Raw genomic sequence first — 104,329 nt, forward strand, 5'->3', positions numbered from 1 at the left:
TAATGCAGGTAGAGACATGCAGAAGTTAATGCAGCAGGTCCAGAGGATCCTCAGTTTTGTTTTTGTTTTTTGTTTTGAAACGAAGTCTCGCTCTGTCTCCAGGCTAGAGTGCTGTGGCTGGATCAGGGCTCACTACAACCTCTGCCTCCCGGGTTCAAGAGATTCTCATGACTCAGCCTCCTGAGTAGCTGGAATTATACAACCCTGCCACCACGACTGCCTAATTTTTTTTTTTTTTTTAGTCAGAGTCTCATTCTGTCACCAGGCTGCAGTGCAGTGGCACTATGTCAGCTGACTGCAATCTCTGCCTCCCAGGTTCAAGCAATTCTCCTGCCTCAGCCTCACCAGTAGCTGGGACTACAGGTGCACACCACCACACCCACCTAATTTTTATATTTTTAAGTTAAGACAGGGTTTCACCATACTGGCCAGGATGGTCTCGATCTCTTGATCTCATGATGCACCCACCTCAGCCTCCCAAGTGAGCCACTGCACCCAGCCCAGAGCCTCAGTTTAGGCTCAGGTTGATGGTCCCTCCTTCCCGCCAACAGCCAGATTGTCACAGAGTCAGATGGCATTTGCTCTTAGTGACTCCCAGGATTCATGCTGGATGGTGGATAGCCTGGTTTTAATGCTCCAGGCCAGATACATCTCTCTTTGACTTCAGACAACCTGAGAGAGCCCTCAAGCCCATGTGCCTCATATAAGTAATCATCTAGATCAGGGGTCCCCAATCCCTGGAGACCAGTGCTGGTCCATGGCCCATTAGAAACTGGTCCACACAGCAGGAGGTGAGTTGCAGGTGAGCAAGCAGAAGCTTCATCTGTATTTGTAGCTGCTCCCTGTTGCTTGCATTACTGCCTGAGCTCTGCCTCCTGTAGGATCAGCGGCGGCATTAGATTCTTTTTTTTTTTTTTTTGAGATGGTGTCTCACTCTGTCGCCCAAGCTGGAGTGCAGTGGCACCATCTTGGCTCACTGCAACCTCCACCTCCCAGGTTCAAGCAATTCTTGAGCCTCAGCCTCCTGAGTAGCTGGGATTACAGGCGCCCACCACCATGCTTAACTAATTTTTTATATTTTTGGTAGAGACGGGGTTTCACCATGTTGGCCAGGCTGGTCTTGAACTCCTGACCTCAGGTGATCCTCCCACTTCGGCCTCCCAAAGTGATGGGATTACAGGCATGAGCCACCACATACGGTGGCATTAGATTCTCACAGAGGCATGAACCCTATTGTGAACTGAGCATGAAGGATATAGGCTGCACACTCCTTATGAGAATCTAAAGCCTGATGAGCTGTCACTGTCTCCCATCACCCCCAGATGGGACAATCTGGCTGCATGAAAACAAGCTCAGGGATCCCACTGATTCTACATAATGGCAATTTGTAGAACTGTGTCATTATATATTACAAACACTGCTGAATACAGCTTCTAATTATTTAATCATGCAACTGGAGACTTCAGAAACTGCCATTATTGATATACATCTTCTACATTGATGGTTTCTTACTGATCCTTGGATTTTAAAAAACTTTCTACCTAGGGTCTTGATCACAGAGCCGACATCTAATAAACAACTCCGGGCTTCCACAGACCTATCAGTCAGACAGTTCAAGTGGCATAAGATTGTGGTTGTGGTATCAGCCATTGCAATTTGGATGAGTATTTCTCTTTCTACTTATCTCTCTCCAGCCCTAAAGATTGAACTAGTTCCTCTAATCCGAGAGAAGGAGGCTAAGAAAAGCTCTCCATTTCTTCATTCAGTTTCCCGCTATTAATCCAGGAGCAGAAGCATCACAGTGGAACAAGTTCTTAGAAAGAGAATGAGGGCCGGGCACCATGGCTCAAGCCTGTAATCCCAGCACTTTGGGAAGCCAAGGCAGGAGGATCACTTGAGCCCAAAAGTTTGAGACCAGCCTGGGCAACATAAGGAGATCCTGTCTCTACATAAAAATACAAAAATGATCTGGACATGGTAGCAGGCACCTGTAGTCCTGGTTATTCAGGAGGCTGAGGTGGGAGATTCACTTGAGCCTGGGAGGTAGAGGCTGCAATGAGTCAAGATGGCACCACTGCACTCTAGCCTAAGTGACAGAACAAGATCCTATCTCAAAAATAGAAAAAGAAAAAAAGAAAGAGAGGAGAGAGAGAGGGAGAGAAAGAAAGAAAGAAAAAGGAAGGAAGGGAGGGAGGAAGGAAGGAAAAGATAGGAAAGAAAGAGCCAGGTACTGTGGCTCATGCTTGTATTGCCAGCACTTTGGGAGGCCGAGACGTGTGGATCACCTGAAGTCAGGAGTTCGAGACCGGCCTCACCAATGTGGAGAAATCCTGTCTCTACTAAAAATACAAAATTAGCTGGGTGGGTTTGATGGTGCATGCCTATAATCCCAGCTACTAGGGAGACTGAGGCAGGAGAATCACTTGAATGCAGGAGGCGGAGTTTGCAGTGAGCCAAGATTGCGCCATTGCACTCCAGCCTGGGCAACAAGAGTGAAACTCCATCTCAAAAAAAGGAAGGAAGTGTGGGAGGGAGGGAAATGAAAAGAAAAGGAAAATGAAAGAAAAGAAAAGAAAGAGAATGAGTGAGCAAATTGTGTCAGGCAGAGGTAGTTGTAAGGGAGTCCGAAACACTAGTCCAAATGAGTTTGTTTGAGAAAATGATAGAAATCTAAGTTCATACTTTCTCTTTCCCAGGTTGTAACATTTCTGCTCCAACTCAACCAGCTCCTTTCCAATTTTTTTTTTTTTTTCTTGAGACAAGAGTTTTTTTTTTTTTGAGACAAGAGTTTTGCTCTTGTCGCCCAGGCTGGAGTGCAGTGGCACAATTTTGGCTCACCACAAAATTCTGGCTCCCAGGTTCTCCTGCCTCAGCCTCCCGAGTAGCTGGGGTTACAGGCATGTGCCACCACGCCCGGCTAATTTTGTGTTTTTAGGAGAGACAGGGTTCCTCCATGTTGGACACACTGATCTCAAACTCCCAGCCTCGGGTGAACCTCCTGCTTTGGCCTCCCAAAGTGCTGGGATTACAGGAATGAGCCACTGTGCCCAGCCTATTTTTAATTTTTTGAGGAAGCACATAGTATTGTTCACACTGGCTGCACTATTTTACATGCTCACTGACAGTACACAAGAGTTCCAGTTTCTCCATATCCTCGCCAACATTGATTTCCTGTTTTTGATAGTAGGCATCATAATGGATGTCAGGTAGTTTCTCACTGTAGTTTTGATTTGCATTTCTCTAGTGATGTTGAGTATCTTTTCATGTATTTATTGACCTTTTGTATATCTTTTTTTTTTTTTTAAGACAGGGTCTCTCTGTGTCTCCCAGGCTGGAGTGCAGTGGTGCAATCACGGCTCACTATAGCCTTAAACTCCTGGGTTCAAGCGATCCTCCTGCTTTGGCCTCCTGAGTAGCTGGAACTATAGGCTCTCTTTAGCGAAATGCCTAGTCAAGTCTTTTGCCCCTTCTTTTTTCTTTTTTTCTGTTTTTTTTTTTTTTTCTTGAGACAGAGTCTCACCTTGTTGCCCAGGCTGGAGTATGACAGCATGACCTTGGCTTCACTGCAACCTCCGCCTCCTGGGTTCAAGCCATTCTCCTGCCTCAGCCTCCTGAGTACCTGAGATTACAGGCATGCACCACCATGCCTGGCTGATTTTTTGTATTTTTAGTAGAGATGGGGTTTCACCAAGTTGGCCAGGCTGGTCTCAAACTCCTGACCTTATGATCCACCTGCCTGGGCCTCCCAAAGTGCTAGGATTACGGGCGTGAGTCACTGCGCCTGGCTGCCCTTTGTTGAATCAGGTGTTTTATATTGTTTGAATTTTAGGAGTTTTCTACATATTCAGGATGTCAATTGCTTATCAGGAATTATTTGGAAACACTTTTTCCCATTCTATGAATTGCCTTTTTAGCTTGTTGATAGTGTCTTTATTTACTTATTTTGAGACATCGTCTCACTCTGTCACCCAGGCTGGAGTGCCACAGGATGATCTCGGCTCACCGAAACCTCTGCCTCCTAGGCTCAAGCGATCTTGCCTTAGCCTGCCCAGTAGCTGGAACTGCAGGTGTGCACCACTACGCCCAGCTAATTTTTTATTTTTTGTAGAGACAAGGTCTCACTATGTTGCCAAGGCTTATCTTAATTCCTAGGCTGAAGGGATCCTCCTGCCTCAGCCTCCCAAAGTGCTGGAATTACAGGTGTGAGCCACCACATCTTAACTAACTTCCTGCCGTGGGAGGAACTGCTGAGCCTTTGTTGGTCCTGCAATTTCAAACCATGTGGCTATGTTTCCCATGAGGCAGGACCAACTTAGGCTCATGCTTACTGGAGACTTGGAGTTTTAGCTGGGGGCTAGAGAGAGAGCTGGAGCCCACCCACTCCTTTTGAGGCAGGAAAATAGGGAAAATAAGGCAGGAGAATAGCAAAGGGAATTAAAACTTGCTTAAAGGGCAGAATAAGTAAAAGCAGAGAGCAAGGTGCTTTTACTTTGTTTTAAAGCAAGGTGAACAAAAGGAATACAAAAAAGACAAAAAATAAAGCAAGGTGAAGGTGTGGGTGAGCAAGAAGCAAGGTTAAGAGGCAGAGATTTGGCTGTAATCTCAGCACGTTGGGAGGCCGAGGCAGGCAGATCATTTGAGGTCTGCAGTTCGAGACCAGCCTGGCCAACGTGATGAAACCCCATCTCTATTAAAAATACAAAAAATAGGCAGGCGTGGTGGTGTGTGCCTGTAATCCGAGATACTCAAGAGGCTGAGGCAGGAGAATCACTGAACCTGGGAGGTGGAGGTTGCAGTGAGCCAAAATTGGGCCAAAGCACTCCAGCCTAGAGTCCATCTAAACAAAAACAAAGTACACCAAACTAATGCTGATCTCATCTGGCAGAGCCTTCTGTCTGCTGTGCCTTCTGAGAGTGGAATACTGTACTCAATACAGTTTTGCTGCTTTGCTATATGTGTGTGTCTGTCCAGTTCTTTGCCGGGGACACCCAGAGCCTGGAATTGCACCATTGTACCATCTGGTAATGTAGGGTCCTGCCCTACAGGATCCTGTGAGCCCCTCTCTACAGGTGTGGAGACGAGGAACTGTGGAAATAAAAGATACAAGACACCAAGAAAGAGAAAACAGAGTTTGGGCCCAAGTGTCCACTGCCAAACAAAGTGTGGAGTCCGGCAGTGGCCCTGAGTGCCTGAACACTGACTTTTATTGAGTACAAAGCAGGGGGCAGGGTGGGTAGGGTGAGGTAATGGTGGTCAGTGATAGGGTCAGGTAAATCATGTGTCTTGGAGATAGGGGCCCAGGTCTTTCAAGCAGCTGAGGTGAGGAGAAAACCTAATGCGTCAGCACTTTTTCATACTTGTCAAGAAAGAAAAAAGACATTAAGATTTATGTTACTGCCAGGCGCGGTGGCTCACGCCTGTAATCCCAGCACCTTGGGAGGCCGAGGCGGGCGGATCACGAGGTCAAGAGATCGAGACGATCCTGGCCAACATGGTGAAACCCTGTCTCTACTAAAACTATAAAAAATTAGCCGGGTGGGGTGGCATGCGCCTGTGGTCCCAGCTACTCGGGAGGCTAAGGCGGAAGAATTGCTTGAACCCAGGAGGCGGAGGTTGCAGTGAGCTGAGATTGCGCCAGTGCACTCCAGCCTGGCAACAGAGCAAGACTCTGTCTTAAAAAAAATATATATATATATATATATATATGTTACTATTACTGATTTTATCTTTTAAGAAAAGGAGGGACCAGGTTCAGAAGCAGAACACGAAAGTAGACATGGAATATGACCACTGAAGCACAGCATCACATAGAGACAATTAAGCCCCCCGGATGTCCGTGGGTTTTCCTGACAGCTGTCAGGCCTACCACAAGAGCTTGGAGAAGCGGAGTTTTCTCCTAACTCCCCCGAGGAAGGGGACGTCTCAGACGTCTTGGACATCTCCTTCCCTAGCTGGCTTAACAGTGGGCGCTTTCCCAGCGCTGGTGCTGCCCCACAGCCGAGGCGCCCTCTAGCAGCCTTTATGCAGGCGTGACAGAGGGCTTAGAGCATTTTGCCTTAGGATCACTTTGTTCACAATGTCACCTCAGTTCCATGCTCCATAACCCGATAATCAATAGTAAGATTAAAAGGTTACCTTGAGTATATATATTTCTGTGATTACATATGATTAACTGTGATTATTCATGATTACATGTAGGAATAACTATGTAACTATATCTCTAATTCTTTTCTAGTTCTGTATTCATATGGGAACAGGCTGAGACTTCAGACCCTTCCTTGGCACTTGTGGGGTCTCCCACAGGGTCTCCCACCCACAGGTAACACTTTCCCAATTCTCCCTTTGATCTGTGCATTTATGCGGCTTTTCCCTTTGTGGTCTGTCCGTCTTCTCTGGCATCTCTCTCTCTTTTTGGCCCATTGTGCAAGAAGGACCTCAGGGATCCAATTTCATTAGCTACTCCCTAAAGAGACAGCGCCTCTGTCTCTTTCTTCTGTGTGCAAACAAGTTCCTTGTTCTACATCTAGTATGGAGATGGTGGAGGCAGGGTTGGCAACAGTGGAGATAAGAGGGAAAAGGGGGATTTAGGCCCAGAGAAGGAAGGGTTTGTCAGGGATGGGGAGGGCTGGAGACCAGGGAATTGGAGGCAAGCCTAGACTCCCCTCTGGTGGCAAGGGGAGGATGTGCAGGTGCACCAGTGAGGACCAGGACACAGATGCGAGTTATTCTCTGCAGTATTTACCAAAACCCACAGACATATAGTTTTTGGGTTGTTTTTTGTTTTGTTTTTAGATGGAGTCTCCCTCTATAGTCCAGGCTAGAATCCAGGGTCACAATCGGCTCTCTGCAACCTCAACCTCCCCGATTCAAGTGATTCTCCTGCCTCAGTCTCCCAAGTAACTGGGATTACAGGCACGTGCCACTACCCCCGGCTAATTTTTTGTTTTCAGTAGAGATGGGGTTTCACCATGTTGGTCACGCTGGTCTCAACTCCTGACATCAAGGGACCCACCTGCCTCGTCCTCCTAATGTGCTGGGATTATAGGCATGAGCCAGCATGAGCCAGCACGCCCAGCCACAGACATATAGTTTTAAACAAGAGAGGGGACCTGCAGATGTGTATGGCAATGACTTAGACATTAGGCTTTGGGTCAGAGGCCATATAAGACAAGCGGAACACATGCCAGAGACAGTGATAGAAGGACTATGTTTGGTGAACCAGAACCTTCTTCCAGGCTGGGCAGGTTGGCTCACACCTGTAATCCCAGCACTTTGAGAGGCCGAAGCAAGAGAATCACTTGAGCCCAGGCAACATAGTAAGACCCCCATCTCTATAAAAAATAAACTAGCCAGGCATGATGGCTCATGCCTATAATCCCAGCACTTTGGGAGGCCAAGGCAGGCAGATCATCTGAGGCTGGGAATTCAAGACCAGCCTGACAAACATGGAGAAACCCTGTCTCTACTAAAAATACAAAATTAACCAGGTATTGTAGTGCATGCCTATTATCCCAGCCACTTGGGAGGCTGAGGCAGGAGAATCTCTTGAAACTGGGAGCTGGCTGGGCGTGGTGGCACGTGCCTGTAGTCCCAACTTCTCGGGAGGCTGAGGTGGGAGGATCGCTTGAGCCCAGGAGTTCTGGGCTGTAGTGCGCTATGTCAATTGGGCGTCCGCACTAAGTTCGGCATCAATATGGTGATCTCCCGGGAGTGGGGGACCACCAGGTTGCCTAAGGAGGGGTGAACTGGCCCAGGTCAGAAATGGAGCAGGTCAAAACTCCCGTGCTGATCAGTAGTGGAATCGCGGCTGTGAACAGCCACTGCACTCCAGCCTGGGCAACATAGCGAGACCCCATCTCTAAAAAAAAAAAGAAAAAGAAAAGAAACTGGGAGATGGAGGTTGTAGTGAGCGGAGATCACGCCATTGCACTCCAGCCTGGGCAAGAAGAGCGAAACTCCATCTCAAAAAAAAAGAAAAAAGAAGGGGCCGGGCGCAGTGGCTCACTTTGGGAGGCCAAGGCAGGTGGATCACGAGGTCAAGAGATTGAGACCATCCTGGTCAACATGGTGAAACCCCGTCTCTACTAAAAATACAAAAAATTAGCTGGGCATAGTGGTGCGTGCCTGTAATCCCAGCTACTCAGGAGGCTGAGGCAGGAGAATTGCCTGAACCCAGGAGGCGGAGGTTGTGGTGAGCCGAGATTGCGCCATTGCACTCCAGCCTGGATAACAAGAGCGAAACTCTGTCTCAAAAAAAAAAAAAAAAGAACCACGTATCCCTTTTGCATTGGTCGATTGGAAATCAATCTATTATTCAATGCAGGAGCTGCCTCAGAATGCCACGTAGAGGTAAAGTCCACTTCTGCAGCGAGACTGCCTGAGTTGGAATCTGCTCTGCCAGTTACTTTTTTTGTGAGACAGAGTTTGGCTCTCGTTACCCAGGCTGGAGTGCAATGGCGCGATCTCGGCTCACCGCAACCTCTGCCTCCTGGGTTCAAGCAATTCTCTTGCCTCAGCCTCCCGAGTAGTTGGGACTACAGGCGTGCGCCACCATGCCCAGCTGATTTTTGTATTTTTAGTAGAGATGGGGTTTCACCTTGTTGACCAGGATGGTCTCGATCTCTTGACCTCATGATCCACCCGCCTCGGCCTCCCAAAGTGCTGAGATCATAGGTGTGAGCCACCGCGCCCGGCCTGCCAGTTACTTTTTGCCAATAACTTTCAGGGTCTTGATCTGTTGCCCATGCTGGAGTGCAGTGGTGCAATCACGGTTCACTGTAGTCTCCAACTCCTAAGCTCAAGTGATTCTCCTGCCTCAGCCTCCCAAATAGTTGGGGTTGCAGGCGGGGTCCACCAAGCCCAACTAATTTTTTTTTTAGAGATGGGATCTCACTATGTTGCCCAGGCTTGTCTCAAACTCCTGATCTCAAGCAATCGTCCTTCTGCAGCCTCCCAAAGCTTTGGGATTACGGGTATGAGCCACCTTGCCCAGCCACCAATTACTATTTATGTCATCTCTGATGACTTAAGGTGAAGTCACTTAACCACTCAGCACTTCAGTTTTTTCTTATTTGTGAAAAGGGATAATAGACCAGGTGTGGTGGCTCGATGCGGACGGATCACCTGAGGTCAGGAGTTCAAGACCAGCCTGGCCAACGTGGCAAAACCCTGTCTCCACTAAAAAACAACAACAACAACAACAACAAAAACCTGAGGCAGGAGAATCGCTTGAACCCAGGAGGCGGATGCCTGGGAAATAACCTCCAGCCTGGCCATGCCAGACAGCATCCACCCAGGCCTGCTCATTATCCACAACGAGGCGGACTTGCTCCTTTCCTTCATCTGCTCCACCTGAGTGCTCCTGGGGGTCTGAAGGCCTTTGTGGATGCCTGTGAGTCCCAAGAGCCAGACTCAGTCAGAAAAAAGGAAAGAAAGAAAAAGAAAAAAAAGGAAGGAAGGAAGATAGATTCTTCTGAGAACAACAAAAAAAGAAAGAGGCAGGCAATTGGCTAGTGTGCCCCTTGCTGAAGTTGGCAATTACCATGTTTGCACAATTATTACTGTCAATACTTCACATTTACACTAGGGCACTATGATTTTCAATGCAGTTTCCATTTTTATTTTGGGCCCCTCGGACGAACCCTTTCCCATTTTACTGAGGCCCAGGGAGGATGCACAGGAGCTGAGCCCGTCCTTTGATCTTAGTTTGGTTGCAGAGACAGGCAACGTCTCTGACGCCGTGATGGCAGTGTCAAGTGCACTCTGTCCTCACTAGAAACCTGGCCTCTTGGAAGGGCTGAAAGCTTCCACCCTTGACTGCTCTGACTGGCCGATGCGTGCTCTGTCTTCAGCAGCTCCTCGCTGAAGGGCTTCCCTGTCAAGAAACCAGTCTCTCTCGGGGCTGATCAGTGCAGAGAGGGCTCCTCGTCTCCGACCACTGGCTCCTGCTGGCTGTTCCCTTCACCCTCAGTCTCGGGCTGCGAGCCTTCCCTGAGCACTCGAAAGGGGGGCCCGTGACCAGGTACGACCACGTCGGCAGCGACCAGGACCCTCTTCCGGGTCCGCTCCTGGGCTGCGGGGTCTTCACTCAGCGCCTGCCACGAATCCTCGTCCCCATCTCGCTCAAACACATCGCCCGCCACCACTACGGTGCCCAGAGCCGTGCCAGCCACCACAACGCTCACATCGCGCTGGCCCCCGTGGCCCGGCGTGGCCCACACCTCGAGCCCCGGGCCCAGGCTCAAGGGCCGCCCCTCACCCAGCCCATGGGGCAGGTAGCGGCCTCCGGGGAGACAGAAGTCGTGCGAGACCAGCAGAGCAGCGCCTGGGAACAGCCCCAAATTCCCGATGTGATCCGAGTGCCCGTGGGTCCCCACCACCAGCGTCACGTCTCCAGGGGCCACGCCCTGCCCCGCCAGCGCCCCCAGTAGCGCCTCCCGAGCCCAGGGGCCCCCGGTGTCCACCAGGATGGGGCCACGGGCCGCCTCCTCCAGGGCGGCCTCCGCGCCGCCCACCCCGCGCGGGGACTCTCCGTGGCTGGATGCCGGACCCCAGGTCTGGGGCAGGACAAGGGTCACGGAGCCGTTGGCGCGCACGGCGTCGTCCACTCCCTCAGGCTCCGCGTAGCCCTGCAGCAGAACCACCACGGAGTAGGGGTCGCCGGGCACCAGCAGAGGGGACGCCCCGCGCAGCGGCTCGGTCCGCATGAAGCTGCTCCCGGCAGGGAGAGACGGGCTGAGGAGAAAGGAAATGGAGCAGTGGGCGACCGTGCTGTCCCTCTACTGTCCTCCATCCGCGCCCGGCCCCACCACTACCACTAAGCCTTGGTTCTCTGCCACCCGCCTTCCATTAAGTTGGTATCACCCTCGACCCCTGCCCAAGATGGTATCGCCCAGCCTCCCGTTCCCACGTGGGCCCGCCCCTCCCTTGGCGCCTTCGGCCCCCCGCCCCGTCCCTTTCGCGGTGGGTCCTCTCCCGTCACCCTCCAAAGGCTATCCTTTGTATTTCCCTTACTCGAACCCTAGCCGCGCTCTACGTTGGGTCTCTGCTAGTCTTGCCTCGCTCGAGGAAAGCACAGAAATCGAAAACGCGCATGGGAGTTTGTCTTCTGTGAGCTTCCGTGCGCCCAGCTATGGCGGCCGAAATGGCGCCGCGGCGTTGGCTGTAGTTCCGGCGCCTTCTTCACTGTGTGCCAGAGAAGGCTGCCTGGACTCCAGCCCGCTGGCGGTTTCCCGCCCCGCGACCCCAGCAGCTTCCTTGGGCTCACAATTATGAAGCGCCATTAGCTCTGTGGTAGAGTCTCGCTCTGTTGCCCAGGCTGGAGTACAGTGGCACAATCGGAACTCACTGCAGCTTCGACTTCGTGGGCTCATGTGATCCTCCCGCCTCAGCCTCATAAGTAGCTGGGACCACAAGCGCACACCACCAAGCCCAGCTAAGCTTTATATTTCTTCTTTCTTTTTTTTCTTTCCTTCCTTCCTTTTTCTTTCTTCTCTTTCTCGCTCTCTCTCTCTCTCTTTTTTTTTTTTTGTAGAGACTGTTGCCGGGACTGGTCTGAAACTCCTGGGTTCCAACGATTCCCCAGCCTTGGTCTCCCAAAGTGCTGGGATTGTATGTGTGAGCCACTCCGTCTGGCATTTTTTTTCTTTTGAGACCAAGTCTTGCCCTGCCCCCCAGGCTGGAGTGCAGGGGCGCCATCATTGCTTGCCCCAGCCTCGAACCCCTGAGTTCAAACAATCCTCCCACTTCGGCTTCCCGAAGTACTGGTAATACAGACATGCATGCCCTTCTAGTTTTGTTTTGTTTTTGTTTTTTTGAGACAAGAGTCTTGCTCTTGTCACCTAGGCTGTAGTACAATGGCTCGATCTCGGCTCATGGAAACCTCCACCTCCCAGGTTCAAGTGATTCTCCTGCCTCAACCTCCCAAGTAGCTGGGATTACAGGCGCATGCACCACCACGCCCGGCTAACTTTTTATATTTTTAGTAGAGAAGGGTTTCATGGTGGTCAGCTCGTCTTGAACTCCCAACCTCAGGTGATTTGCTCCTTAGGCCTCCCAAAGGGCTGGGATTACAGGCAGGAGCCACCGCGCCTGCAGCTTTTTGGGGGGTGTGTGTGTGTACATATTTATAGAGATGGGGTTTCACTATGTTGCCCAGGCTGGAGCTTGAGCTTAACAAGATACTGGCCATTCTGGGTGCTGCCTCATCAACCAGCTAGCTATAACGTGTGCCCTGCTGTTGTTTGAAACTTTGGGTCCAGGTAGTTTTTAGAAAAAAAAAATTTAATAGCAATATACAAAATTTAGCACCTATGAAACTATGTGGTAGGCTCTCAGTGACACTGATCTGAAGTAGACCAAGTATCTACCCCACCTAACTTATCAGCAACTCCAGGCCATCACCCAGTGTCCCATTTCTCCTTCACGGTTTGCTGGTGTGTAGCCTCCTGGATGCAGGCAATATATATAGATTGTAGAGAATGTCCGTTCTGGCCTCTTCCTTGGAAGGGTCTAAAAACAGACCTTATGGAGCTAAGTGACTTTCCCAAAGCCCACAGCTCCAGTGCTACTGGTGACCTCTGGGTTGGAGTGGGGAGCAGTTAAAGGGAAAAGCTTTCAGTACTGTCAGCACACACACCTGCCAATTAAGGGGCTGGATGGAGTTCATCTGCAAGTGCAGGACCTCCACCCCCACCCTCCATCCCAGCAAGCCATGCCATGCTGCTTCACCAGGATCTTGCCTGAGGTTAGATGGGAGAGAACAGCTACAAGCTTGGGTGGAGTCACTCACAAACATACCCTGAAAGCTGTGAGCTGGGAGAGCACAGACTTCAGAGGGCTCTCCATGATCCCGTCCCCTTTTGGGGGCAAGGGTCAAAGTTCTTCTTGGTCACGTTTGGGGTGGCCTCCTGTCTTGGTCATCTTGTCTCTCCCTTCCTCTTCCTCCTCCTCTTCCTCTTCCTCTTCTTCCCCTTCTGTTTTCTCTTCCCCATCTGTGATCTCCTTTCCAGTCCACGTTTCCTGTAGACATGCTAGATTGGATGAGGAAAAGCAATTTAAGTATTAGTCCTGGAGGCAGGGGAGGCTGTGGCTTGGCAGGAGAGGAGCTCAACCCCCACACTTACCAGTTTCAGCAGCTGGTAGCACATGACCTTCACAGAGAAAATTTTGTAGGGGCTGCTCCTGATGGTGGAAGTACCAGTCTCCCACAACGTCTTCAAACTCCTCCAGCATGGTCTCACACTGGGCAAGTAGAAGGGCCAGAAGAGAATCTGCTCTGGACAGATTTGGAATCCCTCCTGTCTGCTCTCCATTCCCTGTTCTAGCTGCTCAACCTGACTGATTTTGGAGAGGCAGGTAGTCAGGACGCTAAGCTTGGCCAACTGGATGTGTGATCCTCATTCATTCAAGAAACATTTAGCGGCACCTACTCTGCCAAATAGGTTATTCAACTCTTGAGTTTCAGTTCCTTGCCTGTAATATATGTATGGTAATTGCACCTACCGCCTCAGGTTGTTGTGAGGGTAAAATGAGGCAGCAGATGCAAAGCATGTGGTCCAGAGTCTGGGACACAGTAAGTGCTCAGTAAGTGATTGTGGATACTATTAGCAACCATGATGACTTCTAAAATTTTCCTTAAATTTTAAAATTGTTATTTTTTATAGAGAAGGGTCTCTTTTGTTGCACAGGCTGGTCTTGAACTCTAACCTCAAGCAGTCCTTCTACCTCAGACTCACAAAGTGCTAGCATCACAGCCGTGACATCACATCTGGCTCATTATGATTTCTTTGTTCGCCCAGGCTGGAGTGCAGTGATGCAATCTTGGCTAACTGCAACCTCCACTTCCTGGGTTCAAGCAATTCTGCCTCAGCCTCCCTAGTAGCTGGGATTACAGGCACGCACCAGCATGCCTGGCTAATTTTTGTATTTTTTGTAGATACGGCGTTTCACCATGTTGGCCAGGGTGGTCTCAACTTTCTGACCTCAGGTGATTCACTCGCCTCAGCCTCCCAAATTGCTGGGATTACAGGTGTGAGCCACCATGTCCGGCCGCTCCTGGAACCACTCTAATCAATGGCACAGTCCTCACTCTCCCCGCTTCCCCCTCCTCAGAGGTAGACATCCCCTACAGTCAAACCCTAACCTAGCTCCCCTCTCAGGTTCCCTTCTCATCTCCCTGGATGGTGCAGTATCTTATCCTACCTGCTTCTTGAGGTATGTGACTTCCACACTGGGCTCATCCCACAGCTCCAAAGGGATCCCCAGATCCACCTTCACCCCCTTCTGCACTAGGCCTTTCAGCGTTGCCATGGTCTGACTCTGACCCTGAGAAATTAAGAATTTGGTATCAGCCCAGCCCACCACCTCAACCCTCCCTTCCCCTTTCTGCCATTTCAGTTTCATCAGCTGCTGGAGATTGAGGGGTGAGTTCCATGATGGTGAGATGATGGGCAGGTAACCTCTGGAGGACCTCAGGGAATACAGATATTTGTTTCTGAGAAGTGGGAGTCCTGCCCTGGGAAGGATCTGACCTTGGCATATCTCAGTGAGCCCTTGCGCTCAGCGTGAACACTGTAGTCCAGGATCCGCTCACATAAATTCTCCAAGGCCTCTTCTAACCTTGTCTCTCTGTGGAAAGAGGGCAAACAAAGATTCCTTGGATGCTTTAGGAACTCCCAGCGCTCCTTTGGCGGTTGGAAGGTGGAGGAGCATGGAGGACTCACGACACGCTGTAAGGCACATGTTTCTTCCTCTTGCCTGTGTCCAGCACCTGCCCCAGCTCCAGCACCTCTCGAGATTGGCCAGTTCGACTCAGCTCCGCCTGTAGCTCTGTGCTCAGCAGCTTACACACTGGCAGGGAGGAGAAACATCCGGGGGAGGTGAAAGACAGACAAACACATCAGCCATTCATTCGGCAGATGACCTGAGGCAGCAGAACATTCAAGTGCATACTTGAGCCAAACTGGCTGGGTTGGAATCCTGGCTCAGCCATTTAGCAGCTGTGTGACAATCTTGCTACTTGCTGTGCCTCTATTTCTTCATCTCTAAAATGGGATAATAGGCCAGGCATGGTGGCTCATGCCTGTAATCCCAGCGCTTTGGGAGGCTGAAGTGGGTGGATCACTTGAGGAGTTCAAGACCAGCCTGGCCAACATGGTGAAACCCCATCTCTATTAAAAATATAAAAACTAGCCAGGTGTGGTAGTACACACCTGTAATCCCAGCTACTCCGGAGACTGAGGCAGGAGAATCACTTGAACCCAGCAGGCGGAGGTTGCAATGAGCTGAGATCCTGCCACTGCACTCCAGCCTGGACAATAGAGGGAGACTCTGTCTCAAAAAAAGTAAAATATGTTAAAAATAAATAAAATGGGATAAGAATCATCTGTCCCTCATAGGGGTGTGATGAGTATTAAATCAACATATACAGGCCGGGCGCAGTGGCTCACACCTGTCATCCCAGCACTCTGGGAGGCTAAGGTGGTCGGATCACAAGGTCAGAAGTTCGAGACCTACCTGGGCAACATGGTGAAACCCCATCTCTACTAAAAATATACAAATTAGCCAAGTGTGATGGCAGGCGCCTGTAATCCCAGCTACTTGGGAGGCTGAGGCAGGAGACACAGGAGGTTGCAATGAGCTGAGATTTTTGCCACAGCATTCCAGCCTGGGTAACAGCGTAAGGCTCTTGTCTCAAGAATAAAATGCTGGGCACAGCAGCTTACACCTGTCATCCCAGCACTTTGGGAGGCCAAGGTGGCTGGATCACAAAGTCAGGGGTTCAAGACCAGCCTGGCCAAGATGGTAAAACTCCCTCTCTACTAAAAATACAAAAGAAATTAGTTGGCATGGTGGCAGATGCCTGCAATCTCAGTTACTCAGGAGGCTGAGGTTGTAGTGAGCCAAGATGGCACCACTGCATTCCAGCCTGGGTGACAGAGTGAGACTCTATCTAAAAAAAAAAAATTACACACACAGACACACACATATACGTATATATAAATAAAATGGGATAATAGTCTGTCCCTCATAGGAGTGTGATGAGGATTAAAGAAACCAACATATATAAAGGCTGGCACATAGTGAGCACTGTATATGTATTCACTGTTATCCTGCAGTTATTGAGCTCCTTCTGCATTCACACTAACAATACAGACAGCATTAAGACCTATTATATCTATCTACGGGTCTCCGTCAGTGTAGTTGGGACAGAAAAACCTAGGATGACAAGATATGGTGAAGCTGGTCCTGAACTCATGGGCTCAAGTATTCCTCCTACTTTGGCCTTCCAAAGTGCTGGGATTACAGATGTGAGCTACTGTGTGCAGCCCCTTTGGCTGTATTCTGATCAAAGGCCTGCAGAGGTTTTAAAGCAAGGACTGATACAATTAGGTGATTAAGTCTGTGTTTAAAAAGGCTGACAGGTCAGGGGAGAAGAGTGGGACACGGAGGTGAAAAGAGACAGAGATGAGGACTACGTCATGAGAGTATCATGACCACCTTTCCTGACTTTACGTTTCTTCCCTCAAGAATCCAGGGAAGAAACGTGAAGTCAGGAGGGCAGCAAACTAGGGGATCAGGGCCAGCTCTGAAGTGCCCCCTTTCTCAACTGGGCCCCACACTAGTGCAGCTACGGAAAGTGCTGCTTGCTGAAAAATCCACATAGTACACACCGTCTGCAAAGTCTCACCCGGATGGGGAACCTCCCCTAGTCGTGTGGCCTCCTGTTGTTTTTGAGCTTGAAGGGCAGAATTACTCACCCTCAAACCCCGTCAGGGGTCGTGGGGCCTGTAATTTGGGAGCGTCTATGCTAGGGTGGGGCAGCAGATGTCCACAAGGCCTGAGCCTCACAGAGCTCCTGCAGCCTCTGCAGATTAAGGTCTGGTGACGGGAAACACGCACTGAAGATGCTCTAAAGTTGGCAGTCCAGGGCCAATGGTCCCTGAACTACAATTCCCACAATCCATTGGGGGGGGGCGGGGGGGTCCAAGTCAACCAAAAAAATGCAGGCTCTCTTTGAATGCCTCCTGGGAAGTGCAGTGCCATAGCTTTGGGGCGGCACTACACGTTTGCTTCCTTGACCCCATCCATTCAAATTCAGCCAAGCTCCACCAGAACCTCCCTCAAGCTTTCAAGGAGTTCAGGTGACCCACCCAATACAGTCCAAGAGGTCCGGCCTAGAAGAAGGAGGTGTGGCCGGGCGATGCCAACAGGGGCTACCCCCTTCAGATACCTTCGCATTTGCTGGGCAAACGTTCTGTGTCATCGTCCTCTTCCTTCGGCTTCCCAGCCCAAGCCCCGTGCACGGCCAAAAGGAAAAGCAATATTCCCAACCACATAGGTCCCATGACAAAGCGCCATCCACAAACAACCATCGCTTGCTTTCAAACCAACTTCGGGAAGGCAGTGGGTCCTTTAAATGCCCAGGCGGCTGGCGGCAACCTTAAATCCAGCCTGGCAAGGTCGGCGCACGAGCAGAATCAGCTCGGTAGGGGGCGGGGCCTCATTGCTCTGAGTTTCTCCGCCTCCGTTTTGTGGCGCCTCTTCAAGGTCCTGGCAGCCGGGTAGTGAAGGAATAATTTGCAGTAATTCAACCAAGACGGAATTCTTCTTATATGTAGATGTTTAAACAAAATTTTAAAATATAATTTCATTCCGTGAGTCCAGAGAACGTATTCTGGCACGGGGAAGCGGTAGCGATTTGGACTTCCGCTCTGCCAGGACCTGCTCCTAGGAGGGGGCGGGGCCAAGATGGCGCCCAGCGCCGGGTGAGCGGCGTCTTGGCGGCGGCCAGAGTTTTCCTGCTCCCAGCGTTCGGCTGGCGGGGGCGGGTCTGAGTGGTACTCTGGAGGAGACCCTTTGAAGGTCCCTTGTGGGGACTAGAAACAAGACGGTTGGTTGTGTGTCCGTGCTCGTGGGGACCCCGTGTGTGTGTCTGCATTGGAGAGATGTTGCAGGAGATGAGGTGGGCTCTCTGAGCCTCCTTTCGCGCTCCCCGGGGATTTTCGACCTGCTTCTCTGCTGGGATCCCGCTCAAGTTAATCCTCCCCTGGGACGCCTTCCTGCCGCCTCCACTGATCTGAGGAGATCCTGTGACTGTAGCGTGTTTTATGAGCCTTTACTGACAGAGGGTACCGCCGGGTATTGAAGGATTCGTAAGAGTTCGCCAGGGAAGTGGGACACGACCGCCTCTTATAAACGCGGCGCCAGGCACAGAGTATGTCTCGAATAATTGTGTTCCCTATAGATAAGACTTTAAAAAGTTGGGGAGGAGACCAGGGATGGTTTGAAAAGAACCAGTTTCTTCTTCGGCCTCCCTCTTCCCATCCTTCCAGCACAGCCCCACCCTACCACCTGTACTATTCCTGAACAGTATTGATGTTAATCTTCCTAATGTCCAGCTCCAGTGTGCCACTTGACTTTTTTTTTTTTTTCCTTGAGACAGGGTTTCTGTCTGTTGCCCACGCTGCTATGGAACTCCTAGGCTCAAGTGATCCTCCCACCTCAGCCTCTTAAGTAGCTGGGATGACAGGTCCACCATGCCAGGCTAATTTTTCAATTTTTTGCAGAGATGGGGGTCTCACTATGTTAAGCAAGCTGTTTCAAACTCCCATCCTCAAGTGATCCACCTTCCTCTGTCTCCCAAAGTGCTGGGATTACTGGAGTGAGCTACCTTGCTTGGCTCCATTTTGTTGTTTTTTTAAGACTGGAGTCTCCCTCAGGCGCCCAGGCTGGAGTGCAGTGACATGATCTCGGTTCACTGTAACCTCTACCTCCTGGGTTCAAATGGTTCTCCCACCTCAGCCTCCCAAGTAGCTGGGACTACAGGTGGCCACCCCCATGTTCTGCTAATTTTTGTGATTTTACAAAAAAATGGGATCTTGCCACGTTGACCAGGGTGGTCTTGAACTCCTGACCTCTGGTGATCTTCCCACCTCGGCCTCCCAAATTGCAGGCGTGAGCCACTGCACCTGGTCTACTTTGCTTTTAACTGCAGTGTAGGCTCGAAGTTTGGACCTGTGACATATTTTCTTAATAACAGCAATAACTAGTAGTTACCGAGTACCAACATCTCTAAACCTTACAACTAATTCATCTACTTAACAAATATTTATGATGTCCCAGGCTGGGATCCTGGAATACATTAGTGAACATAATAAAGTGCCCTGTCAGCTGGGCATGATGGCTCACGCCTGTAATCCCAGCACTTTGGGAGGCCGAGGCAGGCGGATCACCAGAGGTCAGGAGTTCGAGACCAGCCTGAGGAACATGGCGAAACCCCATCTATACTAAAAATACAAAAATTAGGCCGAGCACGGTGGCTCATGCCTGTAATCCCAGCTACTCGGGAGGCTGAGGCAGGAGAATCACTTGAACCCACGAGGCAGAGGTTGCAGTGAGCCGAGATTGCGCCACTGCACTCCAACCTGGCGCCTGGCGACAGAGCAAGACTCTGTCTCAAAAAAAAAAGAAAATAGGAAAATTAGCCTGCTGTGCTGGCACATGCCTGTAATACCAGCCACTTGGGAGGCTGAGGCAGGAGAATCGCTTGAACCCGGAAGGCAGAGGTTGCAGTGAGCCAAGATCGCACCACTGCACTCCAGCCTAGGCAACAGGAGTGAATTCCATCTCAAAAAAATAAAAAGCAAATAAAGAGCCCTGTCTATATGGTGTGTGGTGGGGGTAATAAACAATAAGAAACGATACAACGAATTAGAAGGTTTTTTTGTTTTTTTGAGATGGAGTCTCACTTTGTTGCCAGGCTGGAGTACAGTGGCTCACTGCAACCTCTGCCTCCTGGGTTCAAGTGATTCTCCTGCCTCAGCCTCCCAAGTAGCTGGGACTATAGGCACATGCCACCACGCCCAGCTAATTTTCATATTTTTAGTAGAGACAGGGTTTCACCATGTTGGCCAGGATGGTGTCAATCTCTTGACCTTGTGATCTACCCGCCTTGGCCTTTCAAAGTGCTGGGATTACAGGCGTGAGCCATTGCACCCAACCCAGATGTTAAATGCTATAGAAAAGAAAAAGTGGCATTCATTCAAAAAAAGAAAAGAAAAAGTGGGCTGCTCCCACTCTGAGGGCAGAGTGCAGAGTTAAATAGGGTGGTCAGGGCAGACAGGCAATCAGGCATTCTGGAAGAACATTCCAGGCAGAGGGAATGGAGTAAAGGCTATTAGACAAGAGTATGCCTGGCAAGTTGAAGGGGCAGCCTGAAGGAATATGTGTCTGGATCAAAGTGGAAGCAGGAAGGAAAGGCAGTCAGAGATGTAATGGGAGAAGGCAAATTTTGAAGGGCTTTGTAGGACATTAAAAGGATTTTATCTTCTTTTTCTTTTTTCTTTTTTTTTTTTTTGAGAAGGAGTCTTGCTCTGTCACCCAGGCTGGAGTACAGTGACATGATCTTTGCTCACTGCAACCTCTGCCTCTCGGGTTCAAGTGATTCTCCTGCCTCAACCTCCCTAGTAGCTGCAATTATAGGCGTCCGCCACCATACCCATCTAATTTTTGTATTTTTAGTAGCGATAGGTTTTACCATGTTGGCCAGGCTGGTCTTGAACTCCTAGCCTCCCAAAGTGCTAGGATTACAGGCATGAGCCACTGTGCCCAGCCTCAGATGGGGTTTATTATGTTGACCACGCTGGTCAGGAATTCCTAAGCCCAAGCAGTTTTACCAGCTCAGCCTCCCAAAGTGCAGAGATTACAGGCATGAGCTGAGCCACCACACCTGGCCATTATAAAGATTTCAGGTTTTACTCTGTGGCAAGTGGAGAGCCATTATAAGGGTTTGAGCAAAGAAATGACAATATGCTTTACAGTTTGACATTAGCATTTTGGCTGCAAAGTTAGGAACAGATGTAGAGAGAGACAAGGGTAGAGATCAGTGGACCTTGTCTGGAGGCTTTTAGAGTTACCAGGGGATAGATGATGGTGACCTGGGCCAAGCAGCGAGAACAGGACAGTCAGGTTGGACTACTGGGTGGATTTTTTTTTTTTTAATCTTATTATATATTTTTTGAGATGAAGTGTCTCTGTCGCCGAGGCTGTAATACAATGGCACAATCTCAACTCACCACAGCCTCCACCCCGCAAGGTCAAGTGATTCTCCTGCCTCAGCCTTCTGAGTAGCTGGGATTACAGGCACGCACCACCATACCCGGCTGAGTTTTCTGTTTTTAGTAGAGACAGGATTTCTCCATGTTGGCCAGGCTGTTCTCGAACTCCTGACCTCAAGTGATCTGCCCACCTCAGCCTCCCAAAGTTCTGGCATTACAGGCCTGAGCCACCACCTGGTGGATCTGATGTGAAGGCTTAGATAAAGAACAAGTGCCTGGACGGATGGCAGTGCTGTGCAGATAAGGAAAGCTGAGGCTGGGCCAGGCACTTCAGCTCATGCCTCTAATTCCAACACTTTGAGAAGCAAAAGCTGGAGGCTCCCTTGAGCCCAAGACATCAAAGTGCTGGGATTGAAGCCTTGAGGTATAACAGAAAAAGAAATATGGGCTGGGCCTGGTGACTCAGGCCTTTAATCCCAGCACTTTGGAAGGCCAAAGCAGGAGGATTGCATGAGGCCAGCAGTTCAAGACCAGCCTGGGCAACATAGTGAGACTCTGTACCCCCCCAACAAAAAAAATTAGCTGTGCTGATAGTACACATCTATAGTCCCAGCTACTTGGGAAGCTGAGGTGTGAGCACTGCTTGATCCTGGGAGCTTCTGAGCCCTATCAGTCCTCCCACCTCTGCCTCCTGAGTAACTAAAACTATAGCTTTAAGCCTGCATGCCCAGCTAATTTTGTACTTTTTGTAGAGATGGGATCTCACTATATTGCCCAGGCTGGTTGCGAACTGCTGGGCTCAAGCGATCCTCCTACCTCAGGCTCCCAAAGTGTTAGAATTGCAGGCATGAGCCACTAGGCCCAGCCCAGAGGTTTTTTTTTTTGAGGTGGAGTCTCTCTGTCACCCTGGCTGGAGTGCAGTGGTGCAGTCTTGGCTCACTGCAACCTCTGCCCTCTGGGTTCAAGTGATTCTCCTGCCTCAGCCTCCCTTGTAGCTGGGATTACAGGTGTGCACTACCATGCCTGGCTAATTTTTGTAGTTTTAGTAGAGATGGGGTTTCGCCATGTTGACCAGGCTGGTCTTGAATTTCTGACCTCAAATGATCCGCCTTCCCTGGCATCCCAAAGTGCTGGTGGGATTATAGACATGAGCCACCACATCTGGCCCCAGCCCAGATTTTCTTCTCTGTAATACCTCAGGGCTGACTCATGTGGGGATGGATGGAAGACACCCTGAGTTACTCCCTCTCTCCACTGTCTTCCATTTTTGGCCCTCTCCTCATGCCTCACATTTCTTTTTCTTCTGCCTGCCCCATCCCTTTGCCAGGGTCTCCGTCTCTCCACCAGGAACTTCATCCTGCTGGGGAGGAAAAGGCTCCAGAATGGCTGAGGAGAAGAAGCTGAAGCTTAGCAACACCGTGCTGCCCTCGGAGTCCATGAAGGTGGTGGCTGAATCCATGGGCATTGCCCAGATTCAGGAGGAGACCTGTCAGCTGCTGACGGATGAGGTCAGCTACCGCATCAAAGAGATTGCACAGGTGACCCAGCTCTTCTCTCTAGCTCCACATTGGGTCCAAGATGTCACCCGGGGCCCCTTCCTTCTTTAGGGTCTTGGGCTGACATCTGTTCTCTCACCCATCCCAGGATGCCTTGAAGTTCATGCACATGGGGAAGCGGCAGAAGCTCACCACCAGTGACATTGACTATGCCTTGAAGCTAAAGAATGTTGAGGTGACTGGGGGAGACAGGCAGGGGGCGGGTGATGGGGACAGGGCAGTGGAGACCAGGGTGAGACGCCATCCTTCAGCCAGGTCTCCTCCAGCTCCCTTCTCACCCATGCCTCTCTCTCCTGCCACAGCCACTCTATGGCTTCCATGCCCAGGAGTTCATTCCTTTCCGATTCGCCTCTGGTGGGGGCCGGGAGCTTTACTTCTACGAGGAGAAGGAGGTTGATCTGAGTGACATCATCAATACCCCTCTGCCCCGGGTGCCCCTGGACGTCTGCCTCAAAGGTTGAAGGAGGGGAGAGGAGGGTGGCAGGGAGGAGGGAAAGTCGGACAGATGCGTGTGGGTGTGAGGAGCCTCACAATAGAAAAAAACCTCAGTGTGAGATCCCGGGTGAGTTGCAAGGGGAGCAGGAGTGGAAACATACCTTCCATAGCATGGAGCAACTCCCCAGTGTCCATGTGTGGCAATTCACCTTGACACCTGCCTTCCTTACAGCTCATTGGCTGAGCATCGAGGGCTGCCAGCCAGCTATCCCTGAGAACCCACCCCCAGGTAACCCTCTTCATGCCCCACCCTCTGGGTATCTGGTCCCTTTCCCCTTCCTCCCACCTTTGTGTGTGTGTGTGTGTGTTTGATGGAGTTTCACTGTCGCCCATGTTAGAGTGCTGGAGTGCAGTTGTGCAACAATCTCAGCTCACTGCAACCTCTGCCTCCTGGGTTCAAGTGATTGTTGTGCCTCAGCCTCCCGAGTAGCTGGGACTACAGTCACACACCAGCACACCTGGCTAGTTTTTTGTAATTTTAGTAGAGATGGGATTTGACCATGTTGGCCAGGCTGGTCTTGAACTCCTGAGCTAAGGTGATCTGCCTGCCTTGGCCTCCCAAAGTGCTGGGATTATAAGTGTGAGCAACTGTACCCGCCTTCTCCCACCTTTTACTTTTCCTGCTACTCTCATCACCCTTCCCATTGTGCCTGCTTTCCCACCAGCTCCCAAAGAGCAACAGAAGGCTGAAGCCACAGAACCCTTAAAGTCAGCCAAGCCAGGCCAAGAGGAAGACGGACCCCTGAAAGGCAAAGGTCAAGGGGCTGCCGCAGCCGACAGCAAAGGTCAGTCCTACTAGGTCAGGCCTCTCTGGACTCTTGCCCAAAGCCACATAGCCGTTTGTTTCATTTTCTTTTTTGTTTTTGTTTTTGAGACAGAGTCTCACTCGGTCACCCAGGCTGGAGTACAGTGACACAATCTCAGCTCACTGCAACCTCCACCTCCTGGGTTCAAGTGATTCTCCTGCCTCAGCCTCCTAAGTAGCTGGGATTACAGGTGCCCACCACCATGCCCTGCTAATTTTTCTAATTTTTTTTTTTTTTTTTTTTTTAGTAGAGACAGGGTTTTGCTATGTTGACCAGGCTGGTGGTCTCAAACTCGGCCTCATGTGATCCGCCCACCTTGGCCTCCCAAAGCGCTGGGATTACAGATGTGAGCCACCATGCCCGGCCTCCATGTGGCCATTGGTGAAGTGGCTGAGGTCAGGGCCAGAGAGCCCAGAAAGGATTGGGAAGCCTGAGAGGAAGCTGCATCTCCTGGGTCTCAGGGGGGGAGGAGGGTTAAGGTTCATGTTACTGAGGCTTCTGGAGCTTTCTTTGTTAGATTCACCTCTCCAATCACACAGGGAAAGAGAAGAAGGCGCCGCCCTTGCTGGAGGGGGGCCCCTTGCGACTGAAGCCCCGGAGCATCCACGAGCTGTCTGTGGAGCAGCAGCTGTACTACAAGGAGATAACTGAGGCCTGCGTGGGCTCCTGCGAGGCCAAGAGGGCGGTGAGGGCCCCACCAGCCTGCCCTGGCCCCAAGATTTCTCCTTCTGGGGGCCCTATGAATTGCTCCCCACAACCCACTTCACCTCACTGGCTTCCCTCCTCCCACAGGAAGCCCTGCAGAGCATTGCCACGGACCCTGGGCTCTATCAGATGCTGCCACGGTTCAGTACTTTCATCTCGGAGGGGGTGAGAGCACGAGGTCCCGTGGTGAAGGGATAGCAGTGGAAGCTCCTGTGAGGGTCTCCTTGCCCCATGCCCAGCACTCCTCCCTCCCGCAGGTCCGTGTGAATGTGGTTCAGAACAACCTGGCCCTGCTCATCTACCTGATGCGTATGGTGAAGGCGCTGATGGACAACCCCACGCTGTATCTAGAAAAATATGTGAGTGGTCCAGCCCACCCTCCCTTCCAGGGACCAGGGACCAGGGACCCTGCTGCCACAACAGGAAGCCAGTGGTCAGTGGTGGTTCAGGCCTGGAATTCCAGCAACTTTGGGAGGCCGAGGTGGGAGAATCACTTGAAATCACAAGTTTGAGGACAGCTTGGACAATGTAGTGAGACTACCGTCTTTACAAAAAAATAAACAGCCAGGCACAGTGGCTCACGCCTGTAATCCCAGAACTTTGGGAGGTTGGGCCGGTGGATTACCTGAGGTCGGGAGTTGGAGACCAGCCTAACCAACACAGAGAAACCCCATCTCTACTAAATACATGAAATTAGCCAGGCATGGTGGTGCGTGCTTATAATCACAGCTACTTGGGAGGCTCAGGCTGAATCAGTTGAATCCAGGAGGTAGAGGTTGTGGTGAGCCAAGATGGCGCCATTGCACTCCAACATGGGCAACAAGAGTAAAACTCCATCTTAAAAATAAAAACAAAATTAGCCAGGCACGGTGGTGCACACCTCTGGTCTCAGCTACCTGGGAGGCTGAGATGGGAGGATTGCTTGAGCCCAGGAGGTTAAAGCTGCAGTGAGCAGTGATTGTGCCCCTTCACTCCAGTCTGGGTGACAGCGAGACCTTGTCTCAAACACACACACACACACAAGAAAACCAGAATCAGCTGCCTCACCCCTTCTCCCTTAGGTCCATGAGCTGATTCCAGCTGTGATGACCTGCATCGTGAGCAGACAGCTATGCCTGCGACCAGATGTGGACAATCACTGGGCACTCCGAGACTTTGCTGCCCGCCTGGTGGCCCAGATCTGCAAGCATTTTAGTACAACCACCAACAACATCCAGTCCCGGATCACCAAGACCTTCACCAAGGTAAGCCAGGATAACTTGAGCATCATTTGTTTCATCACTGGCCACTTCTGGCTGGGGGCAGTGGCCCTGGAAACAACAGCCAGAGGAAAGGGGACTGGAACTTGGAACTTGGCGGGGCGGGTCCAAGGGACTTGTAATGCCTTTGTTTTTGAGACAGAGTCTCTCTCTATTGCCCAGGCTGGAGTGCAGTGGTGTGATCTCTGCTCACTTTACCTTTCCACTGGGGTTCAAACAATTCTCCTGCCTCAGCCTCCCTAGTACTTGGGATTATAGGCTCCCATCACAACTGGCTAATTTTTGTATTTTTAGTAAAGATGGGGTTTCACCATGTTGGCCAGGCTGGTCTCAAACTCCTGACCTCTGGTAATCTGCCTGCCTTGGCCTCCCAGAGTCCTGGGATTATAGGTGTGAGCCACCTCACCCAGCCTCATTGTAATGTCTAATGATTTACAAGGAAAGTGTCTTATGAAAAACTGGGGTCTCTAAAAATCAGCCTTTCAGCCTCCTTCATGTGAGTTTATTTCCTTTCCCTTACAGAGCTGGGTGGACGAGAAGACGCCCTGGACAACTCGTTATGGCTCCATCGCAGGCCTGGCCGAGCTGGGACACGATGTTAGGCCTCTGGGAGGAAGAAATGGGGGAGGAAACCATGTCCCCACCTGAGAGACCGCTGGTGACCCCCGGCGTTGGCTTTTCCCCTTCCCTTCCAACAGGTCATCAAAACTCTGATTCTGCCCCGGCTGCAACAGGAAGGGGAGCGGATTCGCAGCGTCCTGGATGGCCCCGTGCTGAGCAACATTGACCGGATCGGAGCTGACCATGTGCAGAGTCTTCTGCTGGTGACTGAAGCCCCTGTCCCTGAGACACAGGCGGTGTTCAGCAAACATATGGTTTATTTTATTCACCTACTCCAGTCTTTGCCTCATGTTTTTAGAACACACTGAAGTCTGATACTCTTTTACAGATGGAAAGACTGAGGCTCAGGCTGAGTAAGAAATGAAGGGGCTGGGCGTGATGGCTCCTGCCTGTAATCCCAGCAATCTGGGAGCCAAGCAGTATGAGGCCAGCCTGGGCAACACAGTGAGATCCGGCATACAAAAAACAAAAAGTTAGCCAGGAGTGGTGACGTCCCAGCTACTTGGGAGGCCAGGGTCGGAGGATTGCTCGACCCCAGGAATTCAAAGTGGCAGTGAGCTATGATCCTGCCACTGTACTCCAGCCTGGGTTACAAAGGGAGACCGCCACCCCCCAAAAAAGAAAGGTTCTTCCCACTCAGCCTGTGACGTTTAGACTGTACTGCCCCCAGTGCTTCTGCATCACTGTGTGGTCTTCTCTGTACAAGGCAAATGCTCTCTCAATTAACTCTCTTGTAGAGATCGCCCAGGTATCCAGGAAGTTCATTCACACATTAGTGCCTATGTTTTCATTTTTTTTCTTTCTTGAGATGTAGTCTCACTCTGTCACCCAGACTGGATTGCAGTGGCACAATCTCAGGCTCACTGAAACCTCCGCCTCCCAGGTTCAAGCGATTCTCATGCCTCAGCCTCTTGAGTAGCTGGGACTATAGACACACACCACCACACCTGGCTAATTTTTTGTTATTTTCAGTAGAGACAGGGTTTCACTGTGTTGGCCAGGCTGGTCTCAAACTCCTGACCTCAGGTGAACCACTTGCCTCAGCCTCCCAAAGTGCTGGGCTTACAGGCGTGAGTGAGCCACCATGCCCGGTCATTTTTTTTTTTTTTTTTCTGAGTCTCATTGTCATCCAGGCTGGAATGCAGTGATGCAATCTCTGCTCACTGCAACCTCTACCTCCTGGGTTCAAGTGTTCTAGTACTTCAGCCTCCCCAGTAGTTGGGACTACAGGTGTGCACCACCACGCCTGGCTAATTTTTGTATTTTTACTAGAGACAGTTTCTCCATGTTGGCCAGGTTGGTCTCAAACTCCTGACCTCAAGTGATTGCCTGCTTAGGTCCCAATTTGCTGGGTTACAGGCATCAGACATTGCACCTGGCCCTGTGCCTGTTTTCTTACGAGAAAGCCCAGTGTTCGTACACACACTAATACCTTACCATAGTGTGGCTTCCAACAGGGCACTGAGTTTATAAGGAATGTCCTTTTCTGCCCCATCCCCGAGGCTCTTTTCACAGTGCCACCAGCCCTCCTATGTGGCTTTTCTTCTGTCTGCAGAAACACTGTGCCCCTGTTCTGGCAAAGCTGCGCCCACCACCTGATAATCAGGATGCCTATCGGGCAGAATTTGGGTCCCTTGGGCCCCTCCTCTGCTCCCACGTGGTCAAGGCTCGGGCCCAGGCTGCTCTGCAGGCTCAGCAGGTCAACAGGACCACTCTGACCATCACACAGGTCCGTGGCCAAGTGGGGAGGGATAGGAGGAAGCAGAGGACCCCAGTGTAGGACAGGCACTCACACACGGCCATGTGGGCCCTGAGTCAGCAGTCTCAGGGTGACCAGGCCCAGTAAGAGCCACTGAGGAAGAGCAAGGGGAGCCCAGGTGTTTCTTTTCAGACTCTCCTTACAAGATGCTCCCATTTCCCCCTTTCCTCTTCTCCCTGCAGCCCCGGCCCACGCTGACCCTCTCGCAGGCCCCGCAGCCTGGTCCTCGCACCCCTGGCTTGCTGAAGGTTCCTGGCTCTATTACACTTCCCGTCCAGACACTGGTGTCTGCACGAGCGGCTGCACCACCACAGCCTTCCCCTCCTCCAACCAAGTTTATTGTAATGTCGTCATCCTCCAGTGCCCCATCCACCCAGCAGGTACGCAGAGATGTGTGGGACAGGGATGGGGGGAGCATCTGGAGGGCCTGGGTCACCTCAGCACCCTGGGGAGGCCCCGGAGTAGAGCATAGTCCCCCCGGGCCCCAAGTCAGGAGCTGGAAGAGGCACCCATCAGGGTCCTGCAGGGCCGTAGCTGCCCTGCTTGAGCAAGGCCTCCTGCCAGTCTACGGGGAACTTGTTCAGACAGGGAGCAAGTAAAGGGTCCCTGCCAGGCCTCTGGGGGGCCGGGAGGACACAGGGCAAGTGGCCATGCCTTTCCCTTCTGCCCAGGTCCTGTCTCTCAGCACCTCAGCCCCTGGCTCAGGTTGCACCACCACCTCGCCTGTCACCACCACTGTCCCCAGCGTGCAGCCCATCGTCAAGCTGGTCTCCACCGCCACCACCGCACCCGCTAGCACTGCTCCCTCTGGTCCTGGGAGCGTCCAGAAGTACATTGTGGTTTCACTTCCCTCGACAGGGGAGGGCAAAGGAGGCCCTGCCTCCCACCCTTCTCCAGTTCCTCCGCCAACATCATCCCCTTCTCCGCTCAGCAGCAGTGCCCTCTGTGGGGGGAAGCAGGAAGCTGGGGACAGTCCCCCTCCAGCTCCAGGGACTCCAAAAGCGAATGGCTCCCAGCCCCCCAGCTCCAGCTCCCCTCAGCCTGCACCATGATGTTTCACCTGCTGGCCCCGGATTCCCACACATGCAGACATGTACACGCATGCATGCACACTAGGCAGAAGGAAGTTGTAGATTGCTTCCTTCATGTCACTTTCTTTTTAGATATTGTACAGCCAGTTCCTCAGAATAAAAGTTTGGTTTCTAAGTTCTGATGCACCACAGTCCTTCCTGCATCATATACCATGGAAAGGCTGCGCCCATTGTGCCCTCCTGGTCTCTCAGGACTCAGGACTCTTCCTGCCCAGAGTCTGCAGGCCAGGAAGCTGGAAAAGACTGTCCTCCTCCCATGGGACAAACAGCTGCCTTGGCCACTGTATCCTCATTAGGGGATCCTCAGATCCGAATGACATAGGCGTCGCTGTGGCTCAGGTGTCGCACCCACTTGTGGGGGTTGGCATTGCCGCAGGGCCTGAAGGCCAGCCTGAGGAAGCGGACCTGGAGGCCGGAACACGTGTGCCGGGGAAGCTCGAAGGAGAGGCTGGCAGGCCCCAGCCCCAGAGGAGGGGCTGAGGTGGAGAGCCCATGGCTGGGAGGTCCTGGGGGCCTTGGGACATCCATCTGTGAGGGGCAGAGGCAGGGAGAGGAAGGAGCGCAGGAAGCTGACCAAGCTGGGGGGACCAGGCAGCAACTGCTTCGGGAGGGCAGGGTCGGGGCTGCAAGTGAAGGTGGGAGGAGAGGGGCTGGAGGGTCAACAGCAAATACCTGGAAAAGGCCTGAGAGTTGAGAGCCTCCTTGCACCCGAGGCAGGTCCCAGCGAAGGGCTCCCTCTGCCAGCTCGGCCTTCTGCTCTGGGCTGCTCAGCTCCTGAGAAAGGCTGGAGTTTGGAGAGGAAAGATGCTGAGCTTGACACCTTCTCTGGGCAGGCCCATTGTGCTGACCTCACTCCCCGCCTACCTGTGCCTTGCTACCTCCCAGGGCACACGCACTTACCTGATCACCCCTCGAGGCAGGGGGAGGTGCAGCCTGACATTGAGGGCTTGGCTACAGAGGAGACGGGAACAAAGTCAGCCCCAGGAAAGCATGGTCCCTTGTCCTGTTCCCCTTCAATGTCACAATGGGATTTCAGCACAGTTGCCCCCCATCTTCCCAAATGCTACAGCCTCTACCTAAACTGGATTCTGAGGCTGGCAGGTGCATCTGAAGAGAGTAGCAGCAGATGTCCTGGCCCTGTCTCTTATCCCACAGAGCTGAACTCGGCCTCACTGGCCTCCACTCTTACCTCTTCAAGGGCAGGTCACATCGTAACTTCAGGTAAACCTGGAGCCTGGACGAGAGAATAAAACACCATGACTCGGGCCATCTCTTACTGGCATCTCACCATTCCCCACCAGGGGGCTCTGTGCAGGGCTGTGTGGGCTGTACCCCAAAGAGCTGAAGCCCAGCCCAACTCCATTAGCCAAAGCTTTTTCCTTTTTTTTTTTTTTTGAAGAGACTGGGTCTCACTATGTTGCCCAGGCTGGTCTGGAACTCCTGGGCTCAAGTGATCCTCCAACCTCAGCCTCCCAAAGTGCTGGGATTACAGGCATGAGCCACCATGCCCAGCCCAAGCCTTTTTCCAATCTGCACTTCATCACCTCTACCACCACCCCCACTCTGCAGTGAGTGTTGGGAACATACACATCCTCTCTTGGGCTCCAAGGTACTTCTGGAACCCAGGAAATGGTCTCACCGGCCTGAGCCTCGGTCCCACTGTACAGAGGGGAAGAGCCGGAAGGGGAGTGGTGAGAGGAGGTCATCGGAGAGTTGGTACCGCATCACAGTCAGCTGAGAGACCAGAGAGCAACAGGGTCAGTTTGGTCTCCTCAACCCCACACTGCCCCCTTCCCCATGGTGGACAGAATTTACAGGGCTACCCCAATCCTGACCTCGCCCTGAGGTGGCTGCAAGCGGATGATTCGATGAGACTCAAACTCGTCCAGATTAACGGAGCTGTGAAATGAGACTTCATCGACCCGGATTCCTGGCCCATAACCTGGAAAGAGAGACTTCTCTCCTGACTCCTTTTGGGAGAGGGAGAAAGGAGGGGGAAGATCCGTCTCTGACTTCTCTCCATGAACTCTCTGGCAATGAGAGACCTACCCCAGAGAGAGACAGACCCTTTCTCCTCACCTCTCAGCTCTGACTTCCCCACACAAAACTCTTCCGTCAAGCCAATGCGCATCTCTGGCAGAGGAAAGAACATTAGGAGAGCTCGCAAACTCCACGGTGTAAAACATCAAGGAACCTGCCCCAACCCCAACCCTGGGTCCTGCCTGCAGATGCCTCACCAGAGCCACTGGGAAGGAAGCTCTTGAGCCGAATCTCTCCCTGCACATCCACCTTCAGTAGGGAGCCCTGAGAGGCAGAGGTCAAGGTTGGAATTTTTCTTTTTTTTTTTTTTTTGAGACAGACTCTTGGTCTGTCACCCAGGCTGGAATGCAATGGTGCAATCTCAGCTCACTGCAACCTCTGCCTACCAGGTTCAATCGGTTCTCCTCACAGCCTCCCAACTAGCTGGGATTACAGGTGCCTGCAAGCACGCTTGGCTAAATTTGTCTTTTCAGTAGAGATGGAGTTTCATCATGTTGGCCAAGCTGGTCTCAAACTCCTGACCTCAAGTGATCCACCAGCCTCGGCCTCTCAAACCGCTGGGATTACAGGCATGAGCCACCGTGCTGACTTCTTTCTTTAAAGAGACAGCGTCTTGCTCTCTCACCCAGGCTAGAGTGCTTTGGTGCCATCCTGGCTCACTGAGGCCTCAATCTCCTGGGCTCAAGCGATCATCCTGCCTCAGCCTCCCAAGTAGCTGGGACAGCAGGTGTACACTACCATGCCTGGGTAATTTTTTTGTATTTTGTAGAGTCAGGATCTGGCTATGTTGCCCAGGCTGGTTTCAAATTCCTGGCCCCAAGTAATTATCCCATCTCTGCCTCCCAAAGCACTGGGATTATAAGCATGAGCCACCGTGCCCAGCCATTGCTGGAGTCTTAGCCACCCCAACATGTGTCCCAAATCTCATTTGTCCTCAGCTCAAGGGATGGGAGCTCAAACTTACATTAGATGCTATCAGTACAGATAATCTCTCAACCACATCCAAAAAAACTTCATTCTTCTGGCTCTGAGAAAGAGAGAGGATTTGGGTCGTTGGAAGCAGAACAGTCTATGTTCTGAAGTGGACAGACAGAAGAAAGAACAGAAGAATGGTCAAAGCTACAGCTCTAGGGTAGGGACACAGGTGCCAGAAGGGATACCCACATCTAGGAGAGGTGGAAAACGTACCAAGATCTTTTTTTTTTTTAATTTTTGCATTTTTAGTAGAGATGGGGTTTCACCATGTTGACCAGGCTGCTCTCAAACTCCTGATGTCAGGTGATCTGCCTACCTCAGCCTCCCCAAATGCTGGGATTACAGACATGAACCACTGTGCCCAACCTAAAATCTTGGACTCTGGGGTCCCAGAGCAAAACCACAAGGTTGGACCCCATGGATCCCTCTCTCACCTGGTCAGAGCGACTGGACAGAATGGGGCGGCTGGCTGCACTGCTGGGGGCCACTTTGCTCTGTTGTGTCTCAGCCCCAAACTGTAAAGTATCCAAAGCAATCAATCCTCAGGTCTGACAACCCCAGGCAACACCCCTTCTCCTTCCTCACCCTCCTCTTTTTCTCTGCTGACCAAGCCAACACTGCTGAGGTCAAAGAGGCTGAAGGGCTTGCTGACCACAGCTTCCGTCTGGATGAAATTCCTCAGCATCTCCATAGATGTGGTCTGTACGTAGCCATAATCCTAGCGTAAAAGAAGGACAGTCTGAGAAGTCAGTGGAGGGAAGGGGTAAAAAAGGTGAAGTGGGGGCCGGGTGCAGTGGCTCACCCCTGTAATCCCAGCACTTTGTGAGGCCAAGGCAGGTGGATCATGAGGTCAGGAGTTCCAGACCAGCCTGACCAACATAGTGAAACCCCATTTCTACTAAAAATACAAAAAATTAGCCAGGCAGGTGGCATGTGCCTGTAGTCCCAGCTACTCAGGAGGCTGAGGCAGAAGAATCACTTGAACTCAAGAGGCAGAGGTTGCGGTGACCAGAGATCCAGCCACTGCACTCCAGCCTGGGCGCCAGAGACTCCTGTCTCCATAAAAAATAAACAATTAGTTGGGCACAGGGGAGGCTGGGGCAGGAGGATTACTTGAGCCCAGGAGTTCCAGGTTACAGTGAGCTATGACTGCACCACTGCACTCCAGCCTGGGTGACAGAGCAAAGACCCTATCTCTAAAAGGTAAAAAAAAAAGGAGTAGACTTGGTCTCCCAACCACAGCATCCCGCAGTAGAAGAGCAGAAGTATCTCCAGGGGAATTGGGGGGCGGGCACAGAAGGGGATCATTGATTCTCACCAGCACTTCATCCAGGAGCTCGTAGACCACAGCCACGTTGCGGGAGATGGTCCCCTCACCCAGGGCGCCACAGTAATCGCCCAGAAGGGTGGCCAACCTGAAGAAACACTTGGGAGTATGCATTTCCTCCTCCTCTTAGACCCCCACTAGCTACCAGGTGTCCAGCCCAGCCCTCCTCACCTGGAGAGCAGTTCTAGGAGGCCGAAGGGAGAAACGTTTTCTGAAGTTGTGACCACCAAATAGAGGCCGCTGTGTCTGATGTGAATGAAATGACGGCCCTCGTGATGCTGAGACACAGGCAGGTAGAGTAGCATTAGGAAAAAGGAGCTGGGGTGATCAGAACCCAGGAGACCTGAGCTCGGATCCCGATGCCTCTTACTAGTCACAGTAGCAGTGACTTCGGGAGATACATGACAGGTTCCTGAACCCAGCTTCCCAATGTGGAAACGGGGTTAATTACAGTAGCTACACCTAGTTGCTGAGGATGGAGTCATAAAGGGAGCTGGGCCTGGTGTTTTGCTGCCACCTGATGTAAGTTTTTTTTGTCCCAACGTCCCCCCCCCCCCGACCCCTGCCCGATGTAGTCTTGCTCTGTCACCCAAGCTGGAGTGCAGTGTGGCGATCTCGGCTCACTGCAGCCTCTGCCTCACGGGTTCAAGCGAGTCTCCTGGCTCAGCCTCCCTAGTAGCTGGGATTACAGGCGCTCACCACTAGGCCTGGCTAATTTTTTTGTATTTTTAGTAGAGGCGGGGGTTTCACCAGGTTGGCCAGGCTGGTTTCGAACTCCTGACCTCAGGTGATCCGCCCCCCTCGGCCTCCCAAAGTGCTGGGATTACAGGCATGAGACACCGGGCCTCTTGTTAGTTTTATATGGAAGAATGCACCCCATCCCAAGTGGAAGCTACCAAGGAATCAGCCCTGGGAGGGAGCCGGCGGGCCAGGTGGGCGCCGGCTCCCTGCTCCCCACCCGCCTCCCGCCAGTGGTTACCATGACAACCGGGGACTCGTCTCCTGGCAGTCCCGTCAGCTTCCGGTAGAAGAGCTCGGCCACATCCCGGCCGCCACTGTCCCCACGGACTGGCGGGTGGAAGAACTCAGTGAAGAAGCCTGCGACACGGGCTGGCCCCGGGCGCCCCTCCCGCCCGACACCTCCGCCCCTTCCCAGCCCCGCGGGTCTAGGATACAGTCTTTGTAGATGAGCGGGTCCCCCTTGGAGGACAGAATGAAGAACTGGGAAATCATGGCCGTTCTGGAGAGTAAACGAGAAGACGGCGAAAGTTGGGCCTGCCCCGCCCTGAGGCCCCGGAACAAAGGAACACGCGTGCGCTGGCCCTTTAAGAGCGATTCTGCTCCGCCTAAGCCAGCTCGGACCGCGGGAAACCAGACGCCCGCCCAGCCTAGCTCGGCGATTCCCTCCCGACGCCCACACCGCCTCCCCGTCACTCATTCCAGGTCCTCCTGGTGATTGGCTTGAGGCTAGCTGGAGGCGGGGAGAGGGCCGGCCTCTGCAATTGGCCGGCAGGCAGTGGCGCCGGTCACGTGGGGGCGACGTTTCGCGCCAATTTCGGTTGGTCAGCCACAGTCCACCGCGCGGACGTTCTCCGCTTGCCCGGGACCCAGACCTCTGAGTCCGCCAAGCGCTGCCGTACGGGCCTCGGTAGTGATGGCACTGAAGGACTACGCGATCGAGAAAGGTACTGCTCTACGAGCCTGGGAGGGCGTCCTGCGCGGGGAGCCTCCCGGGGAACACCTATTGGTGTGAGCTGGGGTCTTGTGGAGCCGGGATCAGCAAGTTCTGGGGACCACAAGGCTAGAGGCAGGGTCGGGCGGCCGCCCGGCTGAGGCCCACGAGGCGCAGGTGGCATCCATGTTGAAGAAAAGCTGGTAATCCCACGTAGTAAAGGTGTTAGGGTCATGGAGTTGGGGGCTTGGGGGCGCTAACCTGGCTGGGGGGGTGCTGCATAGGGGAGAATCGCGCCCAAGACCTCGGAGTACCCTAAGGACTCTGGGGTTCCGGGCCTGCTTTCCTCCGCGCTTTTGGGCATTCCCCAGTTCCCGCGTCCTCCCGAGGCGCGCGGAGGCCCTGGGGGCGGGCAGGCCGGGCCGCTACGCACCAGGATTGGCCGTTTGAGGCCGCCCTCCAAGCGGAAGTGGAGCCGGGCGGAAGTGGCGCGACGCGGATGGAGGGAGTGTCGTGTAAACAGTGTCCTTCCGCGCAGCGGCCTCGGAGAGAGCTGTGGCCCAGGGGAGGGGGCGTGCCTGGGAACCGGGAGCTTCGCTCGTGCCCCGGAAAGGCGGTAGTGGGCTGGGATCGCGGCGGCCCCAGGCGTGTTGTCCAATGGCTGGATGGGCTCCCGCCCTGGGCGGAGGAATCCCGGGCTGTGAGGCGGCTGGAATCCGGTCCCATGTGCTTCTTTGTTTACTAAGAGCGGAAGCGCTGGCGGGAGCGGGGGTGGGGTGCGCGACCCGCCTGATGGCGGAGGTCCTGGCGAGATCAGGGGCTCAGGGGCCCAAAGAAGGTGGGGGATCATAGGGGTGGAAGGAAGGCTGAGAACCTTGAGATCGGAGTGTGGGGCGCCGATGAGGAAGGGCGCTAGGGTTTTAAAGTAGGGACCGGAATTCCCCTGGGAAGACGATGTTGGATCATCCTGTGAACTGCCACGACCTCTTTATTCTTCGCTGATTAAAAACAAACTTGTGAAAAAGAGTTATACCCATTTTGGGGAGAATTCGGTAGGTTTATTTAAATGCTCATATCGTTAACTAGTTCATAAATCGTGTTTTAAGTGAAAATAGGCGTCTTAGATTTCTGTCAGAGGGATGGGCAGTAATATAAAGTTTGTGTCTTATGATTTTACCTTTTACGTTACAGAAAAGGTTAAGAAGTTCTTACAAGAGTTCTACCAGGATGATGAACTTGGGAAGAAGCAGTTCAAGTATGGGAACCAATTGGTGAGTCTAAGATTGGGTAAAGAGAATGAGGAGTCGGGTTTTAAGAAGTCCTAAGAAGCGGCTTGTTTCATCAAGGATGTTTTTCTGACATGTTTATCAGGGCATTTGATATCTGGTAAGAGAATGTGATGCTATAGTATTTTCATAATAATTAGAGAGTTTGGGGGCTGAGAAGTGAGTGTGCTCTCTGAGGTGCTATGTTCTCCCCTGTGGATGCCCAGAGCCCGTGCTGAGCTCTCAGTGATGCATCTTCACACGTGAACACTGAACAAGTGAACATGGCTCTGAGGTGTTGCTGTCTCTTTCCCACCTGAGGTTCGGCTGGCTCATAGGGAACAGGTGGCTCTGTACGTGGACCTGGATGATGTAGCTGAGGATGACCCTGAGTTGGTGGACTCAATTTGTGAGAATGCCAGGCGCTACGCAAAGCTGTTTGCTGATGCGGTACAAGAGCTGCTGCCTCAGTACAAGGAGAGGGAGGTGAGTGACTGGAGAACAATGCAGGGCAAGGCGTTTCAGCTTCTGTTAAGAAGCTTCTCAGATACTGATGTTTTCGGAGCCAGGCAGAAAGCAGGGGCACTTCTGCCTGGCATTGTCTGTGCTCTCCTTTCCCCATCCTGTTACTCATTTTTTTCTGCTCTTCTCCTTTAGGTGGTAAATAAAGATGTCCTGGATGTTTATATTGAACATCGGCTTATGATGGAGCAGCGGACTCGGGACCCTGGGATGGCCCGAAGCCCCCAGAACCAGTATCCCGCTGAACTCATGCGCAGATTGTGAGTGGTCTCTGTTGGGAAGGATGTAGGGATTGGTTTGTGACTCCAGGATCTTGTTTGTGACTGTTTTCTCCTCTTAGTGAGCTGTATTTTCAAGGCCCAAGCAGCAACAAGCCTCGTGTGATCCGGGATGTGCGAGCTGACTCTGTGGGGAAATTGGTGACTGTGCGTGGAATCGTCACCCGTGTCTCTGAAGTCAAACCCAAGATGGTAGTGGCCACTTACACTTGTGACCAGTGCGGGGCAGAGACCTACCAGCCGGTACGTGTGGAGGAAGGAGCAGGAAAGCACTTCACACTTAGTCATTTTATAGAAATTGATATGATCCATGATGCCTATCGTTTTTTCTGGTTGTAAAAGCTACCTATGTGTTCACTTTTCATTCTTGGGTATGTAGTGGTCTTTCTATTTTCTGGGTGTCTTCTGTTGTCTAGAATAAGCTCAAAGAGTTCTTGATTCAGAAGATGTCTGCCATGAAGAGAAAACATGATTCAAGAGACCGAGATGGGGCTGTTTTTCTTCTGACTTCCTTTGGTGTTTCTGTTCTCAATCCTAGATTCAGTCTCCCACTTTCATGCCTCTGATCATGTGCCCAAGCCAGGAGTGCCAAACCAACCGCTCAGGAGGGCGGCTGTATCTGCAGACACGGGGCTCCAAATTCATCAAATTCCAGGAGATGAAGATGCAAGAACATGTGAGTTTGGGGTATGTGGCCCTGGGCAGGTGGATCAGGAGTCCACTTGAATCCTGTAGTCACTGGTGGAATGGCAAGAAGAACAAAAGAGGGAAGTGCAGGAGTGAGGTGGAACTGGGGTTTCTTGAGAGCCTTGGCAAGGGGAGAAAGGCAGTCTCAGCTTCCGTCCTGTGGGCTTATCTGTGGCTGGGCAGGCAGGGAGTCTTGGCGTGGGATGCCTAGGGAGGGAAGGTTGGGTCCTTGTTTATTTCTCCTGAGCCTTATGTGCTCTTCCCTCCCCTAGAGTGACCAAGTACCCGTGGGAAATATCCCTCGTAGTATCACAGTGCTGGTAGAAGGAGAGAACACAAGGATCGCCCAGCCTGGAGACCATGTCAGTGTCACTGGTATCTTCCTGCCAGTCTTGCGCACTGGGTTCCGACAGGTGGTACAGGTAAGGAAGGGAGTTTGATATGAGGAACAGATCATCCCATTTCCCCTCACCCACTGTACCCATACAGAGAAAAGTGAGTAGCAAAGCACCAAACAAAACAACACAGTGCTTTATCAAGAAATTGTTAGGGAATCTGGTGATGGGTAAGTTCTAAGGATTGCATCTGTATCCTGACATTTTCCTGCCTAAGGGTTTACTCTCAGAAACCTACCTGGAAGCCCATCGGATTGTGAAGATGAACAAGAGTGAGGATGATGAGTCTGGGGCTGGAGAGCTCAGCAGGGAGGAGCTGAGGCAGATTGCAGGTGATGCTCAGGAGAGAGAGGAAATTCCGTTTACATCCTACCCCCCCATTTTCCCCCACAAAATACCTTAACCTTAAAATTCTCCACAGAGGAGGATTTTTACGAAAAGCTGGCAGCTTCAATTGCCCCAGAGATATATGGGCATGAAGATGTGAAGAAGGCACTGCTGCTCCTGCTAGTGGGGGGTGTGGACCAGTCTCCTCGAGGCATGAAAATCAGGGGTAAGAAGAAAAAAGGGCAAGGCTCAGGGTAGATGAAGTCATTTGGGAGGAAAAAAGGATGACAAGTGTCCCCATAGGTCACAGTATAAGAGTGGGCGTCTTCGATTCATGGACACAGGGAGGGCTTAGAAGTAATGCTAGGTGTTGGGGGAGGCAGAATTCAAAATTGCTCTGCTGTTGGCCAACTTGCACTGGGAGAAGAGTCATTCCTGGGCTGCCTGTCTTCCTCTAGGCAACATCAACATCTGTCTGATGGGGGATCCTGGTGTGGCCAAGTCTCAGCTTCTGTCATATATCGATCGCCTGGCCCCCCGCAGTAAGTAGTTGGACTTTGAGAGGGGTGAACATAGTGACAGACAGGACCACAGGGTTTATTCAAAAAGTGGGGGTGCATAGTGGCTTACACCTGTAATCTCAGTGCTCTCAGGCTGAGACAGGAGAATCATTTGGGGCCAAGAGTTTGAGACCAGCCTGGGCACCATAGTGAGACCCCGTCTCTACTAAAAAGGGCTTTTTTTTATTATTATTATTTTTGTTTGTTTGTTTTTGTTTTGAGACAGTCTCACTTTGTCGCCCAGGCTGGAGTACAGTGGCGTGGTCTCAGCTCACTGCAACCTCCACCTGCTGAATTCAAGTGATTCTCCTGCCTCAGCGCCCCACAGAACCTTGGGCATCCCGGGGAAGGCCTGGGGCAGGTGGAACAATCCCAGCGCAGCCCCCCCTCTCTGGCTCATTTCTTGTCTTTTGCTTGCTCTCTCTCTCGTTCCTTTCTATCTCCTAACATGGCTCCTTATTTCTTCTCTTCCAGGCCAGTACACAACAGGCCGGGGCTCCTCAGGAGTGGGACTTACAGCAGCTGTGCTGAGAGACTCCGTGAGTGGAGAACTGACTTTAGAGGGTGGAGCCCTGGTGCTGGCTGACCAGGGCGTGTGCTGCATTGATGAGTTTGACAAGATGGCTGAGGCCGACCGAACAGCCATCCACGAGGTCATGGAACAGCAGACCATTTCTATCGCCAAGGCTGGCATCCTCACCACACTCAATGCCCGCTGCTCTATCCTGGCTGCTGCCAACCCTGCCTATGGTCGATACAACCCTCGCCGCAGCCTGGAGCAGAACATACAGCTGCCTGCTGCACTGCTTTCCCGGTTTGACCTCCTCTGGCTGATTCAGGACCGGCCTGACCGTGACAATGACCTACGGTGAATGAAGCTCAACACCCAAAGAGAGGTCCCCTGTAATGATCTGTGGCAGGGGCCGGGGGTGAATCAAAATAAATACCCAGCTCCTGGAAATCCCAGAACCTCCTCCTTGTGTCAGGGACTGGTCCAAGGTTCTCAGGAAAATGGTGGGTTGGGGCTGAAATGCTAATGAGGATTTCCCAGGAAAGCTTGTTCCTGCTATACCATGAGATGGGTGGAGCCAAGGGAGGGATACCTAAGAGGACATGGGTATGTAGCCCTATAAAGGGTGTTCCTCCTCACCTCCCCTCTATCCAGGTTGGCCCAGCACATCACCTATGTGCACCAGCACAGCCGGCAGCCCCCCTCCCAGTTTGAACCTCTGGACATGAAGCTCATGAGGTAGGAGAGCTGGGTGCAGATGGGCACACATTGTCAGCATGGGCCATGCAAGCCTCCTCAAAAGGCTTTAGTCTTAGGGTATTTTCACACCACCACTTCCTGCTTCTGACACGTCCAGAGCCTGAAAATAGTCAGGGTCCCCCTGGAGCCTGGTCAAATGAGAATAACTTTTAAGTGGAAAACTCCACACTTCATGTGAAAGGGACACAGGAAACTTTTGCTTCCTATACACAAATTTTTTTGGTTTTTGAAACAGAGTTGCTCTGCCGCCAGGCTGGAGTGCAGTGGCGTCGTCTTGGCTCACCGCAACCTCTGCCTCCTGAGGGTCAAGTGATTCCCCCTGCCTAAGTCTCTTGAGTAGCTGGGACTACAGATGCCCACCACCACGCACAGCTAGTTTTTTGCATTTTAGTAGAGACAGGGTTTCACCATATTGGCCAGGATGGTCTTGATCTCCTGACCTGGTGATCCGCCCACCTCAGCCTCCCAAAGTGCTGGGGTAACAGGCTTGAGCCACTGTGCCTGGCCCACACAACTATTTTTAATAAAATTGCTTTAAGTTATGTGTATCAGTTGTATATGAAATATAGGTGAATTTCATGTTTAGACTGGAGTCTCATTCCAAGCTATATCTGTTTTGCCATGTCATGCACTCAGTGGAGGGGAGTGGATCATTTAATGACAGACGGATTTGTCTTACTATCACAAAGGCCATTTTCCAGGGGGGGAAAATGGAAATAATTTGGAGGATACTGGGAGCAGGGGCTATAGATTTGGAGAAATCCATCAATGATGATCAAGCTAAGCAAATAATCATCCATTAATTTGTTTTTTCCACTTAAAATCCCTGGAGGGGACTTTGATAAATGGGGGTCCCTGGTACAGAAAAAAAAATTGGGCTCGTATTCACTCCCTTCCCCATCTCCAGCTTCTGCTTCCCCACAAACCTTCTCCCACAGGCGCTACATAGCCATGTGCCGAGAGAAACAGCCCACGGTGCCAGAGTCTCTGGCTGACTACATCACGGCAGCATACGTGGAGATGAGGCGCGAGGCTTGGGCTAGTAAGGATGCCACCTATACTTCTGCTCGGACCCTGCTGGCAATCCTGCGCCTTTCCACTGCTTTGGTAAGTGCCCAAACTGCTGGAGGGCCATCTGTTTTGACCCTTAAAAGGGCCACTCCTTGCCATGCTCTCATCGCTGCCTCCCTCCTGCTCCAGCCCTGCCGGGGCTAAAGTGCTGACAGTGCAGATAGTGGTCCTCTCCGTGCTACCGCACTGTGGGTACTTGCTGCTCCAGCAGGGCACGCACAGCATCTGCAGAGGGAAAGGCCTTTTCCCCACTTCTTAACCCTCACTGAGGGGGTGGTTGGGGTCCGTTTCACTCCCTGTGTCCTAGATCCTGTGCTACAAACCTTCCTTTCTGTCCTCCAGTCTTGGACCTCAGTCCTGGGGGCTCCAAAGTGCTGTTCGTGCAGGTAGTGTGATTACCCAACCTACTGCTGAGCTAGCACTTCCCGAGCCCCCGGGACACGTTCTCTCTGCCAATTGTCTTCTTGGCTGAGCTCCCCAAGCTCCATCTGTCATGGTGGGGAGCCCAGTGGAGTTCAAAAGGGTCTGGTCTCCCTCACAGGACAGCTGAACTCCGGGACTGGCCAGTGTTGAGAGGCGGAGACTTGGGCAATTGCTGGACGCTGCCCTGGGCATTGCACTTGTCTCGGTCTGACAGTGCCGGCCCAACACTGCGGATGCTGGGGGGAAGGGAGGGGCTCCACTCCTGTTTTGTGAGTAGGTGACCCATGGGCTGCCCAGCCAGAACAAGGGTGTTCCCTGACCTTGTTCCATTGCCCTCCTCCTGTTCCCATCTCTCCCCTACCTTCCCCTTAGGCACGTCTGCGAATGGTGGACGTGGTGGAAAAGGAAGACGTGAATGAAGCCATCAGGCTAATGGAGATGTCAAAGGACTCACTTCTAGGCGACAAGGGGCAGACAGCTAGGTGAGTGATTTAGTGAAGGACAAAGCTGAGTCACCTTGGCTTTCTTGAGCAGATCACTTTGTGGCTTCTGTGTCCATGTCCGAGGTTGGCCCCATTCTGACACTGACCACCATTGTTCTCTGTTGATGTCGGGCGTTCCTGTTTGCACCCTGACCTTACACACCCACTCATTTCCTTCAGGACTCAGAGACCAGCAGATGTGATATTTGCCACTGTCCGTGAACTAGTCTCAGGGGGCCGAAGCGTCCGGTTCTCTGAGGCAGAGCAGCGCTGCATATCTCGTGGCTTCACGCCCGCACAGTTCCAGGCGGCTCTAGATGAGTATGAGGAGCTCAATGTCTGGCAGGTCAATGCTTCCCGGACGCGGATCACTTTTGTCTGATTCCAGCCTGCTTGTGACCCTGGGTCCACTTGTTCCATGCTAGCCTGCCCCTTGGGAAGGGGCGATGAGGGGAAGGAAGAGCCTCTCTTTCTCTCATGTTGCACTTACTCCTTTTGCCAATAAAGTGTTTGTAGATTGCAACCTTCTAACCTGGGCCTGACTTCTATTAAAATAGGGTATTCTGCATTTTTTAGATTCAGACCTTGTTCCTTTTTATGCTTCCACTCAGTAAATGGAGTAAACTGCATCTCCCTGCCGGGCCCCAGTATATACATTGGAATGTGGCAAGAACTAAGAGGTCCCTGCTATATGGAGATAATTGAGCTGGGGCTCCACTTTTTGAGCCCCTGACTCCCTTAGTCTCATCATACTGCCTGTGTGCCAGTCAGGTTCTGGGGATACGGGGCCAGTATGAAATGCAGGGTCTCTCAGTTTTTCCCCTTTCTCTAGCACACAGGTCATTACTGAATCACCTAGTTCCCAACTCCCACTCTAAACCTGGTTAGTGAGTAATGAAAATCAGGGCACAAGTGATCACATACAGCAGTCACAACCTTTAGACCACTTCCTGACCGCCTCTCCAGATCACCAAAGTATGCAGTAAACATTCATTGAGAACAGTCATCACTTCCTTCTAGTAATTCACAGTGCCCATAGGATCAAGGCTTAGACTTGTTTCTAATAAAAATCTTACTACTACTTCCTTTTTTGCATGTATGAAAAACAACTTAGCTTGGGAAAGTAATCAGTTGTCACATTTGTTTATAGGGTTGGGCTATATAAGATGATGTCGAGGGTGACATTAAAGTATAGAACAGAGACTGCTTAGTTGGAAGCAGGCAGCCTTGGACACTAAAGACGGTCCATGTGGTTGACACGCAGTCACTTAAAGTGGCAGTGCCTCCGTCATTGAAGAACATCAGAAGGGCTTGTGAGCAAGGCTGGAATGAGCTTTGACGAACATCCAAGTTGACAAACCAGTGTGGTGCCTAACAGAGAGGACAGAGCCACCGGCAGGGGTGCTCAGGGGCTATTCCCCCTTTTATTAATAAATGACAGCGGTTTCTAGTGCCCCCCCGCTTTGGGACAGTTGCCTGACCCCTGTCCATCATCCCTTCAAGTACCCGCATCAGAAAAAGAGCCCGCGCATTCGCCTGCCAATGCCTTGTCGGTCGTAGAGGACGTTGAACTTGTTCACAAACTGGTTCATGGTGTTGCACGTTTTAGTGATGGTGCCGAGGTAGGCCATGAGCCCCACATCATTGCATTGCTGGGAGGGAACATAAAGGACCAGTTCTTCAGGGGATCTCTTGTGGCATGCCCAGGGAACAACAGTCCCCAGTCCTGCATGTGAAAGTGACAGCATAAGCCCCACCTCCCCATCTGGGTTTTACACTCACATCATAAAAGTCTGTCTTGAACTTGTCTGTGCTGAGCACTGGGAGGCAATGACACAGAGCATAGGCCTCCCGCAGGATCTCATGATTAAAGGGGACCTCTCCTAAAGGCACAAAAAGAGGCTGCATTAATTTGGATGCTGTCACTTCCCCAGAAGGGAGAGGAAGAACCCCAGGGAAGTGTCAGGGAAGCCCTTGACCTACCTGCTTCAGAGGCCTTGACGTACTCCAAGATGAGCTTGACGCGGCTGTGCAGCATCTTGATGGCACTGTGCTGTGCTATCAGGTGTTCAGCCACTGCAAGGGGATGGAGACAGGAGGAGGTTGGGACAGGATGTGGCCACACATTCCACCCCCACTTCCAAGGAATCCCCTCCGTTACCGGTGGAGTTCTCTCCACTGCCTGTTGCTGTCATTCGGGCCACGTGGTCTACACCAATGCGTTCCGCTTCCTCTGTGGCCAGAGTGTAGGTCAGCTCAGCAAACAGCATTGTGGCCTACAGGGCAAGGTAACCCACAAAGGGAGAATCAAAAGCAGGAAAGAGGACAAGAGCAGGATGTGAGGGTTGAAGGGTAGGGTTTTACCTCTCCGTTGATTATATCAATGACAGACTCAAAAACGCTGACAGGAAGCTGTGGAGGAGATGGAGAAACCTGAATACTATCTGCCAACATTGGGGCTAGTCGATTTCACACATTTCCTCTCAGCTAATTTTCCCTAGAAACCAATGAAGTAGGGATTACCTCATTTCACACAGTTTGGAGATTAAATGACTAAGCCAGAGTCACAGCAGATAAGTGGCATTTGGCATTCCCCAATACACCGTCACACAACAAAAGGTACAGCAACAATTATGACACAGTAGGCATGGGATATTACTTACATCTGTGTGCTTGGTCATAGGGTTCAACTTCAGAAAGAGGGGGCTCTCAATGATCTCACACACCTGAATGAGAGGGACGATGCACAGGAAGTCAGTGCCCCCCTTTCTCCTTCCCCTCATCCCCCATTCTCTGCTTCAGCATGCACAGGTGTGAGATGTATACCTGCTTGTGGACGTGGATGTCCGAGGGGTCAGGTGGCCCCCCTGTGGTATACCAACCCAGAAATTCCAGCTCCTTGAACACCTGTTTAACTGAAGGGGAAGGGACCAAAACACATAGTAATTATTATTATTATTTTGAGACAGAGTTGTTCTGTTGCCCAGGCTGGAGTGCAGTGGCGCAATCTTGGCTCACCACGACCTCCGCTTCCCAGGTTCAAGCGATTCTCCTGCCTCGGCCTCCTGAGTAGCTGGGACTACAGATGCACATCACCACATGCGGCTAATTTTTGTATTTTTAGTAGAGATGGGGTTTCACTATGTTGGCCAGGCTAGTCTTAAACTTCTGACCTCATAATCTGCCTGTCTCGGTCTCCCAAAGTGCTAGGATTACAGGCGTGAGCCACCGTCCATGCCCAGCCTGACATAGTAATACTTTAAGCCATCTTTCCTCTGTGTGAAGCTCCTGGTGTATTTTCACCAGCTTCTCTCCCCGCTCCTCAAATCCTGGCTCAGTTTAGAGTAATTACTCCCTTCTATCCTGTCTTTTATCCTTTACTTTCTTTTTGGGAAAGAACTCTTAATGTGTTCTTTTTCTGAGATCTCTCCAGCAATTCTCTTAACCTTTTCTTCTCTGTTCTTGGCCTCCTCTCCTGTTTATTTCCAACCTTCTCCATCTTCCCCACCCTGTACTTTTTTTTTTAACTCCCACTCCTCTTCCCCACGTCTATTCCGCTCACACTGCTCTTCCTTGGTGTAATAATATTCCTTGTCAATGATAATCTTCTCTTCCACCGTGTGGGACAGCAGCTCAAAGGAGTTCATCACCTCGATATTTCGGCCCTCCTGCTTCCCAATCAGAGCCCCAATCACTAGGAAAGAGAATGACATGGAAAAGGTGAGGGTAAGGAAACTTCTATCACCTAAGGGTCTGAGGTCAGTGGGAGCCAAGTACTGGGGAAACGATGACTTGAGGGAGGGGGAACTGGCTCCAGTAAAAAAAGGGAAAGACGACTGGGGGAGGTAAGCAAGGAGAGGAGACTGGAGGCTATGCCCAACACTCACCCTGCACAGGCCGCCCCTCCTGGGAGCGCATGCGGATCCAGTGGTCTGAGATGTTGAGAATGACAAGGGGATGGAGAGCGACGGATACACTCCCAGTCACTCCGGAGGCCATCACGCTGGGGACTACTAAGGGTGGAGGGAAAGTAGAGAGGGTGAGAGTCCGGGCCCCACGTCCTTCCCTGGAGACGGCAGTGGGGGACGACGGAGCCCGGCCACACTTCCCTCCCGCAACTTATCCCAGGGAAAGATGTTGCTGTTCCGCCCTCCTCCCTTCTTCTGGGAGCACAGGGAGGCCTCAACGCACCCCTGAAGGAGGTCTCTGGAAGCCACCCCCACACAGCCCGTTACCTGCTGCATCCACCTCCATCCCGCTGCTCCCTCCGGTCCCGTTCGCAGCTGCAGCTGCCGCCGCCATTTTCCTCGCGCCCGCCGGCCTCGGCCCCGCCCCCTTCCTTCCCGGCTTCCGTAAGGTGAGAGGCGCATGTTCAGTGTCCCCGCGGCGCGCGGCGGGCCAGGAGTCCCAGGAGTAGGTAGTTCACTGGCTTGGTTGACGGTTTTCTGGCTAAGGGATCCCGACGCCCTCGCGGGTTTTCGCAGACCTTGTCCCCTCCTGACGCCTGCGGGTAACGTTTGACAAATTACTTAACGGCTTGATAGTCCTCATCTGTAAAATTGAGATAAGAATGCCTAGTTCTTTTTTTTTTTTTTTTTTTGAGACGGAGTCTCACTCTGTTGCCCAGGCTGGAATGCAGTGGCGCGATCTCAGCTCACTGCAACCTCCGCCTGCCGGGTTCAAGCAGTTCTCCTGTCTTAGCCTCGCTAGTAGCTGGGACTACAGGCGCACACCACCACGTCTGGCTAATCTTTGGTATTTTTAGTAGAGACTGGGTTTCACCGTGTTAGCCAGGATGGCCTCTCTCTCGTGACCTCGTGATCCCCGCCTCGGCCTCCCAAAGTGCTGAGATTACAGGCGTGAGCCACCGGGCTTAGCCAAAAACGCTTAGTTCTTAAGGCTGTTGCAGAATGAATGAAATGTCGTGTTACTGCCCTCACAGTAAAATCCAAACAACCGACCACACTCTGCAAGGCCCTGCCTGAACTGCCCTGGCCTGACCTCTACTTTTCTAGCCCTTGATATTCACGCTTCAGCGGCACTGGCCCTCATGTCTGGTTTTGTTGTTTGTTTGAGACAGGATCTCACTCCATCTTCCAGGCCGGAGTGCAATGGTCTCATCTCAGCTCATTGCAGCCTCAGACTCCTGGGCTCAAGTGATCCTCCCACCTCAGCCTCCCAAGTAGTTCGGACTACAGGTGCGCCCCACCACACCCAGCTGATTTTATTATTATTTATTTATTTATTTTGAGACGGAGTTTCACTGTTACCCAGACTGAAGTGCAATGGCACAGTCTCGGCCCACCACAACCTCCGCCTCCTGGGTTCAGGCAATTCTCCTGCCTCAGCCTCCTGAGGTACTCCTGAGTACCTGGGATTACAGGCACGCGCCACCATGCCCAGCTAATTTTTAAAGTATTTTTAGTAGAGACGGGGTTTCACCATGTTGACCAGGATGGTCTCGATCTCTTGACCTCCTGATCCACCCACCTCGGCCTCCCAAAGTGCTGGGATTACAAGCTTGAGCCACTGCGCCCGGCCGTGTTTTTAGTAGAGATGTTTCACCTTGTTGACCAGCATGGTCTCGATCTCTTGACCTCGTGATCCACCTGCCTCGGCCTCCCAAAGTGCTGGGATTATAGGCATGAGCCACCGTGCCCGGCCTATTTTTTAATTTTGGTCAGAGACGGGGGTCTCGCTAGGTTGTGCAGGCTGGCCCCCAGTTCCCGGGCACAAGCAATCCTCCATCCTCGGCCTCCTAAAACACTGAGATTATAGGCGTGAGCCACCACACCCACTCTCTATGTCTGTTTTTCACATTCCTCACTCTTCCATTCAAGGGCCTGTGGTTCCTTCCCTTTTGTACGTCATGGTATCCCCTGTGACCAACACAGTGCCTGACTCATTGGTGCCTAAATACTTTTTGAGTGAATGAAGGAATAATTTAGGGTGCAATCTGGTTTTGAGTGTGTCTATCTTATGAAAGTTGCAGATACAGGACAAAATCACATTGTCAGGCCCAAACAAATTGGAGCGGTGAGAACACCAAGAAGGGCTCCTGCTTGCATGTCTGAGATAGGGACTGTCTCAAGGACTTTCGAAAATAACCCCACAAGGCCAGGCATGGTGACTCACACGTGTAATCCTTGCACTTTGGGAGGCCGAGGCGAGGCAATCACTTGAGGTCAGGAGTTTGAGACCAGCCTGGCCAACATGGTGAGACCCCATCTCTACTAAAAATACAAAAATTAGGCTGGGCGTGGTGGCTCATGCCTGTAATCCCAGCACTTTGGGAGGCCTAGGCAAGTGGAACACGAGGTCAGGAGATCAAAACCATCCTGGCTAACATGGTGAAACCCCATGTCTACTAAAAACACAAAAGATTAGCTGGGCATGGTGGCACATGCCTGTAATCCCAGTTACTCGGGAGACTGAGGCAGGAGAATCACTTGAACCAGGGAGTCATAGGTTACAGTGAGCCGAGATGGTGCCACTGCACTCCAGCCTAGGTGACAGAGCAAGACTCCGTCTCAAAACAAAAAAAAAAAAGAAAAAAAAAACAAAATTAGCCAGGGGTAGTGACAGGGCCCTGTAATCCCAGCTACTTGGGAGGCTGAGACAGGAGAATCATTTGAACCCGGGAAGTGGAGGCTGCGGTGTGCTGAGATTGCGCCACTCTACCCCAGCCTGGGCAAAACAGAGTGAGACTCAAAAAGAAAGAAAGAAAGAAAGGCCAGGCATGGTGACTTACACCTGTAATCCCAGCACTTTGGGAGGCCAAGGCAGAAGGATCCCTTGAACCCAGGAGTTTGAGACTGGCCTTGGCAACATGGTGAGACCTTGTTTATACAAAAAATGAAAACAAAATTAGCTGGGCATGGTGGGGGCATGCCGAGGAAATTTAGGCTTAGGGACTGAGTCAAAACTGCCTTCCTTTTTGTTCCTGGATAGCTGTAATTCCACAACCCTGTGTCATAGCCTCTTACATAAGCCAGGTTCCCACAATGGCAAAGGGCATATACCTCCCCAGATGGTCTCCCTCACAAATTGCTCACCTAGAAATTCCTCATTAGTCTCTAAATCTTTCAGTATACGCATTCCCCCTATGAACTAACCCTAAACTGAGTTCTGTGAAATCTCACACAGATAATGTTGTTTACAAGCTTATCTTCCCAGGTATAGAACATGGAGGAAATCAGAAATCATCCTGCCACCTATCCTGAGACACATGGATAATTGACTTTTCCTCCACTTCCTCTTTTCAAATATTTATTGTATTTTATATAAAATGTAGATTTACCAAACACTAATGAGAACTTCACAAGAAAGTAACCATTTGCAGCAGGGTACAGTGGCTCACGCCTGTAATCCCAGCACTTCGGGAAGTGAATGGATCACTTGAGGCCAGGAGTTCAAGACCAGCTTGGACAACATGGCAAAACCCCATCTCTACTAAAAATACAAAAGTTAGCTGGGCATAGTGGTGCCCACCTGTAATCCCAGCTATTCAGGAGGCTGAGGCAGGAGAATCGCTTGAACCAGGGAAGTAGAGCTTGAAGTGATTGGAGATGGACCCACTAGACTCCAGCCTGGGCAATAGAGTGAGACCCTATTCCAAAAAAATATAACCATTTGCCTCACTCCCTCTCCTTTCTCCTTATTTTCCTCTTGTAGGTTTTCTCCCCTTAAATATGGAGTTCCCAAACTCTCTTTTAATTTTTAATTTTTTTTTTTTTGAGACAGAGTCTCACTCTGTCACCCAGGCTGGAGTGCAGTGGCACAATCTCAGCTCACTGCAGCCTCCGCCTCCTGAGTCAAGCAATTCTCCTGCCTCAGCCTCCTCAGCAGCTGGGGTTACAGGCACACTATCAAGCCCAGATAATTTTTGTATTTTTAGTAGAGACAGGGTTTCACCATGTTGGCCAGGCTGGTCTTGAACTCCTGACCTGGTGATCTGCCCACTTTGGCCTCCCAAAGTGCTGGGATTACGGGCATGAGCCACTGCACTTGGCGTATTCTTAATTTTTTAAAATAATCATTTAATTTTGGTGCATCAGTTACAAACCAACACTCTCTTTAAAAAGCACTGGTCAGGCCAAGGCGGGTGGATCATGAGGTCAAGAGATCGAGACTATCCTGGTCAACATGGTGAAACCCCATCTCTATTTAAAAAATACAAAAAATTAGCTGGGCATGGTGGTGTGTGCCTGTAATCCCAGCTACTCAGGAGGCTGAGGCAGGAGAATTGCCTGAACCCAGGAGGCGGAGGGTACGGTGAGCCGAGATTGCGCCATTGCACTCCAGCCTGGGTAACAAGAGCGAAACTCCGTCTCAAAAAAAAAAAAAAAAAAAAAAGCACAGGTCAGCCAGAAGCAGTGGCTCACGCCTGTAATCCCAGTTCTTTGGAAAGCCAAGGCAGGCGGATCATGAGGTCAGGAGATTGAGACTATCCTGGCTAACACGGTGAAACCCCAGCTCTACTAAAAATACAAAACAATTAGCTGGGCGCGGTGGCACTCACTTGTAGTTTCAGCTACTAGGGAGGCTGGAGAATTACTTGAATTCAGGAGGCAGAGGTTGCAGTCAGCTGAGATCATGCCATGGCACTCCAGCCCTGGGCAGCAAACCGAGGCTCTGTCTCAAAAAAACAGCACAAGTCTCAGATGCTCCTGTTTGCTTGTGTTTTTCCTGGGCACATCCTAAAACTTTAGCTCAATAAACCTTTGTTGATCAAGACATCTGCTTCAGTCATTTCTTTTTTCTTTTTTTTTTTTTTTTGAGACAGAGTTTCACTCTTGCTGCCCAGGCTGGAGTGCAATGGTGCAATCCTGGCTTACTGCAATCTCCGCCTCCCGGGTTCAAGTGATTCTCCTGCCTCAGCCTCCCAAGTAGCTGGGATTACAGGCGTGCGCCACCACACCCAGCTAATTCTGTATTTTTAGTAGAGACGGGGTTTCTCCATGTTGGTCAGGCTGGTCTTGAACTCCTGACCTCAGGTTATCCACCCACCTCGGCCTCCCAAAGTGCTGAGATTACAGGGGTGAGCTACCACGCCCAGCCTTAATTTTTGTTTTTTGAGATAGTTTTTCTGTTGCCCAGGCTAGAGAACAGTGGTGCAATCACAATTCACTGCAGTCTTGTCGGAGACCCTCCCACCTCAACCTCCTGAGTAGCTGGGACTACAGGTGCGCACCACCATGTCTGGCTAATATATTTTTTAAAATTATTTGTGGAAACTGGTGAGAGGAGAGACCCCCTCCCCTCCTTCTGTTTCACCTCCTCCCTCCTCAAGATGGAAGGAGGGTGAAGAAGGAAAAAGAAAAATAAAATAAGATACAAAAGAGCTGGGAAAATGACTCCCTTTTTAGTTCTCAGCCTCTCTGATAGCTGTTAACCTTGGAAGAGCTGCAAATGAATGTTATCTCTGCCGGCTGGAGCCGCAGCACTGGGTCACGCCCCCAAGTCTTCACACCAGGCTCCCTCCTGGAAACACCTCTGCCAACAGCTTGTTGCTTTTGTCTTGTCTCTGTAAGCTCCCTCCCCTGCTGGTCCCCACTCACGCTGCATATGAATTAGCAGACCAATAAAGCCAAAACACTGTAAGGTCCAACGTGGAGCAAATGGACAGTGACACAGTTCCGCTTCAGTTTCCCCTTTAGCGCTGTAAGCCTATAAAAGGGGAGAGAATCTGCAGCCTGGGGAGCTCAGTGAATAAGGCTGTAGCCCTCCCTTTGCAGCTCCTGGCCAAATAAAAAGCCACTTCCTTCCTCAGTTCAGCGTTTGAATGGTTTGTTCCCTGCTGCTCCTGCTTCACTAGGGTCTCCGTGTGGCCCAGGCTGGTCTCGAACTCTTGGGCTGAAGTGATTCACCTTTCTTGGCCTCCCACAGTGCTGAGATTACAGGCGTGAGCCACCACGCTTGGCCAAACACACATATTTCTATGGCCAGGTTTATTACTAGACATTTTTTAGGTATGTGGCAATTCAGAGAAGTTGCTGTCAAAACAGCACTTGTCAGCTGGGTGTGGTGGCTCACGCCTATAATCCTAGCACTTTGGGAGGCCGAAGCAGGCAGATCGCTTGAGGTCAGGAGTTTGAGGCCAGCCTGGTCAACATGGTGGAACCCCATCTCTACTAAAAATACAAAAATTAGCCCAGTGTGGTGAGGGACACATGTAATCCCATCTACTCAGGGCTGAGGTAGGAGAATTGCTTCAACCCGGGAAGTGGAGATTGCAGTGAGCTGAGATTGTGCCACTGCACTCCAGCCTGGGCAACAGAGCAAGATTCTGTCTCAAAAAAAAAGAAAAAGAAAAAATAATGAAAAGAGCACTTGTCGCCAGGCACAGTGGCTCATGCCTGTACTTCCAGCACTTTGGGAGGCCAAGGCAGGCAGATCACCTGAAGTTGGGAATTCAAGACCAGCCTGGCCAATGTGGAGAAACCAGTCTCTACTAAAAATACAAAATTAGCTAAGTGTGGTGGCACACGCCTATAATAACCAGTTACTTGGGAGGCTGAGGCAGGAGAATCGCTTGGACTTGGGAGGCAGAGGTTTCGGTGAGCCAAGATCACGCCATTGCATGCCAGCCTGGGCAACAGGAGTGAAACTGTCTCAAAAAGAAAAGAGAACTTGTCTAGTAAGGGCATCTCTGCTAATGAACTGACACCAGCTCCAGCTTTGAACCTCCGGAACCAATGAACTCTGTTTGCAAACAGCTTATGTGAATTTCTCCTTTCTTTTTTTTTCCTTTTCTTTTCTCTATTTTTTTTTTCATTTCTTGAGACAGGATCTCGCTCTGTTGCCCAGGCTGGAGTGCAGTGCTGCGATCCTGGCTTACTGCAGCCTTGACCTCCTGGGCTTGATCAAGCGATCCTCCTGTCTCAGCTTCCTGGGGAGCTGGGACTACAGGTGTGCACCATCACAGCCTGCTGTTTTTTTTTTTGTTGTTTGTTTGTTTTTTGGTAAAGACAAGGTTTCACCATGTTGCCCAGGCTGAATTTCTCTTTTTGCCAATAAAATCTTCCCCTTCTCCCATCTTCTGGTGCATCTGTGGTTTGCTATAGCTGTGTGTTCAGACTATAATCCTCTGCTTATTCCTGCATAAATTCATTAAATTAGGAGATATTTTTCTCTGGTCTTCTTTTAGATTGACAATCTGCATATTCTATCTCGCCTTCCAAATATGGGTATTAGGTACATTACTAGGAACACCTGAATTTTCCCATCCTGTCCAACCTCCCTCTACATTCCATCTCCTTGTCTTTCAAAATTCACATCTGCGGCTAGGCATGGTAGCTCACACCTGTAATCCAGCACTTTGGGAGGCTGAGGTGGGTGAATCACCTGAGGTCAGGAGTTCGAGACCAGTAGAGATGATGAAACCCCGTCTCTACTTAAAATAAAAAAATTAGCCTGCTGTGGTGGTGCACGCCTGTAATCCCAGCTACTCGGCAGGCTGAGGCAGGAGAATCACTTGAACCCGAGAGGCAGAGGTTGTGGTGAGCCAAGATCGCACCATTGCACTCCAGCCTGGGCAACAAGAGCGAAACTTCATCTCCAAAAAAAAGAAAAAGAATTTTTCTTATTCTAGTCTCCAGCAATAAATCAACCAGGTCTGGACAAACCGAGAGGGTTGTTAAAGAAAAGCACATCATGGGTTGGGCAAGGTGCCTCACACCTGTAATCCCAGCACTTTGGGAGGCCAAAGTGGGTGGATCACCTGAGGTCGGGAGTTCGAGACCAGCCTGACCAACGTGGAGAAACCCTGTCTCTACTAAAAATACAAAATTAGCCGGCTGTGGTGGCACACACCTGTGTGTGTAGAGGCTGAGGCAGGAGAATTGCTTGAACCCAGGAAGTGCAGGTTGTAGTGAGCTATGGTGCCCCTGCCCTCCAGCCTGGGCAACAAGAGCAAAACTCTGTCAAAAAAAAAAAAAAAAAAAAAAAAGGGCACATAACGCCTTGTTTCTGTTTGGAAAGATGAGGTCAGAAAAATGTATCTCTTTGGCGAGATGTTGGCTCACTGCAACCTGGTTCAAGCAATTCTCATGCCTCGGCCTCCCAGGTAACTGGGATAACAGTCTTGCACCACCACGCCCAGCTAATTTTTGTATTTTTAGCAGAAGGGGCTTCAGCATGTTGGCTAGGCGGTTCTCAGACTCCTGAACTCAACTGATCCTCCTGCCTTGGCCTCCTAAAGTGCTAGGATTACAGGCATGAACCCATTTACTGGCCTAGCCAGTAAAATGTATCTCTTTATAAAGAATGCTAGGCAGCTTCCAAGGAGCAGAGAGTGCTTCTCAGCTAGATTGAAGGCTAAAATAAAAACAAGATGAGAATTATTCTAGGGTTAGTAAAGTTGATAGTTTGCACTGCTCTCTCACACATTAAGGAACTCCTTTGCCTTGTCTCAAGTGGTTTTGAAACATTGTTCAGATAATTATAGGCTCATAAAACAGCCATTTTGTGAAATTTTAAGGATGACTTTGAAATGGAATCAGTTGATTGTGCATGTTTCAGAACCCAGTTTGCTAAATGTTTTTTGTTTTTCTTTTGTTGTTGTTTTTGAGACAGTCTTTTTCTGTCACTCAGGCTGGAGTGCAGAATTATAATCACAATTCAGTGCACCTTCAGCCTTCAAGTGACTGTCCCATCTCAGCCTCCTGAGTAGCTGAGACTACAGATGCATGCCACCATGCCAGGCTGAACTTTGTATTTTTTTTTAGAGACAGTTTCGCCATGTTTGTTTCTTTCAAAACAAACCAAAAAAATCCCCCCACCCCACAAAAAAAAGTGTCCCTTTTTAGCGTGGGTCAGTGGTTATGTTATCTATTCACTCATCAGTCATTAATTTCACAAATATTTAGGAGTGCCTACCAGGCAGCAGGTATAAGTCCAGGTGCTGGGGCTACAGCGCTGAACAAAGTCCTGACCTCATAGAGCTTGCACTCTAGTTGTAGGAAACAGACCATAAATATACTTTGGGGTGTGTGTGTGTGTGTGTGTGTGTGTGTATATATATATATTTTTTTTTTTCTTTGAGATAGGGTATCACTCCGTCACACCCAGGCTGGAGTGCAGTGGTGCGATCTTGGCTCACTGCAACCTCCACCTCCGGGGTTCAAGCCATTCTCCCACCTCAGTCTCACAAATAGCTGGGATTACAGGGGCCTGCCACCACACTCGGCTAATTTTTGTTTTTGTATTTTTAGTAGAGACGGGGTTTTGCCATGTTGGCCAGGCTGGTCTCAAACTCCTGACCTCCGGTGATTCACCCACCTTGGCCTCTCGAAGTGTTCAGATTAGAGACGTGAGCCACTGCACCCGGCCAACAACTTGAATTTTAAAGATTGAGTTGGCTTTATTTGGGATTCATGAACTGGCAGTATCCAGTCTACAAAACAGAAAGGAAGCCAGGCATGATGGTGCGTGCCTGTGGTCCCAGCTACTCTGGAGGCTGAGGAGGGAGGATCATTAGAGCCCAGGAGGTTGAGGCTGCAGTGAGGTATGAGCACCACTGTACTCCAGCCTGGGTGACAGAGTGAGACCCTGTCTCTAAAAAAGAAAAGACTTCACATGTTGAGGAAGGCAGAGGAAAGCATGAACAGAAGGAAAGCTTTCCTTTTATTGGTGGCTGTTGTGATACCTCAGTTCTTATCTCTTAGTTTAAAAAAATTTAAGGCCAGGTGCAGTGGCTCGCCTGTAATCCCAACACTTTAGGGGGTTAAAGATGGGCGGATCTCTTGAGCTCAGGAGTTCAAGATCAGTCTGGGCAACATGTTGAAACCCTGTCTCTACAAAAAAAAATAGCTGGGTGTGGTGGCATGCATCTGGGGTTCCAGCTACTTGGGAGGCTGAGGTGGGAGAATTTTTTGAGCCTGTGAGGTGGAGGTTGCAGTGAGCTGAGATCATGCCACTGCACTCCAGCCTGGGAGACAGAGTAAGACCCCCATCTCAAAAGAAAAAAAAATTTAAACAAGAAACACACAGGAAGTCAGGCATGGTGGCTCACACCTGTAATCCCAGCACTTTGCAAGATTGAGGCGGGCAGATCATTTGAGGTCAGGAGTTTGAGATCAGCCTGACCAACAAGGTGAAATCCTCTCTACTAAAAATACAAAAACATTAGCCAGGTGTGGTGTTGCACGCCTGTAGTCCCAGCTACTTGGGAGGCTGAAGCAGAATTGCTTGAACCTGAGAAGCAGAGGTTGCAGTGAGCCGAGATTGCCCCACTGCACTCCAGCCTGGGGGACAAAAGAAAGACTCTGTCTCAACAACAGCAACAAAGACACAAAAAGAGAAAAAAGAACAAAAGAAACACGACAAAGGAAATGTGGCATAGAGTAATCTATTGCAAAAGGAAAATAATATTTTGAAAGTTAAGTGCAGAGTAGACAGTACACCCTGAGAGAGAGAGTTCAGGGAGGGCTGCTCCTAAGGATGAAACAGCAAAGGCTGGCTCTAGAGAGACCACTTTGCGGGAGGTGGGTCTTACATAAGAGATGGGAGCTGTGGGTGCTCCTCTAGGTGCACATGTGCAGTGACTGTACAGGCTTGCTCATACATTGCATGTTTCATTAGCATTTTAAATCTCCACCCACAGGCGTGTTTTTTACTATGGTAAAGAGCAAAGGGTCACTTTGAGGACAGGTGAAATAAAAATGCGCATGCTCCCTACAGGGAAAGTACCAACTGGAGAGCGCTCTTCTTGAATGAGCGCAGTTACTGTAAGAATACTAGGGCTTACTGTGTTGACTGTGCGGTCACCACGGTTGCCGAGTCCCCAGGACGGGGTCACTTTCTTGACTATCCCGCCTCGCTTCCTTTTTTTTTTGAGACAGAGTCTCAACACTGTCGCCCAGGCTGGAGTGTAGTGGCCGCGATTTCGGCTCACTGCAACCTCCACCTCCCAGGTTCAAGCAATTCTCCTATGTCAGCCTGCAGAGTAGCTGGGATTACAGGCACCCGCCACCACGCCTGGCTAATTGTTTTGTATTTTTAGTAGAGATGGGGTTTCGCCATGTTGGCCAGGCTGGTCTCAAACTCCTGACCTCAAGTGATCCGCCCACCTTGGCCTTCCAAAGTGCTGGGATTATAGGCGTGAGCCACCGCGCCCCGCCGGTAGCTTACTCTTCTCTGCTCTCATCACCTGTACATGGGTTTTGTCCTCAAGTCAACTCTGATGGGCTGGAATGTTTACTTCAGATGTGGGTAATTTAAAGGGGGCATTTTTACAATAAACCAACAAAAAATCGGTTTGTTCGGAAGCAAGTTTTGAATAAGGATCAATTTTTTAATATCGATGAATCCGTCAAGAACTGTGCGTTTGCAGCTGCTCTTTGCAAGACAGCCTGACGAGCGCGGGCTCGACGTTTCCGCTCGCCCCCGCCGCCCGCCCCGATGGCCGGCGGTGCCCGAGCATGCGTCCTGAGGCCCAGGACCGTGGTCGGCCGTTTTCGTGCCTGCGCGGCCAGCAGGCGGCGCAGCCGGCCAACCCCGCGGCTAAAGATCCCCGAGTGCCGCGGCAGCGATCGGACTCCTTTCCCTCACCGCCTGCCAGCCGCCCTGAGTCAGCAAACCACGGAGAAGCGAGGACCTCCCATTTTCCTAGACAGAACAAGTGGGCGTTAGGGGCGCGGGTGAGTGGCAAGAACAACCAACCCGGAAGCGAAACGAGGGGGAACTTCCGTTCTTTGTTCTGTCCCCGGTGTGTGGGTCTGTGACAGAGTCCAACAGGGCCTGGTCCGTGTCCGGCCCCCCACATTTCTCGTCCCTGACCCCCAGGGTGAGTCCGGGCGTCCCCGGGGCTCGCGGTGAGACGGAGGCTGTGGTCGCCGGGGAAAGGGGTGGTGTCTGTGCCACTGCGGCCCGTGGGATCCCCAGGCCGGCCCGGAGCAGGATTTGGGGAGGTGTCCCTCCGTCCCCTGCAGCCTGTCCTCTACTTCGCTTCCCCAGGGATCTCCCCAAGCCTAGCGGGACCCTGCATGGGGGGTAGAAATGGGGCTCCGGTTCTGATTTTGTGACTTAAACGGCGCCCCAGCTGGAGCGTTTAAAAGTTTGAGCAGAGCTACGGTAGGGGCGCCTGTCTCGATAGCAGCTGATGACAGCGACCCTAACTTGGTACTTCTCCCAGACGTTTTTATCTGACGTTAACACGGTTATTCGCGCCCGTCGCAAGAGAGGAAGTTTATTTTTACAGAGCTGGGTCCAAGGATCAGCGTAGTAGTTCTGCGAAGCGTACGGAGTTAGAACGAGGGCTGAGGGCTGGGAGGGGGTGCAGACTCCGATTCCGGGGGTAATGCCTCTGGAGCCTAGTGCATCCAGTGATACACCTGGCTCAGGCTCCGTTTTCAGTTGCATTAGATTCCTGGTTTGATTTACTTCAGAAGTGGGATTGAATCCACATCGGTGTTTACACTCTGAAGGGCTTGTGTAAACTCCGGGAGAGGATAGCAGGGTGATGAGCCTGAAATCGATGGACTAATTAGAGGAACTAAGCGTATTATTTTCTCCAGAAAAGACATCTGTGGAGAGTGGGCATCATTTGATTATACGTGTTTAATGGACAGTCGGGTATAAGGAGAAGATTCTGTTATTGAAGCTCTTTTTAAAAAAAATAATTTTTATTTTTGAGAGTCTAGCTCTGGAGTGCAGTGGCACTATCTCGGCTCACTGCAACCTCCGGCTCCCCGGTTTAGGTGTTGTCTCCTTCAGCCTCTGGAGTGGCTGGGACCACAGGCACCAGCCACCACACCCGGGCTAATTTTTTCATACTTTTAGTAGAGATGGGGTTTTGCCATGTTGGCCAGGGTGGTCTTGAACTCGTGACCTCAGGTGATCCACCTGTCTTGGCCTCCCAAAGTGTTGGGATTACAGGCTACAGGTGTTAGCCACCACAGTTGGCCTTTTTTCCCCTCTCCTTTAAAAATTTTTGTATATTAAAGTCTCAATCTGTTGCTCCAGCTGGAGTGCAGTGGTGTCATCATAGCTCACTGTGGTCTCGAACTCCTGGGCTCAAGTAATCCTCCCACCTTAGCCTCCTGAAGTGCTGGGATTACAGGCGTGAGCCACTGCACGTGGCCAGTCATTGAATTTCCGTGACACACTAGGTCTCTGTGAGGTGAAGGTCCAAGGAAATAGATTTTCAGTGAATCACCTGAAGACCTCTAATGGCTTAATGGCTTAGCTGTGCAACTTGGAGCATACTCCCTGCTGAAGTAGTGGGAGTGGTGTCTAGCAAATTAGCTGACAGAATGTTAGAACTTTTTTTTTTTTTGAGATGGAGTTTCACACTTGTTGCCCAGGTTAGAGTGCAGTAGTGTGATCTCATTTCACCACAGCCTCTCAACCTCTGCCTCCTGGGTTCAAGCGATTCTCCTGCCTCAGCCTCCTGAGTAGCCGGGATCACAGGCATGCACCACCATGCCAATTTTTTTTTTTTTTTTTTTTTTTGAGGCAGAGTCTCACTCTTTCACCCAGGCTGGAGTGCAGTGGCACAATCTCGGCTCACTGCAGCCTCTGCCTCCTGAGTTCGAGCAATTCTCCTGCCTCAGCCTCCTGAGTAGCTGGGACTATAGGCATGCCCCACCATGCCCAGCTAAGTTTTATATTTGAAGTAGAGACAGGGTTTCACCATGTTGGCCAGGATGGTCTTTATCTCCTGACCTTGTGATCCGCCTGCCTTGGCCTCCCAAAATGCTGGGATTACAGGCATGAGCCACCTAATTTTTAGGCTCCTGGCCTAATTTTGTATTTTTAATCGAGATGGGGTTTCTCCATGTTGGTCAGGCTGGTCTTGAACTCCTGACCTCAGGTGATCTGCCTGTCTCGGCCTCCCAAAGTGCTGGGATTACAGGTGTGAGCCACTGTGCCTGGCCAGAACGTTAGAACTTTCTCACCCTGGGTGGAGGTGGATCTGAGAACCTACCATTCCCGTTCATCTCTCTCCACAGGTACAACGCAAATACCAGTTGTGGTTGTCTTAACTGGTGTTTAATAGCATATAATAAGTATTCTATCTTTTTTTCCTTTTCTCTAAATATCTTGATTAGAAATGAAGTTTAGGCTGGACTCGGTGACTCACGCCTGTATTGCCAGCACTTTTGGAGGCTGAGGCAGGAGGATCACTTGAGGCCAGGAGATTGAGACCAGCCTGGGCATATAGCAAGGCCCTATTTCTACAAAAAGAGCTTTAAAAACTCAGGCAGATGTGGTGGTACACACCTTTAGTCCTAGCTACTTGGGAGGCTGAGATGGGAGGACTGCTTGAGCTCAGGCATTTGAGGCTGGAGTGAGCTCAAACTCACTGCGCTCCAGCCTGAGCAGCATAATAAGACCCTGTCTCACATGAAAAAAAAAAAAAAAAAAAAAAAGACGTTTGCATGAATATTTTAAATTCCTTTTTTTCCCCTTCATCATACAGCTTTGGCATCGACAAAAGTCAGAATTCCCAGGAACTCGAACAGAAGCTGCTAAATTGCCAGTAATTGCTCCTTTGGCCTTCAAAGAAGAAAGGAAAGAATCAGGCAGGTAATGCTTTCTGTGGCTCATTCTCACTGCCAGGCCATCTGTCTCAGTCCCTAGGGGCACCTCCAGGGAGAGAGGCTGACAACAGAGCAGGGGAAGGGTCCGGCCTGGACATGAAGCCATGCGGGCACAATGGAGAGTCTTCTTTCTGTGAGGAACACTGTTTACTGATCTGGACACTGGGTACTTGTTCTCAACAATATGCCTTTGAGTTTTCCAGCTTTGCTTAACCCAGCTGTGAGAGGGAGCATTGCCTTTTTCTCTGGAGTCAGACTTTTGACCTGCCTTTCTAGGAGTTTGTACTGAAAGCTTACTTGTTGAGGGTGTCAGCTCATAAATAACCCCAGAGATTGTAAAGGTGGTTGATAAGAGGGTATGGTGGTTGGCTCTGAGACACCATTGAAGGGACCCTGCCGGGAGGGCGATGGTGACAAGAAGGTGTGTCACTTTGGTTGCCAGTGGCCTGGCTTGTACCTGAGTCAGTGCTTTCCACTGTGTAAGGGCACTGATACTGGGCACTCTATCCCCTGCTACCTGAAGACCAGAGTTCTGCAAAGTTGCAGTTGACTCTCAAACACAGCCCCTCTTCCTTTGTTCTTTTTTTTCTTGTATTCTCTCAAACATTCTCCTATCTAACCCTCTTCCTTTGATGCTTTATGTGAGTGTAACAGTCTGTAATTACGAAGCAAATACTTTTTGTATTCCTGATTTTTTTTTTCACTCCTTGCAATTGTGCTTTGCAATAGAGTTAGCACTCAACAAACATTTGGTATTTGAGCAAATGAGTAAACAGATAAAGAAAGGTAGATAAAATCCAGGTTTTTTTGTTTTTTGTTTTTTTTTTGAGATGGAGTCTTGCTCTGTTGCCCAGGCTGGAGTGCAGTGGCGCGATCTCGGCTCACTGGAACCTCTGCTTCCCGGGTTCCAATGATTCTCCTGCCTCAGCCTCCTAAGTAGGTGGGATTACAGGCACATGCCACCATGCCTGGCTAATTTTTTTTATTTTTGGTAGAGGCCAAGTTTCACTATGTTGGCCAGGCTGGTCTCCCAAAGTGCTGGGATTACAGGGGTGAGCCACCGCGTCTGGCCCGTTTTTTTTTTCATACACTCTTGCCCAGCCATAGGACATTCTTGCTCCAGCATTCAGGTGTGAAGTAGAAACTTGTACTTGAGATCCAAGTCTTATTCTAAGTACTAATATTACATTTTATCCACTAAGCCACAGAGAACAGGCCTCTTTTGATTATGGTAGTAACTGGGGAGTGGAGACATTAGTAGAAATAAAAACGGTAATAAAGAACCTCATTTTTGGTAATTTGTGTGGTGAAAAAAAAAGACTCTTATGTTTGAAAAAATGTAGCTGGGCCGGTCTTGGTGGCTCACGCCTGTAATCCCAGCACTTTGGGAGGCCAAGGCAGGCAGATCACGAGGTCAGGAGTTTGAGATCAGCCTGACCAACATGGTGAAACCCCGTCTCTACTAAAAATACAAAAATTAGCTGGGCGTGGTGGCGTACGCCTGTAATTCAAGGCTGAGGCAGGAGCATCACTTGAACCTGGGAGGCGGAGGTTGCAGTAAGCTGAGATCATGCCACTGCACTCCAGCCTGGGCGACAGAGCGAGACTCTGTCTCAAAAATTAAAAAAAAATATATATCCGTCCCTGCTTCAGGGACTTAACATTCTGATCCAAGGAACTATCTTATGAGAAAAGGGAGATAAGAAGGCTACTGCCTTCTGAGTGAGAGGAAATACAGCAACTGGGTCCAGACCCAGGTAGAGTGCAGTGGCAAGATCATGGCTCAATGTGGCCTTGACCTCCTGAACTCAGGTGATCCTCCCACCTCAGCCTCCTGAGTGGCTTAGACCACAGATGTGTACCACCACATCTGGCTAATTTTTGTATTTTTTGTAGAGATGAGGTTTCGCCACGTTGCCCAGGCTGGTCTCGAACTCCTGACCTGAAGCCATCCACCCGCCTTGGCCTCCCAAAGTGCTGGGATTACAGGCATGAGCACCTCATGCAAGATTAATGAAACTGTGTTGGTTATTTCATTTTTCAGGCATTCTATGCAGCTGACTTCATAGGCATAGTTTGTGCTTTTTATGCCAGTGCATGTATACACCCACTCTTGCTTTTTGTTATATTACATTAGGGGGGCAGCCAAAGCTGGGTGGGGTACTGTTGAGGAACTTGGTCCTGGTGGTAGTCTCATTCCAGGGAGTATATTTACCAGGATCTAAAAAACTAGTCCGAGGCTGGGTGTGGTGGTTCACGCCTGTAATCCCAGGATTTGAGGAGGCTGGGGTCAGCTGATCACTTGAGGTAAGGAGTTCAAGACCAGCCTGGCCAACATGGTGAAATCCCGTCTCTACTAAAAATACAAAAATTAGCTGGGCATGGTGGTATGTGCCTGTAATCCCAACTACTTGGGAGTCTGAGGCAGGAGAATCACTTGAACCTGGAAGGCAGAGGTTGCAGTGAGCCAAGATCATGCCATTGCACTCCAGCCTGGGCGACAAGAGTGAAACTCCTTCTCAAAAAACGATTTTAAAAAATAAATAAAATAGAAGACTAGTCCCAGTGGCTGCATTTCTTGTCACTGTTCCTAGGTACTCACTGAAATGCTAGCTCCCATCTTTCTGTATTCAGGAGGTTATTTTTGAATTATCTTTGAACCTTGAACTTTTGCTTCTGCAGTGCTTCCTCATTCTCCTTCAAAACCTGCTTTCCGCTGAATCTGCACCTAGGAGACCAGAGAGCACCTTGCCCTTCCCATGGAAACTCAGGCCGATCTCGTATCTCAGGAACCTCAGGCCCTGCTTGAGAGTGGTGAGGAATAGGGATTCATTTATTCTGTTAGCCATTCAACAATCATCCATTGAAAAATTGCTCATTCACCAGGTATTAGGCTAACTACTAGAATCTACTAGAATCCAGATGGGAATAAGACACACTATTTGCCATTCAGTAACTCACAGCCTAATGAGGAAGCTGACCGAACAGTAATCAATGACAGCTTGATAGGTTTGATAACTGAGGCAGATTTTTTTTTTTTTTGAGATGGAGTCTTGCTCTGTTGCCAGTACAGTGGTGTGATCTTGGCTCACTGCAACCTCTGACTCCTGGGTTCAAGCAATTCTGTCTCAGCCTCCTGAGTAACTGAGACTACAGGCATGTGCCACCATGCCTGGCTAATTTTTGTACTTTTACTAGAGATGGAGTTTCACCACATTGGCCAGGCTGGTCTCAAACTCCTCATGATTAACCCTGCTCAGCCTCCTGAAGTGCTGGGATTATAGGCGTGAGCCACCGTGACCAGCCATTTTTTCTTTTTTTTTTGGAGACCGGAGTCTTGCTCTGTTGCCTAGGCTGGAGTGCAGTGGTATGATTTCTGCTCACTGCAACCTCCGCCTCCTGGGTTCAAGCAATTCTCCCTCCTCAGCCTCCTATGTAGCTGGGACTACAGGTGCACGCCACCACACCCAGCTAATTTTTGTATTTTTGTAGAGATGGAGTTTCACCATGTTGGCCAGGCTGCCAGGCTGGTCTTGAACCCTGACCTCAGTGCCCACCTTGGCCTCCCAGAGTTCTGGGATTACAGGTGTGAGCAGCGTGAGCTACTGCATCTGGCCACTGGGGCAATTTTGAAGGGTTGTGAGCACCTCACATGAGATTAAGGAAACTGTGTCAGTCATTCCATTTTTCAGGCATTCTGTGTAGCTGACTTAATAGGCATAGTTTGTGTTTTTTAGGAGCATGCTTTTAGAGGAAGCCCTTGGGATTGATTTTGTAGGTCATAGGCAAAAAGAGTAAATAGGAAGCCAGTAAAACATATTTTGCTTTCATAGGGTGTCACCGATTTAGGAGCCAGTTTCAGTCTTAATGGATGTTGTTCCCATGCTTATTAGAAGAAAGCATTTAAGGTCCTTTTGTTTGGTGACTCGGCAGGTCTAGTATCTCTGGGGTTTAGAGGTCTCTCTCTCTCTTTTTTTTTTTTTTTTTGTTTTGGAGACAGAGTCTCGTCCTGTTGCCCAGGCTGGAGTGCAGTGGCACAATCTTCACTCACTGCAACCTCCACCTCCTGGGTTCAGGCGATTCTCCTTCCTCAGCCTCTTGAGTAGCTGGTACTACAGGTGTACACCACCATGCCGGCTAATTTTTTGTATTTTTAGTAGAGATGGGGTTTCGCTATGTTGCCCAGGCTGGTCTCAAACTCCTGAGCTCAGGCAGTCTGCTCATCTCAGCCTCCCTAAGTGCTAGGATTATAGGTGTGAACCACCATGCCTGGACTCTAGAGTCTCTAAGAGATGAATATGTCAACTTGAGAATTGCAGAAAAAGGGTATGTAATTCCAGCACTTTGTGAGGCCAGGGTAGGTGGATCCCTTGAGGTCAGGAGTTCAAGACCAGCCTAGCCAACATGGTGGAACCCCATCTCTACTAAAAATACAAAAATTAGCTGGGCATGTTGGCAGATGTCTGTAATCACAGCTACTTGGGAGGCTGAGGCAGGAGAACTGCTTGAACCCGGGAGGTAGAGAATGCAGTGAGCTGAGATAGCACCACTGCACTCCAGCCTGGGCGACAGAGGGAGACTCTGTCTCAAGAAAAAAAAAATAATAAGAGATCCAACACAGAAACAGGAAACATTTGTAAGTGTGTAGATTTGATCTGGGGTGGAGAGAAAGGAGCTGTGGACATTGTTTTTTCAGTCAGGGCTGGGGAGGAGCTGCTGGTTTTTCTCTGGTCTAAGAACTTTATGCTGGGTGCAGTGGCGCATGCTATAATCCCAGCTACTTGGGAGGCTCAGGTGGGAGGATCACTTGAGCTCAGGAGTTCAAGACCAGCCTGGGCAACATAGAAAACACATCTTAAAAAAAAACAACTTGATGCAAGAGCAGGATCATATGTTTCTGGCCACGCTTGGGTGAATGGACAAGAATGCAGTAATAACTAAGATAAGACTGGGCAGTTTCATTGAGAAAAGAGTGACTGGAGAGAGAAGAGGAGACCCGGGGCAGACTGGAGACCAAGAATGACCAGGCCTGTGGCCATCTGCTCAGGCAGGATGGACCCGCTCTGACTGTGCCTCTGTTGGACACACCTTTGCTAGCTGCAGAGACAAACTTAGAAATGTGAGAGTGTGTGTCCCATGTTGTCCCAGGACCCCTGGAGCTTTCTGTGGGTTGGGAAGTCAGCAGGTTGGGAGGTTACACAGCAGATGAATTCACTCCTTGGCCCTTTTATTGCCCTTCAAGCTCTTCCTTCAAAAGTTCCTGCCTTTTCTGACAAGGACAGCCTGGGGGATGAGATGTTGGCAGCTGCACTCCTAAAGGCCAAGTCCCAGGTGAGCTTTGTTTCCCATTATCCTTTTCTTTTCCATTTTCTGTGCAGTGACATCTCATTCAGAGCCTTAAACCCTGATCTCCTCCATCAGGCCCATGGTTCTGTCCTGCTGAATCGTGAACCCTCACCTTCCATCATGGAGTCTTGTATCTTCCCCCATCCTGCCCTCCTTCTCTCCCTTCCCAAATGCGCATTCTTCAGCCCTATCCTCAGTGATATTTTTTTGGTGCTGCTATTCACATTCCTCACCCTGAAACTGCATGCTAGCACATGTTGTTTCAGGAGCTGGTAACATTTGAGGATGTAGCTGTGTACTTCATCCGGAAGGAGTGGAAACGTTTGGAACCTGCTCAGAGGGACCTCTATAGAGATGTGATGCTGGAGAATTACGGGAATGTGTTCTCACTGGGTAAGTAGTTGTGCCTCCTCAACAAAATTCACTGGTGTTTCTTTGCTTCTTTGTTTGCTAGTAACAATCTAGTCCCTGAAAACAACTGACTGTTGCAGCAGATTTTTTTTTTGAGATGCAATGGCATGATCTTGGCTCACTGCAATATCCACCTCCCAGGTTCAAGTGATTATCTCACCTCTGCCTTCCAAGTAGCGGGCACTACAGGCCTGCACCATCACACCTGGCTAATTTTTGTATTTTTTTCTTTAGTAGAGATAGGGTTTCACCATGTTGGCCAGGCTGGTCTCGAACTCCTAACCTCAAATGATCCACCTGCCTTGGCCTCCCAAAGTGCTGGGATTATAAGCATGAGCCACCATGCCTGGCCTAGCTAAGGACTGACTTAGTCTCAGAAAATTCTAAGAACAATCTTAATTCATTTATACAGCAGTTTGCAACTTATAAAGAGTTCTCATATACTTTCTTTAATCTTCACAGTAATACAGTAATGAGGCAGCTAGTATTATTCCTCATTTTACAGGTAAGGAAAGTAAAAGTAGGCCAGGTGAGGTGGCTCACACCTGTAATCCCAGCATTCTAGGAGGCCAAGGCAGGAAGATCACGTGAGGTCAGGAGTTCAAGACCAGCCTGGGCAACATGCTGAGACCCTGTCTCTACCAAATATCCAAAAAATTAGCTAGACATGTTGGCACATGCCTATAGTCCCAGCTACTTGGGAGGCTGAGGTGGGAGAATCACTTGAGCCCAGGAAGCAGAGGTTGCAGTGAGCTGAGATTGCACCACTGTACTCCAGCCTGGGTGACACAAACCGACCCTGTCTGAAAAAAAAGTAAGTAAAGTGGAGGTGAGGGTAGAGGTCTTAATGCCTTGTGCATGCATGGTCTTTGGGCTGATGAGTGGCAAAACTTGGGGCCCAGTCTTTAACTCCGAATCTGGTACTTCTTCCATGTTATTCCTAGGACTTAATATATAATCCACAGACTTTTCCAAAGGATGAGTGTGTTGTGATCCCTGAACACGTGAGGTACTGCTCTGTGCCCATGTCTCTGTCCTCCCCTTCTCTGCTGGTCACTTCTAGGGACCTAGTGCCCCTGCTGCTCTGTAGAAACTTAGAAAGGTTAAGAAATTAGGCTGGGTGCGGTGGCTCATGCCTGTAATCCCAGCACTTTGGGAGGCCGAGGTGGGCAGGTCACCTGAGGTCAGGAGTTGGAGACCACCCTGGTCAACATGTTGAAACCCAGTCTCTACTAAAAATACAAAAAACTTAGTTGGGCGTGGTGGTGCATGCCTGTAATCACAACTACTTGAGAGGCTGAGGCAGGAGAATTGCTTGAACCTGGGAGGTGGAGGTTGCAGTGAGTCAAGAACAAGCCACTGCACTCCAGCCTGGGTGACAGTGAGACCCTGTCTCAAAAATGAAAAAAAAAAAAAGAAAGTTAAGAAATTAGCTTCTTGGCTAGGCACAGTGGCTCACGCCTGTAATCCCAGCACTTTGGGAGGCTGAGGCAGGCAGATCATGGAGTCAAGAGATTGAGACCATCCTGGCCAACATGGTGAAACCCCATGTCTACTAAAAATACAAAAATTAACTGGGCGTGGTGGTGTGTGCCTGTAATCCCAGCTACTCGGGAGGCTGAGGCAGGAGAATTGCTTGAACCTGGGAGGCGGAGGTTGCAGTGTGCTGAGATCACGCCACTACACTCCAGCCTGGCGCCTGGCAACAGAGCAAACCTCTGTCTTAAAAAAAAAAAATAAATAAATAAATAAATAAAGAGAAATTAGCTTCTTAACTCTTAGGATGTGGAATTCCTTGTTTCTCACCCCAGTCTTAGTGGGCATTTTCTTGACCAGAGCCAGGAGGCCTTCCTGTCATTTGAGACCTCCCTGTACATTTCCCTCTGTCCTCTGCAGATCTGGGACTCTCAAGGTGAGCAGATAAACCTCCTTCTCCCATGTCTCTCCCCATGAGCAGGATTCCCATTTCTGAATCCTGCCACCATCTCTCTGCTAGAGTGAGAGGAAGAGCCAAGGGGCCTGGGTTTGAAGGGAACTGAGAGCAGAGAGGTCCTAAGAGGTACCTGTTCAGGTGAGGGAGAAACAGCTGTTCCTGTCCTTAACACACATTGCCCTGTCTTTACTCTTTACAATATCAATTAAACTAAAAAGGCGGCTGGGCGTAGTGGCTCACACCTGTAATCCCAGCACTTTTAGGAGGCCAAGGCAGGTCAGGAGTTTGAGTCCAGCCTGACCAACATGGTGAAACCCCATCTCTACTAAAATACAAAAATTAGCTGGGCATGGTGGTGTGTACCTGTAATCCCAGCTACTCAGGAAGCTGAGGAAGGAGAATCACTTGAACCTGGGAGGCAGAGGTTGGGGTGAGCTGAGATCATGCCACTGTACTCCAGCCTGGGCAACAGAGCAAGACTCCATCTCAAAAAAAAAAAAAAAAATAGGCAAACTCTCTGGACCCTTTACATGTATCCTCTGTGCCCAGAGTTGCCTTTAGAAACTCCAGAGGAGCAAAAACAGAGAAGTCAGACACTGAGACTCTTTGCATAGCCTCACGTGTGAGCATAGCCTTTTTATGCATAGGGCCCAGAGGTGGACTCAGCCGTCTTGCCGTTTCCATGGGCTTGGCATTTGTGGCATAATGACAGCCATGATTGCTCTTATGGGGCCATGTTGGTGACTAGCATCCTCCCCCTTACTCCTTCCCACCTGCTGCTGTCTTTCCTCACCCTTCCCCACTTTCCTCAGTCTGTCCTGTATTTGTTCTCCCTTCTTGCAGTCACTGTGTCCCCAGTTACATCCACTGTCCTTGACCTCTCTAAAGGCTTTGTCACTTCATTAAGCAATATGACCTTCCTCTTCTAATGTTGGTTTCCTACCTCTCTGCCTGATCTGTCCTCCCCTTCACACACACTCAGCTTCCTCTCTACTCCCAGGTCTCCTTGGTTCTCCTTGGTTCTGCTCTCTGCCCTGCCCCTTGCCTGTCTCCTTAGACTGGATGTCTCATTTTGCCTTAGGTGTGCACATGAGGCCTCTGCAGGTATGTGCTTTTGGCACTATAAGTATTCATTATGATGATCCTGTCCTGTGATTTTCCCTCTTTCTTCCCCAAGGAACAAGTGACATTTGCATTTTTTATTATGTCAGATGGTGAGACCAGAACTGAAAATGATCAAGCAGTTTCTGAAGACACAAGATCACATGGGGTCCTGCTGGGAAGATTTCAAAAGGATATTTCTCAGGGTCTTAAGTTTAAAGAAGCCTATGAACGAGAGGTCAGTCTAAAGAGGCCGCTGGGGAACTCCCCTGGAGAAAGACTGAACAGGAAAATGCAAGATTTTGGCCAAGTGACAGTTGAGAAGCTAACCCCCATGGGAGAGAGAAGCGAGAAATACAATGATTTTGGGAACAGCTTCACTGTGAATTCCAACCTTATCTCGCATCAGAGACTTCCTGTGGGAGACAGACCCCATAAGTGTGATGAATGTAGCAAGGGCTTTAATCGAACTTCAGACCTTATTCAGCATCAGAGAATCCACACCGGGGAAAAGCCCTATGAATGTAATGAGTGTGGAAAGGCCTTCAGCCAGAGCTCACACCTTATTCAGCATCAGAGAATACACACTGGGGAGAAACCTTATGAATGCAGTGATTGTGGGAAAACCTTCAGTTGTAGCTCTGCCCTCATTCTGCATCGGAGGATCCACACAGGGGAGAAACCCTATGAATGTAATGAGTGTGGGAAGACCTTCAGCTGGAGTTCCACCCTCACCCACCATCAGAGAATCCACACTGGCGAGAAACCCTATGCCTGTAATGAATGTGGGAAGGCCTTCAGCAGGAGCTCCACCCTTATTCACCATCAGAGAATCCACACTGGAGAAAAACCCTATGAATGTAATGAGTGTGGGAAGGCCTTCAGCCAGAGCTCACACCTCTATCAGCACCAGAGAATCCACACTGGAGAGAAGCCCTACGAATGTATGGAATGCGGAGGAAAGTTTACCTACAGTTCAGGCCTTATTCAGCATCAAAGAATCCACACCGGGGAGAACCCCTATGAATGTAGCGAGTGTGGCAAAGCCTTCAGGTACAGCTCAGCTCTTGTTCGCCATCAGAGAATTCACACTGGAGAAAAGCCTTTGAATGGGATGGGCATGAGCAAAAGCTCCCTCAGAGTTACAACTGAGTTAAATATCAGAGAGTCCACGTGAAAGAGCCACACACCCATTTTCCTCACTTCCCCTGAGTCTCAAGAGCTCTTGCCTTATTCTATAAATCTCAACAGCTTAGGATGTGTCCCTTCCAACTCAGACCTTTCACTTTAGAGAATGGGGCCGACTGGGCAAATCAGTGAATTTTCCCAGAAATTGCACCAGCCTTGGAAAGTGACGAGGCAGGCAGATGGCGTGCTGGGAATAGAAAGCAGCTCTGGGACCAGTCACCCCATTTAGGAAAGGAGTTTGCACTAAACCCTTTTTTCCTCACAGCAGAGGAACCTTTCCAAGGTGGGGATGGAAGCACAGTTGGGACAGAATTCCATGGATTCCTTTAGTTGGGAGTCCATCTAGTCCCCACAGCCAGCAGTGGAAAGGACGCTCTGGGTCCTGTTATTTGCTAGGGAGGGAAAAGGGAGGCTGTATTTCAAAGCTACTGTTCCTAGTCCAGCTTTAAGTTTTGATAAGGGACATGCTGTTTTGTTTCATGATTTCATTATGGAAATTTGTCATCGAGGGATTTTTATAGAGGGTAGAAGATTCCAGAAACATCTTCTGTGATGATGGTGTCTTTTAAGGCTCTTAGAGCAGCCAGACCATGTTTCTAAGAGAAACCTGGTGATATTGCTGGCAGACCCCACCCCGGCCCAGCCCAGTTGTCATGGGGCTGACTGGGCAAATCTATCCAAGCAGCTAGTAACCGGCTATGAGGGAAAAGGTCAGAAGCACATAGCATTGGCCTCTGATTCCTGTCCTCTCCTGTCTTCTTTCCACTCCTATGATGAAAGTGATTTTCTCTAAATGCTTGGTTAAGGATGCTTTCAAGGACCTTACTCAGCCTGGCTGCCCTGCCCTCTCACCTCTACCATCTGGCCCCAGTAGCTGGACTGCTCCTGCCTCCATCTCTTGATTCTTCAGCAGCTGAAGATTAATGCAGATAAAGAGCAAAGCCCAAAAGGAAGGAAAAAAAAAAGTGAAGCCCAGAGAAGGCAGGCTGTGCCCAAGCCTGGTGGCAGAGCTCCTTGCTGGGTGAGGATGGTGCTCCCTGAGTTTTCCCAACTGACAGGATGACCTTCATTGTTTTCCCAACCCTGCTCATCCTGTAGCATAAATGAAGTGCACTATTAAACAGAATAGTTTTTCAGGAGAGATTGAGTGTGGTTCTGTGTAGTGTTTGGATCAAACATTTCAGTTAAAACAAGACATGTTGGTGACTATAAATGGAATCTGAAAGTTGACTTAAAAATTTTTTTTTTTCTTGAGACAAGAGTCTTGCTGTCTTGCCCAGCCTGGAGTGCAGTGGCATGATTTTGGCTCACTGCTGCCTCTGCCTTCTGGATTCAAGCAATTCTTGTGTCTCAGTCTCCAGAGCAGCTGGGACTACAGGTGTGTGCCACCATGCCCCCAGCTAATTTTTTGTAGAGATGGGGTTTCACTATGTTGCCCAAGCTGGTCTTGAACTCCTGAGCTCTAGCAACCTGCCAGCCTCAGCCTCCCAAAGTGCTGGTACTGTGCCCAGTCTAAAATTTCTTTATAGGCCAGGTGCAGTGGCTCATACCTGCAATCCCAACACCTTGGGAGGCCAAGGCAGTGGGATCTCTTCAGACCAGCCTAGGCAATATGGCCAAACCTTATCTGTACAACAAACCTAAAAAAAAAAAAAAAAAAAAAAAAGTATAAAGGACCAATTTGGATAAATAAAAAGGCCTGGCGCGGTGGCTCAAGCCTGTAATCCCAGCACTTTGGGAGGCCGAGGCGGGTGGATCACAAGGTCAAGAGATCGAGACCATCCTGGTCAACATGGTGAAACCCCGTCTCTACTAAAAATACAAAAAAATTAGCTGGGCATGGTGGTGCGTGCCTGTAATCCCAGCTACTCAGGAGGCTGAGGCAGGAGAATTGCCTGAACCCAGGAGGTGGAGGTTGTGGTGAGCCAAGATCGTGCCATTGCACTCCAGCCTGGGTAACAAGAGCGAAACTCCGTCTCACAAAAAAAGTAGCTGATCTTTAAAGTAAATTAATAATAATAATAAAAAGCCAGGTGCGGTGGCTCACACCTGTAATCCTAGCACTTTGGAAGGCCGAGGTGGGTGGATCACCTGAGGTCAGGAGTTCAAGACCAGCCTGGCCATCATGGTGAAACCCCATCTTTAAAAAAAAAAAATTGGGCCGGGCGCGGTGGCTCAAGCCTGTAATCCCAGCACTTTGGGAGGCCGAGGCGGGTGGATCACGAGGTCAACAGATCGAGACCATCCTGGTCAACATGGTGAAACCCCGTCTCTACTAAAACTTACAAAAAATTAGCTGGGCACGGTGGCGCGTGCCTGTAGTCCCAGTTACTCGGGAGGCTGAGGCAGGAGAATTGCCTGAACCCAGGGGGCGGAGGTTGCGGTGAGCCGAGATTGCGCCATTGCACTCTAGCCTGGGTAACAAGAGCGAAACTCCGTCTCAAAAAAAAAAAAAATTAAAAGTAGCTGGGTGTGGTGCTGCACACTTGTGATCCCAGCTACTTGGGAGGCTGAGGTGAAAGGACTGCTTGAGCCCAGGAAGGTGAGTCTGGTGAGCCACTGTGATTGCACCACTGCACTCCAGCCTGGGCGACGGAGCAAGACTGTCTCAAAAATGAAATAAGTGCTGGGTGCACCGGTGGCTCTTGCCTGTAATCCCAACACTTTGGGAGGCTGGTGCAGGTGGATCACCAGCCTGGCCAACATGGTGAAACCCCGTCTCTATTATTTTTCTTTCTTTTTTTTGAGACAGAGTTTCACTCTTGTTACCCAGGCTGGAGTGCAATGGCGTGATCTCGGCTCACCACAACCTCCGCCTCCTGGGTTCAGGCAATTCTCCTGCCTCAGCCTCCTGAGTAGCTGGGATTACAGGCACGCGCCACCATGACTAGCTAATTTTTTGTATTTTTAGTAGAGACGGGGTTTCACCATGTTGACCAGGATGGTCTTGATTTCTTGACCTCGTGATCCACTCGCCTCGGCCTCCCAAAGTGCTGGGATTACAGGCGTGAGCCACTGTGCCCAGCCCCGTCTCTATTATTAATACAAAAATTAGCTGAATGTGGTGGTGCACACCTCTAATCCCAGCTATTTGGGAGGCTGAGGCACGAGAATCCCTTGAACTTGTGGAGATCGAGCCATTGCACTCCAGCCTGGACAACCAAGAGTGAAACTGTCTGAAATAAATAAAATTTCTTTATAGGTAACCATTCCTTTTTTTTCTGAGACGGAATCTTACTCTGTTGCCCAGGCTGGAGTGCAGTGGTGCAATCTTGGCTCACTGCAACCTCTGCCTCCCAGGTTCAAGCAGTTCTCTGCCTCAGCCTCCTGAGTAGCTGGGATCATAGGCACCTGCAACCATGTCTGACTCATTTTTGTGTTTTTAGTAGAGATGGGATTTCACCATCTTGGCCGGGCTGGTCTTGAACTCCTGACCTCATGATCCACCTGCCTTGGCCTCCCAAAGTGCTGGGATTATAGGTGTGAACCACCGTACCTGGCCAACCATTCTTTATAGTCACGAACATGAGACCACCCCACCTTTCTCTGAGGTCTGCATCATATTCCTGTAGATTCTTCTACACACTGTCTCAAAATTTACACAGCCACTCCCACTTCATACCCACATTTGTGATTTTATGAGCTGCAGGTCATTCTGTGTGGTGCAACACTTAAGACCAGCAACCCAGGCCAGGGTTCCTCACTTCCCCTTATATAGGTGTGCGGTGGCTCGTGCCTATATAACCCCAGCACTTTTGGAGGCTGAGGAGGGTGGATCACCTGAGGTCAGGAGTTCGAGCCAGCCTGACCAAAATGGTGAAACCCTGTCTCTACTAAAAAAGCACAAAAATTAGCCGGGCATAGTGGTGCACGCCTGTAATCCCAGCTACTTGGAAGGCTGAGGCAGGAGAATCTCCTAAACCCAGGAGGCAGAGGTTGCAGTGAACCGAGACTGTGCCACTGCAATCCAGCCTGAGGAACAAGAGTGAAACTTTTGTCTCAAAAAAAGACCAGCAACCTAAACTAGAAAGGTCTTATTGTTATGAGGTCCCTAACAACAGGGTTCTTGATTGTTGGGTGGCAATGGGCAGATAAAAATTGCTTAGTTTGACCATTGGTAGGAGGCTGTTTACAGCCATAGAAAAACCTAAGATGCAAATGTGAGCTGGCCACGGTGGCTCATGCCTGTAATACCAACACCTTGGGAGGCTAAGGCAGGAGGATTGCTTTAGCCCAGGATTTTGAGACCAGCCTGGACAACATAGTGATATCTGGTCTCTACAAAAAATTAGCTAGGTGTGTTGGTGCACGCCTGTAGTCATGGCTACTAGAGAGGCTGAGGTGGGAGAATCGCTTGAGCCCAGGAGTTTGAGGCTGCAGTGAGCCATGATTATGTTTTGCTGCCCACTGCTCCAGCCTGGGCCAAAAGGAGTCCATGTCTCAAAAAAAGTTTGTTTTTAAAAGTAAGTTTCAAACTGCTGTAAAGTGTTCTCATCTGAGTCTCCTACAGATTCTTATTTCCCATGATTTTTCATTTCTCAGTCCCTAACTGGCTACTCCTCAGTGTTCAGTCGTGGGAACAGCATGCTTCTTCTCTATGCCATTACTTGTGGAATCTCTTCACTCTCAAGCCTTCAGCTGTCACCTCTATACAAATAAGTTTTTTGTTTTTGTTTTGGGATGGAATCTTGCTATACCCAGGCTGGAGTGCAATGGCATAATCTCAGCTCACTGTAACCTCCACTTCCTGGGTTCAAGCCTGCCTCAGCATTCCTAGTGGCTGAGATTACAGGCGCCCACCACCATGCCTGGCTAATTTTTGTATTATTTTTTTGAGACAGAATCTCACTCTGTCTCGCAGGCTTGAGTGTAGTGGTACAATCTTGGTTCGCTGCAATCTCCACCTCCCGGGTTCAAGTGATTCTCCTGCCTCAGCCTCCTGAGGAGCTGGGATTACAGGCGCATGCCACCATGCCCAGCTAATTTCTGTATTTTAGGATGGGGTTTCACCACGTTGGTCAGGCTGGTCTCGAACTCCTACCCTTGTGATCTGCCTGCCTTGGGTTCCCAAAGTGCTGGGATTACAGAGGTGAGCCACTGTGCCTGGCCAATTTTTGTATTTTTAGTAGACATGGGGTTTCACCATGTTGGCCAGGATGGTCTCGAACTCCAGACCTCAAGTGATCCACCTCAGCCTCCCAAAATGTTGGGATTACAGTTGTGAGCCACTACACCCAGCCTATACAAGTAAGTTTTATATCTGCCTGTGTTCTCACGTCTGTAATCCCAGCACTTTGGGAGGCCGAGACAGGTGGATTACAAAGCAAGGAGTTTGAGACCAGCCTGGCCAACATGGTGAAACCCTGTCTGTCCTAAAAATACAAAATTAGCTGGGTGTAGTGGTGCATGCTGTCATCCCAGCTACTCGGGAGGCTGAGTAAGGAGAATCGCCTGAACCCAGGAGGCAGAGGTTGCAGTGAGCTAAGATTGCACCACTGCACTCCAGCCTGGGTGACAGAGCAAGACGCCATCTTGAAGAAAAAAAAAAATCTGCCCATGTCCTGATGGCTCTCCCAAGCTTCAGTTGTGGGTCTCTCCAGTGAACTGCAGGGCAATTACACCTGGACTTTCTACAGTTTCAAAGTATGTTTCAAACCAGATACCTCCTTCCCATTTATTGCCACCTCTTAAAGTTTCGTTAAACCTGTCAGGGTCAAAATCTTAGTTTTTTTTTTTTTGATAATACTCCTCATCCTCCTCCATCTAACCAGCATCAAGCCCCAGGCAGGTTCAGTAAACACGGAGTAGAAAGATACTGTTTTCAGAGTTGAGGTTGTAGAGGAGATGGGATTTGCAAGTGATGTTAGCAGTAGTTGATACATGGCATACACTCTGGGAGGCCGAGGCAGGAGAATCACTTGAACTCAGGAATTCAAGACCAGCCTGGGCAACATAGTGAGACCTAGTCTCTCTAAAAAATCAAAATGAGCTGGGCGTGACCTATAGTCCCAGCTACTCAGGAGGCTGAGATGAGAGGACTGCTTGAGCCCAGGAGTTTGAAACTAGCCTAGGCAATATAATGAGACCCTCATCTCTATGAAAAGAAAAAAGAAAACCCCAATACTTGGTGAGGAATGATTGCCTACTGTGAGGTAGAGCTGCTGAAATGATTAGCAGAGAAGGGTGTCAGCAGACGCAGTGTGTTAAAATGAATTACATGAGACCTGAGAACCAAACACCTATGTTATCTCAGAGGGCTCAAATAACTTCCGTTCACCAAGACAGTAAGGGATGAACTGAGGGGAGCACCGGGAACGTTCAGTGGTAGCTGCCTCAGCAGGGTTAATAGCAGGAGATTCTGCCATAGAACAGAGTTCCCTTGCTAATGGGGAGGACTGGTCAGCAGAGGCCAGGTGGTGGCACTTGGCTGTCACAGGTAAAGTGGACACAATTACCACGACGGGCAACAGGGCCAGAGTGGCAACTAGGATTTTTTTTTTTTTTGAGATGGAGTCTCACTCTGTAGCCAGGCTAGAATGCAGTGGCACGATCTCAGCTCACTGCAACCTCTGCCTCCCAGGTTCAAGTGATTCTCCTGCCTCAGCCTCCCAAGTAGCTGGAATTACACCCACCACTGAACCCAGCTAATTTTTGTATTTTTAGTAGAGACAGTGTTCACCATGTTAGTCAGGCTGGTCTTGAACTCCTGACTTCAGGTGATCTGCCCACCTCAGTCTCCCAAATCCCAAAGTGCTGGGATTACAGGCATGAGCCATTGTGACTGGTTTATTTTTTTTATTGTTAATAAAAGAAAAAAAGAAAGATGGGATCTTACTATGTTGCCCAGGCTGGTCTTGAACTCCTGGGTTCAAGTGACCGTCCTCCATCAGCCTCTCAAAGTGCTGGGATTACAGGCATTAGCCACTGTGCCCAGCCAACTAGAGTGTCTTGATCCACAGGGATCTGTGGCATTGGCTAATAACCCTTGGAGTTCTTAGGAAAGGCAGCCAATAGAGAAAGGCTTTGATTTGTGTAAACAAAAAAAACCCAAAGTTGATGAGAAGGCTGATACCAGCTGTTACAATGGGAAATTTCATTTCTTCCCCCACTTTCCAGATCTGAGATCCAGAATCCATCAACTTAAGAGGAGTTTGGGTTTCTTTGAAGACCTTCCAATTGTACCACAAGTATACGCAATAAATATTTCACCAAAGGACCTTCAGCTATTCACTAATGTACTAGGAAAACAATGTCCAGGCCTTCTGAGGCTTTTTTTTTTTGAGATGGAGTCTCACTCTGTCGCTCAGGCTGGAGTGTGGTGGCTCAATCTCAGCTCACTGCAATCTCTGCTGCCCAGGTTCAAGCAATTCTCCTGCCTCAGCCTCCCAAGTAGCTGGGATTACAGGCGTGTGCCACCATGCTCGGCTAATTTTGTATTTTTAGTAGAGACAGGGTTTCACCATGTTGGTCAGGCTTGTCTCAAACTCCTGACCTCATGATCCGCCCACCTCAGCATCCCAAACTGCTGGGATTATAAGCGTGAGCCACCATACCCGGCCAAAAAAATAAGAGGCTTTCTGATATGGATTGTAAGATGACACGGATCTAAAACTTACCATTGCCCTCCAGACAGAGGTCAGCTGATAAATGGAGTCCTGGCCCAAATCCATCTCAGTGGGAAGAGACCCAGCCTATGGCCATGTCCCTGAGAAGATAATTCGGGTATGTTTAGCAGGGGGATAGATGCCCAGCACACTGGTTACTTTTCCTGTAGCATAGGTCATAGGAAGAAGGGTCAAGTGGAATCTCCTTCACACCCTGCCCTTCCAACCAATCAAAATGGCAAGAAACAATACCATGCACTGAATGGAACTGAAGTGATTATTGCTGCCCTCGAAGATGTGGAAAACACTCCTGTGTGGCTTCTATAAAAAAGACAAGTTTTAGCTGATAATGGTTATCTGCCACAAACCCATCCAAAACCTCTGTGGGGGGTGTGCTCTTCCTGCAACAGTTCAACATGTCCCCTGGCTCTTGGTATCCAGTTCTTGATGTGGTGAAAGCATTTGCTTTTTTGAGATGGAGTCTTGCTGTGTCACCTAGACTGGAATGCAGTGGCATAGTGTCGGCTCACTGCAACCTCTGCCTCCTGAGTTCAAGCGATTCTCCCTCCTCAGCCTCCCAAGTAGCTGGGACTACAGGTACCCGCCATCATGAGTGGCTAATTGTATTTTTAGTAGAGATGGGGTTTTGCCACATTGGCCAGGCTGGTCTTGAACTCCTGACCTCAGGTGATCCACCCGCCTCAGCCTCCCAAAGTGCTGGGATTTCAGGCATGAGCCACCATGCCTGACCCCAAATCCAAATTTTCTAAAAGCTAAACCAGCAGGAATAGTTCTCCCCATCTGTATTCAATAACTAACACATCATTTGTCATAATAATAATCCTGAGGCATTACAAACTGTTACAAGTTTATTCTGAATCTCATTCAATTGTGTTCAGTGTGGCTCAATTCTTTACCAATGAAAATTCTTGAATATATGTCAAAACAGAAATAGTCTTAATGTTTCTTTCTTAACTATACCAGATACAAGTCAGTTTAACTATACAAAAGGTGATGCTGGCATGGTTTACTGGGACCCTAACTGTGAGGAGGGGGCTCTGTCCCAGTGAACTGGTGAGTGTGGAACCTCCAGACAGCGACTGAGGACCTCCTGCCTACCGTGTCACTGTGGAGCTCTAACTCCTCAGGCATCCCCTGGTGATGAGTGATACAAACTCTACCGTTGGAATCAATACTGCAATGACAAAACTTCTTCCTGTTGTTCACTTTCTAAACTTTAAAACAATGACGACACGAGTGTATTTGACAGTTACAGCGGCTCTCCCTCTCCAGTGTGCACTCGCTGATGTTTGGAAAGATTTGACTTGCTACAGAAGGTCTTTCCACAGTGATGACACCAGTAGGGCTTTTCCCCGGTGTGGATTCTGTGGTGTTTATTGAAGTTTGAGCTGTGGTTGAAGGCTTTCCCACACTCCTTACACTTATATGGCTTCTCTCCGGTGTGGAGTCTCTGGTGGGAGCTGAGGCCCGCATGCTGACTGAAGCTCTTCCCACATTCGTTACACTGATAAGGCTTCTCCCCAGTGTGGATCCGATAGTGACGAATGAGACTGCCTTTCCCACTGAAAGCCTTCCCACAATCTTTGCACTGATACGGTGCCTCTTCGGTGTGCATTCTCTGATGTTTAAGGAGGTCTGAGCTCTGCCCGAAGGCTTTTCCACACTTACAGTCATAGGGCCGGTCCACCAAGTGTGTTCTGTAGTGGAGGGTGAGGTTTGAGCTGTGGCTGAAAGCTTTCCCACACTTGGTGCACACATAAGGTTTCTCGCCAGTGTGTGTTCTCCGGTGTTTGGTGAGATTTGAGCTATTACTAAAGGCTTTACCACACTCGGCACATATATAACGTCTCTCTCCTGGGGTAGGTTTAGTAGGAACTGATTCTCTACCTTTCTTGGAGCCTGACTCTTGAAAAGGGGGTTTTGTTCCTCTTTCACTTTCAAGGTTTACACACCGCCTCTCTAACCTGGCCTCAGGTTTATTGGCGATAATCACAGAAATGATATCCCCTTTGAGCCCATCTGCTTCAGAACCTTTCTGCTCATCTGCTGACTCCTTGTGCTGGGTACTCAATCTGCAATCTGAAACAATAAGCAGATTAAGGATACTTCAGTTGTTCCCAGAGAAATAGGACGATCAGGTGAGACTGATGGACTCTGAAAGGTGACTAAGTAGAGCTCACAATAGCGCATGGATACAAGTAAAGCATCATCCAATCTAGTTTGCAATCCCACACTTTCACACAAGCCCCCACCCGAAGCTATTAGGATATGAATAACATGGCTTTTTCTGCCAGAAAAACAACTTCACATATAGAAGACAAAATGCAGCATATAGGAGAGCAGTAGCCAGCCACAGAGGCTCATGCCTAAAATCCCAGCACTCTGGGAGCCAAGGCAGGAGGATGGCTTGAATCTGGGAGTTCAAGACCAGCCTGGGCAACACAGGGAGACCCCATTTCTACAAAAAATAAATAAAAAAATTAAGCAGGCATGTTGTGCCCCTGTGGTCCAGCTATTTGGGAGACTGAGGTGAGAGGATCACTTAAGCCTGGAAGGTCAAGTATGCAGTGAACTGTGATTGTGCTGGACTGTGCAAAATTGAGACTATCTTTTTTGTGAGATGGAGTCTCACTCTGTCCCAGGTTGGAGTGCAGTGGTGCGATCTCACCTCACAACAACCTCCACCTCCTCGGTTCAAGTGATTCTCCTGCCTCAGCCTCACGAGTAAGCTAGGACTACAGGCATGCGCCACCATATCCAGCTAATTTTTTATTTTTAGTAGAGATGGGGTTTCACCATGTTGTCCAGGCTGTCTCGAACTCCTGACCTCAGGTATCTGCCCACCTCGGCCTCCAAAAGTGCTGAAATTGCAGGCATGAGCCACCACACCCGGCTTGACCCCATCTTTTTTTTTTTTAGACGGAGTCTCACACTGTCGCCCAGGCTGGAGTGCAGTGGCACGATCTCCACTCATGGCAACTTGCGCCTCCCAGGTTCAAGTGATTCTCCTGTCTCAGCCACCCGAGGAGCTGGGATTACATGTACCTGCCACCATGCCCTTTGTATTTTTAGTAGAGATGGGGTTTCACTATGTTGGCCAGGCTGGTCTGGAACTCCTGACCTTGTGATCCACCTGCCTCAGCCTCCCAAAGTGCTGGGATTACAGGTGTGAGCCACCGTGCCTAGCCAACCCTATCTTTTTTTAAATTTAATTTTAATTAGTTAATTTATTTTGAGATAGTCTCATTCTGCTGCTCAGGCTGGAGTGCAGTGCTGTTATCATGACTCACCACAGCCTCTTCTCCTGGGTTCAAGCAATTCTCCTGACTCAGCCTCCTGAGTAGCTGGGACTAGAAGGCCCACCATCACATCTGGCTAATTTTTGTATTTTCAGTAGAGACGTTTCACCATGTTGGCCACGCTGGTCTTGAATTCCTGACCTCAGGTGATCCGTCTGCTCGGATTATAGGTGTGAGCCACTGTGCCCAGCTTTTTTTCCCCCCAGGCCCAGCTTTTTTTTTTTTTAAAGGAGAGCAGCTGAGCCTCAGGCAGAAAAAAACAAGGGAGAATGATTGCTGCAAGGCCAGAGTTAAGGAAAATGACAAGGACAATTAAGGAAGATGCTGAATGGGAAACTCACAAAAACCCATGTTCCCACAGCAGCTGAACATAAAAGCAATCAAAGAGGGAATCCAGACAGACCATTTACAATCCTTCCAGCCCCAGATCTGTATCAATCGGAATGAAAGCACATGATCTCCAGGAGGGCTTAACGCTCATCATTTCACATACACTGGCTACATACTATAATTTGGTTATAAAGTGACACTCACTGTTGAAATCAGATGGAACCAGCTTATCTTTTTAGAGTGCCTCATCAGGTAGTCAAACCTCTTCAATGTCCACCTAGCCATCCACATGCAGGGAAAGGGGGAGTAAGAGAAATCTGCTCTGAAAAATGGGCCCCCTTTGAGGACCGTTAATCCCCTGAGGGTACAGAAGCCTCAGTCAGCAAGGTACCTTCCTCCTAAGTCCTTTTCTCCTTCCCTAGGAACTGCCTTGACAGTCTCTCTCTCTGACCAGCCATTTTATCTCCTTGCTTCGCTGACAGTGACCATCAGCTGCCTCCAGGCTCAGCCTCTCCTCACCGTCTGCTGGGGCCCAGAGCTGCAGCAGCTAAAGTTCTCTTCACTCTCCATAATGAGCAATAGCTTGCCTACACCCAGACTTTTCTTTGAGTCACTGCACAGCCATGAACTGCATGTGTGGGATAGAAGTAACTTCATAAAACTTTTGTTTTATTTTAAGACGAGGTCTGGCTCTATTGCCCAGGTGGAATGAGGTGGCATGATCTTAGCTTACTGCAACCTCCACCTCCTAGGCACAAGTGATCCTCCTGCCTTAGCCTTCTAAGTAGATGGGAACCCAGGCACTAGCCACCACACCTGGTTAATTTTTTATTTTTGTAGAGATGGGGTTTTACCATGTTGCTCAGGCTGGTCTCGAACTCCTGGCTTCAAGTGATCCACCCGCCTTGGCTTCACAAAGTGCTGGGATTATAGGTGTGAGCTACCATGTCCAACCAAAAGTTAACATTTTAAAAATAGCTGAATGAGGCAAAAATTGAAAAAGATTTTACCCGGACTATTTATTTCATTGTCTTCCAGCCTGCACTGTTACTGTTGGGAAGTTTGCCATCAGTCTAATCAGCATTCCTTTGAGGGGGTAATCTGTCTTTTGTCTTGGTTACTTGTTGTGAGACAGGCAGGGTCTCACTCTTGCTCAGGCTGAAGTGCAGTGGCATGATCTTGGCTCACTGCAACCTCTGCCTTTCAGGTTCAAGCAATTCTCCTGCCTCTGCCTCCCAAATAGCTGGGACTACAGGCATGTGCCACATTTTTTGTGCTAATTTTTTGTATTTTTAGTAGAGGCAGGGTTTCACTGTGTTAGCCAGGCTGGTCTCGAACTCCTGACCTCGTGATCCGCCCATCTTGGCCTCCCAAAGTGCTGGGATTACAGGTGTGAGCCACCACGCCTGGCCCTGAATCTTAGGATTTATATCTTTCATCACTTTTGGACAGCTCAACATTTTCTCTTTCTCACTAGTGCTTCTCCCACTTTTTTTGAGACGGAGTCTGGCTCTCTTGCCCAGGCTGGAGTGCAGTGGCGTGATCTCGGCTCACTGCAACCTCCACCTTCTGGGTTCAAGCGATTCTCCTTCCTCAGCCTCCTGAGTAGCTAGCAGGCATGTGCCACCACACCCAGCTAATTTTTGAATTTTCAGTAGAGACAAGGTTTCACTGTGTTGGCCAGGCTGGTCTCAAACACCTGACCTCGTGATCCGCTTGCCTCCACCTCCCAAAGTGCAAGGGTTACAGGCGTGAGCACTGTGCCCAGCCTCTTTTTTTGAGACAGGGTCTAGCTCTGTTGCCCACTCTGCAACGTCTGCCTCGGGGTTTAAGTGATTCTCATGTCTCAGCCTCCTGAGGAGCTGGGATTACAGGCGAGTGCCACCACACCCAGCTAATTTTCATATTTTTAGTAGAGTCAGCGTTTTGCTATGTTGGCTAGTCTGGTCTCGAACTCCTGGCCCCAAGAGATCTGCCGTCCTAGGTCTTCCAAAGTTCTGAAATGACCAGTGTGAGCCACCATGTCTGCCTTCTCCAACTCTGTCCTCCTCTGGATGCTGGACATCCTCATCTAATCCCACACTGATGTCCAATGCCTGCCACCTTGATCTTTCTAAGCAGCATTTCAGATGATTTCCTCACATCTGCCTCTATTCACTAATTATCTCCTTGATTATTTACAACAGTCATTGCATTCTTAATTTCAATGACTATAGTTTTCACTTTTAGGAGCTCTATTTTGTTTTTATCAAAGGTACCTGTGTGTGTTTTTATTAACAGTTTCTTCTTCTTTAAGGTCTCAGTGATTTATTTTATGTCTTAAATTATTTTAAGGCCAGGCACAGTGGCTTATGCTTCTAACTCCAGCACTTTGGGAGGCTGAGGCAGGCAGATTGTTTGAGCCCAGGAGTTTGAGACCAGCCTAGGCAACGTGGCAATACCCCATCTCTACAAAAAAAAAAAAAAAAAAAAATTGGGGTGAGGTGGGAAGATCACTTGAACCTGGGAGGTTGAGGCTCCAGTGAGCTGTGTTTCATGCCTCTGCATTCCAGCCTAGGTGACAGAGCCAGACCCTATTTTAAAAACAAACAAACAAACAAATATTATTTTAAACCAATTTATTTTACAAAGACTTTTCAGTCCGGGTACAGTGGCTCATGCCTGTAATCTCAGCACTTTGGGAGGCCGAGCAGGGTGGATCACAAGGTCAGGAGTTTGAGACCAGCCTGGTGAAACTCCTGCCTCTACTAAAAATACAAAAAATTAGCCAGGCATGGTGGTGTGTACCTGTAATCCCAGCTACTCAGGAGGCTGAGGCAGAAGAATCACTTGGACCTGGGAAGCAGAGGTTGCAGTGAACTGGTATCGCGCTACTGCACTCCAGCCTGAGCAACAGAGCAAGACTCCGTCTCAAAAAAAAAAAACTTTTCACTGATGTTCTATTATTGCAGACTATTTTGGCTTTGCTTCTCCTTTTGTTGTTTCTCCCAACTCTCACTCTCTTTGGATATAATTTTTATTCTCTAAAAAGGCTTTGTTCCCTATTCCACATCCCCACGTCCCCCACTGATTCTTGCATGGCATGAAATATTCCAGAATTCACTGAAATTGTCTGTCTGTGGTTTCACATTTGCCTGGCACCCAGGGCCAGTGTTGGTGTTAATTTCTTGGCTTGTAGACTTCTGGACCATGAAGGCATCACAAAGGCAGATCCCAATCACTACTGCGGTAAATGCCCAGGGTTTCCATGTTTCAGGGTACGCTTTGATTTTCACTCAGAGCTCAGCCTGACCGGCAGCTTCCTGTTTCCTATGCTAGCAGGCTCATTTTTTGGCTCTAGAATATCTTTTCATACTGACAGTATAACCTTTTAAGACTTTATGCAGGGCCAGCTGCAGTGGCCCACACCTGTAATCCTAGCACTTTGAGAAGCCAAGGCGGGTGGATCACCTGAGGTCAGAAGTTTGAGACCAGCCTGGCCAAGATGGCAAAATCCCATCTCTCTACTAAAAATACAAAAATTTAGCCTGGTGTGGTGGTGGATACCTGTAATCCCAGCTACTTGGGAGGCTGAGGCAGGAGAATCGCTTGAACCTGGGAGGCAGAGGCTACAGTGAGCTGAGATCACTCTAGCCTAGGGGACAGCAACACTGGTCTCAAGAAAAAAAGGACTTTATGCAAAGCTCTCGCCAACTTCCTTTCCTTTCCTTTGGAGGGCCCAGAAGCTTTGTCTTCTGTCCTATCTGGGTACTAAAACCCAAGCCTGTTACTGGGTCTGATAATCCTTCCACTCCACCCTCTTTTTTGTGTAGTACTGCCAATGGCTACACCAAAAGATACGGAAAATAAAACTGATCAGAAAGGTCTCTGGCTACCTTTTTTTTTCTCTCTTTTATATATATATATATATATATATATATATATATTTTTTTTTTTTTTTTTTTTTTTTTTTTTTTCTTTTTTTAAATAAAGACAGGGTTTCACCATGTTGGTCAGGCTGGTCTTGAACTCCCAACCTCAGGTGATCCTCCTGCCTTGGCCTCCAAAGTGCTTGGATTACAGGCGTGAGCCACCATGCCTGGCTGGTATCTGGCTACTTTTATCTCTAATTACTGTGGCAACTCCGGGGAGACCCCCAACTGCCTGGAGAGGGCTACTGTGTTCACATTAATTCATGAAGAATTCACCTAACAGTTTAATTCTTCACTTTTCCCAGAAAATGTGATTTTTAACACAGCACAAAACTATTTCCACAACGGAGTTTCACGTTTGAGACACAGTAGGCATGCCAAGGAGGGATATTTCTGAGGGCCATGGACTCTTGTCATGAAATCACACCACATACATAAATAGTGGCCTACACCACCAACACATAAGCAAAGTCCTGGTTTGAAACTATTAGGATTTGGAATAATGTGTCATATTTTTGCAGACATATAATTAAACATTAACTCTATTTCAAGAATTTAGTGCTAATTCTCCAGGCAAATGAAGGTACTTAAGAATAGAAACCATAAAATAACAAAATAACAGGGCCAGCCAGGGCAACATAGTGAGACCCTGTCTCTACAAAAAAATAAAAAGTTAGCCAGGCTTGGTGGTCCAAGGTACTTGGGAGGCTGAGGTGGGAGGATCTCTTGAGCCCCCGAGATTGAGGTTGCAGTGAGCTACGATCACGCCACTGCCCTCCAGCCTCGGTGTCAGACAGAATCCCTGTCTCAAAAAAACACCCAATAGGGAATGACCATTTATGGCCTCTGAGATTATTATATAAACCATAATTTATGGAGATTTGAGCTCAGGAGTAGTCACCTAATATATCTCTGACTTGTGAAAAACACCCCATCTCTTTCCATAGCTTCAGAAAGGAGGTTGCCAATTATTTTCCATTTGCCTTTCCCAGATCCATTCTCTGCCCTGCCCTGTGCTCCAGGAAGCTGACCCTAAGGGCTGCACTGTCTTGTCTCTCCTGCTCTCTGGCTGCCAACTAGGTTTGCCATTGGGGAACAAAAGCAGGAGATTTAAGGGCAGGAGGAGGGTGCAGCTGGTATTTATTCTGTTTAATCCTCACCCCATGGCAGGGCCTACAGCCACAATTCCTAACAAGTGACCCCCTCCACCATGACTATAGCTCTTTTGGTTCTGGTAACAGGGGCCCCCTCTGTCCCTTTAGGCTTGCAGGGAGTAATAGCTTTCCACTGTCGTCTGGTGCAACGCTATTCTTTTTTTTTTTTTGAGACGGAGTTTTGCTGTTGTTACCCAGACTGGAGTGCAATGGCACGATCTCGGCTCACCGCAACCTCTGCCTCCTGGATTCAAGCAATTCTCCTGCCTCAGCCTCCTGAGTAGCTGGGACTACAGGCACGCACCACCATGCCCAGCTAATTTTTGTATTTTTAGTAGAGACAAGGTTTCACCTTGTTGATCAGGATGGTCTCGATCTCTTGACCTCGTGATCCACCGCCTCGGCCTCCCAAAGTGCTGGGATTATAGGCGTGAGCCACCGCGCCCGGCCGACACTATTCTTTATCGGTTAATCTGAACTGTCTACACCTCTGTTAACAGTTTCTTTATTAAACTCACTTCAACCAATCCTTTAAAAAAATATTATTTGTAATACCCACACTCCAAAGAGAAACTGATCCTTTAAGAGTGATCCATTCCCAGGCTAGGACCCAGGCTGAGAGAGCCGAACTTGGGGGAGGAAGGTGAACTATTTCCACCCAGTCAGCCCAACAAATCAATTTGTGAAATCACCTCACAACCAAGGATTATTAATTATTCTGCTTCTCCAACCACAGAGACCTAGGGCACTGAACAGGAGTCTAATGGGTGGTCCTTACCTTGGACGTTTCTCCGATCTTGAGAGAACTCCTGCTCCTCACCAGTCTCTTGGATGTACAGGGGCCTCCAAGACTCATATTTGTGACTGGTCTCCATGGGCTGTGGCTGCGCACTGCTCAGGGATTCCTTTGCTGTTCCCGAGGAGGATATCTTCTCCCACACCTGTTTCTGTTCATTTGGAGGAGTTGAGACCTAGAGACAATTAGGAATGGCTGGGTTTGTGCATGGCTCACTTTAAGAACTGAAATGAAAATCCCAGGAGAGCTATGTAGAGCCTTTAGGAAAGAGAAAAGGAAAATACCCATCCCATTCCATTCCCAAGACTAAAGGTTAGTTCAGGATAATAGAGAAAAATAGGAGGAAATATGGTCAAATTCAGTAGAAATTTCCATTCAGCGAATCGTACTCTTGTTCCTGCCTAGAATGTTATGTTTCTAATCTCCTAGAATAACAAAGGTCTCCCTGCCTACCTGGTGTGCTGGTTCATCCAGTTCCCGCTCCAGATCTTCAAGGAGAGTGACAGCCTCTTCAGCGCTCTCTGGGCAGTGCTCCTGCACCCAGGCCTGGAGCTCCTGGGGAAGGATGGTCAGGAACTGCTCCAGCACCAGCAGCTCCAGGATCTGCTCCTTGGTGTGGATCTCGGGCCTCAGCCACTCACAGCAGAGCACCCGGAGTTGGCTCAGAGCCTCCCGGGGTCCAGGGGTGTCATGGTACCCAAACTGCCTGAAGCGCTGGCGGAACATCTCCAGGCTAGGAAGGCACTTGCCTTTCTCTTCTTTCTCCTCGACTTTTACCATCAGAGGCCCCACCTGCTCCTGTGGAGGCCTAGGGCCCAGAACTGGGGCCATGCCTAGGACCTTGGTCATCATATAAACTCCAGAAGCAGCCCCACTAAAGATGGGACTCTGTGAGGCAGGAATATTGGTTCCTTTGGGTTTCCAGTTCTTTAGGGCCACACGTTAAACCTAAGAAAATACAGTTACCATAAAATAATTAAACTGCAAAGTGTTTTGGGGTCTTTATAGCCATACCTTTGGCACAAGAAACTGTGGAAATTATGTTCACCATAAAATTACCACGTAAAAACAACTGCTCTAAATCTTTCTGGAATGAGCCAGGCACAGTGGCTCATGCCTGTAATTCCAGCACTTTGGGAGGCAGAGGCGGGCAAATCACCTGAAGTCAGGAGTTTGAGACTAGCCTGGCCATGTGGTGAAATACTGTTTCAACTAAAAATACAAAATTAACTGGGCACCTGTAATCCCAGCTACTCAGGAGGCTGAGGCGGGAGAATCGCTTGAACCCGGGAGGCGGAGGTTGCAGTGAGCTGAGATCGCGCCACTGCACTCCAGCCTGGGTGACAGAGTGAGACTCCATCTCAAAAAATAAAATTAAAATAAATAAAATGCTGGAATTAGCTCTGGATAGCCTACTTTGATTTTAGTGGTATCCACTCTCTTAAAAAGTACAATGTGGCAGCACAATTTTAAAATTAACTTTGCTCTAAAACCTAGTTGAGAACCTCACCACTATAGACATTATAGTTTCTGAGATTTTATCAAGCTATCTACTGGCAAGATGCCATCTGTTTAAACCTAAGACATTTAGCTTGAGCAATGAAAATTCACTAGCCAAATGATTGGAACTGTCAGTATAACCAGGGTCATGCTGAAGGGTGGAATTAACTAGTATATTAAAAATAGGCCGGGTGCAGTGGCTCAAGCCTGTAATCCCAGCACTTTTGGAGGCTGAGGCGGATGGATCACGAGGTCAAGAGATTGAGACCATCCTGGTCAACATGGTGAAACCCCGTGTCTACTAAAAATACAAAAAATTAGCTGGGCATGGTGGCGCATGCCTGTAATCCCAGCTGCTCAGGAGGCTGAGGCAGGAGAATTGCCTGAACCCACGAGGCGGAGGTTGCGGTGAGCCGAGATTGCGCCATTGCACTCTTGCCTGGGTAATAAGCGAAACTCCGTCTCAAAAAATAAATAAATAAAAATAATTGGTAGCACACCTGTAATCCCAGCACTTTGGGAGGCTGAGGCGGGCAGATCACTTGAAGTCAGTAGATCAAGACCAACCTGGCTAACATGGTGAAACCCCTTCTCTACTAAAAATACAAAAAGTTAGCTGGCCGTGGTGGTACACGCCTGTAATCCCAGCTACTTGGGAGGCTGAGGCAGGAGAATTGCTTAAACCTGGGAGGCAGAGGTTGCACTGAGCTGATTACACCACTGCACTCTAGCCTGGGTGATAGAGTGAGACTCCATCTCAAAAAACAAAAATAAAAAGTAATAATGATAATAATTGGCCAGGCGTGGTGGCGCACACCTGTAATCCCAGTACTTTAGGAGGCTGAGGCACTGGATCACTTGTGGTCAGTTCATGACCAGCCTGGCCAAAATGGTAAAATTCTGTCTCTACTAAAAACACAAAAATTAGCTGGGCATGGTGGTACATGGCTGTTAATTCCAGCTATTTGGGAGGCTGAGGCATGAGAATTGCTTGAACCTGGGAGGCAGAGGTTACAGTGAGCCAAGATCATGCCACTGCACTCCAGCCTGGGTGACAGAGCAAGGCTCTGTCTGAAAAACAAAAAAAAAAAAGGAAAAGCCAGGTGCAGTGGCTCACACCTATAATTGTAGCACTTTGAGAGGCCAAGGCAGGTGGATCACTTGAGGTCAGGAGTTTGAGACCAGCCTGGCCAACACGGTTTAACCCTATTTCCACAAAAAATACAAATATTAGCCAGACGTGGTGGCACACGCTTGTGGTTCCAACTACTCAGGAGGCTGAGGTAGGAGGATCACTTAAGCTCAGGAAGTCAAGGCTGTAGTGATTTCACCACTGAACTCCAGCCTGGGCGACAGAGCAAGAGCCTCAACAACAACAACAAAAAACCAACAACAATCAACTATGCTAATTTCAAACACAGGATAATCTCCATGGATCTGGCCTGACACTTAAAAAAATATTAAAAGTCATATATTATATAAATAGTACACACAAAATGAAGGAAAAAGACCAAAACTTAACAGTGATATTGCCAGGTTATGGAATTATAGATGATTTCCACATTTTTCATTCTTTTTTGGAATTCCAAATTTTGTTTTTTTTAAAGAATGAGAAAATCGAGTGCTACATCACTTCCTTCGAAGCTTGGCGTTTGGTCAGTGGGGACCCACGCGGGTTCAACATGAGTATCGAGAATTGTTATTTCTGTTCCGGGCCCATCTACCCTGGCCACGGCATGATGTTCGTACGCAACGATTGCAAGGTGTTCAGATTTTGTAAATCTAAATGTCATAAAAACTTTAAAAAGAAGCGCAATCCTCGCAAAGTTAGGTGGACCAAAGCATTCCGGAAAGCAGCTGGTAAAGAGCTTACAGTGGATAATTCATTTGAATTTGAAAAGCGTAGAAATGAACCTATCAAATACCAGCGAGAACTATGGAATAAAACTATTGATGCAATGAAGAGAGTTGAAGAGATCAAACAGAAACGCCAAGCTAAATTTATAATGAACAGACTGAAGAAAAATAAAGAGCTACAGAAAGCTCAGGATATCAAAGGAGTCAAGCAAAACATCCATCTTATCCGAGCCCCTCTTGCAGGCAAAGGGAAGCATTTGGAAGAGAAAATGGTACAGCAGTTGTAAGAGGATGTGGATATGGAAGACGCTTCTTAAAAATCTCTGTAACCATTTCTTTTATGTGCGTTTGAAAATGCCCTTTGGAAACTTGGAACTGCTAAATTATTAGTTTATTTTTTATATAAGGTTACTTAAATGAAAAGTGATTAAAATATATCTTTTCTACATTGCCATCTATAAAACATCAGATATTACTGATGTTACATTGCATCTCAGTGTTAAATCTTCACTGACAGATGTACTTACATAAATCATGAAAATTCTGCTTATAACTATAGAAGTGAATTGTGGATGTAAAATGCTTATTCCATTTGAATAATGGCACAGGACAGCCTTTGTATAATAAAGAATGGCAAAAATTCATGGTTAGCGATGTAGAAAATAAAATATTATTTGCAGTAAAATATTCCCTTTATTAATGTTATAGAAGGGGGGATACGACAAGGAAATAACAATTTGTATGACAGTATCAAATACTATTTTGATTTTAATATTTCCTGTTTTGGTTTATTTGCATCTCAGAAGAGCATAATGATATTGTTTGATGAAGCCTAATTGTGCTGGACTGTTTCGACCTGGTTTAACCCTTCCAATAGGCAGTTTTGGATGTTGGGGAGGAGAACTGAGTAATCTCTGCAGTGACACTACACTCTAGAATTTCCACTTTGGAGAATACTCAGTTCCAACTTGTGATTCCTGGGAGGACAAACTTTATTTTTCTAATCTACCAATGATCTAGAAGCAGAGGAATCCCAATGCCTTTTAAAACGTACGTGGTTTTCTTTTAAAAAGCTCCTGTTTTTGGAAAGTAGAATTTATGGGTACAACATCTGTTAATTATTTGCACATAAAATAAAACCATTTAAAAAGTAAAAAAAAGAAAAAAAAAAATGATAAAATCTTAAAAAAGATCGTAAGGGCCAGGCACAATGTCTCATGACTGTAATCCCAGCACTTTGGGAGGCTGAGCCAGGTAGATCACCTGAGATCAGGAGTTCAAGACCAGCCTGGTCATCATGGAGAAACCCTGTCTCTACTAAAAATTCAAAAATTAGCCAGGCCGAGAGAGAGAGAACGATCATAAGCAGTTTTTGTGACAAACAAATGGGCTTCAGTGCTAACATTTTGTAAAGATGATTCATAGTCATGAAATTAAGTTTTTTATTAGTCTTAAAAAAATTTTAAAAGAAACTAATGCTGGTTGGAGTGTTTAGTAGTAGAATTACAAACATCAGGAAGCAACCCAAAGCACGAAAAGGAATTTGTTTTTGTAAGGTATAGAAAAAAACGCATACAAAATTATTTCCTGAAATGTGTTCAAAAACACTATAACCGATAATTTGAATAAAGGATTCTTTGGTCAAGTAAGTCTGGATGTATCCAGTACAGCAATGGAGTGCCCAAATTCGGTACCACATAAAAATTGAGCCAGGGGAGGTGCAACGCCATCTCACCTCCTAAAACAAAGGCATGAGCACCAAAGGCTAAAATAAACAAGAAATAGCAGAGGTAGCTGCGTTGGAGAGCATTCTTGAGAATATTTAAAAAGGAGTGGCCAGGTGCAATGGCCCATGCCTATAATCCCAGCACGTTGGGAGGTCAAGGTAGGCGGATCACTTGAGGCCAGGAGTGAGACCAGCCTGGCCAACATGGTGAACTGGGGCCATGCCTAGTAGGTTGGTCATCATATAAACTCCAGAAACAGCCTCACTAAAGACGGGACTCTGTGGGGCAAAAATATCGGTTCCTTTGGGTTTCTGGCTCTTTAGGGCCACATGCTAAACCTAAGAAAATATGGTTACCACAAAATTACAAGTTACTGTCTCTACTGAAAATACAAAAATTAGTGGGCGTGGTGGTAGACACCTGTAATCCTGCCTTCTCAGGAGGCGGAGGCAGGGAATCACTTGAACCTGGGAGGTAGAGGTTGTAGTGAGCCAAGATCGTGCCACTACACTCCCAGCCTGGGCGACAATGAGACTCCATCACAAAAAAAAAAAAAAAGAGACCTCCTCAGTGGTGGATTAACTTTACATAACTGTTACAAAATTTCATACTCTATCCAGAGGAGGGCACCCCAAGACCAGGAAAGAAACTGGTTTGGGCTGCTCAGAGTCTGGTTTGGCCTGGGAAACATGGCAAGTCACCAGGGAGTCATGTAGTAACATAACATTCATGTAGGATATACTCTGAGAACTTGGGTGAATCCAGATTCACAGATGCCAACGGATCACACAATTGCCTCTGCAAATTACAGAAAAAAAATTTCCTTGGATGTTGCTGCTGGTCCGTTGGCTGGGCAAGCTCACTAGCTAAGCAGTTTATTCTAGGCATATCAGTTTTGGGGGTTTTTTTTTTTGAGACGGAATGTCGCTGTCACCCAGGCTGGAGTATAGTGGCGTGGTCCTGGCTCACTGCAACCTCTGCCTCCCAGGTTCAAGTGATTCTCCTGCCTCAGCCTCCCAAGTTGTTGGGATTATAGGCGCATGCCATCATGCCCAGCTAATCTTTGTATTTTTAGTAGAGCTGGGGTTTCACCATATTGGCCAGGCTGGTCTCAAACTCCTGACCTCAATCGATCTGGCCACCTCAGCCTCCCAGAGTGCTGGGATTACAGGTGTGAGCCACCGCGCACAGCAGCACATTAGTTTTGCAGTGCGCACAATTCAAATGCACAATGCAGAAAGACTACAAGTGAGTAGCAGCCTGGGTGCCCTTCCTCCTTCCTGCACTCACTCTTGTTGACGATTTCACCAGCTGCATGGCTTTAATTACCATCTATATACTCACAACTGCACCTTCAGCTTAGACCTCCCTTCTGAACTCCAGACTCATGCGACTAATTACCCACTTGCCATCACCATCTGGATTTCCAGTAAGACATCTCAAGTTTAACACGTCCAGAAGACGTTCCCACCTTTCCCTCAAAAGCTGCTCAACTCAATTAATGGCAACTCTCATTGTTTTTTTTACACAGACCAAAAAACCTGGAGTCATCCCTTCACTCCTCTTTCACATTGTTTTTTTTAATTTAAAACTTTTATTTTTTAGAGACAGTGTCTTAGTCTGTTTCCTAGGCTGGAGTGCAGTGGCACAATCACAGCTCACTGAAGCCTGCAACACCTGGTCTCAAGCCATCTTCCTGCTTTGATCTCACAAAGTTCTGGGGTTACGGGCATGAACCACTTTACCAGGTCTTTTCAATTTTTTTTTAACCACTTCACCAGGTCTTTATCTTACTTATTTATTTGAAGGCAGAGTATCACTGTTTCCCAGGCTGGAGTGCAGTGGTGCAATCTCGGCTCACAGCAACCTCCACCTCCCAGGTTTAAGCAATTCTCCTGCCTCAGCCTCCTCCGTACCTGGGATTACAGGCACCTACCACCTCGCCTGGCTAGTTTTTGTATTTTTAGTAGAGATGGGGGTTTCACCATGTTGGTCAGGCTGGTCTTGAATTCCTGATCTCGTGATCTGCCTGCCTCGGCCTCCCAAAGTGCTGGGATTACAGGCGTGAGCCACTGTGCCTAGCCTTTTTTTATTTTTTAAATTATAGAGACAGGGTCTCACTTTGTTGCCCAGGCTGGAGTGCAGTGGCACCATGACAGTTCACCGTAGCCTTGTACTCCTGGCCTCCAGTGATCCTCTCACCTCAGCCTCTGAAGTAGCTAAGACTACAGGTGTGCATCGCCACAGTTGACTTTTTTTTTTTTTTTTTGTAGAAACAAAGTCTTGCTTTGTTGCCCAGGAGTTTCAGGCTGTATTGAGTTGTGACTGTACCACTGTGCTCCAGCCTGGGTGACAAAGCAAAACTCTGTCTTTTAAAAACAAAGAAGCATGTGGCTAGAAATCAGAGGCTTCATTACTAACTCAAACTGTCTTCCACCACAGTGACTTTTTTCTAAGCTATCTAGACTGTTTAGCTCAAGAGGCCCATCAAGCAAAAGTTCATGGTCTACCATAAACAGAAGGCCGTTGTTCTGTGTCCATTTTCCCTCCTCCTTTATGACAATTTCCCAAAACTTATATGCCCTTATGAGGGTGTCTCAAGTCCGCTCTGTAACAAGATGAGGCACAAAAAAATCAAATTATCATAGATTCTAAAAGTAGAACAGCACTTACCGACTTGTGCTAAAATGCTTCAGTCTGTACCTGCAAATCCCTAGGCAGGCAAATTAGATAATTCTTGAGGCACAGAATCCACTGTTGGATGGTTCTAATTGTTGTAAGTTCTTCTTTAACTAGAATCAAATTCCTCATCACTTCAAAAATCCTAGGTTGAGCCCAGACCAATACTCACTTTCTCCATAGCAGCCTTCCAATACTTGAAAACCAACTGTCTTGCCTCTTAACTCTTCCTCTCCACAGCTCAACTGTTCCTTAGATTACGTGGGTTTCCAAGTATCTCACCCACCAAATCAACTTTCCTTTCTTTTTTTTTTTTTTTTTGAGACCAAGTGTCGCTCTGTCATCCAGGCTGGTGTGCAGCGGCGCGATCTCGGCTTACTGAAACCTCCGCCTGCTGGGTTCAAGCGATTCTCCTGCCTCAGCCTCCCGAGTAGCTGGGATCACAGGCGCACGCCACCATGCCCGGGTGATTTTTATATTTTTAGTGGGGATGGGGTTTGGCCCGACTGCTCTCGAACTCCTGTCCTCAAGTGATCCGCCCGCCTCGGCCTCCCAAAGTGCTAGGATTACAGGCGTGAGCCACCGAACTCGGCCCAAACCAACTTTCTCTTGACACTCTTATTTATACATGGTTCTTTAAAAATGTTTTTCTAAACTAAGCAGATCCCTATGTGTGTGGGTTCTAGCTCGAACAAAGCCCGAGGGGACTATTTCTTCCTTTGGATTGGATTCTACCCAAGACTTCTAATGAGGATCGGCTTCCCACAGGTTTCCAACCCCCTTGGTTCGTTCGGACCTCCAGTTCAGAGAAAGGAAAAAAAGCGGACACGGTCAGACTGATAGACGGCTTGGCTTGGGGACTGCACAAAAAAACTATTCTGGAACGCGAAAGAACTTCCAGAAATCTGTTCGTCCAGTTTTCACTTGTTAAAGCCCCGGGTGGAAGAAAAGGCTTTTTCCAGAGAGCCAGCGCCTCCACCAGCTGGGGCTGGGCGGGGACAGAGAGCTCCTCCCCACAGCCCAGCTAGGACCAGTCTAGGTGGGGTCCTCAGAAGCCACAGCTGCTAAACCCACTCCTCCCTCCCCAAACTATTCACCCAAGGCGCCCTTTCCCGTCCGCCTCGCTAACCCGGGCCAAGCAGGCTCACCGTTAGTCAGAGCCGCTCCGGGTACCAGGAGACCGCACAGCGAACCTCGGGGCCGCGCAGCCGGAAGTGCGTCATAGCACCGCCCCCTCGGCAAAGTGTTGCGGTGCCGTAGCGGCCCCTCTAGAAAGTCGGGAGGTCTTCTCTGTGTTTCTGGCCCTTGAGACATCAGGGAGGTGCTGAATCGACCCTAAAAGAATAGCTAGGGACTCTTTCTGTTTTTACCAAAGACGGTCAGACCAGATGAAGGCTTCGGAGGTTATCCCACCCCACCCCGACGCCTTGGGGCAAGAAGAGCATGGGCTAGGGTGCCCACCTCAATCCTTCTCGCGGACTTCGTGGCCCAAGGTCACTGGGTACCCTCAGGTCCAGCACCTCGGGCCAGGTTTATGAACATGGAACCCCGTGCTTGGTCCGTGAAGCCAGAGATGGAGTTCGTACTTTGTCGATGAAAATAGTCAAACTAAAATATTTGAAGACATTTATTTTGAACCAAATATGAGTGACGAATGGAGTGAGGCAGTCTCAAGAGGTCCTAAGAACATGTGCCTATGATGGTAGGGCTACAGCTTGGGTTTATACAATTTAGGGAAACATAAGACACCAATCACTATGCATATTGGTTCTGTGGGAAAGGCAGGACAATTGGAATGTTGGGGATGTTCCAAGTCGCAGGTGGAGGCAAGGATTTTCTAATTGGCAGTTGGCTGAAAGTTATTGTCTCAAGGATTTTCTAACTGGCAATTGGCTGAAAGTATTTGTCTAAAGCCCTATAATCAATAGAAAGGAATGTCTGGGTTAACTAAGGCAGAGGTCCCCAAACCCTGGGGCACAGACAGGTACTAGTTCATGGCCTGTTAGGAACTGGGCCACAATGCAGGAGCGAAGCTTCATCTGTATCTACAGCCACTCCCCATCGTTCTTATTGCTGCCTGAGCTCTGCCTCCTTCCAGATCAGCCTTAGCATTAGATTCTCATATGAGCACAAACCCTATTGTGAACTGCACTTGTGAGGGATCTAGGTTGTGCATTCCTTATGAGAATCTAATACCTGATGATCTGTCGCTGTCTCCCACAACCCCCCAATGGGACCCTCTAATTACAGGAAAAAAAGCTCTGGGCTCTAATTCTACATTAGGATGTGTTGTATAATTATTTCACTATATATTACAGTGTAATAATAGAAATAAAGTGCACAATAAGTGTAATGTGCTTGAATCATCCTGAAACCATGAAACCACCCATCCCCCTCCTGCCATCTGTGGAAAAAATTGTCTTCCACAAAACTAGTTCCTGGTGCCAAGTTGGGGACCGCTGAACTAAGGGGTTGTGGAGGCCAGGGTTCCCATTATGCAGATGGAGCCTCCTGGCAGCAGGTTTTAGAGAGAACAGGCTGCAACTATTTCTTACCAGACTTTAAAAAGTGCCAGGGGCCCAGCTGATTCTCTCCTGGATCAGGAAAAAGGCCTGAAAGGGAAAGGGATTCTCTACTGACTGTAGAGTTTCCCTGCAAGAGACAGCTTTGCAGGGCTATTTCAAGGTACGGCAAAGAAACATATTTGGGGTAAAAACATTTTGGTTTCCTTCTTTATCTGCCATGTGATGTTACGCCAGAGCCTAGTTGGAAAGTCAGTCAGGTTATATAAAGTTAAACAAAACCCATCTGATGAGACTTTATGGTTTGTAGCGGGTGACTCCCCAGGCCCATTAAATAGGAATTTGGGCAAGAGAAGAAGAGTTTAGTCCTCAACTTTGCAGACCAGGATCACGGTAACATCAATCAGAAGTAGCCTCGCCCTTCTATGGGTCCTAAACTCCCTGAGTAGAAGACCTAGGGGCTGGACTCCTGATGCCGCAGGACCTGATGAAGATGACTTTGCCTGTCTTTTCCTCCTGCTTCTCTGGCTCAGCTGCAGGTTTTCAGACGGAAGATTCTGTGTTTTCGACCTCAGTGCTACTCCCTCTGGCCCCCAGTGAATTTGCTTTTGTCTGGTCCTGCAAAACTCAAGTATTGAGGAACATCAACATGCCTTCCTGCACATGGAATTCCCTGTCCAAATGTGCCATGAATTCATAGATACTCAACATCATTCTTCCCTATTTTCCAGAATAATTTTAATTTTTTAAATGTTTAACGGCATGCAAATTTAGAGAAAATGAGCCTCCATGTCCATTCTTCTGTTTCTTCTCTAATAAACTTGCTTTCTCTTAAAAAAAAATTAAAAAAAGAGCCTCCATGTACTCGTTGGCCAGCTTTAACATTTATCACATGGTCAGTCTTTTTCATTTTTATTTTTATTTTTTTGAGATGGAGTCTTGCTCTGACACCAGGCTGCAGTGCAGTGGCACAATCTCGGCTTGCTGCAACCTCTGCCTCCCGGTTCAAGTGATTCTTCTCCCTCAGCCTCCTGAGTAGTTGGGACTACAGGCACGTGCCACCATGCCTGGCTAATTATTGTATTTTTTAGAAGAGACGGGATTTCACCATGTTGGTCAGGATGGTCTCAATCTCTTGACTTTGTGATCTGCCCGCCTCAGCCTCCCAAAGTGCTGGGATTACAGGCGTGAGCCACCAAGTCCAGCCTGGTCAGTCTTTTTCATTCATTCCCCCATGGTCTCAAACTCCTGACCTCAAGTGATCCACCTGCCTCAGCCTCCCAAAGTGCTGGGATTACAGGTGTGAGCCACTGTGCCTGACCCTAAAAATTTCCATTTTATAGACCACGAAACAGGCTCAGAAAAGTCACTTTTCCAGTATCACACAACTGACACGTGGCAGCATCAAGATTGAAACTTGGTCCTCTTTCTCCAAAGCCTGTGCTCTTAGGCCCTCTACTGCCTCTCAGTTAGACTGGAAAGAAAGAGATGGGAAATGGAAACAGGATCACCAGGACAGAGGGAAAAACCAGGAAACCTGCACACATTCAATGAGCCACACCTGTATCAATGCTTTGGTAGGGGTTCCAACCAGCCTCTTGGTCAATGGGTCTTTGCCTAGTTATGAAACCATTAAGTGATTATGCTGGGACCTGAAGAAAATCCTTCTATTTCCTGGGAGTCCAAGGCAGGCAGATCACAAGGTCAAGAGATCGAGATCATCCTGGCCAACATGGTGAAACCCTGTCTCTACTAAAAATATTTAAAAAATTAGTTGGGCATGGTCACACGCCTGTAGTCCCACCTACTCAGGAGGCTGAAGCAGGAGAATTGCTTGAACCCGGGAGGCAGAGCTTGCAGTGAGCCGAGATCATGCCACTGCACTCCAGCCTTGGAGACAGAGCAAGACTCTGTCTCAAAAAAAAAAAAGAAAAGAAAAAAGAAAATTCTTCAACTTCCAAACCCATTGTCTTTTCCAAGGCTGAGATACTCCTCAAGCAAAGGGGCTTAGAGCTGTAAAATATTAATGTCAAAAGAGACCTTACGGAAAATCTGGCTAAGCTCTTGTTTTCAGATGAAGAAACCAGTGCCTGAAGAAATCAGATCCAAGGTACAAGTTAGCTAATTAGTAAAGCTGAGAGCACAAGCCAGATTCTCCCATCCTGTGTACTTTCTATGTTTCAAGAGATTTTTATTTTTATTTGAGACAGGGCCTCACTCTGTTGCCCAGGCTGGAGTGCAGTGGTGTGACCATAGCTCACTGCAGCCTCCAACTCCTGGACGCAAGTGATTCTCCTGCCTCAGCCTCCTGAGTAGGCACACGCTACCATGCCTAGCTATTAAAAAAAAAAAGATTTGTAGGGGTTTTGCCATGTTGCCCAGGCTGGTAGAGAACTCCTGGGCTCAAGCAATCCTGCTGCCTCAGCCTCTGGAGTAGCTGGGACTACAGGTGTGCATCATCATGCCTGGGAGATTATTTGGCTTGACAAAAGAAAAATAATTCCCAGGCCGGGCGCGGTGGCTCACGCCTATAATCCCAGCACTTTGAGAGGCCAAGGTGGGTGGATCACGAGGTCAAGAGATCGAGACCATTCTGGTCAACAAGGTGAAACCCCATCTCTACTAAAAATAATTAGCTGGGCATGGTGGTGTGCACCTGTAGTCCCAGCTACTCGGGAGGCTGAGGCAGGAGCATTGCTTGAACCCAGGAGATGGAGGTTGCCGTGAGCCGAGATCGTGCCATTGCACTCCAGTCTGGGTAACAACAGCGAAACTCCATCTCAAAAAAAAAAAAAAGAAAGAAAAAAGAAAAATAATTCCTGTGCTCTTTGCAGCAGAAGTCCAGGAGAGGAAAAGATTCCAGTGTTTAGTGTTGTCTCTGGCACTTTCCCTCCATTTCCAGTAAGGTGTTCATGATTCTCTAAAAAGGTGGTTTTCTGGATCTTCCTCGCTTATTCTCATCATCACCCATTTTTGCTGCCATCAGCAATGTTGGCCAGTAGAGGGTAACCAAACCTTGAATTCCCTTAGAGTAGGCTGAACAATCCTCTGGCCCATGACAACTCTGAACACGTCCCTTTTTCTTCCCGGAAGCAGAAGACATGTACAGCATGTTAGAAAGCTGTCAAGATATTTGCTAAAGAAATTGAAAGGAGGCCAGGTGTTGTGGCTCATGCCTGTAATCCCAGCACTTTGGGAGGCTGAGGCAGGCAGATCACAAGGTCAGGAGTTCGAGACCAGCCTGGCCAATATGGTGAAACCCCATCTCTACTAAAAATACAAAAATTAGCCAAGTGTGGTGGCATGTGCCTGTAATCCCAGCTACTCGGGAGGCTGAGGCAAGAGAATTGCTTGAACCCAGGAGGGGGAGGTTGCAGTGAGCCAAGATAACAACACTGCACCCCAGCCTGGGCAACACAGTAAGACTCTGTATAAAAAAAAAAATTGAAAGGAAAAGAGAATGGAAGTGGAATGGTGGAGTTAAACTGTTAATGAAAAAACTGTTCAATGATACTTGTTAAAACATGGTAAGGAAGATTTTATTCAGGACCATCCTAATAAATACAGGAACCACTGCAGTAGGATCGTGCAGTGAGAGAGCGAGATTGGGCTCAGCTTTGAGCACAACACGGTCTAGTGGGAATTTATAGCCAAGGAGCGGGATGGGGCTCAGTGGATGGAAAATCATCAAGAGAAAACATCAGAGGGAAGGGGTATTCTTTCTGAAGACAGGCTAGGGTGATCAGACATTGCCTGTGGGATGGTGGGGGACAAGGAACCTGATCAGATATTAAGAAGAATTAGATAGGGGCTGGGAGTGGTGGCTCACGCCTGTCATCCCAGCACTTTGGGAGGCTGAAGCAGGTAGATCACTTGAGGTCAGGAATTCGAGACCAGCTTAGCCAACATGGTGAAACCCCATCTCTAAAAAAAAATACAAAAATTAGCCAGGCGTGCTGGTATGCGTCTGCAATCCCAGCTACTCAGGAGGCTGAGTCAGGAGAATCTCTTGAACCCAGGAGGTGGAGGTTGCAGTGAGCTGAGATCATTCCACTGAATTCCAGCCTGGGAAACAGAGAGAGACTCTGTCTCAAAAAAAAAAAAAAAAAAAAAAAAGTAATTAGATATGGAGGAGGGCGAGTAATTAGATATGGAGGAGGGCGAGAGGTTCTTACTAAACTAACAGCAGGAGGTTCTTGGTAAAACTGGATTTTAGGCCGGGCGCGGTGGCTCAAGCCTGTAATCCCAGCACTTCAGGAAGTTGAGGTTGGAGGATTGCTTGAGGCCTAGGAATTTGAGACCAGCCTGGGCAACATAACAAGACCCTGTCTCTGCAAAAAAAAGAAACAAACAAACAAAAAAAACGTGTGTGTGTGTGTGTAGTGGTGCATGCCTTTAGTCTCAGCTGAGGCTGAAATAGGATTGCTTGAGTCCAGGAGGTTGAGGCAGTGAGCCATGATCATGCCACTGCATTCCAGCCTGAACAACAGAATGAGACCCTGTCTAAACAAAGAAAATAAATACAAATAAAATCCAGCTCTGGGTCCAGCACAGTGGCTTATGCCTGTAATCCCAGCATTTTGGGAGGCCAAGGTGGGAGGATTGCTTGAGGCCAGACAGAAGTTCGAAACCAGCCTGGGCAACATAGGGAAACCCCGTCTCTATAAAAGGAAAAATAACAATTATTAAAACAAACAAACAAACAAACAAACAAAAATAAGGCTGAGCGTGGTGGCTCACGCCTGTGAGGCCAAGACAGGCAGATCACTTGAGCCCAAGAGTTCAAGAGTAGCCTGGGAAATAGCCAAACTGTTTCTACAAAAAATACACACACACAAAAAAATTACCTGGGCCTGGTGGTGTGTCCCTGTGGCCCCAGCTGCTCAGAAGGCAGGAGGATTGCTTGAACCCAGGAGTTTCAGGCCACAGTAAGCCATAACTGGACCACTACACTCCAGCCTAGGTCACAGAGTGAGACCCTATCTCAAGAAAGATGTGTGTGTGCATACATAACAAAAATATATATGAGATCTATGAGCCTGCCTAGCAAATGATCAAACCTGAGCCTGAAGAGAGGGCTGTAGAAGCCCTTGATTTATAGCCGGTCAGGAGCACAGGTGAAAACCCAGAACTTAAGACTGGAGTCTGAAATGGGGGCAGTCTTGAGGGACTGAGCCCATAACCTATGGGGTTTGCACCAGCTCCAGGCAGTGTCAGAATTGAATTGAACTGCAGGGCACCCAGTTGGTGTCCAGAGACTTAGAGCATTGGTGTGGGAAAAAAATCACACATTGTGTCAGAAGTGTGAATAAAAACAGTTAATAGATGTGTTCGGATGCCTCCTGTACACCATCTCACATCCTCCCAGCTCACTCTTTACTCAAGTCACTGCAGCAGCCAACTCTGTGCAAACATCACAGGACAGCACTTGCTCCACAGCTTCTTTGATGTGTGCAAACCTGGTTGCAAGGAAGTTATCACTTCACGGAGCAGCTCTGGAGACCAGCCTGGGCAACAAGGTGATACCCCATCTCTACAAAAAAAATATGAAAATTAGCTGGCCCTGTAGTCCCAGCTACTCAGTAGGCTGAGGTGAGAAGGTCGCTAGATCTAGGAGCAGAGGTTTCAATGAGCTGAGATTGTGCCACTGCACTCCAGCGTGGGCGACAGAATGAGACCATCCCCCCCCAATTTTTTTTCTGATTGGCAATTGGCTCAAAGAGTTATTATCAGTAGAAAGGAATGTCTGGGTTACAATAA

General features: G+C 49.2%; 8 protein-coding genes and 1 pseudogene across 26 annotated transcripts; 4 read left to right on the top strand and 5 right to left on the bottom strand.

Annotated features, from left to right (window-relative positions):
- Positions 1-9,596: 9,596 nt before the first annotated feature.
- On the bottom strand, positions 9,597-13,032 carry MBLAC1 (metallo-beta-lactamase domain containing 1). 2 transcript variants are annotated; one of them, XM_035281731.3, is made up of 2 exons: positions 12,799-13,032; positions 9,597-10,734 (listed from the first exon to the last, which is right to left on the bottom strand). In XM_035281731.3, exon 2 carries the CDS (start codon positions 10,704-10,706, stop codon positions 9,906-9,908), a length of 801 nt encoding a protein of 266 aa, XP_035137622.1. In that variant the 5' UTR covers positions 10,707-10,734; positions 12,799-13,032; the 3' UTR covers positions 9,597-9,905. The 2 variants fall into 2 exon arrangements, with proteins under 2 accessions (XP_035137622.1, XP_035137621.1); XM_035281730.3 differs by lacking the exon at positions 12,799-13,032 and adding an exon at positions 11,014-11,082.
- CNPY4 (canopy FGF signaling regulator 4) lies at positions 12,265-17,482 on the bottom strand. 3 transcript variants are annotated; one of them, XR_614430.4, is made up of 7 exons: positions 17,234-17,482; positions 14,724-14,850; positions 14,532-14,628; positions 14,203-14,325; positions 13,125-13,242; positions 12,799-13,031; positions 12,265-12,510 (listed from the first exon to the last, which is right to left on the bottom strand). XR_614430.4 is itself a non-coding variant. In XM_054248232.2 (7 exons), the coding sequence occupies exons 1-7, from the start codon at positions 17,264-17,266 to the stop codon at positions 12,874-12,876; spliced, it is 774 nt and encodes a 257-aa protein (XP_054104207.1). In that variant the 5' UTR covers positions 17,267-17,482; the 3' UTR covers positions 12,265-12,873. The 3 variants fall into 3 exon arrangements, 2 of the variants coding, with proteins under 2 accessions (XP_054104207.1, XP_002744055.2); XM_054248232.2 differs by adding an exon at positions 15,213-15,330 and having other exon boundaries at positions 12,265-13,031; XM_002744009.6 differs by having other exon boundaries at positions 12,265-13,031.
- Positions 17,483-17,732: 250 nt separating this feature from the next.
- On the top strand, positions 17,733-29,466 carry TAF6 (TATA-box binding protein associated factor 6). Its single transcript, XM_008982767.4, has 15 exons — positions 17,733-18,217; positions 22,387-22,597; positions 22,704-22,790; positions 22,918-23,071; positions 23,283-23,339; positions 23,776-23,895; positions 24,456-24,601; positions 24,709-24,786; positions 24,879-24,980; positions 25,683-25,865; positions 26,403-26,477; positions 26,579-26,704; positions 28,057-28,230; positions 28,443-28,640; positions 28,932-29,466. Exons 2-15 carry the CDS (start codon positions 22,442-22,444, stop codon positions 29,310-29,312), a joined length of 2,037 nt encoding a protein of 678 aa, XP_008981015.1. The 5' UTR covers positions 17,733-18,217; positions 22,387-22,441; the 3' UTR covers positions 29,313-29,466.
- AP4M1 (adaptor related protein complex 4 subunit mu 1) lies at positions 29,367-35,805 on the bottom strand. 4 transcript variants are annotated; one of them, XM_035281705.3, is made up of 16 exons: positions 35,627-35,805; positions 34,869-34,933; positions 34,673-34,761; positions 33,865-33,971; positions 33,685-33,781; positions 32,974-33,084; positions 32,801-32,881; positions 32,356-32,418; positions 31,589-31,655; positions 31,431-31,484; positions 31,187-31,293; positions 30,991-31,085; positions 30,541-30,585; positions 30,252-30,302; positions 30,024-30,135; positions 29,367-29,879 (listed from the first exon to the last, which is right to left on the bottom strand). In XM_035281705.3, exons 2-16 carry the CDS (start codon positions 34,924-34,926, stop codon positions 29,655-29,657), a joined length of 1,362 nt encoding a protein of 453 aa, XP_035137596.1. In that variant the 5' UTR covers positions 34,927-34,933; positions 35,627-35,805; the 3' UTR covers positions 29,367-29,654. The 4 variants fall into 4 exon arrangements, with proteins under 4 accessions (XP_035137596.1, XP_035137602.1, XP_078213022.1 ...); XM_035281711.3 differs by lacking the exons at positions 30,252-30,302; positions 35,627-35,805 and having other exon boundaries at positions 34,869-34,993; XM_078356896.1 differs by lacking the exons at positions 34,673-34,761; positions 34,869-34,933; positions 35,627-35,805 and adding an exon at positions 34,590-34,653.
- On the top strand, positions 35,251-43,173 carry MCM7 (minichromosome maintenance complex component 7). 3 transcript variants are annotated; one of them, XM_078356549.1, is made up of 15 exons: positions 35,251-35,378; positions 36,557-36,636; positions 36,952-37,120; positions 37,288-37,412; positions 37,493-37,673; positions 37,969-38,106; positions 38,390-38,539; positions 38,730-38,844; positions 38,934-39,065; positions 39,298-39,381; positions 39,874-40,267; positions 40,565-40,648; positions 41,608-41,776; positions 42,536-42,645; positions 42,826-43,173. In XM_078356549.1, the coding sequence occupies exons 4-15, from the start codon at positions 37,333-37,335 to the stop codon at positions 43,025-43,027; spliced, it is 1,839 nt and encodes a 612-aa protein (XP_078212675.1). In that variant the 5' UTR covers positions 35,251-35,378; positions 36,557-36,636; positions 36,952-37,120; positions 37,288-37,332; the 3' UTR covers positions 43,028-43,173. The 3 variants fall into 3 exon arrangements, with proteins under 3 accessions (XP_078212675.1, XP_002744052.1, XP_008981011.1); XM_002744006.7 differs by having other exon boundaries at positions 36,952-37,116; XM_008982763.6 differs by lacking the exon at positions 35,251-35,378 and adding an exon at positions 36,102-36,417 and having other exon boundaries at positions 36,952-37,116.
- Positions 43,174-43,772: 599 nt separating this feature from the next.
- On the bottom strand, positions 43,773-46,960 carry COPS6 (COP9 signalosome subunit 6). Its single transcript, XM_002744008.6, has 10 exons — positions 46,881-46,960; positions 46,533-46,658; positions 46,208-46,339; positions 45,472-45,560; positions 45,309-45,371; positions 45,010-45,057; positions 44,807-44,921; positions 44,629-44,721; positions 44,428-44,528; positions 43,773-44,297 (listed from the first exon to the last, which is right to left on the bottom strand). The coding sequence occupies exons 1-10, from the start codon at positions 46,945-46,947 to the stop codon at positions 44,157-44,159; spliced, it is 975 nt and encodes a 324-aa protein (XP_002744054.1). The 5' UTR covers positions 46,948-46,960; the 3' UTR covers positions 43,773-44,156.
- A 59-nt stretch (positions 46,961-47,019) lies between these two features.
- Positions 47,020-72,310, top strand: ZNF3 (zinc finger protein 3). 10 transcript variants are annotated; one of them, XM_035281663.3, is made up of 6 exons: positions 47,020-47,155; positions 61,070-61,176; positions 63,873-64,004; positions 66,433-66,521; positions 66,803-66,929; positions 70,092-72,310. In XM_035281663.3, the coding sequence occupies exons 3-6, from the start codon at positions 63,950-63,952 to the stop codon at positions 71,156-71,158; spliced, it is 1,338 nt and encodes a 445-aa protein (XP_035137554.1). In that variant the 5' UTR covers positions 47,020-47,155; positions 61,070-61,176; positions 63,873-63,949; the 3' UTR covers positions 71,159-72,310. The 10 variants fall into 10 exon arrangements, with proteins under 10 accessions (XP_035137554.1, XP_035137577.1, XP_017821951.1 ...); XM_017966462.4 differs by lacking the exon at positions 47,020-47,155 and adding an exon at positions 58,100-58,286; XM_078356722.1 differs by lacking the exon at positions 47,020-47,155 and adding an exon at positions 58,100-58,286 and having other exon boundaries at positions 61,070-61,172.
- A 7,319-nt stretch (positions 72,311-79,629) lies between these two features.
- ZSCAN21 (zinc finger and SCAN domain containing 21) lies at positions 79,630-97,265 on the bottom strand. 2 transcript variants are annotated; one of them, XM_035281694.3, is made up of 5 exons: positions 97,196-97,265; positions 96,042-96,160; positions 88,738-89,232; positions 88,267-88,459; positions 79,630-80,873 (listed from the first exon to the last, which is right to left on the bottom strand). In XM_035281694.3, exons 3-5 carry the CDS (start codon positions 89,134-89,136, stop codon positions 80,044-80,046), a joined length of 1,422 nt encoding a protein of 473 aa, XP_035137585.1. In that variant the 5' UTR covers positions 89,137-89,232; positions 96,042-96,160; positions 97,196-97,265; the 3' UTR covers positions 79,630-80,043. The 2 variants fall into 2 exon arrangements, with proteins under 2 accessions (XP_035137585.1, XP_008981035.1); XM_008982787.6 differs by lacking the exon at positions 96,042-96,160.
- Positions 91,404-92,076, top strand: LOC103788510 (putative ribosome biogenesis protein RLP24 pseudogene; annotated as a pseudogene).
- Positions 97,266-104,329: the final 7,064 nt, after the last annotated feature.

The sequence above is a fragment of the Callithrix jacchus genome, chromosome 2 (genome assembly GCF_049354715.1).
Source record: "Callithrix jacchus isolate 240 chromosome 2, calJac240_pri, whole genome shotgun sequence".
In the NCBI taxonomy this organism is placed as follows: Eukaryota; Metazoa; Chordata; class Mammalia; order Primates; family Cebidae; genus Callithrix; species Callithrix jacchus.

Bases quoted from the DNA above. Each gene is read 5' to 3' on its own strand.
- MBLAC1 (XM_035281731.3), bottom strand. From the start codon at position 10,706: ATGCGGACCGAGCCGCTGCGCGGGGCGTCCCCTCTGCTGGTGCCCGGC.
- CNPY4 (XM_054248232.2), bottom strand. From the start codon at position 17,266: ATGACACAGAACGTTTGCCCAGCAAATGCGAAG. The intron at 14,629-14,723 runs GTGAGTCCTCCA...CTCTTTCCACAG, and splicing joins CATGTGCCTTACAGCGTGTC to AGAGACAAGGTTAGAAGAGG. The intron at 14,326-14,531 runs GTCAGATCCTTC...TTAATTTCTCAG, and splicing joins GCTCACTGAGATATGCCAAG to GGTCAGAGTCAGACCATGGC.
- TAF6 (XM_008982767.4), top strand. From the start codon at position 22,442: ATGGCTGAGGAGAAGAAGCTGAAGCTTAGCAACACCGTGCTGCCCTCG. The intron at 25,866-26,402 runs GTAAGCCAGGAT...TTTCCCTTACAG, and splicing joins TCACCAAGACCTTCACCAAG to AGCTGGGTGGACGAGAAGAC. The intron at 28,231-28,442 runs GTCCGTGGCCAA...TTCTCCCTGCAG, and splicing joins CCACTCTGACCATCACACAG to CCCCGGCCCACGCTGACCCT.
- AP4M1 (XM_035281705.3), bottom strand. From the start codon at position 34,926: ATGATTTCCCAGTTCTTCATTCTGTCCTCCAAGGGGGACCCGCTCATC. The intron at 30,136-30,251 runs GTAAGTGCGTGT...TCCAAACTCCAG, and splicing joins CTGCCTCGAGGGGTGATCAG to CCTTTCTCAGGAGCTGAGCA. The intron at 29,880-30,023 runs GTATTTGCTGTT...TGCCCCTCACAG, and splicing joins AACTCTCAGGCCTTTTCCAG to ATGGATGTCCCAAGGCCCCC.
- MCM7 (XM_002744006.7), top strand. From the start codon at position 35,348: ATGGCACTGAAGGACTACGCGATCGAGAAAG. The intron at 36,637-36,951 runs GTGAGTCTAAGA...TTCCCACCTGAG, and splicing joins TCAAGTATGGGAACCAATTG to GTTCGGCTGGCTCATAGGGA. The intron at 41,777-42,535 runs GTAAGTGCCCAA...CCTTCCCCTTAG, and splicing joins TGCGCCTTTCCACTGCTTTG to GCACGTCTGCGAATGGTGGA.
- COPS6 (XM_002744008.6), bottom strand. From the start codon at position 46,947: ATGGCGGCGGCAGCTGCAGCTGCGAACGGGACCGGAGGGAGCAGCGGG. The intron at 44,922-45,009 runs GTAAAACCCTAC...CTTGCCCTGTAG, and splicing joins TTGATATAATCAACGGAGAG to GCCACAATGCTGTTTGCTGA. The intron at 44,298-44,427 runs GTGAGTGTAAAA...GTTCCCTCCCAG, and splicing joins TCAAGACAGACTTTTATGAT to CAATGCAATGATGTGGGGCT.
- ZNF3 (XM_035281663.3), top strand. From the start codon at position 63,950: ATGGAAACTCAGGCCGATCTCGTATCTCAGGAACCTCAGGCCCTGCTT. The intron at 64,005-66,432 runs GTGAGGAATAGG...TTGCCCTTCAAG, and splicing joins TCAGGCCCTGCTTGAGAGTG to CTCTTCCTTCAAAAGTTCCT. The intron at 66,522-66,802 runs GTGAGCTTTGTT...ATGTTGTTTCAG, and splicing joins TCCTAAAGGCCAAGTCCCAG to GAGCTGGTAACATTTGAGGA.
- ZSCAN21 (XM_008982787.6), bottom strand. From the start codon at position 89,136: ATGATGACCAAGGTCCTAGGCATGGCCCCAGTTCTGGGCCCTAGGCCT. The intron at 88,460-88,737 runs GTAGGCAGGGAG...AATTGTCTCTAG, and splicing joins TGGATGAACCAGCACACCAG to GTCTCAACTCCTCCAAATGA. The intron at 80,874-88,266 runs GTAAGGACCACC...TTATTGTTTCAG, and splicing joins AGATCGGAGAAACGTCCAAG to ATTGCAGATTGAGTACCCAG.